General features: G+C 41.2%; 4 protein-coding genes across 6 annotated transcripts in view; 2 read left to right on the top strand and 2 right to left on the bottom strand.

The window, feature by feature from the left end:
* Positions 1 to 3,144, top strand: part of sgcg (sarcoglycan, gamma) — a 12,820-nt gene extending 9,676 nt beyond the window's left edge. For both annotated transcript variants that reach the window (XM_062385131.1, XM_062385130.1), the window contains exons 6-8: positions 578 to 650; positions 947 to 1,070; positions 1,829 to 3,144. In XM_062385131.1, coding sequence (XP_062241115.1) covers positions 578 to 650; positions 947 to 1,070; positions 1,829 to 1,996 — 365 coding nt within the window. In that variant the 3' untranslated portion in view covers positions 1,997 to 3,144. The remainder of the gene's footprint in view (positions 1 to 577; positions 651 to 946; positions 1,071 to 1,828) is intronic.
* A 6,639-nt stretch (positions 3,145 to 9,783) lies between these two features.
* Positions 9,784 to 34,447, bottom strand: sacs (sacsin molecular chaperone). The gene is made up of 10 exons (XM_062386071.1): positions 34,340 to 34,447; positions 34,006 to 34,115; positions 32,787 to 32,937; positions 30,500 to 30,590; positions 30,339 to 30,424; positions 29,663 to 29,774; positions 29,255 to 29,401; positions 26,881 to 28,366; positions 26,515 to 26,606; positions 9,784 to 22,252 (listed from the first exon to the last, which is right to left on the bottom strand). Exons 1-10 carry the CDS (start codon positions 34,361 to 34,363, stop codon positions 10,707 to 10,709), a joined length of 13,845 nt encoding a protein of 4,614 aa, XP_062242055.1. The 5' UTR covers positions 34,364 to 34,447; the 3' UTR covers positions 9,784 to 10,706.
* Positions 34,448 to 38,872: 4,425 nt separating this feature from the next.
* On the top strand, positions 38,873 to 58,665 carry tnfrsf19 (tumor necrosis factor receptor superfamily, member 19). Of its 2 annotated transcripts, none has more exons than XM_062385433.1 (10): positions 38,873 to 39,020; positions 39,661 to 39,745; positions 40,135 to 40,248; positions 44,662 to 44,840; positions 45,031 to 45,116; positions 50,296 to 50,460; positions 55,889 to 56,014; positions 56,182 to 56,284; positions 56,734 to 57,008; positions 57,930 to 58,665. In XM_062385433.1, the coding sequence occupies exons 2-10, from the start codon at positions 39,680 to 39,682 to the stop codon at positions 57,932 to 57,934; spliced, it is 1,119 nt and encodes a 372-aa protein (XP_062241417.1). In that variant the 5' UTR covers positions 38,873 to 39,020; positions 39,661 to 39,679; the 3' UTR covers positions 57,935 to 58,665. The 2 variants fall into 2 exon arrangements, with proteins under 2 accessions (XP_062241417.1, XP_062241416.1); XM_062385432.1 differs by having other exon boundaries at positions 55,886 to 56,014.
* A 409-nt stretch (positions 58,666 to 59,074) lies between these two features.
* Positions 59,075 to 101,953, bottom strand: LOC133951479 (mitochondrial intermediate peptidase-like). Its single transcript, XM_062385431.1, has 19 exons — positions 101,535 to 101,953; positions 101,039 to 101,212; positions 100,044 to 100,132; positions 99,772 to 99,858; positions 99,559 to 99,622; positions 99,195 to 99,377; positions 95,168 to 95,324; positions 94,882 to 94,930; positions 94,122 to 94,182; positions 93,831 to 93,883; positions 89,166 to 89,319; positions 88,934 to 89,011; positions 88,023 to 88,230; positions 86,600 to 86,709; positions 86,374 to 86,448; positions 81,399 to 81,515; positions 72,843 to 72,964; positions 70,823 to 70,896; positions 59,075 to 59,381 (listed from the first exon to the last, which is right to left on the bottom strand). The coding sequence occupies exons 1-19, from the start codon at positions 101,679 to 101,681 to the stop codon at positions 59,281 to 59,283; spliced, it is 2,103 nt and encodes a 700-aa protein (XP_062241415.1). The 5' UTR covers positions 101,682 to 101,953; the 3' UTR covers positions 59,075 to 59,280.
* Between the last annotated feature and the right edge of the window lie 2,684 nt (positions 101,954 to 104,637).

Here is a 104,637-nt window from a genome sequence, read left to right as displayed (position 1 = left end):
CAGCCGAGACTACTTTGTGTGCTTAATGTCAGGGCTCATTATCTTTCTCTTGTGTCTTCCTCTCTTCTTCAGCAATGACAGCTCGGATTTGTCTGTATTCATGCAAGTCTGTTACATTTTATAATAGTTGCTTAGATGAACTAAAGTTGAGGTTTGAATGACAAACCTTTAGTGTGGCTAAATAAATTACATGTACACAAATGCTGTAGATTTAAAAAGCTCATTATCTCAAAGGAGGTTATGTTTTCACCCCTGTCCATTTGTTGGTTGGTTAGAGAGAGTTAAGGCAGAACCAATGGAAGGACCGATTTAATTTAGCTTTGTATCCTCATTGAGGGGTGGATTCAGGATTATCCAAAATTGCTCCAAAAGAGTTTTTTCCCCCATATTTGGGTTGATTTCTCTAAGAATACTTCATGGATCTTGACATTGTTTTGAGTGAGTGCAATTTGATGCAGATCTAAACAAAAATCTCTAGATTTGTACATGTCAAGCTCCTCTGACTGCAGCAGAACCTGCAACTCGACTTGATCCGACCTCAGTTAAAGTATATTAATTGTGTCTCTTCCTCCATCAGGACCTGAGGGAGCACTGTTCCAGCACTCAGTGGAGACGCCCCAGCTGAGGTCGGAGCTCCTTAAAGACCTGAGGTGAGTATTTCAGCCGAGTCACTGGACAACACATGAGTCCTGCAAGTCATGGGCATGTGTGAGGGGTTTTATTGGGTCAAGTCCCAACATTTTTACGATGTCAGCTTAAGAAATACAGAACCTTAAGGTTATTGACAGAGATTAGTAATATCACCTTCTTCAGCATTACCCCGTCACTACTGTGGTGCACACAACGTCAAATAAAACTAAAGACTATCTGGTTTTTGAAGAACAAAAGTTTGTGTTCATTAAAAAAAGACAGGACAGGTGATATATCAATGGTTGTTTCTCTTTAGGTTGGAGTCTCCCACTCGCTCTCTCAGTTTCGACGCACCTAAAGGAGTTCACTTCAAAGCTCTGGCCGGCAACATTGAAGCCTCTTCCAACATGGATGTTATTCTGCAGTCTAGTGATGGACTGGTAAGAAAAAACACTTCTTCCTCCTTGATTCCACTATGCATAATCTTTCAGCCTGTTTTTCCTCTGGTTAATAACAGGAACCCACCAATATGGATTTTGGGGGCCAGTGCAAATATTTACAAATACAGAAATCTGCATTGTTCATTCTGTAATCTTCTGTAATCTCTGAAGAGTTTTTCTGCCAAAACAGCCTCACTGAGTGGAGTTTCACAAAAGCTGTAGTGGTGATTTTACTTTGTCTTAGATCTTTACCTTTACACATCTTTATAAAACTAAAAAAGATTACTAAAATGCTGACTCCCTGACCCAAAATAAGTGTTTTAGCTCTTCAGGTCTGTTGTGGTGTAGTGGAATCATTGATTGATTCTGGATGAATCAAAGATAGATAATTATTCTGATGCAACCAACAGGCTTAAATACAGATAGCATTGTTGTCACAGGCACTTATTTTACCTTTTTACAATGTGGGTGCAGCTATATTACATTCTTTTTATTATATTTTCAAATGGACCAAAAGACGGAACATTCCTCTTTAGCTGGGTTTTATTTATATTATTATTTGATAATTTCACTTGCTCTGTTGTTAACCTCGTTTTGACGGACTTCTAATGTAACAAGTGAAATTCCCTAATCTTACCTTATTTAATCTTACCTTACCTTATTTTACCTTATCTTACCTTGGCTTGCACCAGACATTTCCTTGTTGATTTACATCAGACCTTTCAACATCCTTGCTCTCCACACTGTCCGCTGTGCAGCTGGTGCTGGATGCTGAGACGGTGCGCATGCCGAGCCTACCCCTGAGCGAGGGAGGGGTTTCTGGAAACATTCAGAATCTCTTCGAGGTCTGCGTCTGTCCCAGCGGCAAGCTTTTCCTGTCCAAGGCTGAGGTCATTTCCACATGCAGTGAGAATCAGGAGTGCTAGAAACACTCTGATAAGGTAACTGATTTTCCATCTTGGAGTAGATGCATCTTATGGGAGGTAACAAGCGCAAACTGTTTATATCCGGCCTAAGGTTTTTTAAGGTTTATACCACAGAGAATCTAAGATTGATCCCACGGGCACATTGAGGCCTGCAAAAAGACAAATGCCTGCTGGCAAACATGTTGGAGAAGTCATGCAATGCATCCTTTTAGCTGCATTTAGGAAGTTTTAACTATTCAGCTGAAACTAATTGGCACTTAAAACCAAAGGTATCTTCGTCAGAGCCTTGTGCAGAATGTTTTACACACGTATCATGGCTGGGCAAGGGGAGGAGCTGGAAACAGCTTACATCCTATGCAATATTATCTTGTGGTGCAAAAAAAAAGAAAGGGGACACATTTCAAAGGGCTTCGAAGGACACAAATAAATAGTGACAGGATGTCGAAAATTATTATCATGATTAATGTGTGGCTCCGAGCCCTTGGTATGATGTTTTTTTGTTGTGTTTAGCATGTTTTTTATTTAATTGGAGTAAATGTAAAGAATGGCTGGTCATTGTCATAGTTATTTCAGCGATTCAGAGATGGCTTTAATTAATATAAAACCTTTTTTTCCAAATTCAGATTAAACTCAAAATGTTGTCTAATTTGCTTCTTAGGGTTGAGATTAAAATACCAAATTAATTAAGTGTAGGTAGTGTAGTAAGTCTTATTAGTGAGATTTCACATGTGTCATTATGTATGATTTTTTCCCAGTTTATGATTGTTCTCTTTTTTTTAAGCCCATCATGAGAATCTAATTATGCATTAGCTATAGCCAACCCCAATTATTCCAATTATGTTGATCTGTTTGTTCGATAAACTTATCTGTAACCAGGGACAAATAAAACAAGCAAAAACAAAACGGTTCTATTGGGTCAAATATGCATTGTTTTTCTTTTTACATTAAGGTCTACTTAATCAAAAATATTTTGCAATCATACTTACACTGAGTTTAGCATTGATTTATAAGTCTGTTTTTATCATATGAACATGGCGTTGTGTTCCCAGTCAGTGGTGATGAGTGGTTAATCTGCACCTCTATTATGGCATATTTTGATCAAGTTTGTCATGTGTATTTATTAATTGCGAATAAACTGTGATATTCTTCTACTGTGTATGTCAAACATTTTCATCATTGTATGCTTGTTTTACTGAAGATGGCTCTCATGTTTTCTAATCAGATCTTGTGGAGAAAAATACCCTATAGGAATTGCATTATCATAGTGAGAATTCTAAATATCCAAAATCGCTGGTTTTCTGCGGCGCACTAAAGCTGTATAATGGAGACGGTGCAATTTCGATCCATTTTCCAAAATCGTTGATTGCTCTCTGGTGTACTCTAGTGGATGCACCCTGCTATACCACCTGAAAGCACAAAACAGATCACGACCACCAACGAGCCATGATTGCGTAATGACTGGCCTTCTTCAGCAGCAAACAAAATGGATTTGTAGAAGTGTAAATCTTTCGCCTATGGGCACACCCACACATGATACATATACAGTATCAGCTGCCCTGCTTATGGCACAAGCCGGATTCTATTGCTAGATTTAAATAGATATCAAGATTGAGCTCAGAATTCAATAAATATATTTCATTATTTTTGTATTTAATCCTGTATTCTGAGTGATTTTATTCCTAAATGAAAGCAGTGGAGTTGTTCCTGCAGGCTCTGACATTCTCATATCAATATTAATAGGAAATTACATTATATCTGAGTTGATATTTCTCTATGTAAGAAAGAAAGTAGTTGCTCTGCTTGAATAATTGAAACAAAATATGAAATATAAAGACATGAGGCATTGAATATGAGAATTTCAATGCCTTTTGACTTCTGGGGCCTTCATACTACTGGCCTTCTTAGATTCAGTTAAGTATATTCTTTATTAAGCTTCTCTATTAAATTGCTATTGTATCTGCTGTCTTAGGTTAACTAGATTGATAGTTTCAACTGTTTGGTCTCACCTGGAATTGTATGAGACGGGTGCTTCTTTGTTTTTTAATTCTGTCTACTGCTTGTAGTTTCACTCAGGTGACTGAGAGTTAAATAGGAACCAGCTAAAGGTTAAATTGCTTTGTTGTTATTCCAATTCTGTTAAAAAGCATAATTCTATTTTACTTTCTACCTGCTGAGGTAAATAGCCTTTGTCCAGAAACAGTTTCTGTCCAGATAGGACACTTATCTGAGCCCCTGATTAAAGGGACAAGTCTCTCTTGTTATTTTAACTGTGTTGATGATCTGCTGCTGGGCCATTAACACCACGTGGTGCCTGATTGGCTCATGAGCAGGGGGAGTGGTCAGCACAGCTGAAGCCAGCCATCGTCAACCCTGGCTTAAAACCAGGAATTGTTTGGAGCGTCAGCTTCAGCGTCTGTGAAGACTCGGAGGATAAAGACAAAGGAGTCTTTCGTTGGAGGCTGAGTATAAAGCTGCATTTTTATTTTCATTATGTGTATAATTTCTGTGCGCATTTCTAATCGTAGTTACTATAGGCCTTGGACTCGCTCACACCAACACCATAACCTTTCCTGTCTTATCTATCCAACCCGCTCCACACATACCCAACACCTTGTCACAGGGGGCCTATGGAACTGCCAGTCAGCTACCCGCAAGGCAGACTTCATCTCTGGCTTTATTACACAGCAATCACTTGACTTCCTTGCTCTCACTGAGACCTGGATTACACCGGACAACACATCCACCCCAGCTGCCCTCTCCACTGCCTTTTCCTTCACCCACACACCTAGACCCTCTGGTAGGGGTGGCGGGACAGGTTTACTCATTTCACACAAATGGTGTTTTTCTCTCTACTCGCTTCCAATCTTTACCCCAACATCTTTTGAATTTCACGCTGTAACTGTTACTCAACCGGTACAATTAACTATTGTTGTCCTATACCGTCCACCAGGTTCTTTGGGAGATTTTCTGGAGGAATTAGACGTCCTCCTGTCAAACTTCCCGGAAAATGGCCCTGCACTTATCCTTCTGGGTGACTTTAACATCCAGACAGACAAGTCATCTGACCTTTTACTTTTACTGTCTTCTTTCGCTCTCTCACTCAGTCCTTCCCCGCCTACTCACAAAGCCGGTAACCACCTGGACTATATTTTCACCAGAAACTGCTCAACATCTAACCTCACTGTAACCCCACTTCATGTCTCCGACCACTTCTTTATCTCTTATTCTCTCCCATTATCTCTAACTGACAACCTTAACACATCAACAGAGTCGGTACCTGTCCGTCGCAACATTCGTTCCCTCTCTCCTTCCTCTCTAGCCTCCTCTGTTCTATCAGCCCTCCCTTCCACTGACTCTTTCTCACTCATGCATCCTAACTCTGCCACTGACATTCTCCTTTCTACTCTGTCCTCCTCTCTTGACTCTCTCTGTCCTCTTACGTCACGACAGGTCCGCAAGTCCTTCCCAGCTCCGTGGTTGTCTGACTCGGTACGTGCCGTCAGAGCCACTATGCGATCATCAGAAAGGAAATGGCGGAAATCTAAACACCTGGACGACCTGCTATCTTATCAGTCTCTTCTCTCTTTTTCTGCCTCCATTTCCACAGCCAAAAGCACTTTTTACCAAACTGCAATTCAAGCCTCATTTTCTAATCCCAAAAAACTCTTCTCCATCTTTTCCAACCTCCTCAACCCTCCCAGTCCCCCTCCTCCTTCCTCTCTTCTACCAAGCCACTTTGTCAACTACTTTACCAAAAAGATAGATGACATACGCTCTTCATTTTCTGATCCTCCTTCTATAACCACACTTCCAACAACTTCATCTTCGTCCCCTTCGCTCTCCTCTTTCACCCCCCTGTCTCCCAATCAAGTTCTGACCTTGGTAACCTCCCCCCGCCCGACCACCTGCCCCCTTGACCCCATCCCTTCTCACATTCTCCAGTCTATTGCCCCTGACCTTCTTCCTTTTCTTACCCATCTAATCAACACTTCCCTGTCAACTGGCTGTTTTCCTAATTCTCTGAAGGAGGCAAGAGTAAATCCTCTCCTGAATAAACCCACCCTGGACCCGTCTGAAGTAAATAACTACAGACCTGTCTCTCTCCTTCCCTTTGTTTCCAAAATTCTTGAGCGTGCTATCTTTAATAGACTTTCCTCCTATCTTAACCACAATAATCTTCTTGACCCTCACCAGTCTGGTTTCAAGGCAGGTCACTCAACCGAGACTGCCCTCCTTGCTGTCTCTCAGCAGCTTCACACTGCTAGAGCAGCCTCTCTCTCCTCTGTCCTCATCCTTCTAGACCTCTCTGCTGCATTCGACACAGTGAACCACCAGATCCTTATTTCCTCCCTTCAGGACCTCGGTGTCTCAGGCTCTGCTCTCTCCCTGCTCTCTTCCTACCTCAATAAACGCACTTATAGGGTAACTTGGAGAGGGTCTGTGTCTGAACCTTGTCCCCTCACTACTGGGGTCCCTTAAGGTTCTGTCCTAAGTCCTCTCCTCTTCTCTTTGTACACCAACTCCCTCGGCTCTGTCATTCACTCGCACAGCTTTTCCTACCATAGCTATGCTGATGATACCCAACTAATCCTGTCTTTTCCCCGATCAGAAACACAGGTAGCAGCACGAATCACTGCCTGTCTGACCGACATCTCTCAGTGGATGACTCAACACCACCTGAAGATTAACCTTGACAAAATTGAACTTCTTTTCCTTCCAGGGAAAGACTCTCCCATCCACGACCTGACTATTAACTTTGACAACTCTGTGTTAACCCCCACTCAGACGGCTAGGAACCTGGGCGTAACACTCGACAGCCAACTCTCCCTTACTGCCAACATTTCTGCAACAACACAGTCCTGTAGATTCATGCTGTACAACATCAGGAGAATACGCCCCCTTCTCACTCAGAAGGCGGTGCAGGTTCTGGTCCAGGCTTTGGTCATCTCACGTCTAGATTACTGTAACTCGCTCCTGGCAGGTCTACCTGCTACTGCCATCCGACCTTTGCAGCTCATCCAGAATGCAGCAGCTCGACTGGTTTTTAACCAACCTAAATTCACTCACACTACTCCTCTCCTCCGCTCCCTTCACTGGTTACCAGTGGCTGCTCGCATCCGGTTCAAAACACTAGTACTTGCGTACCATGCTGTGAACGGATCCGGTCCAGTCTACATCCAGGACATGGTCATACGTTACACCCCACCCCGTTCACTCCGCTCTGCTTCGGCCAATCAGCTCTTGCTCCCTCACTGCGAGCTAAACAATCATCAAAAACACGACTGTTTTCCGTCCTGGCTCCTAAATGGTGGAATGAGCTCCCCATTGACATCCGGACATCAGAAAGTCTACACATCTTCCGCCGAAAACTAAAAACATACCTCTTCCGACTTTACCTTGAATAAATAAAAAAAAAAAAAAAAAAAAAAACAACAACCACTAACAACTTTTTTGAAACTAACACTTTAGTAGCACTTAAATGGCACTTACTTATAGCACTTTGTAGTTTTGCTTTATTTGAAGAAATTGTATTTTCTTGATTCTTGTCGTCCTTGGTATGTACCTTCGGGTTTGAATGCACTTATTGTAAGTCGCTTTGGATAAAAGCGTCAGCTAAATGAAATGTAATGTAATGTAATTTCCATGTACCAACATTTTTTAAATCAAGGCAAGACTGCACTTTCTTTGTTCAATGTCCCTTCTTTTATAAACCTACAAACAAAACCGACATCATCTAATTATCAGGCCTTCCTGGTTGATAGTGTATGGAGGACCATACATGACATAAGTAAAAATAAATAAATGTATAAATAAATACAGAAATAAATAAATAAATGAATAAATAAAAATGGAAATAAATAAATAAATACAGAAATAAATAAATAAATATGTTAATACCAAAAGAAATGTCAAAAGAAATGTCTTAAATATATTTTAACATTTATTTTTTCCCTGATACATTTCCTTTGCATTTGCAGTGTCCTTATGCTAATGAGAAAGGCGGGCCTAACCGCAGTCTCATGCAGGATTGGTCACAGGAGTGTAATGATCCAGCCCTACTACTTCTGCCTCTCAATGCTGGTGTCCAGTAGCTGTTTGCAGCGTTGAGCCAGTTCACACTTAAAATGAACTAGTTCAAGTTCAGAGGGTTAGTTAAGGTTATATTTTGTTGGGATGATTTAGCTGTCAGTAGTCCTGACTGTGAGCGTCACGTCTCCTGTTCTACTGAGCACAATGAGCGAGCCGAGAGGAGGAGGAAACAGAAACTCCAGCTCGGTACAAACCACCTGCCGCCTCTGCTCTGATCATGAAGACGCTGATCTCTCAGCAGATGTGACCAGAGAAACTCTGTGTTTCCACTGTTTCCACTGTTCCACAGAGTCACTAACTGGCTGTTTCATGGTGAAGAGATCAAGTCTCAGTCACTGCCCGTGTCTCTGAGCGAGTGTCTGACGGAGCGCAGGGGCTGTGTGTGTGTGTGTAGCTCAGTTGACCAATCCTGCTCGAGACTGAGGTTAGGCCCGCCTTTCTCATTAGCATAAGGACACTGAAATGTGGAAATAAATAAATGTGGAAATAAATAAAAGTTGCAATAAAAGTGGAAATAAATAAATAAATGTGGAAATAAGTTTAAGACATTGATTTATTTAATTCTGCATTTATTTCCATATTTATTTATTTATTTCCACATTTATTCCAACTTTTATTTTTCGATTTCAGTGTCCTTATGCTAATGAGAAAGGCGGGCCTAACCTCAGTCTCGAGCAGGATTGGTCAACTGAGCTACACACACACAGCCCCTGCGCTCCGCCACACAATCGCTCAGAGACACGGGCAGTGACTGAGACATGAGCACTTCACCGTGAAACAGCCAGTTAGTGACTCTGTGGAACAGTGGAAACAGTGAAAACACAGAGTTTCTCTGGTCACATCTGCTGAGAGATCAGCGTCTTCATGATCAGAGCAGAGGCGGCAGGTGGTTTGTACCGAGCTGGAGTTTCTGTTTCCTCCTCCTCCTCTCGGCTCGCTCATTGTGCTCAGTACAACACGAGACGTGACGCTCACAGTCAGGACTTCTGACAGCTAAATCATCCCAATAAAAAATAACCTTAACTAACCCTCTGAACTTGAACTAGTTCATTTTAAGTGTGAACTGGCTCAACGCTGCAAACAGCTACTGGACACCAGCATTGAAAGGCAGAAGTAGTAGGGCTGGATCATTACACTCCTGTGACCAATCCTGCATGAGACTGCGGTTAGGCCCGCCTTTCTCATTAGCATAAGGACACTGCAAATGCAAAGGAAATGTATCAGGGAAAAAATAAATGTTAAAATATATTTAAGACATTTCTTTTGACATTTCTTTTGGTATTAACATATTTATTTATTTATTTCTGTATTTATTTATTTATTTCCATTTTTATTTATTCATTTATTTATTTATTTCTGTATTTATTTATACATTTATTTATTTATTTATTTTTACTTATGTCATGTATGGTCCTCCATAATAGTGTACATTAACATGTATGATGCACAAGGTTCTTCAAGGTGGTTATTCTAAGAGACACCCAACTGAGTCACCGAAACCTTGAGGTGTAAAAAACTATAGCAATAATTATCTTTCAAAATAACAAGATGTCAGTATGTGTATTGTCCTTCAAATAAAAAGGAAACAAAGCTGTGAAAAAAAACAAGTCTGATGATGGTCTTTGTCACTTAAACCGGAATCATTAAAATTACCAAAAATCTATGAACAGTTTTTCATGCTGACAAAACTTAACATGTTGAGGATTGTGCCCAGGTTATAGCATATATATGGCTCTTTATTCACACTTTCCTACTTGCTCATCACAAACATTGCTGAAATAAAAGTACTTTTTGAGAATTCCCTCCCCCAAAACGATAGGGCCCCAGGGAACATGTGGTTCATATGGACAATAAAGAGTTAGTGGATGGAGAGCAACTAACATTTAACATAGCCATTATAAAATATATTTAAAAAACAACATAAAGAGTCTTCCATTCACAGTCGAAATCTCCCAAATTTGCTGGGGCATCACAAGCGCTGTACAAGTGCAAGTGTGAATACATGAGAAGTTTAAAAAAACTGCTTAGTCCATAAATAAGTTACTGGCTATGTTACAGAAAATTTACAAATGTACAGAAATCATATGAACCTTTCAAAAAAGAACATTTATAAACATGATTGTATTTTCTTGCCTTGTCAACACGTTGCATGACAGTAATTGCAGTTTGAGTTGCTCTATATCCTTATCACAAGTGCAACCTTTAAGTACACCAGACTGGTTTTCTGTAGCAAGAAAATATATTTATATATATGTTTTATAAAAGATAAAGTTAATAAAGCAGCATATATTTTAATATAACTCAGTATAACTTGAAGCAAATAGATCTGGAATATGGGGACTTTGGTAAACAAACATTTTACTGAGGCATTTATACAGCATATGCAGATTTTGTTTACCTATTACAGCAAATCTATAGTGTAACAGCCAAAAGGGGTATGGTAGCAACACAGTTATTTACTATGCATGACCCACAGAAACAACATCACAGGTAGATTCTGCATATGTACCATAAGCTGCCAGCTGGATTCTTCAGTTTTTATTCTATGAGATATACATGATCTGTATTGCACACAACCAAGGGTGTCCACTGTATAGCACTGTTTCCTTTTATAACAGTGCTATATTTTTTGCTGCACAAAGGTTTCAAGCTTTATGATAATCCGTGCGGTACATTCCATCACTCTCATCGCCACCTCTGATGTGTATCTGTCGTTGGGAATCTGTGGAAAAGGCAGGAGATCAGGGTAGCGAGTTCTGAGGCTGTCCACACCGTATCCCTCCAGGATCTGAACATCGTTGGCAAGGCCTGTTAACTGGGTGTTGTACTCTTCCACTTTCTGAGCCAGAGCAGTTGGTTTCACATCTTTGTCTGACTTTCCTCTGACTGCATAGTCCGCAGCTATCAATGCAAGTTTTGTGGCGAGGTAGCATTTGAAACAAACCCACTCATTAGCATTTTTATGAAGATCATTGCGAGCAGCAGAGTAGTTTGCTCTTGCTTGCCTAAGCCACCTGCGGGCTTCCACAGGATTTCCAACTGTCTTGAAAGTTGGGGGCACGAAGAAACGATGAGAATGTGATGAACCTGCATAGTTATAATGTTCCCTGAAATTATGCTTTTCTGACTTGTGACTTGTTGCTTCTTGGTTCCACGATGAATAAAACCTTTGAAATGAGAACTTCTCTGAATGGAAGCGGGTTGATGATGTCGAGAAGGATCTCCTGGAAGCTCTGTCTGTATTTTGCTGATCGACCAAAGTCTGTTTCTCCATTCGGCTGATCTCACTCTGCAAGTGCTTGAATACTTCAGTGGCAACATCCAGGTTCTCAGCATTTTTGTCTGGATGCCACTTGAGATATAATCTGCGGATTATCTTCTTTCTTTCTGTTTCAGGAAGCTTCCAAGCTTGTTCAATTATTAAGGTCACTTCTTTTAGTATCTCAGGTATTGCATTAAGCTTGATCTTTTTTGGTGATTGTTTTTGAGGAGGAGGCCTGAGGTTTTCCTTGCCAGCAAAAAGAGGAGGGACCATTCTTACACCAGTAGAACGACTGTCTGAGCTTGTAGGAGTCGATGGAGCACTTGTGTCTCGAACGTGGGAGCTTTCATCTTGTCTTGAAAATTTGTACAAGTCAAGGGAACTGACTATTTTGTATTCACTGTATCCAATGTCGATCTGGAAGCATTTACCAAGGAAAACTGAGTTTTCCTCCTCTTCTCTTACTACTTCTTGAACAATGATGGCGTAAGTATATGTAGGCTGGTAGGAGCCATATATGTCTCCTCCCTCTGAGTCTACAAGGTAGCCCACATATTCTCCTGGATAGAATACATGCATTGGGTCCATGAGAAGTGTGTGATGTATCTCGGCTGGTATGGGTGTTCCTGGAAGGGGGAGCTCAAGTTTTGAAGGTTCTGTTGCGTCATACTTAACACCGAGCCTGTCCAGCTTCTCTGTGATTCTGTAGATGTCATTGCAGCCCAGCATGGCGATTAGATAGGATGTGTCAGAAATTAAATTGTCTGTGGCAGATTTTAATGTCATAGCCAATGCTAGGAGAAAATTTATGTCTTTGCTATCTGAATGCTGGATGTAGAGGTGAATCACGGCTGTCCCGTACCTCTTGAGGAAGGCAAGTGTTTCACTGCGGCTGTGTGGGATTGGACTACATCCTTTCACTCTTAATGTTGTCTGGAGTTTCTCAAAACAAGATACTTTGAGTCCTTCACAGAGTGCTTTGCAGAGACGTATGGCTTTTTCCTCATTCACAAGGTATGCATTGTCATTCTCATGTTTCATTATTCGGATTAGTCCTGTGATAAACTGCTCAGATGACAGCAACAGCTGAAGGCGGCCTTGAAGTGAGCAAAGAGCCCCAAACTGGCACATTTTTGGAGAATCCTCATCAAGTTGCTCCTCAAGAACGCTACTTAACAGTCTAGGCCTTAGTTTCTGTGGAAGTAGCATGATCAGCTTTGTGTGGAAGGCGTGATCTTTGCCCAGATAGCACTGGCTCATGTCCACAAGCATCTGAACTCCAACGTTACCCTGAATCCTGCTTTTATAGTGTGGTGCATCATCAAACACTAAACTGCTGCATTTTGATAATCTTCCATCATGGCTTGGCAAATAAAATAACAAATCTCTGAGATTCTCTAGGTCTTTGCGGATTTCCACTGGATCGTTATGGAGCGATTTAAACAATCCTGAAACAACCCTTTTCACAGTTCTCATTTCATTTGGGTCAAGCTGTTTGCCCTCTGAGTTTCTGTAAATTCGCCACAGCACTTCAACATACTGTTTGGTTGACACAACATCTTCTGTGCCAAGGAGTTTAAATAGTTGATGAAAGGTACCAAGCTCTAGAGGCAATTTGTACAAGTAGGGTTTGAAATCAGATTCATTGTCCAAATTGATGACAACCTCTTCAGGTTTCAGCAGTTTCCAGCCATCTTCCACCATGACAAAGGGGACCCCACGGAGCTGGAAACGGAAATCTCTTTTATCTGCATTTAGGAACTCATAGGTGGACCTTAAAACTTTGTTCCTGGTTTTCACAATTTCATCATCTGGACTGGATATGTTGCAGATGTTCTTGCAGTTGCTTATTACTTTCTCCAATGGTGGGTCCAGACTAACAGCTAACATGTTCAGCACCTGGTCAAGTTGTTCCTGTCCAGTGACAGCGCTTCCTTCCTGGTCCTTTATGCTTGATGGTGTGGCTTTCTCTGGTAGAATTGGGGAGGATGTCCAAAGCAAGTGTATAATATCTGTTTGCTTGAATTTTGGATTAACCTGAGACCCACTGAAACGAATCAGAGGAAGTGTGCCACTCATCTCTTGGTACTGCGAATGAAGCTTGATGAGTTCTTTGGGCGCTCTCTCAGGACACAGGAAAGTTATCATTGAAAGCTCCTTGAGAAAAGCACCCTGGATCAGGTCTGTCCTCTCTTTGAAAATATGGTTCAAGAGAACATCGACAATGGTTTGGACTTTTTCTTTTGTCCAGCTTTCTGTCTGGGATTTTATGCTGACCTCTTTTGCAAACTGGAGAACTTGCTGTTGGGAAATTTCATGTTTGAGACCAATATTTCTCAGAAAGGTTATCCACGGAGAGAGCAACAATGTTCCATTCTTTGGTTTTGACGCTTGCTCAACTTTCTTGAAAAAGTCACATGGTATGAAAGATTTTGCAGGTAGCATAACTTCAAATACCTTCACAGTCTCATCATAGAAGAACTTGGTTGGCCTAAGTCTGTTTGAGTAGTCATAGATGAATGACAGTCCCTCCAGTTTCTCATAGAGCTCATATTTTATCTTGCATGTTTCTTCCATTGACAAAAGTGTGTCCTTCAAGTAGACAATGTGTTCAACTTTGGCATTATAGGAAAAGCTCTCAAACTTTGGCAGGAGATGTTGAAGGTAGATTTCTATGTCATCAATTGGCAAACAGCCAAGAAAGCTGTACAGGTCTTTTAGCTGTGGACTGTCAGCAAGAAAGGAAAATGAGGATGTGTGGGCCCATTTGTCAATGTCTGCAGTAGGAATGCCTTTGGCAAGTATGTAGTTTGCCCCATAGCATGCAATGCTGATGTGTTTCCCACTAACTGATTTAAAGCACGGGAGGAGTTTTAGGCTCTGCAAATCTTGTTGTGTGAGGTTAACTAGGTTGCAGTTGAAATACAACAGGAGAGCCTCAAAGTCCTTGTCGGTCAGGTTTGCTGCTTTGAATGCAGATGTCTGAATCATGTACTCCAAAGCTTTCAGAACACTTGATGGACTTTCAATGTTTGCTGTATGCTGTGCCAGAAATGGCATGATGGGATTCTCTTTGACACAGATTTTGTTCACTCCAAGCTGAATGCACCCTGCTTTCATTAGGGTGTGAAAGACTTTGTCATTTTGGCCATGTGGAAATATTGCAATGTTCATCAAACTCAGAGGTAAAAGCACATCATGCTCAGGGATAACTATCTTATCTCTTGCCATGAATTTGATTCCCGGGAGCAAAGCCCAGTCTTTCAGAATGTCAAGAATTATATCAAAACTTGGTTTGTCTGTCTGATCACCCTTAAGAGCAATATTCTCACTGATGAAGTTCCACACATTCTTTAGCCAAGACTCACTTGGAAAGGGGTCTCTCGACTTTACAGGGACCTTTGTTCGATACTCTCTTGGAAGAACGGACCCCAATAGGTCACCAAAGCTGCTGATGTCAAAAATCTTTGCCGCTCCTGCCTTCAATAGCTTTTCGCTGTACCTGATGTACAATGGATTCATGAACATTTCGTTCCTTGCTGAAATTAGCTCATGATGTGATGTAAGGAACTTTGGTCTCTTGGTATCAAATACCTGAAGCATGTTGTCCATTGTTATCAACAGGGGCAATCCCTCAATTTTGACTTTGTTTACTTCGATGTCTTTGAAGCAGTAGTCAAATAGGAGCTTCAGGCTATGAACTAGCTTGTAGTTGGACTGTTGGAGGCGGCAGGGGAGTTTTCCAACATGGCAAGATGTATCTGGTGATGAGAAAGTGTGGAGAAAGTTGCAGACATCCTCTGGTGTTACATAACTGACTGGTATCCCTGCATCCACCAGGCAGAGATAGAGATTTGCCGTCTCATCACAGCTGTGAACCAGGTTGAAACCAATATCCAGAAGCAACGTTTTCAGCCTGTACACATTTTCTGCCACAGACTTCCTCGAAGAAATGTTGTACTCTGTGTTTTTCAAGTGCTGAAGTTCATCTTGTAGCAGATTGTCGAAAAAGGCTCTACCTTTGTTTGATGTGGATGTATTAACCCATGAAATATAAATGACAGAGTGCATGTCTGAATTGTCACTTTGTGCTGCTCGGACTACAGGAAGCAGACGCTTCAGGTCGGCATGGATACAGTTGTACACTGCTTTAACAAGGCAATACCAGTCTGACTGTATATCAAGTCTGTTGGCTGGGAAGAAGAACAGATATTTCCTCAGTGTATCTTTAACAAGATGAAGTGGAATCCCTTGGAGTATGGTCATGGTGGGATCAGGGCCTGGGAAGTATCTACGCTTAAGCTGAATCAGCAGCTCCACACAGGCAGCGGCTATCAGTGATGTCATCATATTATTATTCCAGTCACTCCTCACCCCAACTCCATTGTCATCTCTCCACAGGTTTCTTCTAGCAGAGTCTAGAGCAAAGTGACCATTTACATGAAATGGTAATCCAGTCTCCAGTGAAAGGGGCAGAAAGCAGAAGGCTCTGTGAGGTTTTTTGTAGTTGTGGCTTACACATGCAGCTACCCCTCCACGTGGAAACAGAGTTATGTCTTCGTTTTTATGAGCTGAGATCACACTTTTTGAGACATTTTCAATGTTAGGGAAGCCTGATCGGTTACAGATCATCCATGTAGTCAAATTTCCATCAGTGTCCTGTATGTCCATAGTGTAGGTGATCTGTTGCACAGGGATAGCAGTCAGCTGCTTCTTTTTGGTCACACTATCAATGACTGAGGCATGAAACTGTTTGCGTTTCAGCCGATCACCATCTGTTATTTTGGCGGTCACAGAATAAATGACTTTTAGTTCTCCTGATGCATTATCAATTTCACAGATGGATATTTTCTCCATGTGGTTGAGGAACATCAGAAGCTCTGCACCGTCAGATTTTAGCTTATCCAAAAGGTTTTGCACCATTCTGTCTGATGCAGTGACTGAGCTAATCTCTGAGGTTTTTGCCATATCTTTAGAGCGAATGGGGAATCTGAACATGGTGCTACGTTCCAACTTAAAATGAATTCCTAAGTAAAGGCCTAAGACATCTGAAAACTGAGATCTGAAGTCAGAGTCCAAGTCTCTAAACATTCTTCCAGGACTCAAAGATGTAGCCCCAGGTGCATACTGTGCATGAGGATCAAATATGCACAGAATGTCATTGTTTGAGATGAAGGACGGGCAGTCAGTGATGTGATAGACAGAGTTGAATCCTATACCGTATTGACCAGTTTTGCCCGGATTTGCCTCTTTTGTTCCTCTTCCAAGATTCTGTATACCTCTGACATCCTCCTCCGTGAAAGGCTGGTTGTTATACACACAGAGTGCAGGGCCTTGCATCCGGATCCATTTATCATCGAATATTCTTTCTGTAGGGTGTGTCCTTGGATCAAACACAAAGTAAATTTCAGTAGCTTTGGCATCATCTGCATTTTGAAGAAGCTCTTTTAGCATTTCTTTTTCTGATGGGTAGGCATTGAGAATGCTTTTAATTCTGCTTGTGAGTTTTTCTTTCTGTCCAAACTCACTACCAAGTGGAGAGAAACAGACATTGGAAGCATACCTCTCCAAGGCTTTATGACGTTTAGGGACTGCCCCTAGTTTCACAGCAACCTCTCTTGGAATATCCCTGTGACAGTATTTCACAGAAGAGTCTCTCACTTTTATCCAAGGGCAATCATTGTAGCATAACCCTTTTGATTGCTGTAATGTCAGATTGGAGTCAGGTAACATGATCCCGTCATGATTAGCTTGACAGTATTCTTGGTTCTTGTCTCGTATCAAGCTCCATATCCCTTCACTTATTATCCTGCGACACAACTGGAAGTTATCCTCAGTGAGTGTCTTTCGGCCACATTCCCGCTTCACACTTTCAAGAACTGCTGAGAAATCCTCAACTGCAAAATGTGGCTGTACCCCAACATTTTCAAATAGCTCACGACAGCTGTTTCTGTATTTGTTTGGGAGTTGATAAAGATGTGGGGCTGCATCAAAATTCAGGTGGAATGCAACTTTGGAGGGATTGACATATGTGTTCTCCACCAGGATGGAGTTGAATGCTTTCAGCTCCTCTGTTATTTGTACTTTTGCATTCTCATCCTGTAGCATTTCTTCATGTAGATACTTATAACAAGCATTTGTTATATTTTCCTGATACAGTGTGACACCATCAAATGATTGAGACAGTTCCTTGAGCTGACTGATGACCAATCTAATTGATGGTTTTCTTATTAGACAGAGACAGTCTTTTACAGCCAATGACATTGCACCACACCCTTTGAAAGATGGAGAATTCTCATTGAGGATTGGCTTCATCAGACACACTGTGTCCTGATGTTCAGTTGTGAAGAGTTCTCTAGCAGAAAACATTGTTGTTGGAGAAAAGTTATTCCCATGCCATGGTAGTGAGAACCCTGCAGGTCTTGTCAGATATGGAAGGAACTTGATGTCCTGTAGCTTTTCTAAGAACTCAGCTGCTGGTGTATCTCTTATCTTTAGTTTCTCATCAATTAGACTGAGTAGGATACTGCTACGGAAGCATGCAGCTGCATGATCACTTTCATTAAGATGGATAACAGATTGAGCTCGTTCCATCAGGTCTTCCCAGCACAGATCATCCTTTACCATACCTAATTGCACCAGCTTCACTAAACATACAGGGTTTAGGTAGTCTTTAGAAGTCCCTTCAGGAAATCTTTCATCATCTGTGCTGTAGAGTTTAGCAACTCTTCCCTCTGGGTGAATAAGTCTGGAAGGCAAAACCAGTTCCTTATCAGGGCCAGAGCATGGAATACAAGGAGTAACCCGGAGGATTGATGCAAAATCTTCCAGTTTCTCATTCAAGACATAATGCATCAGGGGATCTCGAAGCTCTCTCTTAAATCCCTGGATGTGAGGGAAAAAGACATCTGAAAAGAACTGCTCCTCTGTCAGGGTGTTTTCCATCAACCTCCCCTTACATCCAGCATCATCGAATCCCTCCTTCACCCAGTCAGGTAGCTCAACAGCACAGAGGTTTTGTGAGCCACTTTTCTTGAGATATTTCAGGAATATCTTGAAAGCAGCCGGACCAATGTCTGGTCTACAGAGTAAAGCATCATCAAGAAATCTAACGTATTGGATTGACACCCAAGTGTTTCCATCTGAGAAAACCTTTGCATGCTCACTATCACCTCCTTTGGCTATTTCTTGGTAGACACCTTGGCTGATCAGTGTGAAGTCATCGTGCACCTGACTTGGATCTGGCCATGCTGCGTAATAGCTATAGTTGAGCAGTTCTCCACTTTCAGCCATTGAACGTAGCATTGTGAGTGCTGCTAAATAGGCCTGGACAATGACATGTCTCATGAACACAGAATTCCATCGTCCTTTGGTGTCGGTCTTCCAGATCTCTTTACGGTTAGAAGTCACAGCGAAGCAGCCATTAATATGGATTGGAAGGCCTGTTTTGATTCTGAGGGGTAAGTAACAAAACACCTCTCCAATTGGTGTAGCATTTGTTTTTACTGTCCATTTGCGATTCTCTTCCTCTGACAACAGAACCGCCACACCTCCACAAGGCACAAGTCCAAGTCTTTTTCCACTATCACTGAGGGAAAACTTGAGTGCTTCAGTTACATTCATGCAGGAGCAAATGAGCCAGTTAGTGACCTCAACTGCCTTTTGGGGCATTTCATCTGTGAGTCTTCTTGTCTGTCCCCCTTTAGCAGCCATCTCAAAGTACTGGTTAGGATCTTCCTCTGAACCTCTGAACAGTGGGGAGTGCAGGTCGACAATACGTTTGAACACATTGTGAAACTCCTCCACCATAATGCGTATGATGCAGCCAGACTTAGGAACATCAGCGGGTACCTTGTTAGTGCTTGCTGCTTTCTTCATAACCTTTGCTGCAGATTTAAGGATACTTAGGGGTCCATATGAGGCTTTGCATGACCACACACTTTTGTTGATGGTCACAACATCTTGTGCTCCAGCTGGATTTGGTTCTTCATATTTCAGGTATTTCAAGACCATACTTCCAACATGCTGCGTGAACAGAATGAACCGATGGCCACATATGCTGAACTCATCAACCAGGGAATAGATGTCTGTGGTGTTGTAGTACAGAGTGCTGATTTCACTTACAGAGGATTCCTGCTCTGTTCTGAATGGAAGTCTGAACAGTGTACCATTGTATTTGTATGGGGAGTCCTGAGCTAGAGGAAGCTGGCAGTTGAAGACATTAATGAAAGGTTTGAACTGATTAGGGAATTTTCTCAGCCTTTTCTGCTGCTTGCTCCAGTTGATTTTGATCCCTGGATTAGACCTATCTCTGATGTGCTTGCTGATGTGATTGATGTTTGGATCGAACATGATCATGAACTCTCTGCTTATGATGATGGGGATGTCAGTGATGTGATAAACTGAGTTGAAACCCAAGCCAAACTTGCCAACTTTGTCTGCTTCACATCTCTTTACTGATCCACCTAACCTTGTGATATTCAGAAAGTCTGTGTCTGAAAATAAAGAGTTGTTGAAAGACCACAAAGAGGGCCCATGACAAACAATCATGCCAGGGTCAAGGAGATTCTCCCGGATGTCAAAGTTTTTTCTCATATCAATGAGGAAACTGCACTCTGTTGCACTTGCATCATCAGCATTCTGGAGGAGCTCTTTAAAAATGTCTGCTACAGAGGGATATTCCTCCAAGATGTTCTTTATTCTTACTGTTAGAGGTTCTTGTTGGCCTGATTGTTCAAAGCCAAGGTTCTCTGGGTTTATCAGCCTTGTGCTCAAACATGGCACCTTCAGCCACTCTGCAGTTTTCATTGGGATATCATCGTGGACTAATATAATCGGTTCTGATGCATCCTCAAGTAAGTCATTCAAATCGTCAACCTTGATGTCACAGTAGGTGCATTCTTGAATGAGCTTCATGGCTAATTTACTTGGGTCCTTGTAACAAAGAATTGGGACATGCATGTTAGTATCTACAGGTATTTGATTGTTGTACAGCCATCTCAGGATGTTGATCAGAAGTAGGATATCATGTTTGCTTTCCTCCTTGGTAATCTCTCCCTCACATCTTTGTTGAATGGTGCAGATGACTTCAAACACATGGCTTGGGACAACCTCTTCAACCGACCCACAAAACTTGAAAAGCTTGTGAAACTTTCGGATAGTCTTTGGCAGGGAGTAAAGGTAAGGTTGCAAGTCTAGATCGGGGAGAGGTTTAAGGACCGTGTGACCAGGTGATGAGAATGTCTTCCCTGTCCACACCCAATCAAAAGGCAGTGATTTCATAGCTTCTCTTGCATCCTCAAGATGAGCCTGCATAAAGGCATAAATCTCAAACAAGATCTGCTGAAACTGATACCAATCCTCTGTGGTGAATGCTTGGGATTTATGCCAGTCATTCACTGCTTTCAGGTGTTGCAATACCTGATCTACCTGTGGCTCAACAGTTAGTTTCAGAGCTTTCTTCATACCTGCAGATGTGTGTTCAACCAGTGCCACTGAAGATCCCACAAGCACTGCATGGGATATGTCACACATCTCTGACAAAGAGCAGATATTGAGAGTATCTCCAACCCAGGCGAGGGATTTAGGGTAAGTCAGAGGTCTTTCCTTGCAGACAGGTACCCATTTCCATTTTAGCAATGATTTCTGAGCATCAGCTGATTTTACCAGCTTGGTTTGTCTGTTTAGTATCTGCAGAAGTGTTTTTGCCTTTTTGATTACGAAATCCCACTCTGGTTCATCCCTGCTTTGTAACTCCTCTATCTTCTTTGCCACGTGGAGTACATCTTTTTCACTGAGCTGCACTTCATTTCTTAGTCCCAGTTGTCTGAGTGAGTGAAGAAGATCTGGGGAGGATGTGAATGTAGTTGTGGGAAACCTGGTTTCCTCTTCCATGTAGAACAGATTTTGTAGAATTTCGAGTTCAGGATCAAAAAGATCAGAGACTTTGACTGAATTTCCACAAGGTAGCGGAATGAATTTAAGAGCAGAGAGCCATCCAATCACAAATGAATTTTCATTCTTTAAAAATGCCAGATTTTTAAGTGCCCAAAGCATGATTTGACATATCTCATCGGTTGTGTAGAAGCCCTTCTCAAGATCCTGAATAATAAATTTCAAACATTCTGTTGTTTTCACCTGTTCCACATTTAGCATCTTGATGAGGCGGATTGATTCTTCATCACAGCATCCCACCAGATTGACAGATAATTTCACATCTGGTGGGTACTTGGCTCTGTGATGTAAAGCTCTAGCTCCTCTCAGTGATGTAAATGCTGAGGTGCCTTCAGTGCGGGTCCCCACTTTCTCAAAGATGGAAAGTTCAAGCAGGGTATGTTTTTCCTTCTCTGTAATGTCAGACAGCCCTGCAAGAAAGTTTCTGAGTGCAATCTTCTCATAGACCGAGAAAGAAACGACTTGGCTGGATAATCGCTGTGTTGCCATTCTGTTCATTATTTGTAAGACCACACTAGGAGAGGAAGGATGGATGTACCTCTTTAGCTGAGGGTGCTGCAAGCTTGAATCCAGCTTTTTTATCACTACTCCTCCAAGCCTTTCCATGATGTCAATAAGGTTTTCAGGAAGCGTTGCCTCTTTCTCATCCACAAAGATTATGGGGGATGGAGTTTTGAGACGTAGAAGCTTAACCGTGTCCATGTTTTCTTCAAGTGGCACACATGGGATCAAAGGCATGTCTTCGAAGGTACTTAGGTCATCAGCAAAATGTATGTAGAGATGCTTCCAGATAATCTTTAGCCAGGAAACTGTAGGATGCTTCAACTCTCTGTTTCCAGGTTCCCATGTGACAATGAAGTCTCTTGTTGGCCAGGCTGTTGACAGGATCTCCTTGATAAGTCGAGCTGATCGTTCAGGATTCAGCAGCTGTAGCTGAGTGCAGGCTTTTCCTGTTTAAATAACAAGGAAAAGTTAAAGTCATGTAATTTTCTTTGGTTCTTTTTTTTGTAAAAGTTACTAAATGCTATCTTTCAAAGTACACACAACAGTTTTATTGTTATTGCATGATGCACTAACTACATAGATCAAGTCTCTATCAGGTAAAATGCCTTTCACAATTTGCATTAGGATGATAGTTTAATTTTGTTTATGCACTTGAACCATTTTAATTAGGTACATTATTATAATTAGCCCCGTAATAGATGTTTGACAGTTCCCCTTTTCAGGAAAAAATAAATAAATCTAAATCCAAAACTGTCTAGGCTGTGTTGGGGTAGACTCCCCAGTGGGTTGTAAATACTTGGGCCCTGCTAGGCCAAGCTAAAACCAGTGTGGCCAGTTTTCAGTCTTAATTCACACCTTCCTCAAACAGCCTGGAGCCGATGGTGAGGACAAAGGATTGTAAAACTTTTGGAGGGAAAACATTCTCCAGTAGGCCTGAGAATCTCCCCCTGGTGGTTGGAAAATGTCCTGAAGAGCCTTCAGGACCCCCGCTGAGTTCCAAGCCCCGCCCACTGAGGTCCAACTCTGTTGCTAAAGGGGGTAACCTTAACTTTTAGTTTATCGGCCATTTTTACCCTGCTCTGAAGACATCACGAGGCCCCTTCGGGGCCTCCCAGCTGTTTTAGTTGCTAAAGGAGGTAACCTTAACTTTTAGTTTATCGGCCATTTTTACCCTGCTCTGAAGACATCACGAGGCCCCTTCGGGGCCTCCCAGCTGTTTTAGTTGCTAAAGGGGGCAATCTTAACTTTTAGTTTATCAGCCATTTTCCCTGCTCTGAAGACGTCAACCATGCAACCATGAAAACATGCAACACCGTGAAGGTCACAGTAAGAGGCTTTATTGTCTGGGCAGATGTTAATCTAATATGTAGCATATTGTTTTAATACTTGAATGTATTTGTTTTGTATGAGACCGCCGAGTCTCCAGTGTTTTAGCGGCGATTCGCCACTTCCGGTTTCCGGTTACGGCCTTGTGCCATCGTTTTTAAGCGCCGTGAGCAGCGTCTCCAGCTCATTGTGACCGTTTGAACAACTTTAAAGATACTTTACCGGTCAAACCTCAGCACACAACGCCACTTGGGTGCTGAGTGTTAAAGTAAATGTAACTTGTCTCTGACGGTGCTTTTAAGAGCTTTGCTCTCTCCTTGTATGCTCTCTCCTTCTAAACCGACCTATACACACATCCGATCTGTATTTAGAATACAGTTCATGTAACATAGTTAAATCTATATTCAGAGAGGCTGGACACATCTGGAAGCCATGCGGCCGAACGCCAAAGCAGAGATAAAGAATTCCCTTTGTCTGAAAATCCCTTTGTGTAATTCATGTGACGACCACCAGTGTGAGCTCCGGCCACATGGTGTCATTAACATAGACTCCATTTTGAAGAACGCAAGTTAAACCACCATTTTGAGTCTATTATGGCCACGCCTCCTCTCTCCCTCTCCTCCCATTCTGGCTCTAAAGTCATAACGGCTCCACCAGCTTGTTTTGTAGTCAATCCGCCATTTTGAGAGTTTTTAGGCCTTGATTCCACAAATCATGATCGGCCGCCATCTTAGATGTGACGTCACCACGTGACTGCGTCATCGCCACGCCACTCCTCTTTTTCTCTCTCGCTCTCTCACACACACACACACACACAGACACAGAGACACATTGATAGACACAGACAGATACACACACACAGATACACACAGATGAATACATGTGTTTTCTAAATTGTGATAAGCGGCTGCTGTTGTTACCTTTGAAATATGGGAGTTTGTTAAAATGATGAATCATTAAATAACACTAACTGTATTTCACATGCACACACATAGACACACACACACAGAGAGACACTTTGACACAGACACACACACATACCGAGACAGACATACATAGGTAGACCGCCGGTTTTACATGTATTTTCTGAATTGTGATAAGTGCTGCTGCTGTGTTTATCTTTGAAATATCGGAGCTTGTTAAAATGATGAATCATTGAATAACATAACTTTATTTCTCCTTTTCAATAAATGCTTTTGTAATTAAAGTATCTGTAGTCTATGATTATTTGTGCATATGTATGTGATTGCAGCTGGATTATGATTGCCTGTGCTCGAACTTAAAACCCTTCATTGTTTATTATATATTCATTAATACTAAATATTGAGATTATTAATATAACTTATATCATTGAGACTGATATTTTATAGATTGACTCGTTGGTCCCTGTAACCAGGGTGGTGCCCCGCGACAATAAGCAATGATTACAGATTTGTATTATTCTTAATTGACAATTTTATTGTTTTCATTAATTATTTTAACTATTATAAATGGATAACCGTATCATTTCTAATTAAATGTGTTACTGTTCTTAATTAATAGCTTTATCATTTTGTATTATTTTTAATAAATAATTGTTATTTTAATAATCATATTTCATGATTATTAATAATTAGCCAACGTCAATTCTACTCCTACTATTGCACAACAGCTGTAATTGGTCTTATATTTGCTATCATTTCAAAACTAATGTGTTTTGGAAAGTTAGTAGTCGTAATCAACATTTAGACTTGCTCTTATAAACCATGCAAACACACTTGGATAAACCATATTGTTTACACACACACACCTACAGTTTGTTATATTTGCACTATGTTTAGCCTTTGCAGGGGACACCATTTTTGAAAGACACAGCAAGTAGTAAAGTGCACCATGAAATATTTATGATATAAGTCGAAATTATGGTGAGATAACAGGTTTCATTTATAGGTTGTAATTATACCAAATCCAACATGTGACTTGTTGTTTTGTTACTTATGTCTGTGAAAGTTATCTAACTGTAGTATCCATGGCGCTCTTTCACAGCAATGCTTTCGTTTTAGGGCCTGACCGATTATTTTAATTGGCTGATTAAAAAATCTGTCCTATATGAGCCTTTCACAGACATATCAGGACAGAGTTTATATTTACTCATGTACGTCAATATGAAAACTTTTTCTTACAGAATAGTCCTTTCAGAAAGGAAATTGTGTTTATTTTCTTTATTCAACTTCTATATATTTGGTTGCATTAGGGTTTTCTTTTTATTAATACTTATGTATAACTAAGTTAATTGTTTAACTGTAAAATATCAAGTATTAATTTTAAAAAATTGTCATAATCACTGCCATTTTTTTTACATATTAAATATATCAATATAACTTTTATATGATGTGATTTTCTTGATTTTTTTTGTTGATATTCTGTCTCTCACTGTTACAATAAACCAACCATTACAATTACAGACTGTACATTTCTTTGTCAGTGGGCAAACCTATAAAAAATCACCTAGGGATCAAATTATTATTTCCTTCACTGTATATATATCAGCCAGAATATCGACATATTGAAAATGTTTGACTCTCTCATTTTAGAGATTTTAAATTAACTTTACCTTGTTTTTCTATTTTATTTGTATTTAGAAAATGCCATTTTCCAGGGCTTATATTTTTACTTATATTACAATCAGTAAAACACAACATAAATTATGTAATAATTGGAAAATATATGTGGGTTATGGTGCTCTAACATCATTAGCAGTGTTGGGCCCGCTGCGGAGACTAGAATAGAGACTTCCAATGGATACTAATGAAAGTTGAACTGCTGCAGACACTGCAGATTGGCAATGCAACAAAAACATTCAACAATTAGATGAAAATGTAGGGCTTCTCAAAAAATCAAACTCCAAATTGTTATGCTACATTACAATATTTTCTGTGGCTTATACTATGGTTTCAGATGAGTTATGTTACTCATCATATTTCCTCTGTCTGGCTCACAACCCTCTTATCATAATCATGGCTGCATGTGCAGTGAGGGCAGTAAGGTTCTGATCTTATGTATCACGATGAAACATGTAGCACAAAAACAGGTCTTTTTTTTCTAACCCTGACCCCAACCCATGAAATAGCATGCTCACGCTCTCCTTTCTGTCTACTGCTAACCCTAACCCTAACTGATCTATGATCAGCGTACCAGATTTAATGCCCTGCTGGCACTGCAGGAGTAAGATGACCCAGCACTACTATAATATGCCTGAACAAATATAACCCAAATGCCCCACATAGTTATCACATGGACTGAGGTCTTTTCAGTTTCAGTTATAGTTCTGTCAGAAGTCTTACATGTTACAGCCTACTATAAATCATACTTTCCATAGATTACATGTAAATGTGGGTGTTACCTCTGGTTTTGGCTGCTTTCTTCAAACTGACCATTATTGAAGGTTTAATGCTTTCCAATATGAACCGACCTTCCAGTCCAGGATAGAGAACCCTTGGGACAAATAACCATAAACAATGATTTTACGTAAAAGACACAGTACTCATAATACTGAAAATACAATAAACTGTAGGTTAAATTAATATGCAAAATTAAAATGAATGTGCAAAATCAAAATCATCCAGGCTGCTGTACCTGTCCCTAAGTGGCAAAAAATGTGTTACCACTTAGTAATTGTGGTAATTGTGCATGAAATACAATTATTTCATATTACTTCCATGATTAATAATTATTCAAGGGTAAAAGGAAAATCTAAAAATATCTCTACCTGGGGTATTCTTCTGATGCAATGTAAATTACATCCTTGTCCGTGACAGAAGATGAAAATGTTGTAAAAGTCTCATCTTGCCGTGGTAGGAGTTCCAGTCCGATTAGATCACTGTAATTAGAATCACTAAGCAAGAACTCCAGCAGCAGCAGCTTGTCCTGTGAGGGACCTTTGTGTTTGTACTTCCTGATCACCTGCCGCAACAAAGATGGGGTCACCTTCCTCATGTCGGTTGACTCATCCATGTGTGCAGCCAAGACAGAGTCCACGGCAGCTGGCACTTTTGCCACCTGCATTCCTGAGCTTTGGAGGTACTTGATCACAGTCTCTGAAATTTCCTCATCTGCGTCCAACTCTGAGAACACAGTCTGGTCCACCCTGATCCAGCTCTCACTGAGGGAATAGATGACTTCCTGCTGCAGCAAGTCATGGAACAGTGGCTGAAGAATAGGTTTCCAGCGGGACTTGACCTGCTTGAGGTTCGGCCATGCCTCGTAGGTCCCTGTGGGGGACAATGGAAAGTCTTGGTCCTTTTTTGTCTGTACCCTTTTGATAGTCTCTGTGATGAGTGTGAAGTAAGCCTTAGGGATGACCGTGATTATAAGCAGCTCATTCCACAGAGCAGCTGGATCCCTCCACTGGTCCACCTCCCGCCACTTGATACTCCTACGGTTGTCTGTGAGACCGAAGAATCCACTGACATGAACTGGAAGCCCTGTCTCACTCTCCTCCCCAGGGGGAAGAGGAAGGAAACAAAAAGCCCGTCCTGAGAAACCAGATGTGGCACCTTTGTCCTCTCTGTTTATCAGAGTAAGAGGCAGTGCAATTCCAATGGTGGGCATGAACTTCAAATCATCTGCCAGAGAGTCCAGCTCAGCACACATTCCTCTCCCCCCTACTCCATAACAAACCAGCCAAGTTGTTTTGTGAGTCTCTTTAGCTTTTTCATCCTGAGTCTCGATGTTGACCTGGTAAGTGACACATGTGATGGTAGAATTGGGCACACCGTTATTGTAGCTGTCTATTGCCTGACCCAGAGTCTTAAGTGCGCTTGGTCTTTCTAACTTATCATCAGTATTTTCTGAGGCCGTAACCTGAAACAACATGCGTTCTGTACCGTCGGATTCACGCACATGCAGCGAGATCCTCTGAACGCTTTTGAGGAAGAGGACCACTGTGTCTGCATCTGCTTTGAAAGACTCAAAGAGCTCTAAAATCTTTTCTTTGCTGTAAATGTTGCCACTGAGCTGGGAGGGCTTCATGCGGAGCGGGAAGCGAAAAAGTGTTCCAGGTAAGCTGCCTTCCTGAATGGTTTTCTCGGAGCTCCCAAACATCCCAGTGTAGGGAGCAAACTGATCAGCCAGCTTTGTGATCTCCTTAATGTCCGTCTTCAGGTTCCAACACTGTCCAGACTCATTCACTCCGAACAGAGTCTGATGAGGATCCAACATGGCTATCTGGTCTCCACTGAATATACTGGGAGCATCTAAAATATTGAGAGGAAAAACACAGAACTATGAATAAATATACACAAACATTGATCAGCTGCCCAGTATCACTAAAGCCTGACCCACTAGTCACTGTGTAACTCTACTGATGTCATTTTAAGTTGACGGCATTGCTCAAAGGTAAGATAGGGTAGTTGTTATTAGCAAGTCATTTTTTTTTTTTTTTAAATTTACATGTTTCATGTTTTAACATTAAAAAATACCACCTTGTGGTTTTAGGCCTCCACCAACTGTCAAGTTGCAGTCACAACATCCATCTACCTTTTTTGCAACAAGTATGAAGTCATAGCTGACCTTCAACCTTTTGGATGTAAAATATCATCACTTTGCAATTTTAATATTAATTTGATCCCAAATAGCATATGAATTATTGCATTATGGTCAAAAATATGTGTCAGTTCAACAAGACTGGAGTTTCCTCCTTTCCTGATATATATATATCTTTACAAGAATAAAACGGAAAGAAGGCCACAGTGGCCTTCGATCCCTAAACCTAGCTGTGAACATTTGAGCCAGATTTGAGGAAATCCCTCAAGGGGGTCCCTGACATATCGACTCTAGCCACATCCGTTGCCAGTGCAGAGACATACAAATGTTTTATTACTACTAATTACTTGCTTTTGAATGTCATATAGTGATTTTATACCAGGTTTTTAGAACAAAATTGTGTTTTAAGGATCTGAAGAATTTTCTGCTATGGGGGAAGGACTGAATTGCGAATTCGCATCTCTTTCGAAAAAAATGCCAAATAATTGTTTTAACTCGATTATAGTAGTTTGGAGATCGTTTGACACAATAATCTTAATCACGATAAAATTTCATCTTTTAGAAATGATTAATAACAGATAAAGACAACAGTTTCAAACCTGTAATATGATACACAGAGTTGAATCCAATCCCAAACCGTCCCACTTTCAAAGGATCCTCTCTCTTCCTGCTCCTCGCAATTTCCTGAATCCCATTCCAGTCTTCCACAGTGAAAATAGCATCATTGTAGACATACAGTGCTGATGCTGCAATCAGATCAGAACAAAGAAGTTAAAACAAAACAAAAAAGCATATTCGGCAAATGTACAATCATTTAGTAAAGTCAATAATGCACTTTTTAATAAGACAGGGAGCTCAGAGCACAGCCTCAACTACAGATCAGCTGCTTCATGACACTTAAGCAGGACAGAAACCTGCTAACACAAAAGCTTGAAAGTATGCTCACCATTTAAAGCACGGTGTTACTGCGTTATCCTGGTGTGCTAAAATAGTCACTGTCTACTAACCTTGATGCTGTGCCATGTCAGGTGACCACAGCGACTCCACTCCATACTCTGTCTCATCGTACATGAACTTTACTTCTGTGGCTCCAGCATCTTCAGCATTTTGAATCAACTCCTTCAAAATAAAACAGAGCAAATACTTGCATTTATGAAGATAGGGCTTTTACAGTGAAAGTACACAATAAGTTTAATTGATGGATGCTTTTATCCAGAAAGCTTCACAGTGAAATGAGATCATTATTAGAAGGGATGCCCCAAGTGATACCTCAACTCTTTACCCACGCAACGTTGCCACCATGTAGGGTAATAGCTGGTGCCAGTAATTACAGCCAAAATAAAGCTTTTCTCTTTTTTGAACAAGCTTGAGAAACTTTCTAATTTCAAATCAAATTAATCTCTGTCTCTTTGGTGAGCTCACATAAATCAAAACAGGACATAGAGAATTAGGGATGAAAGCTAGACCACATTTTTCTTGTTGTGCTTATTATACCAATGACTTATAGCCTGAGAAGTTTTGGAATAGAAGCCACAAGTTATATGTAACTATATTCCACCAGTGTGGGGTTAAATAGGTGAATTCCTAAATTAATTTTGAAATAATACTGACCTTTTATGGCAAATAAAAAGACATTAATCATGAATTAACTGTTTGTGATTCTAAATATGATTTGACCCTTACCTTCAGAATCTGTCCACCTTCGGGATACCTCCTCAGGATATCTTTCAAGAATTCGACTAGGGGTGGAGTAGTTTGTCCAAACCTCCCTGCAAAATCAGATACAGGTAAGCTTAATTGTTGCAAGAGCTGAATTATTGCAGATGCAGTTATTTTATTCATACCTCCCCCTTTAAGGCCTCTTCCCTCCAGTGTGATAGATACTTCTGGGATTCCTGGGGGGACCAGGGTCCCGATCTGCACACTGTCTTCAAGCTAGAATGGGTTGATAATGAGAAAGGGCATTTTAGAGAAAAGCTTATATGGAAAAAATGTATAGAAATCTCCTCAAATAACAACATAAATCAAGTAAAGTTAATAAAAAAAAAGAACTGGTTTTAAGAGACAATAGGTTAAGTTCATGTGAAGAAAATACTGTGAATTTTGTGTTTTATTACTCAATGCACACATAAAACATTTTAAAAGCCCACTAGAAGTGACTATCATTTTTGCACATCAGCACGCTATCTAGCAAACCTTTAGCCATCTTCCTCATCACGATGACTGCACAGTGCAATTATTGTCGAAAAATTCAAGATTAAGAAGTTTATGTCTTATCAATATTCCATATGGGAGATTAGAAAGGGTTTATACAGGAAATATACAGTTATATATATATACAGTGACAGAGTTCATCACACAAAAGAGTGTGACGGAGTGTGGTTTCCCAAACCAGGAAAATCAGACAAAAATGTTAGGGTTAAACACTGCATATGCGTTTAATTTGGGAAAACATCAGGCTCGGGTCTGGTTCAGACACAAAAAAACAGAAGGATAATGCCTGTGAGGTTTGAGTCAGGTTTGGAGTTGTTTTAAGTTTAAGCTGAACTTAAGATCCTTCTAATAAATAGTGTTTTTCTCCTAACAAAAATGTATGTGCATATTGTGCAGCAGTACTATCACTTAAAGTATTTTTCCTCAACTTGGCTTCGAGGCTGAATGTTTTTCTGAATTCGATGGCACCCACCAATGGACTCTGGTTTTCAATGAATCATGCTTGTGAAAGTCAGAGAGAAGCTAAACTTGCCTCTCAGTTTCTCCTAAAAAGCATACCACTCCTCCACTACAGTGTCTGGCCCAGTGCCTCATCCATCGGACTGCTGCACAGTCACATTGCATCAGGCATTACATGAATACATTGTGAAATCTAAACTTAATGTTTAAGAGGAACAAAGGTAAATCTGTGTCTTCATTTTTTACAGGAAACATTTCGCATGTTGGACCTGACCTTGTAGTGTATGTGCTTTTCATTTGTAGGTGTAGCTTGCAGCTAATTTTTGCATATGAGATCAGGGGGCTGCCAAGCACTGACCACCACCTGGTGCTGTCCATCAGCATAGCCCCAAGTCATGGGGTAAACTCCAGTCATGTTAGCTCATACACGGACACAGTCACTGACACAGCCATCACAAACTACCAAACAAGAATCCTACACACCTACAGCACACTCATATACCATAAAACAACCAATTCATAACTTAATTTATCTAACTAATGTCCCTCAGTAAACTATAGAATTGTTTAAAACAGTGTGATTATGAAGTGCCTTTCATGTTGTCTAGTGAGAGTCAGAATGTTAAACTGCAAACATCCATAGCTGATATTGGATAACGGTGCATGGGTGGGCAGGTAGGTTGGTAGGTAGGTCGCTAGGTAAGTAGGATCATAGCCAGAAACTAATTAGCCATAAAATCAAAAACAGATTTAATTAATTCCTCATAAAGATGACAAAATTATCCCTAGAAGGGAGGCTCACAGTACTTCTCACAGTGTGGGCACTGTTATCAGTATAAGTGAATGTCACCATTGACATTATTCATCCTGCAGTTATGGCACAGGGTCATTCAAACAAGCTTCCTCTCTGCTTCTGATGCTGTTGCAATTATCCACCCTCAAACAAGTAGGAATAAACTAAACTAAACTCAAAATGAACCCAACAGGTATTGAACACGGAGAAACCAAGAAAAACAAATGGAAAATTATGTTTATAATTGACAGTAAAAATAATAAACCTGTGCAATACAACAGATAAACAAATATAAGAATTTAGAGGATTTACAGAACTGGCTTTTATAGATCCTTAAATATGTAAGTGTTTAACAGAAAGAGTACATAGTCATATACAAACCAGACTTCCTGAATTTTGAAACTGTTTTGAACAAGAGAGGTTCAGTTATAACATTTTAACACAAATTTACTGCTTTTTCCAAGATCTTATTCCTGTAGCTACAGTGCCTGTTCCATACATGTGAATCCAGAGTGACACACAGTAGTCACACAGTATGAATACAATGAACAGATGAAACATCTATACATAAATCTTGACTAGAAAGTGCTCAATCTTTACATTTTGTATATTTCAATCCTAATTTTACCCTGCTGTTACAAACAAACAAACAAACAAACACTCACCACTCTCCCATTCTGGGTCAGTCGCTGCTCTTTAACTGGGATATTTGTCTCATCGTAGAGCAACTGTTTGACCTCTTGAACAGATGTGAGGGGGGAGACCTGGTAGGACCTCAGGCCAATGCACTCATGACGGACTCTCACCCATGGCAACCTAAAAAGTGGGTTTAAGGTTGTACAACAAATTAAACTATTATGAGAAACATGTCTTCATAAGTTGTTGAAGACTTTGGCCTATACTTCTGATAATTAGTTATGACTTTTTTAACATATATTTATATATTAAATGCTGAAAAGCGACATAGTTGCTGTGATTTAATAGGCATCACAAGTCCTGCTTAAATTAATAATTGACCAAGGATTATGTCGACAAGAAACATGAGAATGGACAACTCACTAAGTCCACCTATTAATGGTCCATTAGTAGCAGTGAGTAATCTGTATTAATGTTTAGTTTGGTTTTTCAGTATACTCTGTATAAAGCCTTTAGCCTTACGTCACTGAAGTTCTGCAACCAATTATCAATCAATCAAACAATTGTACATTTTTTACGGCCTGTAATCACAGATCAAAATTAACCTCATAAGTCTAAAGAGCAAACAATGTCATGTGTCACATCATGGGTGCATAATGCAGGGTGATGCATTATTCTTAAAATCTAAAAAAAAAAAAACCTTGAAGATGTTGTGACAGTGATCAAAGACTAGTTCATGGATCCCTTCCTCGAGAGAGATGTGCTGTTTCCCATCAGTGGATTGACCATCTCAGTCATTTTATTGCTGGTTAGCTCTGCCTTTATGGTCATTCCATTACCACCGCACTCTAGAAAAGGAATGCACTGCTATTTAAGGGAACGACATATGTGTTTAACTTATGTAAGGCAAACCTATAAGTTAGCATGTCAGCGCTTTATCAGCAATAAAGCAAAACATTGCTGCTTATTCAGCATTAGAGGACTGCGTGCAGTTGTGCTGTCAGGCTGGGGTGGGTGTGACAGCCTGCACAGAATGGTTTGAAAAGCCAAAGCCCCTCTGACCACATTAAGCCAAGGACAATACATGACAGTGCAATATCCAGAATGGTATATGCTGTTGTGCCTGTTTGCTCCCTGTAGTGCGGCTCATCTAACCCTAACCCTAGTGCTGCAGGACCGGTTGGGCCTATGAGCTGCTAACACTCACAATGCTGCAGTTTTTTTTTTCAAAGCACACATGAAACTCACCACGGGTCTGGACAGGTGGCCATGTCGTTGCGATTTTGTGTCCCAGAACGGGCACATGTCACCGGACTATCTCTGGCATCGGGCGCAGGGATACTCCATCCGGAAAACGGCTGTGGCGATCAAGAAAACCGTTACTTACACAAAAATAACCCACCTGACTACTTAGTATGACTGTGTAGTAAACAGAAACACACCCTTGTGTAAAAGACACATAATGAAACATTAAACCAACGTGTTGGAAAATGGAGGGGGGGGGGTTGTTTTGACCGTGTGCCGGTGCCGGGTGGTTTGTTCAGCCTCTTTAAGAGCGTTTATCCCGACAAAACCCACTCACTCGAGTCGATCCTGTGCGCTCCATTAGCGGTCCCCTCACGAAGACGACTCATTTCACCACAGGTTATTGTTCCAACAACAACAACAACGGCGAGTGACACGACTGTTTCGATCCAACAACATCCCGTCTCCTTCAAAGGCGATGTTCTAAGAATAATGAATTACACAGAGAGCTGCGGCTGAGGACGCGGAGCGAGAGGGTTCTCTCCCCCGGTCACTTCCGCGTCGTCTTAAATCCGCACAGCGCTCTCATTTCAGTGTTGTCCTGGTTTGGCCACTGAAATTAAGGAAGATATGTTCTCTTTAAGATGCTTAATTCGTGTTTTACAACCCTCTGCAATGCTGCAATAATAATGGACTAGTTTGTCTAGCTGTATGTTAATGCTGTATTGATATCTGCACACTAATGTACACATGTATCTAACTTCTGTGCCATCTTTTGGGTTAGGAGAAAGGTTTGAGGTTAGAGAAATGGGCTGATTCAATATCTCACCCTGACATCCACAGACTGAACTCATGATCAAACTACCTCTACTTTTTTTGATGTACAGGTGACTGGTGTGAGATCAGGTTCACACTTTGCAAATAACGCCTCACTTTACAGCAGGCTTTAAACAGGGAAGTGCTGTTGTTGCTTTTTGATATCAAAGGCACATTAGACAATGATGTCAGGCAGGCTCCAAAGTTATTCTCATTGTTAACAAGTTCTATGCACACCTGTTAAATGTTGTAATCGCACGAAGAAGCTGTGCACTTGCAATTAATGTTAAAATAAATGCAAATATTAACGTTATTATAATCTAGGCGGTTTTATTTTTACGACATGTTATGGAAATGTGCGACCTTTCTCTAAATCTGTAACCCGTCCTATCCCTCTCTAGACCCTGCTCTTAAAGTCACAGCGGTCTACAGAGACTGAAAAATCACAGATCTCTCATTCTGTACATTTCTACAGAGCCTAGTGTTCCCGGCAGTAAAGCTATCAATATTTATTCATTGACAATAATAGGTAATTGGCAGCTTGAGCACTTCCGATGGCATCAAACCTTCAGTTTAGACAATAAGCATTTCTACTGAAAAGTTCAGATTGAATAGATTCATTATTATTAGTATAGTAATTATTATTAGAAGTAGAGTATGCTTTTATCCAATTTTATTGACTCCTTTTTTAATGTTTAATTGTTATTGTAGAACACGTAGTCATTGTCAGAATTTTTTTTTTGCTTTGTCTATTCCTAGTCACTTTTAATCGTACTAACCTGTATGAAAGGTGCAACACAAATAAAGTTAACTAACGTTATTTGATTCGTATGACCAATTGAGGGCAGAAGAACTCCCACCTGAAACAATCCATACTGTTGATAAGCAATATGTGTATTGACTGAAGCTGGAATTCAACATAGATGGAGCGGCATTAACTCAATGTCATCTTCATGCTCCTTTTAAATCTTTCTTTATTTCCTCCACCAACCCCTAAGATAAATATACAGGTTGCACGGCTAAAAAAATAATGTTTATTTAATAAATGGTATGAATGGTTTTGATTGGCACATGAGCGCTAGTAATTAACTAGTAACTATAAGTAATGGGTTACATGAAAATCACAACCAAAAGATATACAAAAGATACAATACAAATATCATAGGTTGGTATTTCATAGAAAACTGCACTTGTCGTGATGTGTATATTTGACCATATGCGCATTCTAAAGAAATATACACATACATCAATAACAAAATACCGTTGTGAAAAGGTACTTTATATCAGTGCATGTGACACTGCAGGTTTTTTTGCTGCTGCTGAGTGATTTATTGCATTGAATTCTGGGACGTGTAGTCAACAAACCAAAATCTGATCAGACGCCAGAGCACTGCAGTCAGAGATGCGCACATCAGGTTAGGATACAGGAACTAGCGATATTAAAGGCCTGTCCACGTCCAGATGATCAGGTTTGTTAAAGCTTATTCGGTTTGTGGTTAGAGCCCACGAGCGGACTCAGATTAAAACCTCTGATACTGCAGCACTAACCCTCATCAGAAACTGTCTGCTGTTCTTACACGACCTGCTCTGACTCTAACCTGACGACTAACCTCCCTGATCACAGCTCTGGTCCTTCGGCTCTGTTCCATCCCTTTCACAACATTGTGCTGTTCAAAATATCAATACAATAAGACCCAGTAGTTTATGTGACAATGGGCGGCTGTGGCTGAGGGGTAGAGTGGTCGTCCTCCAATCTGAAGGTCGGCAATTCGATCCCCAGTCTGACACATCTATGCCGAAGTGTCCTTGGGCAAGATGCTGAACCCCGAATGCCCCCCCCATAGAGTAACAAAGTGCTGCGAATAGTTGCGCTGTATATATGAATGTGTGTGTGAATAGATGAATGTAAAACTGTACTGTAAAGTGCTTTGAGTTATCATCAAAACTAGAAAAGCGCTATATAAATACAAAACCATTTACCATTCACAATATGAAAAACTTGAAAAAGTATTAAGATTTAATTTCTTCCATAAATAAAGGAAAATGCAGTAGTCTATACAATTGTAACACTGTCAATGCTTAAATAGTCTACATTTCTATGTACCGCCTCATTTACTGCCGCATTGAAGAGAGAGAGAGAGGTGCACTCACATTGGGAGAGCATCATGCTGGCAGCAGCAGCCTCAGTGCAGCTCCTCTGTCCTCTGCACCGCAGGGCAGCGCACAAAGTCCTTCAAATGGAAACATACATAGCATAGTATCCCACTGGAAGACTTCAGGGATGTTGTGATTCTCATGAAATCGACCATAAGATGAGATAACTCAGGGTTGTGGACACCTCCGGACTGTTTACTGCAGTTTTTAACGCATGCACGTCTCTTAAAGCCACAGCTGCTGTGTGAAGACCTGACGGGACACGCCACACCAGGAAATAGAGGCTGGACAAGAGGGTATAGATTAGAATATAATAGAATGGAATAAAATCTGCTATACCGAAGTTGTTATAAATAAGGAATGTTATAATAATGCGACGATACAAATGTGATATAATACCAACATATAATCAATAATCAATCATCATTAGTCAATAATACATTTGTAATAATCAAGTAATCATTACAACAAAACCTACACCTGCTTTCATACTGTAAAGGTGGGGTTGCTTTGCTTGTGTTGCTGTTAATAATAAATCACCAATAGTCAATAATCAATAATCAGCAGTTAATTAGTCAGTGCTTCATAACGTACACAACCGTTCATACAATTAAAGGTGAATGTTTAAACCATGACATCATTAGACCAGTAGATGGAGACAACAATCTGTGATCTTTTCCTTTCCAGTCTGGTCACAGCTGGTTGTCTTATAGCCCAGGTCATGTGTCTACAGATTTAACCTAAACACAATGTACACAAACAAACACTATCAGGACATACAGCAGCCGAATGTATCCATTATAACCTCAGCTGCAGGAAACTAATCTATCTGATTTCCTAACAAAGAACAAAACTCATAAAGGTTATGAACATTTTATGACACTGTAAAGTCATAATAATAGGTGTTCTCTATCAAATACATGAAACCATTGAAGCATTAATATTTCACAACAGGTTCTTTAACAGGTAATTACATTTACAAAGTAGAAACTGATTTCCTGGAATTTATATACAACATGTCCTGACATGTACAATAATTGGCAACTTTTGCTGCAGAGTTGAACTTTTGTCCTCTGTGTCTTTGCCTCGGTTCAGACTCTAAACTTTTTATTTGCTAGAAGTGGATGTCATCATGTAGATTTAGTGTTAACCTAGCCTTTGTCAAATTAGTTGTAAGGCTGCTTCATTTGTTGAAAAATCTGAAGTTGTATCAACAAATATTTTAGGAAAACGTAGAGAAATGTAGACTTTGTCATTAACTAAATGGTTTAAATAGACTCTGGGTATAGGTAGACTCTATGTAAGATAATAACTGTGGCTGCATCTTGTACATTAAGATTTTTTTTTTTTGGGCGACTCAGTTTTGTGACTGTATAACTTTAATAAAACAAAAAACAACAGCTAAAATGTTTGTATTAATATGACTGATGTGTCTTTTCTCCACCATGCAGACAAAATCTGTGACTTGTCATTGAACCCTGCTCCTCTCGGCAGATGGGTTAACAAGTCATCTAAACTCCTGCCAATCCTTGATCGGCACACTTGTGCCATGTCATCTGGAGCTCATAGAGATGAACGCTTCCAAATCATTTCAATGTTTACGTCCTCCAAATAGACAGTGAGCAGCAGTCAGAAGTTTCGCTTTAGATGTCATAGAGGGAGTGTCACCTTTCAAAATGAACAACACGGTTTCAGGGCACTTTACAAGAGGGATTAACATCCAATTACTCAGGAAATATCTTATTAAACATTACAGTGTTAACTAAAGGGACCATGTTAGTAAACAGTCCCATCCGCTCTCTCTCCCTCTCTGTCTTTGATGTCGGGGTTGAGTTAGTGCTCGGTCTGCTGCTCTCTCCAGCTTTGTGTGTGTGTGTGTGTGTGTGCGTGTGTGGTGTGTATGAGAGCTCGGGCGGTAGCAGCTCTCGCTCTCGCTCTCTCTGTCTCTCACACACACACACACCACCTCACCTCTTGCTCGCCGGTCTGCTTTCAGCTCTGGAACCAACACAACCAATACTTTGATTAAGCGGGTCGTTGTTTTACAGGTAAGAAGTAAGTCTTCATTGCTTTTAGACATGAACAGTTTCTGAACTCTAACGACAGAGAGTATTTCGCCTCATCTCGGATACAGTGAGACACGAGCACAGCAAACCTCCCGCCCATAGATGAATATTATTAAGTATTATGAATAAATACAGCCTTTTCTGACGATGCTGGACTTTTAGCAACGAGTTCCAGCCACGGATTGTCGCTATGAGCGTAGGAAAGAGAAGAGTTTGCGACTTTTTTTTGCCACAGATTCACAATATAACGCGTTTTTAACAAATCCAACTAAAGTGTGTGGGAGCTGTGAGAGATTCATTCTGATGAGCTTTAATCAGAGAGCATCAATTAAATCTGCGACTGGTTATTTTAAATCTATGCTTCACAACCTACCCCTGATTTAGTACAGTTAAAGGTGAAGTGTTGGGGTTAATGATCAATAATGAATAGTTAATTAATCTGTGCTTGACAACCTACACCTGCTTTACTTGTGATGCTGTTAATAATCTATCATTTTAAATTCACTGACCTCAGAAACTGTGCTTTTCTTTTTTATAAGTTATGGAGCATATATTTATTTATAAACAAAGTAATCACATGATTAAAATCTTAAGTCTTTTATTGTTACTTCGTTTTTTCCAGCCACAAGAGGCCCATCAACATGGTGTGGATGCTTAAACACACCCTCACACTTTTACTAACTGTGAAGGTCATATACTCAACTCTGGTAAGTGTTTCATCATATGGGGCATTTTTCCACAAACCTTTTCTGAACCTGTGTTGTGTTCACAATGGGTTTATAGACTGTCTGTTGAGATGTTGTAAAAGGGAATGGTTAATAAAAGGTCTGTATTTTTATATCATCAAGCAAATTTAAATCACTCATTCCTAGATATTCACCAGCAGAATTCCTCAAAAGTTTTATCTTAACTCATCCCCTCTCAGATTTGTTTTCAAGAATAATTCAAGTTTGACTCCTTAAACTTATTTTGAGATAGATTACTGTATGATGCATATATAGGTCTGGACTGAGTCTGCTTTTATCTGATGTGGATAAAAAATGTTGATGAAATGAAGGAATCTCTAACTTCCACCATACGACTGTGTCCCGCTCAGATTCCTCTGAGGGCCGAGGAAGAGAGCAGAGAGTGCAGAGAACAGGAGTACAAGGACCGGTTTGGAAATTGTAAACCCTGCAAGCAGTGTGATGCAGGACAGGAGCTTTCAAAGGTGTGAATTATCAATTTTCAACAGAGCCACTCAGGAAAATGTTGTCGCTAGTTTACTTATTCTAAAAGGAATATTTGGTAACACAAGGGATCAATTACAGGCCAGTTTAATCAACTTCCTTAAGCTAAAAACAGATGGTTTATGCCTGTGGTAAAAAGTATGAAAGAGTTCATGAACATATTGGACATCAGTGTTTATAAGAGTGTATCTTATCCAGTGAGACAACATTATTTATCACTTCCTCTCTTTCATGCAAAGAGCGGCCAGGCTGTTTGTAGAACACCGACCCTTCTTTAATCAGTCACACCCATACTTTTGACCTTCTAAAGCTGAATGGCTCCCATTGTTTTTCCCCGTTGTACCCTGTCCAACTTATTGTCTGCCCTGTTTGTAGTTATAGCCGTGCCTAAGCTTGCTGCTCCCTCTGCGGGGAGAAACATCTTTCTCACCACCTTGGCCACGCTTTTTGTGTGCTTTGTACAAACAGGCTTCTAGAGTGTCAGTTAAGGTTGGTAAGCAAAGGCCTTCCTCTCTTTTACCCAGGTTGACAAACACAAAAACACCCCATTTAAATTGGTGATGGTTGACTAAATATTAGAATAGTGATATATCGTGAAATACAGTTCCATAGTGACTGAAGCAGCCATTTGAATAAATCAAAACATCTCTGAAACTAAAAGGTGTACCTTATAAACTGGACGTGAATATATCTGGTCTATACTAATATATTAAACATGTTTTTTGGGCCTTAAAACAAGCTCCAGACATAGATTCTGACCCAATAAATTTCACTTAATTTCATTTGACAAAGAGGGATGTCATTGTATCAGAAACGTAATGGGAGCCTGAAAGAATATCCTGCAGATGAATAGAAGTCGATTGACTATATGTGGGTTTAACGACACTACATGTTTTAGTGCTGGTGAAAAAAGTCTGTATTACTCTTTAGATCTGTTGACCACATGCATTTAAGCCCAGTTGCCTTTAATCTCTGTGCACACAGACATGCACTTTGTGGTTGATAATACGCTTCAGTAGTCCTCGTGTTTCTCTGCCAGCCCAACAGGCATGAATGCTGCTCGCCACCCTGGGGTCCTGGTTAATAATTGGCTGACTCATTCTTTCGCTGAAGGTAGCGGGATACTGGCTCACAGTGGATTCCTGGGCCTGCACTCAGAGAAAGATTCCCAGAGAAACAACTTCTGATCCGAGCTATGTGTCACCAAGACAATCTATCTATATTCTGGAGTGCAGGGCTGAGGGTTGGAAGGGAAGCATACTTTTGGAGTCCCTCTGTGCAGCTGCCATAGAGATCCCAGAGGAATGTGTCCCAGTTTGACTCTGGAAGCCTCTCTGAGGCGGACCGACAAACATCAATTAGCCCCTCCAAACTTACTGTAGCTAAAAGAACCACCCACACAGCAACCATATCTCACTCTTGGTTTCATTCATAGTACGTTCCTCAGTCTCAAACTGTGTCAAGCATGAAGGATTAGTAGTGAATTGCTTTCCAAAGCAGGCTGGAAAACTGCCAGCGACAAAAAAAGGCTGGAACACAACTTTAATGTGTCAACATCTTGTAGAATGTAGCAAGAGTGTAACATTTCCTTCGGCCACACTCCCAGGGCAAAAGACGGAGCAATGGATGGTGCTGCAGCCAAAAAGAGAAATACAGTTATGAGGATTTGCATTAGCAGCAATGGATAAACATCAAAGTGAACAGTTTTTCTTGTGCCTTAAGAAGCCAAAAAACAAAAGTATATTGCGTGAGGGAAACTAAGGGAGTGGAAGGGTGTTTTGTCCCCGTTAAAACGCTGCTTTAACAAACTCCCACTGTTTCATTCCCAGATCAGATGATTGGCTGCCCTCCTGGTGATTCCCCTCTAATCTCAGAAATATTTCTGCGTCTGAACATGCTTTGGGTCTCAGCCAGCCCGACCCCTCTCCGCTCCATCCGGCTGTTATGGTTGGCAGTCTCACCCGAACCAGATCAGGAGATGGGACAGGGAAAGGGAATTTTATCAATTCGCTTTTTTTGAATGGCTCTGAGGTGAAACCATCTAAAAGTTAAATATAACATTACAATTTACTGATGATTTTCATTGAAATTATATTTAATTGGATGGAAGTTTTCTTGACAGGTTTATAAGTTGAATATATCCCTGGTAGTTTTCTCACAAATTCATTGCTTTATCTCATACACTTGCATAGTTTATAAACTATACCTGCAGAGATACAAAAAGATATGGTCTCTAAGCAACCAGCTATTCATTATGGAGAATATTTTGGCTCAGTCAGTTTGTGCTTGTTTTGTAGTATTTTTTGCCACTATTGTACCATGTACACACCCTGAAATATATGATCTTTTCAAGGAGGATTAACAGATTGAATATGTATTATTTCATTGATGCTGGCAATTTACAATTGAGCAAGGCTTTTACTTTATGTATAATAATACATGTACTCACCTTTTCATATTGACCTCAACACGACAGATTACCACAGAGTAGTATCTTTCTTTTCGCTACTTAACTAGTCTCAGTGAGCTTTGTTAGTGGAGATAAAAGAAGAAAGGGAGAATTCCTTGATGTTCTGTGTGGTCTGGATCAGAGGGGTAGAAGTTGGCTTCACTTTCCTTGTGTTTCAGTGCTCTGACCTGCTCATGTTTACGTGGCATTAGCCCCCATCTTGCCATGTGATGCCCCACATATAAAGCTTGAGCCAGTCCTGTGGTGAGGACAAACCATCACTAGGCCTCATGTGAGGTAGCTTGCAGTGGCTCTTTCGGGAGGAACAGTTTAGTTTTAGGGTTCCCGCCTTTCCTGTCTCAGTCTGAACTAACTTTCCTTGAGAAAGGCAAGATCATGGTTTGCAACAGATGGGGCGACCGAATCCTCTTTATTCTGCCTTTCCCCATTTAATCACTCATCAGCCCCCATTCCCCCTCCCCCCCCCCCTCCACTGTTCACTGCCCTGCCCTGCTGAAGAGCAAGGCCTAATATGGAGACTTCATAACAACAGCTGCAAAAGTCCAGCCCTAGATGGTCCACCTTGGGCCCCGCTTGGCCCAAGGGTTCAGTGTCAGGCTCACATGTGTTTGGCTGGAAGATCTGAATTCCTCATCTTCCAGCCTGACAGTACGGTGCCATCACACGATCACATCTTTGCCTCTAACTTCCCTTTTAATTTCTTGCCAGTCAGCCTGCTTCCCCAAACCCAAACCCAACCCCATTCCAGACTCTTGTGCCCACATTCCACTGGGACTGCATGCCCTGGCAGTGAAATGGGACACGGGTGAGGAGAGAATGAGAAGAGAGAAGCCCTGTTTGATGCTGACCTTCACATTAATGATATATGAGCAACCCCCGACCCTCTTCCTTGTCTATCGTTCCGGCTTTGGATTGCAGTGTGGCAATACTGAATAACAGGAGGGCAGCTGCTCTGGAGCTGATAGTGAATGATCAATGTATGATGTCATGCCTTCAGGGTATTTTCACTGTGGTGTAAAGTAATATCAGATGTCAAATAAATGTCACTTTGTGGTTGAGGTCACCAATGTAATTTAGGGGATGTGAAGGTGACAAAGATCAGAAAAGAGACAATATAAGACAAAACTTTTGGAAATGGTCATGAGCAACTGGAGTGATACTTAGAATTAACTACATTAAAGGACTTGTTAATAAGTGCTGAAATTGGGTCATTGTTTGATATTTCTTCTAAGCTTTGCCAGACTATGTTTCTTCAATTATAGTTGCTGTACAGAAATGCTAAATAAGTCAAAAGGTTAATTTGACTCGGAAATGTGTGAAAAAACAAAAACAAGATCCACACTGGAACATCTTTTCTTATTCCTAGTCAAATAGTAAATTTGTCTCAGATTTTGCTTGTTTGGTTGGACAATTTCTCAAAAGGTGGTTTCACATTAGAGCTGTGGTTTTAAAGTGCACTTTCAAGTGTTGAACACAAAAGAGTATTCATCGTATTTTCTCCAAATACCTTCCTATAATCCTTGCCCCTTCCCTAAGTGTTTCCTTTGCTTGCTGGCCTCTCCATCAATGGGACACTCACTGAGTCTGCTCGGAGAGAGTCACACGAAAACACAGCAATAAACTTGCAATAATACAACAGTGGGTGTCCTCCAGGGCCTTTATTATTCAAATGCCAGGCCTTTCTAGGTCTTGCAGCGGAAGGGCGCTCATTCATACTGACAGAGTCAGGGAGATTATTACCAGTGTAAGATGGACTCTCCAAAGAGGCAGGCCATTGTTCTTCTCTGATCCTGTGAGCCAATATCATTCTTTAATTCCAGACCCCCGGTAGTCCACATCCAAGCCCTCTTTTCACCAGCTGCACATCATCCCAAATCACCAACCCCACCTCTTACCCGGTGTATTTCTCCTGTTAATCCCCCAGGAATGTGGCTTTGGTTATGGAGAGGATGCCCGGTGTGTGCCCTGCCGGAACAGCCGTTTCAAAGAGGACCGGAGCCTGCAGAAGTGCAAGCCCTGCTTGGACTGTGGATTCATCAACCGCTTCCAGAAGGGCAACTGTTCCACAACCAGCAATGCAGTGTGTGGCGACTGTCTGCCGGGGTGAGAGCAGAGATGCACCACCACCACAACCTCATGTTATTTATAAAACGTATTCATCTTAAAAGATTATTTTGATGAAGAAGACAAACATGTCACAACACACAAAAGCATCAGAAGCTGTGCACATCTGATGCTCCTATGTTCATGACAGCTTTGAAGGTTAAAACATGTTATTTTGTTTATTCAACAGACATTACAGGAAGACAAAATTAAGTGGTTTCCAGGACATGGAGTGTATACCCTGTGGGGACCCTCCACCTCCTTATGAGCCTCACTGTAAGCAACTTTTCTTTCTTTATTTGACTTCTTCTAACAATTGGCAGTCAACATCACTGGCTGCATGTTTTGTTGAATGGCCATGAATACGGGCTATTCATCCCAGCCCACAATACGTGATCTTTTATGAAGCGACAACAACAGGGATACTGTTTTTGAAAAGCAAATATGACCCGCTACAGCACACTGTTGAAGTCCTAGCCAAATGCTACAAGAACCAAAACTCAAGCAGCAGTGCCACGACAAAGCCTGTACACACACAACGTGACAGCACAAGGTCCTCGGAGTAATCAGAGCCACAGCCTTTAGAGGGTGGAGCGAGCTGCAGTTCATTCACTGAGCCAAGCAGCTATGCTATAAGTGCAAATATATGCTTGGATTTATAAGCCGAGCAGCTCAAAAGCTGAAAAGGATACCACAAACATAATGGTGGATTTGCCAACACAAGATTACATTCGCTCCAACTATGTCACTCACTTTCAGCACTCAATTTCGATTAAATCAGCAAACCTCCTTGGACAAAAAATCCATTGATATTTTCAAACAAAACTTTACCTATCACTGCTGCTCTGTTCAACGTGGTTTTGTTTCAGCACCAGAGTAAACATGCCGGCGAGTATGCTGGTCCAAACAGCATTATGCATTGCCTTCTGTACAGATCCATTATGCTAAAAGGAGGCAGGAGGTGTGTTACAGTTTGTTCACAAAGCAGTACTCACATTCCAGCAGGCTGCACTTCCAATTAACTTTTCTCCTCCAGCCATTTTAAGTAGTTAAGCACAACCTTATGATTTCAGTTTTCCACATAAAACCAACAAGCGACTGAACTTATACCTTTGGTAATTGAGTGTGACTTCCTGATGGCAGAGGAGTCTGCAGCTGTTTCTGCGAAGGCTTATTTGGCCGCTTAAGCATCAGAGCGAACTCAGCCAGAGTTACCCCATGTTAAATAAAAGGAGACAGGTCTGGGTCATCAGACAACATTTGTTCAGTAGTCGCTCACAAGTGGATCATGATTTCATTAGACCATCTTCTGTTTATTGTAGATTTTTCTCCATATAATATATATTTGCAAGCAGTATCCCCGTTTTTTTAATGAGTGCTAGGCCTGGGACAACTGGCATCTCTCTGTCTGCTCATTTTTACATCTGTGCAGCTTCCCCGTTTTGATACTGGAGGAGACCCTTGAAACAAAATGTCCATTGTGTCTGACAACATAGTTGGTAGTCAGCCCGTACACAACTCTCATTGGAGCATTTCAAAATGTTTGAAGGTCTGGCTCCCTCCCTCCAGTGTTATCTTGAGGAGAGTGCTGAAAACTTAAAGGGCAGATCATTCTAATAGGCCACACTGGCTCGGGGCAACGGTGCAGCTGTGCATGGGAGGCAGTTGTAGTCTGGGGTAGACTGTAAATCTTCAACCACCCCTCCTTTCTCCTCCTCCCTTTTCCCCTTGTGGCTTTTTGGAGTGAAGTGAAAACGAGATTGTGTTTTATGGATTCCTTTAGCCTCTATAATGTGTTTCATCTGCTGGGGTTTTTCACTATCACGGTAGATCTTAGAAGGCTGACTAGACTATACTACTACATACAGACATGTAGAGATACGTTCATGCCTTCATTCTATCGCATGTGATAATAATCAAAGGTTCTTTGTATAAATTTGTTTGGTTGGTTAGTTTGAACCATTTAAAAAGTCTTCGCATGAAATAGAGCATTGGTTTTGTAGTTCTTAGCTTGAACACGATAAAGAGACATTTCTGTCATTCAGAGTTCAGGATAAAACAGAGAAAGAATACTCTTAAAAGAGTTTGTAGAGACCAAAGTCAAAGATCCTTCAGAGGTATAAAGAAGTGCTTCTTTTATTTGGAGTATGTGGAGCTCCATAAAGTCAACAGACAGAGTCTGTGAAAGGCTGTGGTTTATTGGTCTGCCGTGTGTGAAGATAATATCAGCAGGTGAGCTCTCTTCAATGGGCCAGTGTTTATCTGTGTTTGCTGCAGCCACCCGGTCTCTGACAACAGACCGCCTTTGTGTTGTGAGACAGATGATGCTCACATCGGATGAGTTCAGATGGACCCTGACAATGAAGAACAAATATAGAAACACAACGGTTAGATATAATGGCTGTGTATCACTAATACAGCACAGCTACGTAGTGATCACTGCTTTTTTTTATTTTAATAGTAAGAGAATACCTCTTAATGTGAGAATGTGATTTATGAGTTAGCAGGTGATATTCCCTTTCAGTGTGACTTCATCTTCATCCATAAGCTACACTGTATACAATGTAACATAGAGTCATTTAATACAAATTTATAAATATTAAGTGTAGCTGCAATGATTTTAACATACTCCTGCTATTAATAAAAATTGTTTTTAATAACTGGTAATATGTCGTGATCTTGACAGTGTTTACTCTTAAATGCTACTCTGTTGTGCTTTCCTTGAGAGCTGCTTTGAGCTTTTCCTCTTTTTTTCCCCCTGAGAAGGAATGTTAATATACCCCTTATCCCTTATCGTGGCTGAATAAAACAAGTGGCCAAAGATAAAGTAATGTTTACATAGCATTACAAAGGGCTCATGGATGTGAAAAGGTTGAAACCAGTCCCTATGATTAATGGACTGAAAGCAATCTCACTGAAAAATATTTGCTCAAAAATAATAATATTCAACATACTATAAAACTTTCTCTCACCATTTGTTTTCCTGCATATTGTCACACACATTACAGCCTTTACTTTTACTGTTCTCTGTATTAACCTTCATCACAAATGCTTTAATCAGGAAAATTAGGTTTTATGACTGATAATGATCATAAACAGTTATTTTAAGGTGCATTAGTCTAGCGTGTGTGTGTTGTGATATGATGAAAAGGGGCAGATCATGGTCTGATGAGCTTAGTTTATTCTGACAGAAAGAGCCAAATGACAAAATCCTAAGGTCAATTCAGAATGGTGTTAGTGATCTACGCAATAACTTTAAGCTTGGGTGTAAACTTTAAAAATATTAACATATAGACTTAAATACGGACATTTGTTGCGTTCCTCTCCTATGCAGTACAACAGCACAAAGGAGGATACGTCCCCCAAAAGTGGATGTAGGGGTACACAGATTAGGTGTATTTATAACATTAAATCATCTTTAAGCTTTATATGTCAGACATATTGAGGTAATGCTGCTCCCAGATTTCTCTGTTATCACACAGATTCTCTGGAAAGTCAAGGACTACTGTTTCTTTGAATATCAATCATCAATCAATCAATCAATCAATCAAATTTTATTTGTATAGCCCATATTCACAAGTCAAAAATTTGTCTCATAGGGCTTTAACATGGTGAGACATCCTGTGTCCATAACCCTCAGAAAGAGCCTATACAATATTTTATGATATTGTATAACCTATACAATATTTTATTGTATAGGTTGTAATTACTTGAGCATTGTTAGAAGAGAGCCTGAGACTCAAGCATTTCACTGCCAGCGACTGCTTAATGTTATTGTTGTGCATTTGACAATACAAAATCTTGAATCTTGAATCTTGAGTAAGGACAAACTATGTGAGGGATCCCTCTCCCAGGACGGACAGAAGTGCAATAGATGTCAGGTGTAGGAAAACATCATCAAGATAAAGTTTTAAGCAGCATTGATGAGGGTAAACAAGGATAACTTCAATACTATATACCAAGCAGTCCTGCTGCAATCATAGTCTATGGTCAGCAGCCAGCAAGATCATGATCCATCATCAAGATCGGACCCACTATAGTCCACAGTCATTTTCTATTGCCGCCAGTTAGGATCCATCATCAGCTGCCGCCTTGGTCGTGGTGGCTCTTCCCTGCAGGTCGCTAATCTATAGTTCCGACCCCCGGCCTCTGTAAACTAATCATGGATAAATCCCAGAAAAGAAAAGTCTGGGAGGAAAGTAGAGTTTAATTCTGCGTGGACAGATTAATTTGCTTTCACTGCCACCGATGCTGTCTTACATGTATGCTTGATATGTGGCGAGGAATTAGCAAACAATAAGAAATGTAATGTTGAAAGATATTTCCAGAGCAAGCACACAGCATCTGCTGAAAAGTACCAAGCTGGAGATGAGCAAAAAAATTGCTGAGTTCTGTGTTTAATTTATTCCAAACTAGGCCCACACGTGTATTTTGTTCTCCAATTCATACGAGTTTGGTGTTTTTCTATTTTGTAACAGGTAAAAATAGCAGTTAAATGTGAACAGGTTTTTTTATTGTCGTTCTATTATTTAGTAATTGCAACAAACTATAGTTTTTATATATATTGTATAACTATGTATATTTATATAACTTTATAACCTGTGTTATCAAATATGTTGTGCGGCTCCAGACAGATTTAATTTGGGGGAAGAGGGGGCAAAATGGCTCTTTCGATAGTAAAGGTTGCCTACCCCTGATTTAGACGGTGATAGAAAGATCAAGTCATGTTTTTAATCCAGCTGCTCTTTGTTCACATTGTTATAACAGACTGTGCTTTTTTCTCAGACAACTGCGTCAGTTTGTCTATCTTATATTGTGATATTGAGCGTTAAGCAGCACTAAACCCAGGATGTTCTATATTTCTGGAAACTTTTGGCACAGTAACACAAGGATGCGTTAATACACTCCTGACGTTTGTCTGATATGCTTTCCTCCAGCAAATACAGTGCATGCTCACATTTGGCCTATTTATAAAACCTGACCAAACTCTTAATTTCAGAGCTTGTTGAGCACGTGAGGGAGCACGGAGGCAGAGGTGGGGTCGAACTCTCTGTAAATCATCTTCTGTGGAGAACGAGAGAGGGAGATAAAGAGAGAATCCACCACAGGCGTTTTCTCTTTGAACTTGTCTGCTTATTTCATTAAGCCTCAGCGAGGAGATGACTGGCCCAAGGCGAAAAGTAATAATCTGTCTCACGTTACCAGCAGCTTCTGATTGGCTGAGGAGTGTTGATTATAAGAAGTAACTGCGCCTCATCATGTGTTATTCCCCAGTTTCTTTTCATCACTGCGCCTCATTAAGGATTAGCTGTTGTGTCTGAAACCGTCAAATAGGTCTAGTCTTATATTATCATTCATCACATAACTAAAAGATGTGAACATCTGTGATTATGTCGTTAATCAATTATGTATTTCACATTTCTCATCTGTACTTCACACTCATCTCCCTCCACAGGCAGTGGGCGAGTAGACCTGGTGCCGCTTCCTTCAGTGGTGACCAGCCCGCAGGACATGGCCCTGGCTGCAGTCATCTGCAGCGCTCTGGCCACCGTGCTGCTTGCCCTGCTGGTCCTTTGTGTCATCTATTGCAAGAGACAGCTGCTAGAGAAGAAGCCCAGCGGTGAGTATCAGCACCTGTAAGCACTGTCCAAAACAACAATTGAAATCTGAACAAGATGTTTCAAAATCAAGTTTTTGTGCATGAAAAGTCCTTTGATTTGAGTCTTCAAACCAAACACAGAGGCTCAAAGAAAGCTTTGCAGACTTTTCAGTTACAACTGCAAATGCTTTCAATGGACGAGGCAGGTTTGAAAGTGCAGCGAGAAATTAACCTTGAACCCCTTTCCCTAGGTGCCAATGAATTCCCAGTACAAATTGTTCTCTGATCAAGAATTCCAAAATAAAGGTGTTCCAAAATGTGCTTGACTTATACAACCTCATTAGAAAAACACAACAATGAAACAACGCTAATCCCTATCGGTTGGCGCTTGGCTGTTCACACCGGACACTGAAGCGAAGCTGAGCCGCCGGGCAGCGCTAATAATATCACCCGTTGATCCAGTAGATTAAAAGCATATACTTACTTGTTGCTCCAACAGTAAGCAACAGCGTCCCAACATTTCTCTTTCTTGGTGTTGTCTTTATACAACATGTTCCGAGGATCATACAACTCACTGTACTTCTCCACTTCAATTATTAATTTAATGTCATCCATGTTGAAGAACTTCGCTGTTTGCTCCGTTAAATGTCGGGTGTCGGGGGTAAATTACGTGTTCTCCACTCAAGCCTATGTGGACAATACGTAGTCCCCCCCCTCTCTCTCTTTTTATCTGTATCACTGCTTGTGTGGCTGTAGTGGATGGGCAGAGGGGGACATTTAATAATGTCATTGGTCAAATTAAAACTCCAACAACAGAAGGGGACTTCAAAGTATGGGATGCATATTTGATCATTTATATCATATAAAATATGTCGTCAATATCGTTTAAAATCGTTTTTTCAGTGTGTTTCCTGGTGCAATACGCTTGCGTCAAGCGCAAAAATTAGACTCGACGCCGAAACGATCGCTGCACGGCTTTGTGCCGGTCACACAGGAGGCTGAAACACCGCGCTGCGCCAAGGCTGCCTCGCATCCTTGTATTAACGCATCCTTCAGCCTCCGGTGTGACCGGCTCAAAGTTTTATCATGGGAGTGGATGGGAGCCAGCTGTTATTTAAGGCTTGGCGCTGCGCTGAAGCGTCAGGTGTGAACCCGGCGTTAGTAAATAACTCACAATGCGTTGCTTAGCATACGTCACAAACTACGTTGCTCTGATTGGTTGTAGGTCTATACAATTGAGCGAAGAGGAATTTTATTTCCTGGTCAGTTAAAACACGCCCCATAATCACAGCCCAATGCATCAATGTCTTAAAATATATATCTTTTTTTTTATTAATTACATTTTTTTTAACTAACAATTCAGTAGCACTTAAATGGCACTTACTTATGCACTTTCTTTTGCTTTATTTTTGAAGAAATGTTATTTTCTTGATTCTTGTTGTTCTGGGTTTGTACACTCGGGGTTGATGCACTTAAGGTCGGCGCATGCTTCTGCGTTTTCAGAGACATGCAAGAAGGGGTACGCTCAAGAGCCCCTTGCGTGCCCCTTGCGTGCGTTGCCCAATTTTTTTAACTATACGACAAAGCTACGCAAGCCTCACGCAGCCCACAAGGTTGTGATTGGTCCGCTAACTACATCCTTTCCAGTGTCACATTTCCAGTTTCATGCCTCATAATACCGGCAGAAACCATGGAAGATTTAGAGGAAAGAATATGGACCAAATAGCCCCCCCACCCTGAGCTACGCGGTTGAGTTGCACTGTCAACAGTCTGCTCCAGGGCAGGGGGAGTGGCGGCGTGAGTGGCCCAGTCCTTCAGATTTTTTTCTGTACGTGGTCCTCGGAAAACAAAAACTTTGGACACCCCTGGATTATATAAAGGTGGATGAGCACCATTTCTTTGCTCTTTTGTAAATTTCACAGACATAGTGCCAATTCATCTGTCAGTCGTGATCTTTGGTGTAAAGCCTTATTAAAACCTGATGTTGCATATTTGTATTATGAGCAGCATTGATGAAGCCCTAAGGGGTTGAGTATTTGAAATATTCCAAGGCAAATAATTAATGACATCATGTTTGTCTGGTAAGCTCACCTGAAACAGTGCGATACAAGTTACTAAGGCGTTACCAGGTCTGTATTTTTTTTTTTAAAGTGGTGTTAAGATAACACGAGTCAAATATTTTGACCTTAGCAAAAACTCAATACATTTTGGTTCTATTCCAGATCAGGGGGCGGGCCCAATATTTGAATTCTCAATATTTTCATTGACTCCTCTATTAAGGTAGGGTGACCAGACGTCCTCTTTTTCCCGGACATGTCCTCTTTTTCGAGACCTAAAAAATGCGCCCGGCAGGGATTCCAAAAACGTCCGGTATTTTGCCTCGTCGCAAAAAAAATATTAATAATTATTTATTTTTTTTGCCTCGTCTCATATTTGTGTTTCTGGGTCTTTCACATAGCCTACTAGTTATTTCGGCCTTCCGAGTTCTGGAAATGGTACCACCCTTAAGCCTGAAACATGCTTCTGCGACTGCGTCTGCGTCTTTTCACGCCGCTGTAGCGCAAGACTCGTTTTCATTCATGCTTCCCCAACCGTTGCGCGTCTTACAAAGCAATTCCGCGCCAGAACACTAGGCGGAGTAATGCTTTTTGTCGAAGACTACCTTAGAGACGCCTTCTTTCTTCTTCGTCGATTGTTTATTTACATAGCCACTGCGGCTCCTCGTAGCCTTTTTCAGTGACAGGTTATACAAGTGATCATACTATCGGATATCTTCTGCCAAGTGCTCTTCTATTTGGTCCATATTCGTTCTTCTAAATCTTCCGTGATTTCTGCCGGTATTATGGGGCATGAAACCGGAAATGCAGCTCCAGAAGGGATGTAGAGCAGACCAATCACAGCCTTGCGGGCTGAGTGAGCTTGCGGAGCTTTTCCATAAATTTTTGAAAAGGGGGTCGACACCCGTCAGCACGTAAAGCCTGAAACATGCTTCTGCGACTGCGTCTTTTCACGCCGCTGTGGCGCAAGACTCGTTTTCAATCATGCTTCCCCAACCGTTGCGCGTCTTACAAAGCCATACCGCGCCAGAACACTAGGCGGAGTAAAGGCCAAATTATACTTGTGTGGCACGGACGCACGCATGCACGCAAGACACGCCCCTTTCGAGCCCCCTGGCGGCTTGCGTGCGTCCGCCAATTTTTCTAACTATACGACAAAACGACGCGGGCGTCACGCAGCCCGCAAGGCTTGTGATTGGTCGGCTGACTATATCCCGTCCAGAGTCTAGTTTCCGGTTTCATGCCCCACAATACACGGAAATCACGGAAGATTTAGAGGAACGAATATGGACCAAATAGAAGAGCACTTGGCAGAAGAGATCCGAAAGTATGACCACTTGTATAACCCGTCACTGACTGGCCGATTTGTCCGCCAGATATAGGCTATGAGGAGCCGGAGTGGCGATGTAAATAAACATTTGACGAAGAAGAAGACGTCTCTTCTTTGTGTGTTTTGATTTCGAAAAAAAAAGTTACTCCGCCTAGTGTTCTGGCGGTGAATTGCATTGCAACACGCGCAACACGTTTAGGAAGCATAAACCAAAACGGATCCGTCGATGCAGCTGCGTGGCCTTCCGCGGTTGCAGTCGCAGGACTATAATTAGGCCATAATGCTTTTTGTCGAAGACGACCTTAGAGACGCCTTCTTTCTTCTTCGTCGATTGTTTATTTACATAGCCATTGCGGCTCCTCGTAGCCTTTTTCTGGCGGACAAATCCGCCAGTCAGTGACAGGTTATACAAGTGATCATACTATCGGATATCTTCTGCCAAGTGCTCTTCTATTTGGTCCATATTCGTTCTTCTAAATCTTCCGTGATTTCTGCCGGTATTATGGGGCATGAAACCGGAAATGCAGCTCCAGAAGGGATGTAGAGCAGACCAATCACAGCCTTGCGGGCTGGGTGAGCTTGTGGAGCTTTGCGTAAATTTTAGAAAAGGGGGTCGACACCCGTCAGCACGTAAGGAGGGATACATAAGCACGTAAGGGACCTGGAAGGGCTCTTGCGCTTACGGGCCCGTGAAAACGCAGAAGCATTTTTCAGGGAGATACATAAGCACGTTCCACCTTCTTGCGCGAGCTGACTGTAGAGAGAGTCTGTCATTGGGCGACCGATCTCAGGGTTGCCAGAGCCACGATAATTATCCTCCAAATACGACTATTTTGAGCCTTTGGAACGTGACTTTGCCATTTCCATCTGGCAACATTGAGCACCTTGCCGCTTCTATTCCGTGCGCTGTTTACAACAGCACATTACATCTGCAGCCATGCCTTAACGTAAATGTAAGTTCACGGACGAACTAAAAAAAAAATACCCATGTTTTCGCCTCGGCCGTGATGCTTCGGAAGCTGAGTGCATGACATGCAGAGCAGGCACTTACGTGTCAGTGGCAAATAAAGGTGGCAGCGATTTGGAAGCTCACGTACACTCTGCAAAACACAAAACTGCAGCAAGAGGAGAGAGCTCGTCGAGTAAAGTGACAGACTTTTTTGTGAGTAAAACCGACACTTCTGTTAAGGCTGCAGAGGGTACCCTCGCTTTTCACACAATAAAGCATCACAACAGCTACAGATCAATGGACTGCACATCTGGTTTGCTAAGAAAGATTTTCCCAGATTCGGTGACAGCTCAAAAAATCTCAAGTGCTCGCACCAAGACAGAAGCCATTGTTAATGCCGTGATAGCCCCACATTCTGTCGAAGTTGCTCTGAAAGCACTCAAAGAAATCCCGTACTGTGGCGTGTCTACTGATGGCAGCAATCATGGAGCTGAGAAAATATTCCCTCTGCTCATTCAATCATATTCATTCAAAAATATTCCCTCTGCTCATTGTATTTGTTATCATTATTGCTGTAATATATGTGGAGGACTGAAAAGTGTCTTAATTTTCTTATTTTAATATGTGGCCATATAAAGAATTTATTATTTAGAATGTTTTATTTGTTATCATTATTGACACATTTAAATGCCACCAAAAAGATTTGTTTTACATTTGCACTTTGCAATTTTGTTAAAGTTCAATAAATAGATGTTCATATAGTCATTTGTGTCATTTGTGTCATTTCATTTGTGACATTTGTATGCATTCACATGGTCATGGTGCGGCATGCTATACACAACACCTCCCCACGCCAACCCCCCCGCGACGAAGTGTCCTCTTTTTTACAAACTCAAATCTGGTCACCCTAATTAAGGGGACTGATATTTATGAGTGTGTGCAGTTCGAATGCATTTAATTGGGACTTGGTGGAGGTATGGACTCTTCTGAATGCCATTCTAGTACTTATTATTATGGAGAAATTATTAAAGTGGTACCAGTAGGGGGTCGATTCTGCACTGGGTAATTGTAGGTCTCAGTGGTTGACCGTCCTTCACCGTGTTTCCACAGCAGCCTCTCTGAGGTCCCAGGACTGTCCGTATAGCGGAGCAGAGCTGTCGTGCTTGGACCCCCACTGGCTTCACGACTTTCCCCATAGACACTTCTGCCAGTGTCACCTGGGCCACAGACACTTCTGCGGTAGGACGTCATTCAGACTGATGTGATTTAATGCCACAACATTTTTTTAATGTTTCTGATAACTGAGGATACATATTATATATTATTCTAAATTCAGCGAATTACTGTCATGTTGGAACAACTAATGATAGTAATGTGTATATCAACATGTCGTGTGAGATGTTCAGGTCCAGTCCACCTTATCCCATCGCTGTGGTGTGATGAAAGGTGCAGTCTGGGCCGCAGCCATGACAACAGTCCCTTCCAGTCCCAGACGAGCCTCAGTGACGGGTGAGGACTGCAGCTAATTTATTCCCACAAGCAACAAAATGTGACCAATTAAATCATTATCATCACTATTCAATCTGTCGGTCAACAGCATGACAGGAAACATCTTTCAGTAGTTCAACTGATACAACCTACACATTGAATAAACTGTTTCCAGTGAAACACGTACATCTAAGATACTTCACACAATGATGAGAGAACTTGACACAGTTTGGTTCATCTACAGTAAACCTGGAGACAATGCACAGGCTAACAGCTGCTCTGCTGCCTTGGGGGCAACGTTCTAATTTCCGTTAATATCAAAGATATAATTTACAGTGGCTAATAACACTCTTTGAGGTGCTGAGAACTAACAGAGGCATATTGCCTGTATATGAGACACCACAGGGTGTGGCTGTGAACAGAGATTCACAGTGCTATTAACCAAAGCTTTCTTTAACACGTTCCCCCAGGAACCGGGATGAGGAGGGCACACCTGTGCAGCAGGGGGGACACCCAGAGTTTGACACCGTGGAGGCTGGTGGGATAACAAGGAGCTGGGAGCCTGCAGAGTGTTTGCCTCAGTGCAACTCAGAATGTACAGAAAGAATGGAGGAGGATTGTGAGGCTGACAGGGAAGAAGTGGGGTGCAGGTCAGGAGAGAGTTCACCTGAGAGGAGCAGGCAGATCCACAGTGAAGCTGTGAAAGAAGCACTTCATCCCAAACAGCTCACGTCAACTCAGTTAGGTGAGTCATTACCTATCTCACATGCAGACCCAACATGACATACCCCAGCTGTAAATCACCTTTAAGGATCTGTTAAACTGTTTAATGATCCTGAGCAAAAATAAATCAGCTACTCCGCGTAAATAAAAAATGAGATACCAAAGAGCTGCCTTCAAACCTTAAAGCCGTGTTCAGACAAGAACTCCGGATGATGTCCGCACATTTGGGTCTGGACTTTGTCAGGAGTTTGCCTTTAACATATAAACAACCCAGCAGGAGATTCTCCGCTCAGATGCATCCACAACATCAAAATAAACCCTTCGGCAGATTCAGGAGAGGGGTGGTGCAGCAAGCCGGCGGAAGGATATAATGTATTAAGTCTGCTGAAGAGCTGTTTTTGTTGACAGCATGGACACCGGCTTCAGCTCTTATCACCTTAAACCCTCTTGATATCTTTGTGGGTGTCTTCTATGTGTCTTTCCCCACTATTTTATCATCAACTTGCAAACTCGCGGTCACGGTGAAACCCATTAGGAAATTAGGTTAGGAGAAACTCTAGAGACAGTGTGGACTGCAGAGCCTCTCAATGCTTGCGTTCTCACTTACAGCTTCTCTGGAGAATGATTGGAGATTAGTCGGAGTTCAGTGCATGTCTGAAAACTGCTTTAGAGACTGTCAAAGAAGTTTCAACCCCTCTCAAATCCCTGCATATAATTTACCTGTAAAAGACAGACAATAATAATGTAGGACATCCATTTCATGGACTGGGACATTGCTCTGTGTGTGTGTCCATGATGAGCAGCTGGTAGAAAAAACTAGAGAGGGCAGCACTGGTTGTTTGATGTGGACGAGACTGTGTTTAAAGTCGGCCGCTGGCTGACTCTGGGTAGATACGTTACTAATCACAGTGTGTCTGCCTTCTTCTTCCTGCTCTTTCGCCAGGATGACATGGACTTGTTTGGCTCGTGTTCCACCCTTGATCCAGCCTGGACTCAACAACAGCCGCAGCCAGATCCTGTTTCAGATTACTCACACCTGCCATTCCCCCTTACCACTCCCCCCTCACACACACACTTTTAACTGCCTGCAGCTGACCTCAGAGCCACTGCTCAAGGAAAGAATCTGAACGAGTATGTTCATACATGTAAACAATAGCACTATGGAGTATACTCAAAGCATGAGGGCAAATGCATGCACCCACACACACAGACACGCACACAAGCACAGACATACACAGAATGTGAACTCTCTGGCCCAGGAGGTGAAATTGAAGTTCTATCGCCGACGAGTGTTGACTTATGAACACAGGGCAAAGATCCTGTACTCTGCCTTGAAAAGGTCTTGCATCTTCAAATGTAGGAAGGAAACTGTACCGCTGAGTTAGCAGCAGGTGTTATGAAGCTTTTTGCACGTAAAAGGTTAAAATTTGAGGTGTGAATAGAAGTTTAAAAAGTGATTATGTCGCACATTGAAGACAATCTTGATACGGGACGAGTAAAGAGCAGGAATGTTTGAGTGATAAATATGTTGTAGATACTGTACAATAGTATAATAGGTCAATATTTTTGTAACAAACTTGACGGACAGTATGTTTGCTTCTCTTCCAGGTAAAATGTTGATGGATGTGAACACTCACTTCCACATGTCATTTTTGTAAATAAACCATTTGAACAGTTTACATTCTGAGGAATTTATACAATGCACTTTCAGTTGGACGTTCATCTAGAAGATCTGTAAAAAAAACAAAGCTGTATGACTAGTGTGGCTGTGCAGCAGGAGCTAGAGTGGGTCATCCACTAATTGGAAGGTCGGTGCTTCATTTCCCAGCTCTTCCACTCACGTAAGGGCAAGACACTAACCCCCAAATCGCTCTTGATGGCAGAATGTGAATGAGATGCCTGATTAACGAAGCACTGTGTGAATGGCTGAATGTTAACTATGACCTAAACCCCAAACAATGAGCACATTACAGGATGAGCAGATTAGCTATTCTTCCTCACACTGATGTCATCAGGATACGAAAATTTCCGGCAGTATGTGAGCTGTAAATGGTTCTTTAATTAAATGTTAAAAAAGAAAAAAACATGTGAATTAAGATATATTTATTAGGAAATGTTTTTCGAACGTTTATAAAAAGTCAATGTGACTTTTAGAGAGGGCAGCAAATTATAAAATGCAGATAATTCATTTACAGAGAAAGTGAAGCTGCTGAGTGTGTGCTACGCTGCTGTAGCCTTCACCTCTCGACTCAGCAGCAATGGTACAAGTCCGTTTCCATCAGCAGCAGTGTCTTTCAGCTCTCAGAGTCCATGATGAAGGTCTCAAAGTTCGGGTTGAGCTCAGACACCAGCGCTTCCACAAACTCTTCGATGGTGGGTCGTCTTTGCAGCATCCCTGTCACACAGAAACACAGCGGCAGGTTTAAGGATGTATGTGGTATGAACTTTAAATATTTCCAACCTGAAGTCACTGCAGTGGTTTTATAAAACAGAACTCTGTAACAGGCTAATAAAGGACATTTTATTGAATCCTTTGAAGCGTGTGACTTTTTTTTTATAAATGTGAATTTTATTTTGTTTGTCTGGATATTGGAATCAGAATCAGAATCAGAATTATTTTTATTGCCATGTATATTTGCACATACAGGAAATTGCCTTGGTGTGGTTGGTGCACTTTACAAACAACAAATTAAAAACAACACAAATTAAAAACAACCTGGAATGTACCATTCTAAGTAATTTAAGCTGAAGGTATAGGGACATTTCCAAATTTTTAACAACAAAAGACTATTATATTAAATCTGGTCAAAATGGTGTTAACTATTCTGAGAAGAAATGAGAATAGGCTCCTATGCTCTCGTTTAACATGACTCTGACGGTGAAAACAATCAGCCGACTGTGTGTAGTTAATAACTGCTATGAAGTTCCCCACATCTGAGGTTCTGTCTTTAACTAAAATAAAAAGGTATATCTAACATTTTATGGCGCTTTGGAGGGCTGAGAGTGAACTCACAGACATAAATATATCCACAGCACATTTTACCTTCACACCAGACTGTGACTAGTGATGTACAGCAAATGTGTGTAAGCGCTGGGAATGTGCGTCTGTGTTTCGAGAGCCTGTCTGCCAGTTCATGCATGGAGGACTCCCTTGCTCACTTTACAATTCAGCTGCATGCCTGCTTTGAAGTCACTTCATTTCCCATTGTGTGGCTGCCAATGTCAATAGGCCCTCTGCCCCTCCCTCCCTCTCCCCGCTTTCCCGCATGGGTCACCTCCAGCGCACACACACTCAAACACACAAAACGCACATAAGCGATTCTGCACAGGCATGCATGAATGGAGTGGTAAGGAGATTCAGACAGCGATCCAGAACATACACACACATAAAGATATGGACAGTCCAATGCACACACAAATACACACACACACGCACACAAAAACACAGGTAAACTGGGGCGTTTGTGTCACCGCCATCCTGAAACTGGCTCAGCAGGTACAAACTGACCTGGCCTACAGTGGATCTCCTGAAATGAGAACAGCAGGGGGATTATCATCTCCTCTTACCCACCGGCTGCACTCTGCCCCGTGGCTACAAGATGATACCAACACACAAGGGTTCCTAATGCTGCAACCTCAAAGCTCCTGGATCCCTGGGAACATGGCAGCCACATAAAAGTGATGATTTCCCACCATAAATGATCCTTGGAATTAAAGCGCTGCTAGATTTGTTTACTGTGACCACTGTCTATGGCATCTGATGACTGCTTTGAATTGGATATCCAAATACTACGAGCAGTTCAGCTGCATTTGTGTTTGTTAATACAGAGACTACTGAGGTCAGCACATCAAGTTACACCTAAGTGCCCTGATAAAAAAGGGTCAATGTTAAATGGTTTGTATTTATTGAGCTCTTTTCTAGTCTTGATGAGCACTCAAATCGCTTCACAGTTTGCGATTCACCCATTCACACACATTCAAAAAGTGCATCTATTCATGAGGGCAATTCGGGGATCAGCATCTTGACCACAGACACTTCAGCATGAAGATGGGGAAGATTGGGATCAAACTGCCGACCTTCTGGTTGAAGGACAACTGCTATACCCCTCAACAACAGCCCCCACTGATGAGAAATATAAGATTCTAGAGAATAATAGAGAAGTAAGCTGCTTTCAGACACGCACTGAACTACGGACATTTTCCTAAAATTTCCCGCAGTGAAGTTGCTCTGGACATTAAATTTATGAATGTCTATAAAAAGATGAGAACACTACTAACTGTGTGCAACTGGACAGAGCTAAATGCTATAATTTGCATTCTAAAAGGGTTACAGTAACAAAACTAAGATTTGTTATTTACAAGATCCAGCTACTAATCTAGAAGGTAAAACATTAGAAGAAATGGTGCATTAACTTGATGGTTTTGTGTAAGGGATGTGTAACATCTGACAAATGCTAAGATGCTCATTACCACTAGCAATCTTTTTAGTAGGTCCAAGATCCCATAGAATCCTGTGGTTAAAAAATAAAATACAGACGCATTTTAAGAAAAGCCATCAATACGTATAAACAACAGATGTTTTTTTATCATCCTATCCTACTTGTTACTTAATTAAATGCTAAAGATACTACAATGCATCATGGGCTGAGAGAATCTACGTACAGTAAGGTGATAATTCTCTGTGTGTTTCTCAATACTGGTTAAACGTTTAGAGAAATTTATGGAGCCCAAATACTTTGCATTTATTTTGTCCATATTAATGCCCGTCTTATTGGGGGCAGTGTAGCTAATAGTTCCAGCGAGACAACCATAAAACACAAGGAAGAAATTTCAACAGTGGCAAAACTTTTTGGGGTAAGACTTGAGCTGACAAGATGTTAAGAAACTAAAGACATCTATACGTTACTTGATTTGCCCGTTTCGCGACCATCGGCATGTTTCTAGGTGACAGAAACTCGTGACTGTGTTGCTCTCTAGTGGATGCATTGTTTGAAACGGGCGTATCTCTTTTTCTAAAGGCAGCATAAATTAGCAATTAAATCTTTCACATTACATGTGTTCTGTCTTGATATAAATATTGATGAGTGCAGCTTTAATCTAAAAAGCTTAATAATCAGGGAACTCTTGCTTAGTCTGGAAAATATATAATTAACTGATGTTTATGTGCATGGAAGACTTCACCGACGCTTGTATGAATACACCTCGTCTCAGGTTCCTGACTCTACAGACTCAGTAACAGAGAAGGATCCAAGTGTCGTCATAAAAAACATTTAAGTTTATTTTTGTAGTTTAGGCAAACAGGCCTTTTTTAATTGAGCAAAAAGATGATAAGGGCAGCTGTGATCAACATTACAGACTCACACGGGTCATTTAGATACTTCACAGCAGCACATCATCACTACAAATACTGTATTAGTATAGTTTCCGTGGGCAAAAACGGACACTGATACTTGGCGACTGACCGAGCAGAACCCAGAGCCAAACTAAACATAGGCTGCGCTTTGTGTTCATTGTTGAGGGAGGCTTTGCCGTGTGAGTCATCTCGATTTAAGAGTTTCAGTTTCCATTCGTATTGGCGTTGACAGTCATTAAGGATAAAAAAACTGCTTCTACCCATTACTGTCATCTCAGGCCCCACATCATGATCCAACTTGGCGAACAATGTTTGGGTAAAACAGCAGGTTTTTAGAGAGACAGAATGAACACAGACTTAAAATAAGAGTGTCTCTTTCAACAGAGGTATCCTCACAAATAATGCTGCTTAAAAAAAACACTTTTTAAGCAGAAATCCAGATCTGCAGATTCAAACAGATATACAGAATAAGTTGTTTATTTACTCATATGGTGGTGGGCGATGAGTATCGGGAAAATGAATGAGGTGCTCAGGGGACAAGAATTTAGCTTAAATGTTAAAAAATTGCTCCCCAGCCTGCAGCTACTGCTGGTTAACTTCATCTAATTTAGCCCTATAAACTTTAGTTATTCCTTGGAATTTCCAGCAGCATATTTCTGCAGATGCTATACCTTGCTTTCTTGGCTTGCGCAAAGACTGTATAGCAAGCAATTCTATAATTACTTTGATCCTACTAATTTACGGCACTAATTACCACCATTGGACAGTTGCCTTATCCCATCCCAAAGTTGAGCAGACACTGAATGTTACGTAAGACCTATTGATCCCGCTCCCATGGGCTTGGTGGTTTTGTTTATTCATGATTTAATTGCTTGCTTTGATGGGCTAATTACACCTACGAACAGTGTGCAGGGAGCAGCAGTGATGTACATTTTCAATGTGAACAAACTGCAGCATGCAGTAACTTGAGCAGCTTCACCTCCTCTGCAGCGTTATGTTCCCTGCATGTTTATGAAACTCCGTTCGCACACTCCAATAGAGAGCATGTGATCGTACATTTCAAAACCCATTTCGGGCTGATTCAGTTGGTGTTCAGAATCAGAATCAGAATCAGAATCAGAATCAGAATCAGAATCAGAATCAGAAAGGATTTATTGCCAAGTAGGTTTACGCCTACCTGGAATTTTCTTTGGTAAAAAGCTGCATACATGGAACATAAAACATAAAAACACAATAAGTTCTTCACATAAGAAAGAAATAACTATATATAAAACAAAACAAAAATATATACAAGATATAAAAAGTTAAATAAAAAGTTTAATGCAAAACAGGAGAGAAATGTGGATGTGCAATGGAGGGAAGCACCTCGAAGGCAAACAGGTCCTGTAGAGATGGCAGATTGCAGCCGATCACCTTCTCAGCAGAATGGATGATACGCTGCAGTCTGCCTTTGTCGTTTGCGGTGGCAGCAGCGAACCAGATGGTGATGGAGGAGGTGAGGATGGACTCGATGATGCAGGTGTAGAAGTGCACCATCATTGTCTTTGGCAGGTTGAATTTCTTCAGTCACCGCAGGAAATACATCCTCTGTTGGCCTATTTTGGTGAGGGAGCTGATGTTCAGCTCCCATTTGAGGTCCTGGGAGATGATGGTGCCCAGGAAGCGGAGGGTCTCCACAGGGACGACTGGGGCGTCTCTCAGGGTGATGTGGGTGGGGCTGGGTTCCTTCTGAAGTCTACAACCATCTCCACTGTTTTCAGAGCATTGAGCTCCAGGTTGTTCTGATCACACCTGGTCACCAGATGGTCAATCTCCCACCTGTAGGCGGACTCATCCCAACCAGATATGAACCCAATGAGGGTGGTGTCATCCGCGAACTTAAGGAGTTTGACGGACTGGTGACTGGAGATGCAGCTGTTTGTATACAGGGAGAAGAGTAGAGGGGAAATAACACAGCCTTGAGGGGAACCTTTTCTTATGGTCCTGGAATCGGAGACATGCTTCCCAAGCCTCACGTGTTGCCTCCTGTCAGACAGGAAGTCTGTGATCCACCTGCAGGTGGAGTCAGGCACACTCAGCTGGGAGAGCTTCTTCTGTAGCAGATTTGGAATGATTGTGTTGAAGGCAGAGCTGAAGTCCACAAACATGATCCTGGCGTAGGTTACTGAAGAGTCCAGGTGCTGGAGGATGAAGGGAAGGGCCATGTTTACTGCATCGTCTACAGACCTGTTGGCTCTGTAGGCAAACTTCAGGGAGTCCAGGAGAGGTTCAGTGATGGCTTTGAGGTGGAACAGCACGAGGCGCTCAAATGCCTTCATCACCACAGAGGTCAGGGCGACGGGTCTGTAATCATTGAGTCCCGTGATCTTTGCTTTTTTGGGGCCAGAGATGATGGTGGAGGTCCTGAAGCAGGCTGATAACTCTGATTTTTCTAAATACACGTCAGCATGGCAGAGAGCCTACGGATAGCCCTTAGCTGTAATTGCTCCGCTAACGTCCGCTAACACGGTTCAAACCGTCAGCATCAACAGACCTTTTCTGTTAGTTGCCATCGTTTGAGAGGAGCCGGGGGGACGTAAATAAACAAGCATAGACTTCTTCTATATGCCTCATGATGTAGGCTTCTCTAAGCTTGTCTTCCGTTGCGCGAATTACTATTCTGGCGGTGAATCGTTTTCAGCACAAACAGCTCGTAGAACCATAAATGAAAAAGACCGATCCGTCCGTCCGTCCGCGCGTAGAGAAGCATACTTTAGCCTTTAGCCCTCTCCAGACAGAGGCAGAGTCATTGGATGAGAATTGGTGTTGGAGTTTCTCAGAGTAAAGTCGTTTAGCTTCTTTCACCTCCTTGCTAAACCTGTATTTTGACTCTATGAAAAACCTGACTCTGACTCCACTCCTGAACGCCTCTTCCTTATCCAACCTTAACTTTTTAAGTTTGGCTGTGAACCAGGGTTTGTCATTATTGAAAATCACCCTGGTGCGTGATGGAACACAGCTGTCCTCACAGAAGCTGACATAAGAAGTCACAGCCTCTGTGAACTCATCCAGACTATTAGTAGCAGTCCTGAACACCTGTGTTCAGGACTGCTTAAGGCCTGTGATCCTCTGAAGCAGAGGATCACAGGCCTTAATGACTACAGACCAGTCGCCCTGACCTCTGTAGTAATGAAGACCTTCGAGCGACTCGTGCTGACCCACCTCAAAACTATAACCAACCACCTCCTCGACCCGCTGCAGTTTGCCTACAGAGCCAACAGGTCCGTAGACGATGCAGTCAACATGGGACTCCACTTCATCCTCCAGCACCTCGACTCCCCCAGCACCTACGCCAGGATCTTGTTTGTGGACTTCAGCTCCGCATTCAACACCATCTCTCCAGCTCTTCTCCGGGACAAGCTGACCCAGCTGAGCGTGCCTGACCCCACCTGCAGGTGGATCACCAACTTCCTGACCGACAGGAAGCAGCGCGTGAGGCTGGGGAAGCTTGTCTCTGACACCCGGACCATCAGCACTGGAGCCCCTCAAGGTTGTGTGCTCTCTCCTCTCCTCTTCTCCCTCTACACCAACAACTGCACCTCCAGCCATCCCTCTGTCAAACTCCTGAAGTTTGCCGACGACACCACCCTTATTGGATTAATTTCCAATGGGGACGAGGCCGCCTACAGAGAGGAAGTTAACAGCCTGGCTTCCTGGTGCAGCCAGAACCACCTGGAGCTGAACGCTTCAAAAACTGTAGAGATGGTGGCAGACTTCAGGAGGAGCCCAGCCCAAACCGCCCCCCTCACCATGTGCGACTCCCCAGTTAAAACAGTGGAGTCATTCAGATTCCTGGGGACGATCATAGCACAGGACCTGAGGTGGACGGAGAACATCACCTCCATCACCAAGAAGGCCCAGCAGAGGATGTTCTTCCTGCGGCAACTGAGGAAATTCAGCATGCCGCGGAAAGTGATGGTTGAGTTCTACACAGCCATCATTGAGTCCATCCTCACCTCATCCATCACCGTTTGGTTCGCTGCCTCCACTGCCAAGGACAAGGGCAGACTGCAGCGGATCATTCGGTCAGCTGAGAAGGTCATCGGCTGTGACCTGCCGGCTCTCCTAGACCTGTTCCACTCCAGGACCAGAAAGAGAGCAGGCAAGATCATCGCTGATCCTTCCCATCCCGGTCACCACCTGTTCCAGAGACTTCCATCTGGGAAAAGGTTCCGGGCCGTCAGGACTAAAACCTTGCGTCACCTGAACAGTTTTTTCCCCATGGCAGTGGGGCTCACAAACAAGCCCCCCCCATCACACTGACTCTGCTGACCCCCCCCCCCCCCCACCCTCGCACATAATTTATAACACTACATTATTGGCACTACCACCAATCTTTGCACCTTAAAACCGAACACAACACATTTACTGTATATATTATTTTTTCGATATTGTTGTTTTTTATATTGATGTTTATATTGCTCTATATTGTTGTTTTTATATTGTTGTTTGTAAAGTGCACCAACCACACCAAGGCAATTTCCTGTATGTGAAAATATACAAGGCAATAAAAAGAATTCTGATTCTGATTCTGATTCTCCAAGAATCAAATGGACCATGACATGGTCTGAGAGTCCCAGTGCAGCCCGGGGGACGGCGTGATAAGCACCGGGCATTTAATAATTTTTTTATATCACGGGTGAGATCAGCTCACCATCTCTTGAATTACACCTTTGAAGTGGCGGTTCTCCAAGCCACACCTAAAGACAGGCCCACAGAACAAGCAGGACAAGAGTGACGACAAACACTGCATTGGGAGGCTCTTTGTTGAGTGCCTTCACAAAATGGAAAGAAAGTTAATGACGATTAAACCCATAACTCAGTGAGCCAACCTTTTAACGCAAGAAAGTTTCCCCCAAACCAACCTGCTTAACGAGTAATGTATTAAAGGTCAATTTATTTATTGTTTTATTTGCAGCAATATCAAAAAGACAATACATCTGTGGTATCTGAATTCACAACTGATTGTTGTGAATTCTAATCTATCAGGGTTTTTTCTGGGGTTTTTGCACAAACAGGATGTTTATGTGGTAATCTTTGAGCCTTTTCTGATTGGATGATTGTTTTCTGAGTGATGCCAGCCAGGCCAACCACAGGTAACGAGCTGACAAAACTGAAATAATTGGATCTATTGGATCAATTAATTGTTGAGGGTTTCCCTCGTAATTTTTTGTCACGTAGCTTGCAAGCTCAGGGACTGCATAAGATGAACTGCTTGGTGATATGTCAATAAAATTAGAAGAAACATTGAGTTTTGGAGGGGCATCTTAAGGGCGTGGCAGTTTCTGAATACAAGTTGTATGCATTTCTGTTTGGATTGACTGCTTTGATGCTTTCATAGTATCTATATAGCCTGTAGACGTGATTTATAATCAAACTAGAAAGACCACACTGCGGTTGTATTTCTTGGCCAACCAGTGCAGTTTCAGTCTACATAGGTTATTTTTGTAGTTGTTTAAATATAGGGACAATTGCTCACACCTTCAGCTTCTACTGTAACATTTTCCCTCAGCTGTAATCATGGAAAGTGCCAGAAACTAGTTTTCAAATTATAAAAATACAAAGACAGAGGGACAAGCTCAAACTGGAATAGGTGAGACTGTTGTAATCCATTTCAGGAACGTAAAGAATCTATTGAACACTGTTCCTTTAATTCAGACGTAAAACTGTTGTGGAGGAACGGGCAAACATTAGGCCATGCTAGTTGTGCGGCCAAGCATTATGCCATGCTAGTTGTGAGAAAGTGTTGGTCTGTTCGTCCACCACTTTGGTCCAAACAAACAAGTCTTACCCCAAACAATTACGGGCTGGATCACCACAACATATAGTATAGTTATCCATGGTCACCAGAGCATATTGACTTCGGTGATCCACTGACTTTCCACTGAGCAATGCCACCATGAGGTTTACATTGGTGTTTTGGAATAGAGCCTGACCGATATATCCATTGATAGTGTACAGTCATGTTTGCATTTAAAAGAACGTTTTAAATTTTTATGTCAAAAAGGTCCAATCTGTTTATGTAAAGAGATCTTTCAAGCTATAGTTAATCATAATTAAGTTTATGGCTAATCTATAAAAAGCAGCCTCAATTATTTGTCTTTGTCGATTTTGTTTACCTCAAAATCATCAGTATCACCATCCGGCCCCAAAGATCCATCTTAATCGTGCAGTTTTAAATGAAATCTCTCGAAACAATAACTCTGAACTTTGGCAAGTTTATGATTCTTTATTTAGCACCATCAACAGGTCAAATGTATAATTTCACAAATACTTTGGTTTGTTTTGTTGTTTTATTTAAATTATATTAACTTCATCACTCAAAGACAACAACAAAGTCCCTCTAGAGCTGTGCAGTATACCTCTTTAAACATTTCCTCACTATCTTCTTCAAAGCTCTGTGGTCATCAAAAAAAAACACCTCTCAGTAAATCAAGGATAAGACATTTGCACTGTGTGAAGCAGTGAAAGATCGTCACATATAATGTCTGCCTTTACCCCGAAGCTATAATTTAGGGTATTTTACAGCTTTACGTCTTATTGATGAAGTTTATGTTATTTTCTCTTTCAGGTCAGGCAGAACCATGCATCAATGTCACAGAATTCCTGAGGGACAGTACGGACCACCCTGCGGTTTATTAGGAACTATGCATGCAGTCATAAGAGGTTTTCAGTCGAGCTGTCTCCAGACCAAGCATTAGCAGGGTCCTTGGACTTGGCTGCCTGGCCCAAGTAGATCCATTTTCTGTGCTCAGCAGCCTGAGCTCTGGGAACAGTCAGCCCCATGAAAGCCCTCTCTGTAGCAGGACCAGAGGTTCAGTTCAGCCAGTCTCTCACCTTTCACTCTCCTTTCCTTTTTACCATTTTTTTCTTCGCTCTTGCCCTCTCTCTCCCTGCCTCGCTAACTCAGTCCTGGTGCAGCTGGTCTGGATTTAATGCTCAGGTTTACATTTCAACGTCTGTGCTGGGAAACATCCAGTAGCGGGCAGCAAGCCATGCAGATAAAGACTGGCCTCTGATTAAACTTAGCTGGGGCTGATCTGGTCCCCAGTGTGCCCTTGTGTCCCCTCTACCACCTCACTGAAAGGGAACTGCACGGAAATGTTACGCACCTCCATTAACTTGAAAGTGTTTTGTTTTAGGAGTTGGATCTGGATTCAGTGTCCTTCCTCTGATATCTCGTGGCCATAATCCTCCTTTAGATATAAAAAGGGCCCTTCTCACTGGCTACAAAACCCTTTTCCGTTCTCCAATATGAATTCAAGATGGTTTCTATGAACCTCTCAAACCCACTGCAAAGAATGGCGAAAAGCGAAATGTTTCAGCACATGCAATGATTTGCTTTTATAACTCTGACTTCAGCGCTCATGATGCTATGGTAAAATATGAGGACACATGTAGCCATCAAAATAGCAAAGAGGCTGAAGGAATCTTCTTTGGAGTTAGTTTAAGCATTTCTCCAGACCAAGACTAGATTTTATTATGATTTTTTTTAGAGAAAGAAATGTTTTTTTTGATGATTATCACATATCATTAACTGTACTATAGGACACTGCCAAAAATACTTCACTGGAACTAACATTTAGCAGTTTCAACGCTATTCTAACTTGATCTGTAGCTTTTATTATAAAATGTAATTCTTTGGACTAACTACTACTTCCACTTTTACAGCCTTGATGCTCATACCATGACTTATGGCAGTCAGAGGGACAATCTGATGGAGGAGGGAGGAGGAGGTGACCCTGAAGGAAAGATTTACAGTAGGTCCCAAAATGTCACCTGGTATTACAACTGCCTCTCATCCTCTCCTCTTTTGTCCTGTCCATACATGCCAAAGTGACTTCTCAAGGAGGGGGAGGAAAGGACGAAGTGACGGGAGGACTAAGTGAGGAGAAAAACCTGAGGAAGTCTATTTTATTTTGCATGACAATCCTAGGTAAAAGATAAACAACAGTTTCTACTGCAAGGATGTAATTTGATTAACTACAGTTTGATGGTTAAAAACCTGGAGAAAAGCTGAAATACGTAGAGAGCCAGATTGTTAAAAGACTAACATTTGATAATTAGTGCATAATGGAAAGTACATCTGTGGTGTGATATCGTTAGTTTTGAATGTATTTAGTTATGAACCAAAGCATTGGACAAATTCAGATTCTGACCTAGTAATGGCATAGATGAAAATACAGCAATCAAAAAATCTTAAGGATCCCTTTCTGAGGACCATGCCATTTTAATTTTTTTTGTTAATCTGTGTGTGACTGGTTGTGCGTCTCTGTTGGCCCTGTGACACGCAGGCGATAGATGCTGGAGAGAGAACTTGGGCCTTGTTGTGTTATTGAGATTAACTAGTGATAAAATTGGTTGCTTCACTGATTTATATAATTAAAAGTATTAGGATTTTGTTAACATTTGGAGAAAAAATATAGTTTGACATGGTACTGCACCTTCCACCATTAGCATGGGCTCCTTGGCTCCTCCATGGGACAGCATCTCCCGACGGTAACGTTCTCCCATGTCCCTGAAAAAAACCGAGAGCGGGTTAAGGACAGACACAAAAGAGAGAAAGAGATAAGGTTACAGACACCTGTACTCTCCCCTATCAGCTCCTCGCACTCTCTCAACCCCTCCACCACTGCTGCTGCAACCACTTGGAGCCCAAGGCCAAGACTCCTAAGCTGTCTGTTTCCAACAGACAAGTGAAACGAAATCTGAGACTGCATGTGGAACTAAAACAATCTCAGAAAAGCAAAGAACAGGAAGACAGAAAGAAAGTGAAGGAGAAGTAAAAGAAAGATGAGAGAAGTAGAGAGTGAGGGCTGCAGGACTCGAGTCAGGAGTGATTTTGTTTTTCAAAACAAGCGTCTTTGTGCTATGTCCCTGGGCAAACACATGTGATAAGGGAGAGTCTGGTAATGTGGGTGCTGGTTGTGTGTCTGTGAATTACAGCAAACACCTCCCAGGTGGTCAGGTGGCAGAGACTTAGACAGTATCCAGGGGAGGCAGCCTGTTAGGAGGCATCTGTCTCAGTGCCCCAAGAGCAAAACAGGTTTCTGTTGCGCATGTACTACAATTATGTAACTCGACTCATGAACACAAGGTTAGAAGTAATTGATGGTCAGAGCTGGATGTTAATAAAATGTCATAATTTAGGAGTACAGGAGCTCAGTGAACCTCATAAAAATGTTTTTCTTATCCATGGAACATTATTAAATTCTAACATCATTGTTAATGCTATCAACTGAAAACAAGCAGCATCAAGTTTGCTCAGGTGTTGATAATTTTTCTCCAAGATTAAAATGTGTTAAAGATAAAATTTCCTACACAGATTCCTCATTTGCTTATTTTATTTTTAACACAATCAATAAAAAAATTCTGTGGACCAAACTGATAGTGGGGCGGAAAGGCACCCAGTACGTAGAAACCATTATTGCAAAATAATTTAAACGTAATAGCAACTCAAGTATCTGCAAATGTTGACAATTGAGATGAATATCTCCCCCATGGCTCTGCTCACTTCCTCCCTACCAATTAATTTTTCCAGCTTTACAGGTCATCCTGTGGTGCTGCATGTCCTTTAAACTTGGCTTCACTTCAGACTTCATTATTAGTTGGTCAGCTTACAACAGGTTATTGATGCCACTTACTTGTAGTGAGAGATGAAGCATATGTAGACATTTAGTTCCTTTTTAGTATTTTCTTTCCTCTAGTATTTTACATAAGTTCTTCATGTAAAGGTGTTTCAGACAATAATTTAGGAATATGTCCGGAAAATTAGGTCTGGGTATTTTCTAGAGTTTTCCTTTCATATATGAAGGAAGTTTATGGACTTAAAAATGTCTGTAACATTCAGGCTGGGTGGCGGCCATGAGGCTGAACGTAATGTATACATTCTGCTGCGGAAAGCAAAGTTACGGTGCATGACATGTGTTTTTCTTTTTTTTCCAGCTGCCCATTCATTCTGGACAGGTCGCTGCCTGGAGGGAACATTATCAGTCAGTCAGTGTCTTGTTGTCCTCCTTGACAAGTCCTGGAGTGATCATTTTGTGATTTATGATAGTTTCTGGGAGTCTTTAAATAGATGGGGCCTTCTGTGATGATATTTAGTTAGTTCTTCACATTCAGACAGACATCTCTTTCAGCAAAACAATTAATTTTCTATTTTCTATTGAACACTCCTGATGCTCCACCAGTGAATCATATATAAGAAAAGTTTAGTTGATTTAGCCAAAGGATAAATTACAAATTAAGTGGTGCAGCTATCGTTAATAACATCATTATATCATACGATTAATATCACTCTTATCATTTTCATCAAATAAGATAAATTTAAAAAACAGTCTGACAGAGCTTAAATATGATGGTTACACAACCGTTCTAAACTGGACCTGAATCTGAATATCATTTCAATATTTTGGTCCAAACCCTTAGGTTGAGTGTCGGCACTGTATCAAGCACACGTTTTACCTGTTTAAAGGATCCTGAACGAAGCACTGTCGCCACACCATTGAGGCCACGGCCCGGGACATGAGGTAAGAGTAATACTTGGCCCCATAGCCAATCAGGTGGCTGAATCTCAGCTGCCATGCCTGAACGATAAATGAAAAAAAAAGAAGAAACCTCAACATTATCACCTTCATTTGAGTGAAAAAACACAGGAGCTTAAAATAATACAGCCATCAACAGGTTGTACTGAATCAGACTGTATGTGACACAACAAGCTCAGAGGAGAGAAGTTATAGCAGAATTCTGGCCCCTGAATAAAGCTATTACACAAAGAGAGCCTGCTATTATCTCCCGTCACTATGAATTAGTTTTGACAAAAGGAAACATATAATGGGTTTAATGTGTGTGAATATGCAGTGTGGAGAACGTCACAGGTTACAAGGCTTGAATTCTGTGGTTCGCAAAATTGATTGAGAGAAGCTGCTCCATGTTGACAGTTAACTATTCCAATAAGAGACTCCATGTATGGCTGTAGACAACTATTAAAGCTGAAAATAAAACTAAAGTTTAACATTGAAAGCATCTCGATTAAGTTTTCCTTTATTACAGCAACTCCACCGATATGGATGGAAAGAAAATGATTAATGTCAACATCTTCTCAGCTGCTTACATTTTTTAAATATAAGTGGAATAAATAAATCTGTCATCAAACAAACCTCTTTAACAAAACATGCTATCTCCTAATTTAAAAGGAAGAAACATGGAAATTCCTAAATGGTAAAAAAGCCCTTTCTTCTCCCCTCTTTTTTCCCCTGTAGTTGCCAGAGGTGGGCCTATCTCTATATCTATAAAGACAAGCTCTTTTTTGATCTTTTTTGAGGGGGACTGTGGGGGAATTCAGCTGGCAAACACTCAAACATTCAGCCTGTTAGAGGAGACAGCAGCTGCAATAGTTTAAAAACCTATAACAAACTGCAGATGCTTTCTTCCATCTTCACATTAAAATAACATGTTACTGACTCAAACACCAAATGCAGGTGAAGTAATTATCTGAATACAAGGATAACGTGTGATTACATATGTGCTCTGTTTGATCACAGATGCACGCATCAGTAGCAATACCAGAAGAAATCCGGGTACATTTTAATTAAGCTTAGATTTGATCTGGACTTAGTTGTGTCACCCTGCAAATTCAAAACTAATATCGAGACAGACTTACAACGCAGCATTTACTGGAACTAATAATTCTTCTTCTTCAGTCTGGTAGAGCAGAGCAATTTTTTTACTTTCATAGGGACTTGCCTAAAGACCCATCCAATATGAATGCAAGACGTTATAATACCTCTCAAGGCCTTTTATCTGTAATGTTTAATTTAACATATTTTAGGATTAAGGGCTCATGGCCATCCTGCTTAAGTTTAAGATGATAAAAAGGACCAGTTAGTTAAGGCAGGGGTTCCAAAACATTTCAGCCCGCGACCCGCAAAGTAACGGTGTCAGAGACTGGCGACCTCCACCAACCTTGGATGTGTTATAATAATAATAATAATAATACATTTTATTTCACAGCGCCTTTCATGTCACTCAAGGACGCTTTACAATTTAAAACAGTAGCAAACAAATAACAAAACAATTAAAATTAAAAGTGCAAGTAAAAACAGCATGGCAACTACAGTGTGAATGCAATCCTGAAAAAGTGGGTTTTGAGAGAGGATTTGAACTGAGGGAAGGAGTCAATGTTTCGGATGTCAGGTGGGAGTGAGTTCCAGAGTTTGGGAGCAGAGCGGCTGAAAGCTCTGCTCCCCATGGTGGTAAGCCGGGCAGAGGGGACAGTTAGATGGATGGAAGAGGAGGATCTGAGGGAGCGGGTGGAGGTGGCAGTGTGAAGGAGGTCAGACAGGTAAGGAGGGGCAAGGTAGTGGATGGCTTTGAAAGTATGAAGAAGAATTTTAAAGTTGATACGGAAGTGAATTGGAAGCCAGTGGAGTTGCTGAAGGATGGGGGTGATGTGGTGGAAAGAGGGGGTGAGGAAGATGATACGGGCAGCTGAGTTCTGGACCAGTTGGAGCTTATGGAGGGATTCTGGGGGAGACCAAAGAGGAGAGAATTACAGTAGTCGATACGGGAGGTGACAAGGCTATGTACAAGAATAGAGGTGGTATGGGGGGTGAGGGAGGGACGGAGGCGATTGATGTTACGGAGATGGAAGTAGGGGGTGCGGGTGGTGATGTTGATATGAGATTTGAAGGAGAGTGAGCCGTCGACGATGACACCCAGACTCTTTACCTGGGGGGAGGGGGAAACTATGGAGCTGTCAATTGAGAGGGAAAAACTGTCAACTTTCAGTAGAGTGGATTTAGTACCGACTAAGAGGATTTCGGTTTTATCACTGTTAAGTTTGAGGAAGTTTGAACCAGGTATGAAGTGCAGAAAGGCAATCTGTCAAGGATGAGGGAGGAAGAATGGAGTTGGGCTTAGTGGAGAGGTAGAGCTGGGTGTCATCCGCGTAGCAATGAAAAAGAATATTGAATTTACGGAAAATAAGGCCAAGGGGAAGGAGGTAAGTAATGAAAAGGAGGGGACCCAGGACAGAGCCCTGGGGAACACCAGGGGAGACAGGGGACGGTTGGGAACGGAAGGATTTGAGTTGGATGAACTGAGTGCGGTCTGAGAGATAGGAGTGGAACCAGTCAAGGGGGATGCCAGTGATGCCGATGGAGGATAATCTGTTGAGGAGGATGGTGTGGGAGATTGTGTCGAAGGCCGCACTCAGGTCAAGGAGGATGAGGATGGATAGTAAACCGGAATCAGCTGCAATAAGGAGGTCGTTGGTGATTTTCAGAAGGGCCGTTTCAGTGCTATGGCGGGGACGGAAACCAGATTGGAACTGTTCATATAAACTGTTTTGAGATAGATGGGAATGGAGTTGAGAAGCAACGGTTTTCTCAAGTATTTTGGAGATGAAAGATAGGTTGGAGATGGGGCAGAGGTTATTAAAGTTGTTGGGATCTGAACCAGGTTTTTTGAGGATTGGGGAGACAGCAGCCGTTTTGAGGGGTGCGGGAAATGAACCAGTAGTGAGAGAGGAGTGGATGATAGCAGCAATTAGAGGGAGCAGTGAGGGGAGGCAGGATATGACCAGGGCAGTAGGTAGGGGATCTAACTGGCATGTGGATGGTGATTTGATTTACAGATGAGATCAGAGATAGCAGAGGGATCAGGGAGATAGAAGGAGGAAAATGGCAGACTGTAGGGGAGAGGTTCAGAGGAGGGGGCAAGTGAGGGAGTGGGGCTCAAGTGCTGGTGAATTTTTTTAACTTTCTGATTAAAAAACTGAAGAAGGGAGTCACATGTGTCCGAAGAGTACAGGTGGGGGGGTAGGAGATCTGGGGGTTGAAGGATTTTGTTGAGGAGTGAAAAGAGTGCCTTGGAGTTGCCATGGTTGGAACAAATAAGACTGGAATAATAAGTGGATTTGGCAGAAGCGATAGAGTCCTTATACTGTAAGATATGATTTTTGTACATGTCATGGTGGACAGTGAGACCAGTCTTTTTGTGGAGACGCTCAAGTTGACGTCCTTTGGACTTGATGGAACGGAGTTCAGGGGTGAACCAAGGGGCAGAATGGGTGAATGAGACAGACCGAGTTTTAACAGGAGCGAGGGAGTTGAGAATGGAAGTGAGCGAGGTATTGTAGTGGAGAACCAGCTCATCAGGGGAGGAGGAGTAGTCCGGGTCCGGTATAGAAGCGATGGTGGAGGATAGGGTTTGAAGATTTATGGCCTTGATATTACGGAATGAGATGAGACGTGGTGGCTTGGTCATGGAGAGGCGGAGTGTGACATTGAATGAAAGGAGGAAGTGGTCAGTGATGGGGAGTGGATCAGCTGTGCAGTTGGAGGGAGTGAGACCAGCGCAACATATTAAGTCCAGTGTGTGACCTTTGATGTGGGTAGGGAAATCAGTGAAAATGCGGTAACCAGAGCTCTCGAGGCAGGATGAGAAGTCACAGGTGAGGGGGAGAGTGGTGTTGTCCAGGTGGATGTTGAAATCGCCAAGCATAATCACATTAGGGGAGAGAGTGGAGAGATGGGCGAGTAGAGCAGCAATGTCATTTAAAAAACTCAGAGTGGGGCCTAGGTGGACGGTAAACGGTGGCCACAATGGTGGGAGTAGGGCCAGGTAGTTTACAGACAATGCACTCAAATGAGCTGGATGCAGGGACAGAGACGGGAATCACTTTCCAAATCTCGCGGTGAATTATCGCGAGTCCTCCGCCGCGACCTGAGCCACGGGGTTGCGAGATGTAAACAAACCCAGGAGGGGTAGCGTCGTTGAGCTGCGAAAAGTCATTTGGCTGCTGCCACGTCTCTGTCAAACAGAAAAAGTCATACTTGCGGTCGGTGAAGTAGTCCTGGACAATATGGCCTTTGCTCGTGAGTGAGCGGATGTTCAGAAGCCCGAAGTTGATGGTGGAGTTGTCATTATGGACAGTAGTGCTAGCCGACCTCGGTAGGCTGGCTAGCAAGCTGGGATCAACCCGGCGGCAGCTGGTGTTTCTCGGAGGGCGACGAGTGGAGGACCAGAAGGATTTTATTGGTTTGGAGTTGTCCGTATGGAAGTTCCGGCAGGAGCCACGGTGAATGTATTTTCGGCGGTGCAGGAGAATGACATCCCGAGGGCGCAGCACCGCAGGCGGAGGCTCAAACAGGTGGGAACGGAGCCGGAGGAGCTCGGCAGCCGAGTACTGGAGAAGACCAGCCACAGGTCGGTGGAATATCGACAATGTATTCCAGGCGAGTGCCGACGAAAGTATAAACTTGGCGGACAACATTTTAACCGAGAAGCCAGATGAGCTTACTAAACACAATAGAACAATAAGAACAGCCGGTGAGTAGCGGCAGCAAGACGCGCCAGCGTGTGTGCAGCGTGCACACACATATAATGTTGCGCACAGCCAGACACAAGCACTATTAGGCCTATGCAAACACGGGCATTAATACAACACAAAAGAACAACAGCCTTACAGCCATGATATTATTTTATAGCAATTTAAGAAATAGAATATAACCAGAATACAGGGACACTCCCTGTATAAACAGCAGGGCTGAGTGAGCATATGCTGTAAATATAAAAAAAGTGCGCAGGTGATGTCTGTGCGCGTCTGTATGCATAACGAGCAGCAGACACCTTATTGCTGCCATTTGCAAAAACTTTAGGGTTATTTATTTTAGCCTAAACATATTAATTTAATTTCTTAAACTCAATAATGAGATAGGATGGCAATATGCATGGAGCAGAGCAAGTCCATTCTCTGCTTTATTTTGGAGACGGCGACTCAGATATCATTCTCCACGTTGAGCTGTGCTCTGTTTTTATTCTTTAAGGATACCAGGGCTCAGAACGTATTTACGCACAAGTCCGACAGCCTTTTTAACCAGTCAGGGTCAATGAGGTGGTCACTGAGCTGGGATTCATGCTGCATCAGAAATATGCGCACCTCGTCCCGCAGTTCATACAGCCGGCTCAGCACATTTCCCTGCAAGAGCAAGTCTGATATTGAGTGGACGTGTTTTTATGTAGTTGACCATTTTTATCGAAATGTCAAGAATATGACTATGCTTTGGTTCAATTGTTTTGCTTGCAAGAGATTCTTTGTGAATAATACAGTGTGTGGAATTTACATGCGGTACATGGAATTTTGACTAATAAATTAAATTAAAAAGCCAATGCATTTCGGTCAATGTGTTCCAGCTCTTCTGCTCTCAACATGTACTGTTTACCTGCGGGCAGCCAAAGCCTGCACATATGTTGCATGTATTATAAGTATTATTTAATTCCGCCAGAAATCCTTCTGTTTTTGTTAATTAATGATTTTGTACTGTGTGTTTTACATGTGTTTGGCGCCCTCTGTTGGTCGCGAGTGGCTTTTGTATTTATCCTCCCGGTTTTCACCAGAATGTTCTAGATCTGGCGGAGACCGGTACGTATCGTTTACAGCGAGACACTAATGTGTAAAGTTTGTAATTTAAGTAATCTGTAAGTTGTTTAAAATGTGTCATGTGTTTCATACGATCATATTAGTCGAGTTCCTTCATTCTTTTATGGTTTATTTTCATTTTTGAGTTAGTTCAGAGTGTAACAGCAAGCTAGCATAAATGTATTAAGTTTGCTAGCTTGCTTGTGTAAGTGCGTAGGTGTCCGTCATTTTGTGTCCTGAAGAATGCCTTCTGAACTGTGTTTTTCTTTTGTTAGGCATGTGACCAAATGATGAATGTTTTCTGTTCTTTTGCTGAACCTCTGAACAGGTATGTTTTGTTGCATAAGACTCGTGTTGATTTTGGAAATATAAGATTTGATTATTTTAATGATGTGTTTGATTGAATGTGAGACATTCAAAGGTAATTGTAAATTATAGTTTTGTTATTTATTTTTAGGAATACTTTGACTAAATTGGAACTTATTATTTCTTATATAGGTCTTTTTGGTTTTATTATACACGAGAATGTTCTAGATCTGGCGGAGACCGGCATGTGACCAAATGATGAATGTTTTCTGTTCTTTTGCTGAACCTCTGAACAGAAATAAAAGTCCAGTGTCAAGAAAAGAACAAGTCCTGGTCATCCATTTTTAGACACAACGCAGAGCAAATCACCACCAGAGAGAGACCGGTTACACATACATGATAAATAAAACTAGAAATAGAAACGAGAAGGCTTATGGCCCCAAAATCCTGTCCTGTATTCTGTATATTCACATGTAGAATCTGTTTTAGAGATTACTGCACATGTAAATATAGTCACTGTGAGCAGGCACTTGCATTCAAAAAAAGAGAGGAACAAACACTTGGTCCTAAAACCAAGAATCACAGATTACAGAAATGTCAACACAGTCAATAGAACATTTTGCTTTCTGCCATTTATTTCCAAATATTATCCTCAACTCAAGGGTGAGCATGGGGTTTGTGTTACTCACAGCTGATCCTCTCTCTCAGTGCGCAGCCGGACCTCATAGCCCTGCTCTATAAACTATACACATGTCAGCGTCACCCTATGTTTATAATCCGTGGCTCTCAGTAACCTATTAACCACTATAACATTTGCTTTACTGTGGAAACTTTTCCTCTGCTGCGTTTCCATGAATCTCATGAATTCCATGATCCTCATCCCCACGCCCACAGCTGTAAAAGTGGGGGAAATGGAGGTTTTTCGTTAATGTGGGACATCAGGTAATGTCAGACACCCCCCTTATCTAGGCAACGGAACACATTTGTGGTCATGTGACCATTATGTTTTCACGCCCTCCCATTCCCCCCTTGCCATGAAGGAGAAGTTGGTGCTGTTGCTGTGGAAAGTATGTTTTTTTTTCAGAATTTTTTTTTTTTTTGCATGTAAAAGTAAATTTTCTGACTTTGAACTTAATCAACTGTTGTGTCAAAACAAATTGATTCAGGTAGAAAAACTTATATTATACATGTTGATGAATGTCCGACATAAAAAACCATGTGATTGATGCTAGCTGAAGATTAGCCTGAATTGCTAAGAGATGTTTTTTCTAAAATGGTGGCTGTGGGGTAAAGTGGGACAAATGCTGTGGGGTAAAGTGAGACAATTTTAGTGTTATATTACATTATATATGTTATATCTTTAATGTCATCAACATTGTAGAAAAACCATCATGCCAAGAAACTATACATCAGGAAGACAACCAGGGGCCAAAAATCCCTAGGTCATGGAAGGAAAGAAGTCCCTAAGAAAAGCTGGGATAGAAATATTGATAAGACAACCCTCAAAAGATTCATAAAGAAAAAAGAGAAAGGGAAAGTAAAATCAGTAGCCTGGGGTGCAGTAGCTGAGGTAAAGAGAATATTCACAGATGAAATGGAGGAGGAGCTTGCCAAACACTTGAAACAACTAACTGACCAGTTCCATGGCCTTGCTCCAGTTAAGTGCCGTCAACTGGCATTTGAATACGCAGAGAAAAACAATATCCCCGTCCCTGCCAATTGGATAGAGAAACAATGTGCAGGTAAGCTAGGGTGTGCAAGAGATCACATGAATCATAATAATCATAAATGTGCTTAATTGACCAATCCCCATGATTCTGTTACTGTCTCACTTTTAAAAACAATCATATTTTCACTGCCCTTTGTCCTGAAGACATTCTGATCATTTCCATTGCTAGAAAACATTCTGAATTAATGAGAAATGGATACATTTTACTGATATAGCATTTTAGCTCGCCTAGAGGGGAGCAAATGTAAAAAATGTCCCATATTAGGCCGCTCTCCCCTATCAGATATTTCCCCCGGGGAGAGGTCTTTCAAAGTATACCTCTGCTTTGTTATTTTAGCAGGGCTTAAAAAAAAAGACTAATCCCTTAAATTCTGCTGAGCCAGGGTAAAAGGTATAAAAGCATAGGGAAAGAAAAGTAGGAGAGTAGAGCGCTAAAGAAGATCAAATGGGTAGTGAAACGAGAGTCATCATGGAATCATGAGCAGAACTTTCCCCAAATCATCAACAACCTCGAACTCTCAAACTGATCTAATGATATAAGAATTATGAGCAGCTTCTTTACCGTATTGGGAGTATAAGGCAAGCCATAGAATTTCTCCTGCATATCTTTCAGGATATCCGTGGTGGAGCAGTTTTGGGGTTTGCTGTGATAGATCTGGTCCAAGACTGCGTAGAAAATCTGTCCAGTAAGAAAAACAACACAAATCACACTTGCTACTGAATCAGTCCTGCAAATACAGTATATGTTTAACTAAACAAAGATGAAGAGGGAAACAAAATTAGCGACAGCAGTATTGTAATAAAATTATAAAATGCTCATTGCTTTATTTAACCTCTATAATGAATTTAAGAACAATTAATTGGTTGTGGTTTCATAAGCACTAAAAAGAAAAAGTTTGTTTAACCTCTTCAACTACTAGCTGCTGTTAAATGTTTATGTTAAGTAATGTTTCTGCATCCTTCATCCTTAAAGCTCTGGAGGCTCTTGACCTTAAAGGAATGTTCATTATGAAAACATTGAATCTTCTGCTTTCTGTCATGACTTTAAGAGACATTGAAGCTGAAGCTCAAACAATGCTCTTTTCCTCAGTGAATAGGTTATATCTGTAATGTAATGCATTTATCACCTCATTTCCTAGCCATATTCACAGCTTTTAAGGAGAGACCTGAGTTTTCAAAAATAATATTTAAGGCTCATTTATGCTGCTTGTATGAAAAGTGATTATTTTCTTCCATTTCTATCTATGTAACCATCACTGCCTTCATACGTTGATGAGTCCTTTTAGTGGGGCAGATAATAGAAAAATCGTGCCAAATGTGATACAAGCACCAAATTTGGCATGGTGGTTCCCAAGGGTCAACTTAACAAATCTGCCTGACGTGCCATTCAAAATTCCAACTTGGCGGCCATTTTTCAAGATGGACGCCGAATGCGTCTGCCGAGAATGGTTTTGCTTAAAGATATGCATGTACTTGTTGGATTTGAATGATCTTGGTGTTGATCTCTATGTTTTCTTGCATGTTGAATCTAATTGTTTTACTTTCACTAGCATTAAAATACTGTAAATGGTAGAAAATGACCACTTTATATAAAATAACAACATAACACATCAAATAATACTCCTAATACTTTATTTACACATTAAATATACACATTTTGCATTATTGTACTTTGGATTCATTTGAAACATGTTATTCAACAAAATCGAAAATATGAACAAAAACCCTTAATACTGTAAAAATCGTCCTTCCATAGCAAACTATTACAGTGGCCCACTCACTGGCACCAACTTTCACTGCTGTATATGTATCAATGCAGCTGACATAGACAGCTGCAGAGTGCAGTGCAGGTGAGCCCTGAACGAAAGCATTTGCATCTCCGGTTGCAGCCTTTCTTGCAGGAACACTGGGTCAGTTCCGGTCAGCTGGCTGCAATAGGTGGAAACGTTGTCCAACAGATCTGCCATATGTTTCCGTTCTGATTCCATCCCCAGTCAGCAGGACTGACAACTTCTGGATTGGTTACTGTTGCTTGACCCCATATGATACCAGCCTTGTAAGCAGCGCATTTTGCGTGTTCCATGAGGGCTGCACTGGTTGGTGGGATAGCATCATAGGACCTCTGCTTATGGGCAAAGAGATTCAGCCTTGCCTCGTCAACACCGGTGGCTGGACTTGATCTGTCATACATGACGACAACAAAGTTCTCCAGCTTCTGCAGGTCATCTTCAGAAACGTCTGTTGGACAGTTGCTGAGTTTTGTAAAGGTTTCAGAAACCTCATCACAGACTTCCCAAGTCAGCCATGCAGATTTCTTTCCCTTCCCATGGAAAGACGAGACCACGTCACAGCCCGTGAATGCATGGAAATACAGGATCCCACTGGCTTTCTCAGGTCCTATTGCAGAAACAACCTCATGGACTGGTATCCATCGAGCATTGGCACATTTTTTGAAGACCAAGCCTCTCCAGGGATGGCAGCTTAGATGACAAGTGACTTGCTATCCTCTGCAGTTGCATCTCTTCCATGTACAAATATACGAGTATCAGCTTTTTCATGACAGCATGGGGCCACAGCATCGAGGGATTTGTTTGTGTTGCTGATGACATCTTCTCCTTTTGTCACAATGACCATACTTGTTGTTCCAGCCTGACATTTATCTGCGAGAAAGTTGAAGAGCTCAGTTTTGTTGTTTTCATCCCGCAGAAAGCTTCTCCAGTTTGTTGGGATCCTGTTGGTACCAGTCACTCTTCTTCTGATCCCCTGACTTCTTTTTTACCTGGTTTCAGATTTCAAACTAGACTTCTTGTACACATCAAAGACTTTTGGAAGGATGTCTTCTTTTGCATAGTCATCGAAAGTCTTTGGGCTGCGTGGAGGCAGGGAATTGATGAGCGCTGATCCATCAATGATGATGGTGTCTCCCTCTGGTTCGCTGTCAGGCAATGTTACCAGTGCCTGAATAATTTCAGTTAGCTATGACTTCTGGCACATACGAAGCCTGCCATTGTCACTGAGAGATGCAGGTGCTGACTGGTTCTCATACTTGAAGAATTCTTGCAAGTCACACTGTCTGTTTTGGAAGGAGATGAAGAGCCGGGAGAACAAGTGACAGTCATCTTTAAGCACTTTCTCCTTGGAGCTGCTGGCTACCTGCTCATGCTTGAAGAAAGAAGCCTTGTTATTCTTGATTGGCTGATAGAATGTGCATTCTTCTTCATTCTCCAAGGCCTCCATAAATGACTGGAACTTCTCCTTGCCTCTCTCGTGATGACTACCAACCAGTTCAGCTTGATCTGGATCTGCAATGTTCTTTGTGTCCAGCACCAGCAAATCAGCAGACTCTTCTTGGAAAGGGTTGCCCATCTCTTTTATCACTCTGAACAGTGCCTCCACCCTGTCAAGGAAAGATGTCTGGGCACTTAAGGTCTGTTCATGGTGTTTGGTGCTGATGGTTGCGTCTTTCACTCCAGAAATAGCCTCATATGCACCAACTAGATGGCTCACTTCAGGTCCAGCCAACATCCATCTCCGAATCTAGTCCAATGGCTCCTCAATCACCCTTGATGGCTGCGTTGTTCTGTTCATGGGCTTGGTCAATGGCCATGGCAGAGAAGTCACTTCTGGACTTGTGGACAACCAAGTTTCCTTTGTGAAACTCTCTGACTACATCTTGATGCTGTTTCTCAAGAGACATCATGTCTCTCAAATGAACTGGCAGCCACCAAGCATGATTTACATTGTTATTTGCGAAGAAGTAGGGGATCAGTTCTGAGAGTGCTTCGAGGTACAGGTCGAAGTTTCCTTCCCTGAAGGAGCGTATCAACAGGAGCACGACCAGCTCCATGTCCAAAACCAGATCCCAGAACTGGAATTGTGGACTCTGAGGTCTCCGCTGAACACACATCAAGCCTCTGTGGGTCCATCGGTACCGCATTCGCAGCATAAAATTGAGGAATATTCTTCCCTAGGAGGGTGTATCCATCCTAGGGAAGAATGGTAAATTTGCAAGTGGAGATGTTAGGGATTCGCTCTTCTCTGTTTGACAGAGGCAACACTTGGTCCAGTTGGTCTGCCATGATGCAGTCTCACATTTGGTGTTCTGATGACCAGGGCAGAAGGTTTATCCTTTAATAGTTAACAGGTTCGTAGGGTAGGTTAAGCAACATTTGGGACACTAAGTATGAGATGCACTCCTCCTTAGCTGACATTAAGATTAAAATGCATTTATTAGTCCCAAACACATGCACAGACATGCAAAGGCACACTCAGGCAGGTAGGGAAATTTTATCTCTGCTTTTGACCCATCTGGTGCAGGACACATAGGGCAGTGAGCGACCATGTACGGCGCTCGGGGAGCAGATGTTGGGGGAGTAAGGTGCCTTGCTCAGGGGAACTAGACAGGGTAGGGAGAATCCTCTTGGATTTTTGGATAGATCAATCCAGGTTCGTCTTTTGTTGTCTCTCCTAGGAGTCGAACCAGAGACGAACCAGAGACCTTCTCTGCCCATAGTCCAAGTTTCTGCCACTAGACCCCCGCCTCTCTGAACCCCATGCTGAGTTTCAGAGCAGTAATTGTCACCTGTGTGCCATGGTAGTGCCAACAATCACTCCTTTAGAAAGGAGGCTTCCTTTCTAAAGGAGTTATCATCATAAAAAGGAGGCTTCCTTTCTAAAGAAGGCTTCATGTATCATCATAAAAAATAGCAAAACGCTCATCAGGCAAGCGAAAATGCAGAAAAAGAATGATCTCAAAAGCCAAAAAGTGCAAAGTTATTCACTTGTGTTTTTTGAAAGAAGAAAAATTTGTATCAGCATGCAGGAAAACATAGAAATCGACACCAAGATCATTGAAATCCATCAAGTACATCCATTTCTATGAGCGAAACAATTTTCGACAGACGCATTTGGCGTCCATCTGAAAAATGGCCGCCATCTTGGATTTTTTGATGGCACGTCAGGCAGATTTGTTAAGTTGACCCTTGGGAACCACCATGCCAAATTTGGTGCTTGTATCACATTTTGCACAATTTCAGTGAAAAATTGCTGTAATCTGCCCTACTATTTACGTACGTGTGATTGTTAAGCAATACATCCATTAGTGGGCAGCACAGAGTCAAGAGTTTCTGACAAGAAAAAACATGGTGGTGATGGAGGAAGTTGAGATAATGTATCTCTTAAAAAAGAGAAGAAAGTGACCCCATTGTAAACTGCAGTCATCTGTGAGGCCATTCAATAGATTGTGACACGTGCACTGTGAGTTCTTTGATTAAATGTCTTCCTTGTGTCTAAGGGTTGTCTCTCTATTGACTACACTGCCTACCTAGGATTTATCTAGGTACTGTTCCGCTCCATCTGTGTTCTTCGTATCAATAAGCTTCACAAGAGGGGTCCATACATTTTCGCATCTAACATTGAGCATAAATGAGCCTTAACAGTGAAAGGTCGAGGCCGAATCCTCTGGATTGTCATTAAAAAAAAGTTTCACGAACTATCTGACCGGATTTTTACAGTAATGAGTGTAGGATTAGGCGTACCTGCAGCTGGGTGTCTGCAGCTCCGCATACCTTCTTTGACTCACACAGTCGAGCCACCATACTCTGCGGTAGAGGCTATAGAGCGATCAAAAATTCAAGTCAACATTATTAGATTATAATACGTATATATAAAATGACTTGAAATGGACATAGTTGACAAAAAAGCCATCGAGTAACACAAATCTTTCTTCTTATGGATCTCAATTTTGAGGGTTTAGTTTAGTACCTGTCCAGTTTCATAATGGCGTGCAAACTGGCTGATGACTCGATAGTCAGTTGCAAAGTACTCCATGAGGATGGATGGGACTTCTGCAAAGTCTGTTGCACATCTGGTTCCTGGAGGTGAGACAACAAAGGAAAAAAAATAAATAAGGGAAGGTATGGCTTAGTTCAGTCTTCCTATGTTTGGGTTGATACTGAACTACACGTAGCACTCACTCTGTGCCTTGGCAGGCTGCTTAACAAGATAGTGCAACAATACAAAACTCTCAATATCTGTGGTGTAATGACAAAAATCTGTTTTTTTATTTTCCCAAAAATGAACACCCACACAACTAGGTGAATTTATGCCAAATTTGAAATCAGGCAAAATTGTGTTTTGTAAGGTCACAGTGACCTTGACATTTTACACCAAATCCTGAAAATTTCATCCATGAGTTCTACTGAACATTTGTATAAAATTTGAAGACAATCCTTCAGGGTATTCTTGAGGTATCGTGTTCACATGAATGGGACAGACAACCAAAACAAATGCCTCTGGCTGTCATTGGCATGGAGTCATAACTACAGCATTAAGTTAACTGTAACGAAACTGTTGTGAGCGACATGTCTAAACTGGCATAAACATGGTTGCCACTGAAGAAACAAGATCTCAAGATACATTTATTGGTCCCACACACATGCACAGACACACAACATCGAAATGGGGGGAAATTTGTCCTCTGCTTTGACCCATTTTGTGAACACAGGACGACACACAGAGCAGTGGGCAGCCATGCACGGCGCCCGGGGAGCAGGTGTTGGGGGAGTAAGGTGCCTTGCTCAGAGGCACTTAGACAGTGGGGTAGGTAGAGTCCTCTTGGACTTTTTAACAGATCCAGGTGTTGTCCATCCAGGTATGTTTTTGTTGTCACTCCGTGGAGTCGAACCAGAGACCATCCAGTCTTTTTTTTCTGCCTATAGTAAATTTTTTTTGCCACTAGTCCACCACCTCTCCAAACAGCCTCCAGTTTAATCAAGAGATACTAGTGAAGGAATCCATCAACTTTATCTGACAAGTGAAACAGTATTAAGTAACAGGTTTGGCACCTGAAGATGATCTAAACCTCTCCTCAGGGCTTTTCAACTTTCCAATTCACGGCCAATACGCCAAACTGTAATGTAACAACCTATAGCAACATCATTCTTATCTGTGACATTTGAGAACAGCAAAGCCATAATTTTCTGACAAAGAGCTGTGTCAAACATCAATCATCTCCCACGTTGCTGGATGTTCTCAGTTCTCTAATTCCTCTGTGAGTTAAATAAAACCTAATGAATGATGTGAACAATCAAGGCCCCATTAAGTATTTGTGGGTAAATCTGACAAAAGATTTTTAGTTGCCCAAGGTTACAGTATCCAGGATGTTCTGTGTGTATTCACACCTCACCTGTGACATGCTGGTAGCGAGTGCGACCCAGCATGGAGTGCATGGCGTGCCCCATCTCATGGAAAAGGTTCTCCATCATGCCTGGGGTGAGTAGGGTGGGGGCGCTCTTGGACGGTAGGGGAAGACTTAGCATCAGCACCACGACCGGCAGCTGGTACTGACCCACTTCCTCGCACCAGCGGCCGCCGCGGATGGTGAAGTGACAGTCCTGGGAGGGTGAGGTGGACATGATGCCAGAAGTGGGCAGGGGCATTGACCAAAAAAAATTCACATGAACGGAGAACACGGCAGTCTATATCACTGACTGTGCCACTTCATTGTTTTTTTCTGTTTCTACTTACTTGTTAGCACCAACAACTGCTGCAGGAGGATTTAAACCTCTGCATTCAGCTCACTAATTGAGCTGGTAGCCAGTAACCTGCAACTTATATGATGTCTTTTACTGCTATTCCTGTATGGAAAGTATGATTGCTTAGATTTCTGTATGGCCTATTGCATCCCTGTTTAATGTGGGACTTTCGAGTATGAAATACTACCTGCAAGTCCCTGCAGGTGTACCTGAGTCCTCGAGCAGTGGCAGCGGGTTGCTTCCAACATTAACTTCGAATAACGAAATATCAGACAGAACAGCTTTGCATTCACTCGAGAAAACAAAAGTGCAACATCTAAAAAAAAAAATACTTATTTTTCCTGATTTTGTTCTTGCAATTTGACTCAATTGACTAGCTCTATTGTGTGATCCATGTTTACTGTAAAATAGTAATAATTATATTAAATATTAGATCATTGTTTTTTAATATAGTTCTTCCAATAAGAACATTTAGTTGTATCAGTATGTTTTTTTTTCCGAAAATAGAACTGGTAGTAAGAAGAGAAGTTTAGATGAAATTAATGAATGTTTGTTTGCAAACCTGGTGAGGTTTATTTGAACGGTGGAAAAAGTCACAGTAGATATATCCCAGTAGTCCCTCCGTCTCGTGTACAACGGCCTAGAAGCACATACACACAAACTATTTAGCAACTGTATTTGCAACCAACAACAAAGAATCAAATCATAAAACAAATTACAAAGAGGCATTTAAATGTCATTAACATGAAGACTGAACGCAATAACAGACTGTTTGCAGTGTAAGGGAGATTCACCAGTTTGCGGACGTCCTCGCTCCACACCTCTCCAGCACTGGGATATTCAGACATCAGAGAAACACCGTACAGCTGAGAGAAGAGGTTGTTCAAACCCTCCATACAGGCACCCAGAGACAGGTAGGGACTGTACAGACTGGGCTCTATGTTGAACCTAATAAAAATATAAAATACATTATAGAATTGAAAGATGCAAGACGCAGCTGTTTGGAATCTTGAGTGTCATGATGTGATTAAGCTTTTTCAAAGAAATGATTCAATAAATCAAAAGATTTAAGGGATTAATAGAAAAGTATTTGAGTGAGTGAGATTTCTCAGCATACGAGTGAGTGTGCGTGTGTGTGTGTGTATGTGTGTTTCTGGAAAATGGAGGCAGCTCTAGATTTTTACAGCAATCAGACTGCATCTTTAATTTATTTTTTGATCTCCTGCCAACAAGCAAAACCACAAACAGGAGAAGACTGGATCGTCCTTTTTCTGGAGGAGTGGCAGCACAAGAGTGAAGGACAATAAGTACTCCTCCTCCTCAGGAAACCCTGGGAACAGTCACTGATACATGGTAATGCACACACACGCAACTTGGTGGCCGCTTTAATCCAAAAGACACATGAGGGATCTATATCATCTGTAATAAAGATTTAGCTCAAACTTCTCCAGAAAGTTTGGCTCTGTATATTACCAGTCTCTGTTGAGTGCTAGGATGGGAAAGTATAGTTCATTAATAACCGATATCTGTAAAAAAAAAGTTGGAGACACTCGTGCCATGCCGCCACCCACATTTAGCGGCAGTTTAAAGACTTGACTATTTTAAAGTGTTTGAAACAAGGAAAAACTGTAGGTAACCGAGTGCTCTGTTGGACTTATGGTTTAAATAATGAGGGAGAAAAGTGAAATCTCATCAAGAGTAACAAAATAAAACATGATCAAGTCAAATTAGGTGAAAAACGAGAGGGAGTAAAGATCATCACATGCCCCCTAATACATCACAGCCAGAGAAAAATATTAGATTAAAATGTGTAGTTCTTCTGTAAATGAGCTACAGTTTTGCCACAGTGACTATGTTTACAGTCTTATTCTGAATAAGAAATTATTTGAATGAAAATATTTACTTGAGTTACTCATAGAATATTCCATTAATATTCTCGTTTATATGTCACGTCTATATTTGACATTTCAATATACCTCAACTACGTCATACAGTGCCATGCATAAGTATTCACCCCCCTTGGACTTTTTCCCATTATGTACTGTTACTAACTGGAATTCAAATAGACTTAAATAAACTTTTCCCGTTTGATCAACAAAACATGCATAGTACTTTGGAGGTGCAAAATAAATTTTATTGTGACACAAACAATAATGAGAACAAAAAAGTTTACATCTGTTTGGTGCATAAGTATTCACCCCCCTGTGTCAATACTTGGTAGAACCCCCTTTCGCTGCAATTACAGCTGCAAGTCTTTTGGGGTATGTCTCTACCAGCTTTGCACATCTAGAGATGGAAAGGTTTGTCCATTCTTCTTGGCAAAAAAGATGAAGCTCAGTCAGATTGGATGGAGACCATCTGTGAACCGCAATCTTCAAGTCTTGCCATAGATTCTCTATTGGATTGAGGTCTGGGCTTTGACTGGGCCATTTTAAGACATTAACATTCTTTAATCCAAACCATTCCTTTGTAGCCCTGGCTGTATGTTAAGGGTCATTGTCCTGCTGGAAGATGAACCTCCGCCCCAGTCTCAAGTCTTTTGCAGACTGCATCAGATTTTCTTCAAGGATTTCCCTGTATTTGGCTCCATCCATCTTTCCCTCTATTCTGACCAGTTTCCCTGTACCTGTTAAAGAGAAGCATCCCCACAGCATGATGCTACCACCACCATGTTTCACTGTTGGGATGGTGTGCTCAGGGTGATGGGCAGAGTTGGGTTTTCGCCACACATAGCGTTTTGCATTGAGGCCAAAAAGTTCAATTTGGTCTCATCTGACCAGAGCACCTTCTTCCACATGTTTGCTGTGTCTCCCACATGGCTTCTGGCAAACTCCAAACGGGATTTTTTATGGATCCCTTTCAACAAAGGCTTTCTTCTTGCCACTCTTCCATAAAGGCCAGATTTGTGGAGTAGACGACTAATAGTTGTCCTGTGAACAGATTCTCCCACCTCAGCTGTGGATCTCTGCAACTCCTCCATGGGCCTCCTGGTTGCTTCTCTGATTCATTTTCTCCTTGTCCGACTCTTCAGTTTGGGTGGACGGCCTCCTCTTGGTAGGTTTGTGGTTGTGCCATATTCTTTCCATTTTCTTATGATGGATTTTATGGTGCTCAGAGAGATGTTCAAAGCTCTGGATATTTTTTTATAACCTTACCATATTTCTCCACAACTTTATCCCTGACCTGTTTGGTCAGGTGAGCTCCTTGGTCTTCATGATGCTGTTTGTTCAGTAATGATCTCCAACAAACTCTGAGTCCGTCACAGAACAGGTGTATTTATACTGAGGTTAAATTGCAGACAGGTGGACCCTATTTACTAATTATGTGACTTGCAAATGTGAGTTGTAAATGCAATTGGTCGCACCAGATCTTTGTTAGGGGTTTCACAGTAAAGGGGGTGAATACATATGCACTCAACACTTTTCAGATTTTTATTTGTAAATAATTGTGAAATCCATGTAATATTTCCCCCCACTTCCAAATGATGCACTATTTTGTGTTGTTCCATTACATAAACTCACGATGAAATAAATTTTAATCTGTGGTTATACCATGACAAAATGTAGAAAAGTCCAAAGGGGGTGAATACTTATGCAAGGCACTGTATATCCAATGTTCCCACCAGAGTTTTAAAACCCCAACCTGAAGTAGTTTTATGCTCGATGCAAATTTTTCACATTGAGTGTTTTTAACAATACAGAAGCCTAAACTCCCTGAAATCACTTGAATCCCAAGCATGTGTCGTCAAACATTTGGTAACTGCCGTATCTTGTGGTAAATAATGCTTTGAAAACTCCAATAGTATGCTAGAATGCGATTAAGACATATAATTGTCTACATAATGTGACCTCAAAATAGTCTCATGTCTTATTGTGATTATTACTTTTTTATTCAGATTATGACCTTATTCTGGGTAAATGAATCAGAAAATGCTGCTTACATGGCACTGTTTTATTCAGACTTCTATCTTAATCTGGTTAAACGTACAATATGTAAGAGGGTCTCTAGGGGACTCATAATCGAAACAATAAAGTCAACCTAATAATTAAACCTAGGTGATCATTAGACTTTCCAGCAAGAAAATGATCACAAGCACACCTCCAAGTCAGCCAAAGCTTGATTGAGAAAAAGATCCTGGAGTGGTCTTCTCAGTCAGCAGATTTAAATCTGATTGAAAATCTTTGGCGGGATTTAAAGAAGGCAGTTGCAGCACGGAAGCCATGAAACATCACTGAGCTATGGGCCTTTGTAAGTGAAAAATTGGCAAAGATTCCGATCGCGAGCTGTAAGAAGATTGCCCACACTTACCGAAAACGTTTGTTAGAAGTGATAAAAGTTAAAGGGTGCGACGCAAAGTAGTGAAGCTGGAGGTTGACTAATACTGCACATGCACATGTGTTAAAAGAGTTACATTTTTCATTTGAACTTCAAAGTTAAGTCAACTTCTATTGTCAAAATAACTCAAATGTACCAACAAATATCTTTTGTTGTTTAATGAGGTTGTTTGTCATTATTTTTTGCTTTCATCCACATCACTATAATGTCTTTTAAGGTGAGGGGGTTGAATATTTCTGATTGCAACTGTATATATATATATATATATATATATATATATATACACATATTTTCCACCTACCTTATGTACATAAAGTATCCTGTGACAACCTTTCCATATTTATTCTAGCATCTTTGCACTCCATCATTGCACTCCTTCTCCATGTCATTGTCATTGCTGTTGTGTCTTATGTTAATATATATATATATTTCATACTTGTACATAGTAGATAGATTTTTGCTGAACCTTGTTCTTCTCTGTCCAGTTATTTGTCTATTTCTGTACATTGAGAGCAATGTCAAAACTGGATTCAATGTCCTTGTATGTGTACGAATACATGGCCAATAAAGCTGTTTCTGATGATGCGTCAAAGTTTTACTCATGTCCAATAAAGCTGTTTCTGATGATGCAACGAATAACTGTTAATCCATTATGAGTGACCAATACAAACAGTGGAAGGAAAAAACTGAAAACAGGCTACCTGGCTAGTATAGTGTTATTCCTTCATCATCAATGTTTGCCACGGCAGTTATAGCAGAGAAGGTTAAAGTCATGGGTGAAGTGGATTTGATGCAATTAAAAGGCAAAATATAAAAGATAAGGTCTAATGGATTTGAGATGTTTTCATCAAGAATTGTTACACATTATATTTTAAAGATCGTTGGTGTGCTTGAGTGTAGTGACGTAGCAGTCAAATGCTTTGAAACTCAAAACTCAATATCAATACTTTGTGTAAGGGACATTGTAAAACAGAGCTCAACATTGAATCAGCCCAAAATGCCACACAATAACACTTTGTACTATGCCAGAATATAAAGAACTGTCACAAAGACACTGATCAAGACAACTCTATCGAATGACAGCAGGCTAGAAGATATGTCTCATAAAGATGGCAGACACCCACCTTTCAGCACGCAAGACACCGCTGAGGAACGGATGATCCCAGGGCATGAGCTCCTGTAAGATGACAACAGGAGCTGCTTTATTCAAAGGCAATATCAAACTAAGGAAAACGATTTATAGGCAACATGAAGCTCATTAATATTTAAAAAGCTCATGTTAAACCTTTAGGCACTTTATACTGTCAACATGCTGACTGAGATAACTGTGATATTTCAGGATTCTATAATGTTGTAGTGGAGAACAGGAGAATATGCTTGTGTGTAAAGAGTATTTATGCACAGAGATCACTCACAGAATTACGAGGGTTGAGTTTCTTCTTCATGTCACTCATCATCTTGAAGTCTGTCGCTGTTCTGTGAGATAAAACAAAAAACACCAATACAAGCCCTGAGCTAATTAACTGGAGGCATTCATTCCGGTCTTCACGCTAAAGTCTCTGCTCAGGGTAAAGAGGGGGCAGAGCCTATCCCAGCATGCATTTGGCTGAAGGCAGGGAAACACCCTGGACAGGCTGCCAGGCTCACATTCCCACCTGTGGGTAATTTCAAGTGTCGAGGGGCAACCTGACGTGTGTGTTTAAGGAATCCCAAGCACAAACAATCCACATTAATAAAAACACAAAGAAGCAAATAATGAGTCTGAGATCTCTTGGACGTCCTGTTGTGTTAAAAGACCCACCCTACAGTAAACAAGGATCACACAATAGAGCTAGTCAATTGAGTCAAATTGCAAGAACAAAATCAGGAAAAATAAGTATTTTTTTTTTTTTTAGATGTTGCACTTTTGTTTTCTCGAGTGAATGCAAAGCTGTTCTGTCTGAAATTTCGTTATTCGAAGTTAATGTTGGAAGCAACCCGCTGCCACTGCTCGAGGACTCAGGTACACCTGCAGGGACTTGCAGGTAGTAATATGACTTATATTATACTTAACGATAAAGGAAAGTAGGGAGCTAATGGGGTCTTTAACTACACAGCCAATTAAAAATAATGATATAAAACAAAAATCAGGTCATGACAACAATCTGTAGACAAGCTTAGAAGAGGAGACTGTACCTGTCTGACAGCTTGTCTGTTAACAACTGCAGAAAGCTCATCACAGTCTCTGCAAAGGGTAATGAAAAATAAAGTTGCAGCATGTAAAACTACCTTTGATCAGTGGCCGAAGGCGCAGAAAGAGCAGCTTAGAAAAAACGTTTCTGCATATCCGTACATTTATAGTCATCTTTTAGAATTACTATATGGCAAATATTCAAAATGAGTTAAAACTTGTATCACTAATACAGCTATAGCACTGACTTATGATAACTACACTCATGCTGAAGCAAAACAATTGATGAACCTGGTGTTTTGGCCATCGTTCCCTTCAGGGCTCTGTGACCGTACGACTCGTAGCCCACCAGTTTGGCCATTTGGTATCTGCACTCCAGCAGCTCTTCCAGACACCTCATCAGGTCAGCATTAGGATAGAGGTAAATCCTGTAAGCAATCTCCCGCACCTATGGGTGATAGAGAGGATAAGATTCATGATTAAAAAAATCTATTGATCAATAGTTACAGGCCAGGTTGAGACCATTTGATGATCCAGTGAACAGTTTTTACTTCACCTATACCTGTACTGTGTAACGTGTTATGATTTTCTTAAATTAAGAAAATCATAACACGCGTTGCAAAATGGCTAAACAGCGCCCCCTGAAACCAGCCCCTAGGTTCCCATTGACCAATCTTCAGCATTAATCGAAACAAAGGTGTATCGTGACCAGTCATAAAAAAACGGTCTCAAGGGGCATTATGAAAAACGCCGCCGGAAGCCGCCATTTTGCATTTAGTGACCACTTTGGCCATATTCCATATTTTTACTTTGACGTACTTGTCCCAGAGCTTTTATCAGATCAACTTCAAATTGAGATGAGTGTCATCACAACAAGACGGAGATATAAACTAACTGAAAGATCAATTTTCTGTCACACGGTGTGAACGTGGCGTCAAAGTTTAATTAAACGCCATCAAAACACGAGGTTCTGTATCTCGGTCGAATGGAGTCCAAACTAGACATGTAAGACAAGAGTCCTGGCTCAAGACATAGATAATTTAGGCTTAAGATTACTGTGACTTTTCGTCAAACTTCATATTACAGTTTTTCTCCATTGCTTTGGCTCATTTCACGAAACAGAAATGACATTCTCAAAACAACACGTGCAAACCTCCAAACCACTGGGCACTTGTTCACAACAGATTGGAATATCTCATTCCTTTAATCAAATTGCAATTGTATTAGCACATCCTTGCAATGACAAGTACAATTTCCAACAGCTTGCACAATTTCAAATGATTTAGCACACCTTTGCAAACGGTTAGGTACAATTGCCTTCAGTTAGCCCAATTACCAATTGAATATATATTGCTGGTCAACACTGAGTGTCACTTCTCAGTCAAGTGGTCGTTCTCTGCAGAACATGTTGGCATAATTTCATTGTTTACATCATCACCTACACAATAGTTCACTCCACTGTCAAAATCGTACAGGCACATATTACCATGAAAAACATCATGGTATATACTGTAATAAGGATATCTTTGATCATCGTCTTAATTTTCAGGTGCAACTAGAACTTTAGTAATCAAGGTTGAGTTTCACACATCTGATCACCAATCACACAGTAAGTTTACAGTTCTTCTCAATTGCTTTGGCTCATTTCACGAAACAGAAAAGACATTCTCAGAGCTCCAAGTGCAATTGGCAAAATAGCCCATATGGTTCAGCACAACTACAAAGATCACCTTCAAAAGGTCATATCTCACTATGCCAAATTTTAGTTTTGATGTGCTTATTGTTTGACAGTATATTGTGCTGTACAAATTTCTGTTACTGTAACCATGATGTATGGCAATTACTGTAACAATTTCCATGGCAGTATGAGTTCAATAAACATATTTTATGTGAAACCTTGAATAAATCTTTTTTCTGTTTGATACACATAATATTCTGGAAAGAAAACATCTATTGTAACCATTCAGTGACCATTCAAGGACTGAGCCAAGATTGAAATGTGCACATGAGGGATATTTCTATGGTCCACTGCCATACTGACAAAACATCTAAACATTTTGACCTGTAGTGTTTAAACAATGCCAAAGGGACTTTTCATTTTGGGGCCACTGACTATTTGTATGAGAAAAGGATTTAGTTTTGACTGATGAGTTGGCTGTTTTGGGAGAGATATGACCTTTTGCAGGTGTGCTATGGAGATTTGCTGAACCATCTATGTTATTTTGGCAAATGTATTTAAAGCTTTGAGAATGTCCTGCTTTTTCTGAGAGATGAGCCACAGCAAACGAGAAGGAAATTTTCATTTTGGGGGCACTGACTATTTATATGAGAAAATGATTTGGTCTGGAAACTTGAGTTAACTGTTTTGGGTGAGATATGACCTTTTGAAGGTGATCTATGTAGTTGTGCTGAACCATATGGGCTATTTTGCCAATTGCACTTAGAGCTCTGAGATTGTCATTTCTGTTTCGTGAAATGAGCCAAAGCAATGGAGAAAAACTGTAATGGCATGGTATCAAAGTTCATCAACTCGCCGTGAAACACGAAATTGCTGTAACTTCAGTGTTTCAGGGTTCTATCTCACACAAACTACATGTGTGTATAAACAGCCCCCCCCCCCCAAAAGATATTCATATGGTTTTAAGGAATGGGCGTGGCAAGACAACTGACTAGCGCCCCCTAAAGTGCAGCCCCGGTACTACGATTGGCCAACATTTTGGCTTTTGTGGCCATTTTGGCCGTATTACACAGTCTGATGACATCTACACAGAAATTATGACTTGAAATCGCCGCGCCCCCTGGTGGCTACAGGAAGCAACACGTTTTTATACTTTGATGAACTGCTCCTGGCTGCTTTACATTATACAGCTCAAAAGAGATCAGTCAAGTCATTGGATCATGGTCAGAATTGTGACATTTCCTCAAACCGTGTAAACATTGAGGTGCGGCGAAGGATCAACCTTCGCCAAAGGACACAATGTTGTCATAACTCCACTTTGCATACTCTTATCACTACCAAACTTGTCACATGATCAGAGACTAAGCCTGAACAGCTCTATGTGTCAATATTTCCCTCACTTTCATAGCGCCACCTACTGATTCACCATGAAACAGGAAGTACTTTGTAAATAAACTCTGCATTATCCAACCAGCTCTGAACTACTGACCTATGATCATAATCCTGACCTGAACAGTTCCATATATAAATATTAGTTCAGGGTCATTGCGCCACCTACTGATCAGTGTGAAAATTAAGTTGTTACATTGTCCAATTGACACAAAATTGCTCACGCTACATCAGAGCCCCTAGTTGAACAGCCCTTTATGAGTAATAATAGTGATGCCGTCACCTACTGGCAACAGGAAATAAGCTTTGTCATCAAGTGCGCTTGGTCATCGACTGCCCTCTCCACCAACCACAACAGGCTTCAAAGTGCGGGAGCTCGGGCCCGTCAGTGCTACAACGTAGCCCTAGTTATTTTATATTTATTATTATTATTTTTAATAATGCCATTACTGTTATTAAAGTAAGATTATATCAAATATAAGTAAAACCTGCTCTCAACACTGTATAAAATGATGTTCAGAAGGCTCAGACACTTTAAATAGGTTACAAAGCTGAAAAAGCAAATACAAGCAAACTATAAATATATACATATATTTATGTCTATGTCCCTAAGTTTAAAAAGGCATAGAATACAAATAATGATGTCTGATCTACTGAGCAAGCCACATGGCTTTCATAGTATTGCCATACAACCCAGTAGCCTGTCAGATTTACCTTTAGCGTCAGCATACTCTCAAGTTCAGCCTGTATTATTGATTACAAGACAAAACACTTGATGTTGCTATGGTGCACAACTGAAGTTATGTCCCCAACATGCGCTAGTGGCCACACCTGCTTACATCAACTGGTAGTTGGAAACTTTATCTTGTCCTAATTCTAATTTCAACATCTAGTCCTAATTCTAATATATTAGATATTAGAATATATCTTATATATTAGATATTAGAATTAGGACTAGATGTTGAAATTACCTTATATATATATACATTTATATATATAATAACTAATTGTAAAGCAAATAACTAGAAAGGTGAAGAGAAATTAATTTTATTGGCTATAATTTTAAAGCTACAACAATGCTCACTGTAAGAGTAGGTAGGAGAGAGTAGAGAATATTTATTAACAAGTCTGCAAGATTTTTACAGATCTTGATGCCTTTACTTTCAGTCTCATGCAATGAGAGACAAAGGTAAAGGTGCCACCTGCTGGACAACAGAGGATAAACATTCAGACGGCCACGCAAACACCTACCAAGTCATCAGGAGAGTCTGCATGCAGTCCTCCAACTTGGATGAAGCTTCCTTCACTTGCAAAGTGCAGGTGAAGATGTTCAGGAATAACAGATCTCGCAATTCTGTTGGGCATGTGAGAGCTGACCAAAAACTCATTGCTCAGATCCAAAAGCTTCACGTGTAGAGCAACCGCCTCTTTCCTCTGCAGGGACAAGAGTAACAGGTTCAGTAAATAAAGGGGGAGAAGTCTAAGACCACAATGTGAGACCAGGAAGAGGTTTGGGACACTGTACACTGATGTTTTTATAATGTATTTTCGTCATAATCTTTTCTTATACAGGTGATTATGAAGTATGAGCAACCAGACTTTATGATGAACTCACCAGTTTGTCATCCAGATGAATTCCACTGATTTCAAAGTCGAACATGAATAACTCTGCTACTCTTCTAGAGAGAAACATCAAGGAACATTAAACCTTAAATCGCCCGTCTTGAGATCATAATTAGATATTGATACAATGGTGAAAAGTGATAATACTTTATCCATTGTTGTTCCAACCGCTTCTACAATAAAACTAAATAAGTAGTAACGTTACCTTGTTTCAGGTTCCAGCTGGGCCACAACATCTGGGTTGTCAAGCAAATTCTTCAGACTCTTGCATAACTCAACATTAGTGTTCAGGCTGAAAATATACAATTTGCAATCTTTTAAGAGCTTCCAGGATCTGTCTAAACTAAAGCCCACAGTGGTCTTTCAATGAACATAGGAATCATACTGCTGCAGTAGTGTAATGTAATAGGTTCCTTGGTAACTATTCTTGGCTATAAAAGACATAGGTGAAGATGAGATACATATGTTGCCTCTTACTTCTCCACAACTGTGCCAATCGCTATGCAGGTCTTCTCTGCAGCTTCACGGAAAGCTGGATCTGGATGAGCCACTTTTACAAAGTCGGCCTGGGGAGGTGAGAATAATTACACATCACTTATAGCTCATTAAAATAATGACCAAAACCAGCCAGACTGTTTATATGCTCTCTGTGAAACATATCACAAATTATTGCGACTACCATAGTTAACTGAGCCAAGGAGGTTATGTTTGGTTTGCTCTACTGTCATTTAGCAACATTATACAAAAATGCTGGATAAATATTACCACTAAACTTAGTGAAAGGATGCTGTAAGGATTCGAAAATTATCCATTAAATGTTGGTACAGATTCCAAGGCTTTTTTCACTTTTTCTAACACTATGAGATATTGGGCAATTCTCTCCATTTTTTACCTCTCAGAGGATTACGTTTGAATCTTGATGACAAAATTCTGATATATTTAGAAGGTTGATATCTATGAGAGTGTGGAATTTTGTGTGGATGTATCTGCGCAATCTTCTTTATCTTATCATCTCCACTGTGTGTTCTTTCTGTGCTGAACTTCTGTGTGTATGCCTCAGTAACTAACAACACAACACAGAGTAGGAGCAGAAGTTGCTCTGCTAGACAGATCCAAATAAAAATCGAGATCTAGAGGATTTTAATGTTGTTACATAGGGATTTGGCTGTAGGTCAACAAATAGAGCTAGAAACCTGTATTACCATCAATGTGAAGCTGATAAACTTAAGGTGGCCTACGGTATAAGGCTTGTTGGAATTTAAGAAGACAGTTGGGCCTTTCTAGTTTGTATTGGATTGATTATAACATACCTGCAGCAACTATTCAGAGCATGACTGCAAGATAATACTGATGGATAACTTTCTAAATCTCCACTGGGTAAGTAAACTATCTGTAAAATTACTGTAGTATCACTGTTGTATTTGCACAGTTGTAAAGCACAGTTTCTGTTCATGTTTAGGCATTGAACTCACCAGATCGGCCACTTTACACAACCCATCTGACAGCTGGTCAAAAGACTTCACAGTTTGGGCACCTGGAGGACAAGAACAAACTTTTTCCACCAGCAGCTCCGTGTTTTTCAGAGAGGTCTCGGTTGCGATCTGGAAACCTGCAGGACAGCTCAGCTCTGGCACTCCAAACAAACCCTGTTAAACACAGACAGACAGAAAGAGAAGTACAGAGACAGATAGAGAGACAGACAGAGAGGCAGACACAGAGACAAGAAGAGACAGACAGACAGGGAGAGAGGGAGACACCAACGGATAGAGAGACCAAGAGACAGACAGAGAGAAAGAGAGTAGAGATAGAGAAACAGACATAAAAACGGACAAAGAGAGAGACACACGGACAGAGAGACAAAAAGTCAGACAGACAGGGTCATATCAATGTTACCACTGACTAAAACAACAATGGTGTATAACATGCTGCAGTGCTGTGATACTTCAGTCATTTAAGACAAATACGAACCACGCTCTTGCCCAACATTTCAGGTCTCCGGACAGGCTTGGCATTGAACGCTGCTCCCACAGGAGACCAAGTGGTGACATGTCTCCGGACACTTGTCCAAAGGCTCCTGTGCTTCACAAAGTATAGCAGTCTTTTAAACGTAGACATGGTGTCCTCTCTCAGCTTTGTATCCTGTTGTTGTCTACTGGGGTTTGTATTGCTCACAGTGACTGACAGAGGACATGCCAGTCTTTAGCTTTAGCGTCCACCTGTTAACAAAAGCCGGAAACGCAAATACCAATCTAAACAACGTTAGTATAGTCTACACGCTTCTCTGTACTTAAATTACAGACTAGACATTTTAAGTGACATGCGAATCGTAACTGTCAGTCTAAAACATAACCTCTCACATGTTGGCTCACTGGCTATAAATGGAAGTAAATACGAGAGCCGGTTGAAGTTGGTATTTTCGTGAAAAGATATAAATATATATTCATGCTTATTGAAGGACCTAATTCCACAAAAGCAAATAATGATTACAAAGTATCATATAAAAACTGCAGCAATATTATTTAGTAAAGAAACCCTCATTACAAACTGTACAATCAGATCTGTCGAAAGTGCGAGTAACTATCGATATGAAAACATGACGTCATCACGCAGACGCACCGTTTGGTCACCAGGTCTCCGACTTTTAAATGTTTTATTTTGGTTTTAGTTTAGTTACATAAAGGCAGGCGAGTTTGATACTCACTCAAAACACTTAAGTTAATCTTTACCTCAGTATTCATATCATTTACATTATGGCATCTTATTTATATTTTATTTGTATTTATACATTGTAAGATGTGCAAAGAAATATTTCAAAAAGTAATTAATGGACCATAATGGGGATCTTGATCTTTTGACACTTGAGTTAAATAACACATAAATCTTAAATATATACAACACAAAAAGCAAAAGAGACAATCTCTTTGAGATGTTTTATTTAGAAACTGATATATTACCAAATTAGTACAAAAATGTAAGGATATAATTAGTAGTAATAAAAACAACTTTTGTCTGGAAATAATGAAAGCTTGAATATAGTTGTATAGGTATATACGGTAAACATGCTGCGTCATTTCCTGTTTTCTTGCACTGGTGGTGGTCTCTCTGCGAATTAGCTCCGCTGCTAAGCAACAACTGTTTCTATGTAACACTACGGCTAAAATCACCGGTCTGTAGTTAAACACTCGCACATACCAACCCTTATTCTATCGTGCTTAGTGATTCTGTGTTCTGTCTGAGCTCACCCTCGTAGCTCTATAGCAGCGATGTCTTCTCTCTCTCCCTGTTGCTCCACTGCTCTCTCTTGCTCCGAGTGTCTAATGTGTTCCTACTCCTCTGCCTCCCTTAACAGTAGTGGTACATGTAATAAATGTAGTGTGTTGATAGCGATGGAGGCTCGGCTTAGCGACTTGGAAGCTCGGCTCAGCAGCTTAGAAACTCCGTTAGCTGTAGTTAGCCCATTATTCGCTCCTTTCAGCGAGGCACCCGCTGATAAACAAACTCTGATTATTGGCGACTCGGTTCTAAAAAAGGTAAATACAATAAAATCGCAATTCACGTAGGCAGCAACGACTCCCGGCTTCGTATGTCGGAGGTCACTAAATTGAATGTTGAGTCGGTGTGTGCGTTTGCTAAAACGATGTCAAGACACAGTCGTTTTCTCTAGCCCGCTCCCTAATACATCGGATGACATGTTTAGCCGCATGTTGTCTTTTAACAGCTGGCTGTCTAGGTGGTGTCCTGTAAACGGCGTGGGATTTATAGATAATTGGCTAACTTTTTTGAGAAAACCTGGTCTTGTTAGGAGAGACGGCGTTCATCCCACTTGGGATGGAGCAGCTCTCTTATCTAGGAATATTACTAAGTCTATAACATGACAATCCATAGTTGGGACCAGGAAGCAGAGCTGCAGTGCTGGACACTTCTCTGCGCTCCCTCTGGATCAGTCACAAAACCCCATAGAGATTGTGTCTGTTCACCGTCCGATTAAATTATTGAAATTAAACAATAACAGAGCGAGAACTCCACACAAAAATTTAATACAAATTCAAACAACCTCTGAAACAATTCAGGAAACCCAGACTTTTAAATGTGGTCTTTTAAACATTAGATCACTGGAAAAAAAGGCTCTTTTAGTTAATGAAATAGTCTCTGATTACAACATAGATTTATTGTCCCTCACTGAGACGTGGCTGCATCCTGATGAATATGTCAGTGTAAATGAATCTACTCCCCCCAGTCATATCAATTCACAGGTTCCTAGAGAAATTGGGCGAGGAGGTGGAGTTGCTGCTATTTTTAACTCCAGTCTATCAATTAATCCTAAACCCTCAACTCAGCTACAAGTCATTTGAATGTCTGGTTCTTAGTCTTCCATGCCAATCCAGGAACCACCAACAGCCAATCATATTTGCCGTAGTTTACCGTGCTCCCAGGGCTTATACTGAATTTTTAAAGGAATTCCCTGAGTTTTTTTCAAACTTAGTCCTAAAGACCGATAAAATTATTATTGTTGGTGACTTTAATATTCATGTTGATAATAATAAAGATTGCCTTAGCGTAGCATTTATTTTAATACTAGACTCTATTGGTTTCAGTCAGTGTGTGCACAAACCTACTCATTGTGGTAACCACACACTTGACCTTGTATTATTGTATGGTGTCGGAATTGAAAATTTAACAGTACTTCCGCGCAATCCAGTTCTATCAGACCATAATTTAATAACCTTTGATTTTTCAATAACTGAATATATGGCACTAATAAAAAATTAATTTTCTAGATGTCTACCTGATAGTTCTGTAGCTAAATTTAAGGAAATAATCCCAATTACTTTTAAACCCGTATTAGCAGTAGATATAAACAACAAATTCTTTAAAACCCTGAGCACCATTGAGATCGACCACCTCGTTGATAGCTCTGCAGACTCATTACGATTAACATTAGACTCAATAGCGCCTCTAAAAAAGAAAAATGTCAAACATAGTAAATTAGCTCCGTGGTATAATTCCCAGACAAATGAGTTAAAACAATTATCAAGAAAACTAGAAGGAAGTGGCGCTCCAGCAACAATGT

Source organism: Platichthys flesus, chromosome 4 (assembly GCF_949316205.1).
Source record: "Platichthys flesus chromosome 4, fPlaFle2.1, whole genome shotgun sequence".
NCBI classification, from domain to species: Eukaryota; Metazoa; Chordata; class Actinopteri; order Pleuronectiformes; family Pleuronectidae; genus Platichthys; species Platichthys flesus.
The sequence above is the reverse complement of the archived record's forward strand: the minus strand, read 5'-3'. Positions and strand labels throughout refer to the sequence as shown.

What these genes read in the sequence shown, in the direction of transcription:
- LOC133951479 (XM_062385431.1), bottom strand. Translation starts at nt 101,681, where the DNA reads ATGTCTACGTTTAAAAGACTGCTATACTTTGTGAAGCACAGGAGCCTT. An exon ending in CAGACTCTCCTGATGACTTG is followed by an intron (nt 95,325 to 99,194) that starts GTAGGTGTTTGC and finishes TATCACCCATAG; the next exon opens with GTGCGGGAGATTGCTTACAG. An exon ending in TGCCTTATACTCCCAATACG is followed by an intron (nt 72,965 to 81,398) that starts GTAAAGAAGCTG and finishes TTTATCGTTCAG; the next exon opens with GCATGGCAGCTGAGATTCAG.
- tnfrsf19 (XM_062385432.1), top strand. Translation starts at nt 39,680, where the DNA reads ATGGTGTGGATGCTTAAACACACCCTCACACTTTTACTAACTGTGAAG. An exon ending in TGTGGCGACTGTCTGCCGGG is followed by an intron (nt 44,841 to 45,030) that starts GTGAGAGCAGAG and finishes TTTATTCAACAG; the next exon opens with ACATTACAGGAAGACAAAAT. An exon ending in CAGACGAGCCTCAGTGACGG is followed by an intron (nt 56,285 to 56,733) that starts GTGAGGACTGCA and finishes ACGTTCCCCCAG; the next exon opens with GAACCGGGATGAGGAGGGCA.
- sacs (XM_062386071.1), bottom strand. Translation starts at nt 34,363, where the DNA reads ATGGAGCGCACAGGATCGACTCGA. An exon ending in AAGGTGGACAGATTCTGAAG is followed by an intron (nt 29,775 to 30,338) that starts GTAAGGGTCAAA and finishes TTTATTTTGAAG; the next exon opens with GAGTTGATTCAAAATGCTGA. An exon ending in GCATCAGAAGAATACCCCAG is followed by an intron (nt 26,607 to 26,880) that starts GTAGAGATATTT and finishes ATTTGTCCCAAG; the next exon opens with GGTTCTCTATCCTGGACTGG.